This window comes from Myotis daubentonii, chromosome 2 (assembly GCF_963259705.1).
Source record: "Myotis daubentonii chromosome 2, mMyoDau2.1, whole genome shotgun sequence".
Lineage (NCBI taxonomy): Eukaryota > Metazoa > Chordata > Mammalia > Chiroptera > Vespertilionidae > Myotis > Myotis daubentonii.
In genome coordinates this window covers 89,781,781-89,925,959 of record NC_081841.1, presented here as the reverse complement: position 1 = coordinate 89,925,959, position 144,179 = coordinate 89,781,781, and positions in this window count along the sequence as shown.

The window sequence follows — 144,179 nt, the reverse complement described above, 5'->3', positions numbered from 1 at the left end:
TCTGTTACTTATTCTGCACACATTTACTTCATTGTGCCAGGCTGAATTTACACATCGGGGGCCCCCATGCATGAAAAGATGTAGATCCTGTCCATAAAGGAATTTATATGTCTGGCTAGACTATTTGAAGGCCACAGATGTGTGGCACCCATGCCTAACGCTTCTGAAGGAACAACTGTTAGGCTCTGAAACTATATACAGTATTTGCTTTAAGAAACTACAGCACAGGAAGTCCTAAAATATACCACAGAGTATGAATAGCTTGAAAATGATACTATGCTGCAGCTTAATGCATACGGTAGCCAAGGGCAAGATATCTCATAACTAATTATATTCATTTTCCACTTAACAGAGACATTCAAAGTACAGATCTGAAAATGTGTAAGTTGAACTTCTGTTAAAATTACACCCTCCTTAAGGAAAATAATTCTCTTGCTATACTTTAGGATACCTCTACAGGCTGCCAAAACACTTCATTTAACTGGGGGGGAAAGTCTATCCAACTGTTGTCAGAAATCATGTAACAACCTGTTGTTTGGCTGATTTTTTTTCAAACCTTGTAACTGTACATTCGTGTTCTGGTGACCCAGCCTTAGGCTACCTGAGAGAGACAGAATTGAAAGAGTTGATTCAAAGAGGCAGTAAGAAGGAGAATGTAGGTCCTTACAGAGTTTTGGAGTCTATAACACTTCCACAAACATTATCTCATTTCATTACCCCAAAGGCTCTGCAGATAGAGGTACTGTTATTATCCCTAGTTTTCAGATGAGATGTTATTTGAAGAAAAGTGATAGAGATAGGATTCAGGCATAGCTGTTCAGCCTCTGAATCCTGGTCTTTTCTCACATCATATCTCTAAAATACAGCATGTGCTGGGATAAATCTTTGTCAGAATCATGTTTTCAGTTACTTAGTTTTTTTCTTATGGTATCATGTGCACGGGTCAGAATTCTAAGTCTGGGGTTCTCTAAAAGAAACCTCATGTGCGTCAGCTGTCAAGAGGGGACGACTTGCATTTTAGGAATCTGGGAAAAGTGTGGCATTTCATAGCCTTGAATTTCTTTTTTGTTAAGGCTAGAAGTTTAGTTCTGGGCTTGACCTGGAATTTATCTTACAATAGGTCACTAAGAACAACACGTTGTTATAGACAAAGCAATAGTATTGAGGCTTTAAGTTAAGCTCCAAATATTTTTAGTAGAAAGTGACTTAAAGTCACATCAACCAATATTCAAATAGTCCCTAAAATGTGTAAGACACTGTGTAGGTGTTAATTGGTAAGGGTGAGGAGTGTACATCCTGTTTTGCTCCAAATACTCCTGATATATGCCCTGGTGTCCTATCTGTTTAGAGCCCCTGATTTCTTCACTCTCAAAAATTACATGGTGAACTTAGTTAGAGTAGATAAACATTCAAGAAAAACTCAGACTGTCCTCCAGGAGATTATAATCTGATGAAGGCCAGAAGCAGAGATATCAGAAAAGTGTGCCTATGCCTGTAAAAATAAAGCACAATGTTTCGATTGTTGCTTAAAAATTATGTAAAACAAATGCTTTGAGAGTTCAGTATTTAGTTAGGGATAATTACAGAGGAAAAGATCACTTTATGTCATTTTCAACAGCAATGATGAGGGTTATCAAAAATGTTGCTATAGCTCTGGCAAGTTTGGCTCAGTGGTTGGAGTGTTGGCCCATGGACCAAAGGGTCCCAGGCTAGATTCTGGGTTAAGGGCATGTACCTCAGTTGCAGGTTTGATCTCCAGGCGGTTGGGGCGCATGTGAGAGGCAACCAGTGGATGTGTCTCTCTCAAATCGTTTCTCTTTTCCTTCCTTTTCACTCTTTCTAAAAAACAATGGGAAAAATATCCTAGGATGAAAATTTAAAAAAAAAAAAAAAAGTTGGTCTATGTGCAAAATCTACACTGGTGTAGAGAACCCGTGGTTCAGGTGTTATTTTCCATTGAGAAAGATCTATTTTGTTCTAGACTTCAGTTTAGACCAGACAATTTGAAACTTTACATCCATAAAGGGCACTAATTGCAGATAATTCTTAGTGTCTCAGCTATGGGCTTATATTTCTATCTAATTCTGTTTCTATTTCCTCCTGCTCAGACTGATGCAGGGGTTCAAGTGATGACTAGGAAGTGTGATGCTTCTAAAGCAAGGACACAGTCTACAAAAATGCCCTTTAAAACCACGTTCCCCTCTCTGTTCTGTAGCCAGTCCCCTCTGTTCTTTCAGTGGGAATGCCTATTGGAACCACATTGCCTTTGGTGTTAAGAATACACATTCTAGGCTGGTTTCTGCTGTGAACAGTCTTAATCTGATTTTTTAAAGCCTTCCCCTTCGTGGTTACTGCCTATATTGAATGATTAAATCTCTCCCAGTAGAGGGACCTGTCCCCATCTTCCACCTATTTCACAGCTGTTGTAGGAAAAATGTTTTACTGCTTTGTTAAGGTATTTATTTTTAAGAGTTTGATATTTGTTTGCATGGGTCCTCTGGGTGACAAGAAAGAGAAGCACTAATAATGACCTTTGCCCTTCATAGAGTGGCCACGCATGATAATTTGCTCAGACAGTCCAGCTTTGTACCAGGTGTCCTGAGGTAATTAATATTAATAGCAGCCTTTTTCACTCTCAAAAGTGCCCCAATTTGGATAAGAAATTATGTGGTCCCCTATATCTTAGACTACAGTGGTTCTCAACCTCCCTAATGCCACAACCCTTTAATACAGTTCCTCATGTTGTGGTGACCCCCAACCATAAAATTATTTTCGTTGCTACTTCATAACTGTAATTTTGCTACTGTTATGAATCGTAATGTAAACATCTGATATGCAGGATGTATTTAGGTGACCCCTGTGAAAGGGTCGTTCGACCCCCAAAGGGGTCATGACCCACAGGTTGAGAACCTCTGCGGCTTAGAGGCTTTAAATTCAGTTAGGCCCATGGGAAAGACAAGCAGAAAAAGACAACTAACACAACAAGGTGATGTGTGATAAATGCCAAATAGATGATCGGTGCCATCAATGAACAGAACCACATTTTAGAAGAAAAAGAGACTGCTGAGGACCTGGGCCATCTGCTGAACTGCTCAAAGAAGATGAGGCTAAAGCTGGCTCTGGAAGAACATGCAGAATTCAGACAGGCAGTGAAGAAAGGAGACCAGGCAATAAAACCTCCACTTGAGAGGCTGCTAAAATCAAAGCCAAGCATAATTTTTTTCAGGCTGAATAAGTAATTGTAAAAATGATCCCTTCCCCTCTTCCAAGTAGCCAATGTTACAGGCAAGCCAGCTTGGCAGCTTGGGCAGAAAACACATTTTGATCCATTTAAATATGTGGGTGTTTTCCAAATGTTCACTCTGGTTCCCCACCGCATTGATGAGCCATTTGCTTTGCTGACATAAACACTATTTCGTGGTTATGAGGGGGGCAGGGGGGTGGGGAGGGAGCAGATCATGTGCCCAGCCAAGGAGTCCCCAGGGCAGCCAGGAATGGCAGTTCCAAGATGAGGCATTGCACACATCAGCCATTTGCTATTTGGCTGCATATTCAACCACCCACTTAGTCCAAAGGGCTACAAGGACACTATGAGAAGAAAATGCCTAATAGGAACACATGCCTAAGGCTACAAACTCAATTTTCCAAGGCATAGTGAAAATTATCCATCAGTATTACTTAGTATTCAAAATGTCCACAATGAGTAGCATGGGGTTTAGTGCTTCTGAATCAAAGGTGTGACTATTAAAACCACCCATCCTGTCTTCTTTGAGCATCATTCCTTTAAATTAAACACCTATGACTATTTGATTCTAAGAGTTTGATTATATCACCTAGAAGCCCATTGCACGAAGATTCGTGCAATAGGCCTTCCTTCCCCTGGCTGCTGGCACCGGTTTTCCTCCGGCACTCAGGACCCAGGCCTTTGGTCCGGCCGCAGTGGAGAAGCCAAGCCTCTTCAGCCTTCAGTCTTCACTCTGGCCGGAGCTATCAGTCTTCGCTCCATGCCTGCATATGCAAATTAACCACCATCTTTGTTGGGTTAATTTGCATACTCATCTGATTGGCTGGTGGGTGTAGTGGAGTGACACCAATTTTCATGTTTCTCTTTTATTAGTGTAGATGGTTTTTAGACTTTAAGGATTGAAACTTTTTATTCAAACAAAATCTTAGAGTGCTCATTTGTATGTGACAAAACTCACTAGTTACCAATCCAATATCAACTCTCTCCTTTTTATTAACAAAACCCTAATTTTCATTTGGAGCAGCAATATTTCCAACTTAAAACAATAAAAACTAAATTTCCTTTTCCCTACAGGTGTTTAGATGAGACAGATCTAGCCAAAAGACAATAAGATATTAGGTGTCCAAGGAAATTCTTCAAAGAGGTCAAATCATCTGACATGACCTTTTTGCTATTGTCCTTTCCTTGCAGCCTGAATTATGGACATAATGGCTGGAGCTCTGGCAGCCTCCTTGAAAACATGAAGACAGAGTCATACTGTAAAGATGTGGAAACAGAAAGCCATAAGGAACTTGGGTATCTAATGATATCATGAAACTATCATCCAACCTCTGAATTTTCTACTTCTGGACTTCTTTATGGCAGACAAAAAAATTCTGTTATTTCTTTATGTTACAGTTTGAAGGTCTCTACATTAGCAGAAAGGGGTAATTTTAACATTAATCTGTTAAACTGATAAATCTTAATCTGTTGCATGCTAACAGATACTTCTCTGGTTAAAATAAAGGCAATAGAAATCAGAGTCCTACCTACCATAATATTTGAATTATAAGATATTTATTAAACAACTTTGAGTCCAGATGGCATTCCTGGGGGCACTAGCAATAAAACAATGGGCCATCTTTAAATTATTTAATTTTATTAGAGTCATGACTCTCTGCATTAACTGTAGAATGCTCTGCAAGGTAGAAATGTTGTAGGAATATTTCTTCTCTGTTACTTTCCAGTCAGTGCCAGTAAATCTGAAGTGATCTAATATAGAACCTATTAAATAATATGACTTTCCTCAGTTTAAACAGGAGAAAGGTGCAAAAAAATAAAAAGAATATTTTTGAGTATCTACTAAATACTAGACATTTTATTTGTATTATACCATTTAATCATCACTACAAACCTATTAGGGAGAGAGATTCTATATGTTACCCAACTCCAGCAGGCACCATTCACATAGAATACAATGACAAGAGTGCTTATTCACTGCATAGAGATGTGACACCCTAAATTAGAAGACATAACTATTTTTTGTTTATTTAGTGTTCCATTCTTTGGGGAACTAACCACCTCCATAGCAGTCTTGCACCATTCGCATGGACCCGTGGGCCTGACTGTTCCCCTAGCAACAGGTGTTAATTTGGTCATTTGATGCAGGTGTGGACTATCTCCTAATCACAAAGAATTAAGGATGTTCTTTTTAAAATATTTTTAAATTGATTTTTAGAGACAGAGGCAGAGAGAGAGAGAGAGAGAGAGAGAGAGAGAGAGAGAGAGAGAGAGAGAGAGAGAGAGAGAGAGGAGAGAGAGGAGAGGGGAACATAGATCTGCTACCTGCTGCCCACCCCCCACTGGAGATTGAGCCTGCGACCCAAGCATGAGCCCTGACCTGGAATGAACTGGCAACCTCTCAGTGCACAGGTCAATGATCAACCAACTGAGCCACACTGGCCAGGGGGTTAAGGATGTTTTTGACCAAAGACATACCAATGAGAGGAGCTACTGGAACATTTTCTGGAGCTAAATGGAAAGACCTTTTTTGGATCCTCAGTTGTAGAGGCTATGTGCCCTTAAGCTGCTAGAGGCCATCTTACTACAATGTAGAAAGAACTTGCCTATGAATGGAGCTATGTAACATTATTTACAAGAGAACACAGATATAGTCCTGTTGGATACATTGAATTTTTTCCATTATATGTGTCCATTAATATCTTTTTCTTAAAAAGCTAGTTTGATTTCTATTTCTGTCACTTGTTATTAAAGGGTTTCAACTAATGCAGGTAGCTCTCTATGAACTCTGGGAAATTGAATAACTTGGCTAAGCAGTCATTATTGATGGGAACAGGACTCCAATATGGGTAATCTTGTTCTCATCTCCATCTTCTTTTCATGACACTATGCTGTCTCCCCAAATCAATGAAAATCAATCACAATTTATGGAAATCATGTTTATTTATTATTAGGTATTTTAAAGATATATAATTTCTATAAATACAGTTTCCATGTTCCAAATATTATGCTAATTCTAACTGGTAAATTTATGAAGCAGAGTTATAACTCTTTGTTATGAAAATATTTCCATATTTACAAAGATTTAGAGCATGTTTCAACGAGACAAATCCTTTCTGAACACCTACTATGTACATGGCATTGCATTTGTTGTTAACAAGAGAACAAGAGAGCCCTGACCGGTTTGGCTCAGTGGATAGAGCGTCGGCCTGCGGACTGAAGGGTCCCGGGTTTGATTCCGGTCAAGGGCATGTACCTTGGTTGCGGGCACATCCCCAGTGGGGGGTGCGCGGGAGGCAGCTGATCAATGTTTCTCTCTCATCGATGTTTCTAACTCTCTATCCCTCTCCCTTCCTCTCTGTAAAAAATCAATAATATATATATATATATATATATATATATATATATAGAGAGAGAGAGAGAGAGAGAGAGAGAGAGAGAGAGAGAGAACAAGAGAATAAAACAAATGAAAATAAACAGTCTAGAGAATAACATATTTTTAACTCACTGTATTCCAAGATGGAAAGTAGTAAGTGCTATAACATCAATACAAATAACATGCTATTGGAAAAAGGAGTGGGTCAATAGGGGAAGTGTTACTGAAGCTAAGCAGTAAAGATCATATAGGATTAAGTGTCAGGCAATGTGAGCAGGGGATTTTAGGCAAGGGCTGTTGAATAGGACTTTTCACAAAGATGCAACGTTCCATATCTTCCCTGTGCAACATGGTAGATACTGGCCACATATGGCTACTGAGCACTTGAAATGAGGCTAATTCAATAACTGTATGGCTAATGTCTACCATATTGCACACTGCAGTTCTAGACAGGTGAACAAGTAATACAAACAAATGCATAGGATGGGGAAAATGGAAAGCACAGGATTTGCATGAAAGAGAAAAAAAGTTGTCTATTCCAGCTGGAATTGTGCTTAAAGGCAATGAAGAGGGAAATGATATTTGGTAATTGACTGGGTCCAGATCATGAAAGATGTTTCAGTTTGGGCACTGTTTGGGGTCAATAAGAAGCAGATAAGCCTTCCCAAGCTAAGAAGTGGCATGATCAGCCCTATGCTACAGGAGGATTAAACTGGCAGCGATGGATATACAGAACTAGAAAGGATGCCTTATATATAGAAGCAGAGATGCCACATGTAAGATCAGAGTGAGAGTCCAGACAGGTTAATAAAAGGCTGAAGACAAGTTAATAAAAGACAGTGACAAAGGAAATGCAGTGAAAAAGTCAGACATGAAATACATCATGAAAACAGACAAGAGAGCTAAGAATTTACTAAAAAAATTAGAGAGTGAGGAAGAGGAATGCATTTTGGAGAACGAAGAATAGAAGAAAAGTTACAAGAGAAATGGATTTGGTAGTACAGCTATCTGGTTTAGAGAGACATTCTGAACTGTATTTTAGATCTTTTAGGTAAAGATGTTAGTTTAATATATCCTATATAATAAAAGCCCAGCAACTGTTACCGTGTAATGACCAGAGTGACCAACAACCAGACGCCCAGCAGGTAGCTATGACAAGCACTGACCCAGACCTTGCTGTCTGAGCCCTGATAGCCCCAAATCCCATTCACCTGCACCCCGGACCCTGACATCAGGGAGGCAGGAGCCCCATTCCTCACAGAAGCAGCCATTGGTCCACTTGCTGTCGGCACCCTGACAACCCATATTCCCTTTTACCCGCAATGGGACCCTGACAGCAGAGAGGAGGGAACCGGATACCAGCACCCCAGACCCCAACAGCAGGGAGGCGGGAGCCCCATTCCTTGCAGAATTGGCCATTGGTCTGCTTGCTGTTGGCACCCTGACAGGCCAGATTCCCATTCACTGGCAGTGGGGACCCTGACAGCAGGGAGGAGGGAACTGGATACCTGCACCCTGGACTCTGACAACAGGCTGGAAAGAGCCCCATTCCTCGTGGAATCAGCTGTTGGTCTACTTGCTGTCGGCGCCCTGACAGCCCAGATTCCCATTCATCCACACCCCGGACCCGGACAGGAGGGAGGAGGGAAGATGTCTGAAGACCAACTACTGATACAACGTACCCCTGAAGCTGAAAGAAGCCGGCATCATCGACAGAATATGTCTAAAGAACAGTCATCAACAAGTCCTACCAAAACTGGTAGGAACTGCCTTCACAGTGAAAATGGAGTACATGAGGATGCAATTATAGAACACAGTTGTGGTGGAATGACTGTACATGTCAATTTTGCCTATCACTAAATTTCTCCGATGAAAAACCATCTGATGGAAAATTTACTCAATGTTGTAGCAAAGGTAAAGTTTGTCCAAATGATATACATTTTCTAGAATACTCGGCATATTTAAAAAAAATTAATGATAAACGGAGATTCTCACAGTAAAAATTTCCTGGAAAATATTTGTTTAATAAATAATTATTTTGATTTTGCTTCAGTGGGTGAAAATATTGCATCACCATCAGGATATGGGCCATATTGTTTTAGAATACACTGACAAATTTATCACCGTACAGGAACTTTACATCCTTCAGATGGTGTTTCTCGGAAGTTTGCTCAACTCTATATTTTAGACACTGCTGAAGCAACGAGTAAAAGATTAGCAATGCCAGAAAGCCAAGGTTGCTCAGAAAGACTCATGATCAGCATCAACAACCTCATGCATGAAATAAGTGAATTAACAAAATCATACAAGATGCTACATGAGGTAGAAAAGGAAGCCCAATCTGAAGCAGCAGCGAAAGGTATTGCTCACACGAATGTAACAATGGCGATTAAATATGATTGTAACAGTGACCCAGGTAGATATAACTATCCCTGTATAACCAAAGTTGCCATCATATTCAGAAACGAACATGTTGAACCTCCTTTTGAAAGGGACTTGCTCATTCATTGTAAACCAAATACCAATAATCTGAATGCCACCAAAATGAAACAAATCAGTATCCTGTTTCCTACATTAGATGCAATGATGTATCCTATTTTTTTTTTCCACATGGTGAAAAAGGCTGGGGAATGGATATTGCATTAAGACTCAGAGACGACAGTGTAATCGACAATAATACTAGACAAAATGTAAGGACATGAGTCACACAAATGCAGTAATATGGATTTCATCTCTCTGTGTGGGACGCATTCAATCCTATTTTAAATGCAGAAAAATTAACTCAACAGTTTATTGTTGATTAATATTAAAAAATGGAAGCCAATCTGATAAATTTCATTCAAGCAAACCAATCTTAAGATGATAGTTGAAAAATATAGTGGTTTAATGGGTTATCTCACATCTAGATCTGAAAATGACAATGTGCCAATTGGTAAAATGATAATACTTCCATCATCTTTTGAGGGTAGTCCCAGAAATATGCACTAGCGATATCAGGATGCTACGGCAATTGTAACGAAGTATGGCAAGCTCAATTTATTCATCACCATGACGTGCAACCCAAAATGGGCAGATATTACAAACAATTTACAATGCTGGCAAAAAGTTGAAAACAGACCTGACTTGGTAGCCAGGGTTTTTAATATTAAGCTGAATGCTCTTTTAAATGATATATGTAAATTCGATTTATTTGGCAAAGTTACAGCTAAAATTCATGTCATTGAATTTCAGAAACGCGGACTGCCTCATGCTCACATATTATTGATATTAGGTAGTGAATCCAAATTATGAATGGAAGATGACATTGACCATTTAGTTAAGACAGAAATTCCAGATGAAGACCAGTGTCCTCAACTTTTTCAAATTGTAAAATCAAATATGATACATGGACCATGTAGATACAAGATCCAAATAGTCCATGTATGGAAAATGGAAAATGTTCAAAGGGACATCCAAAAGAATTTCAAAATGGAACCATTGGAAATATTGATGGATATTCCAAATACAAATGAAGATCTGGTAGCACGATGTCTATTGGAAATAAAGTTGTTGATAACACTTGGAGTGTCCCTTATAACCCGTACTTGTGCCTTAAATACAACTGTCATATTAATGTTGAAGTCTGCACATCGATTAAAAGTGTCAAATATTTATTTAAATATGTGTCTATAAAGGGCATGATTGTGAAAATATTCAAATTTCTGAAAAAAATATTATCAATCATGACGAAGTACAGGACTTCATTGACTCCAGGTATATGAGCACTCTTGAGGCTGTTTGGAGACTTTTTGCAATGTGAATGCATGACCAATCTCATGCAATCACAAGATTAGTTATTCGTTTGCCAAATGATTAGAATTTGTATTTTCATGCCGATGATTTTGCTGAAGTTATAAATAGGGCTAAAAAGCATAACTCGACTTTGATGGCTTGGTTCTTATTGAATAGAGAAGACTCTGATGCACATAATTATTATTATTGGGAGATTCCACAACATTATGTGTTTAATAATTCTTCATGGAGAAAATGCCAAAAGGACAGGAATAAAGTATTAGGTAGACTGTTCACTGTGAGCTTTAGAGAACCAGAATGATATTACCTTAGACTTTTGCTTCTGCGTGTAAAAGGTGCGGTAAATTTTGCTGATCTGTGAACTGTAGTAGGTGTAATTTATGATACATTTCATGAAGCTGCTAAACATTGAGGATTATTAATTGACAACACTATCTGGAAAGATATGATTAACAATGTGATCATCCTTAATATGCCCAAACAACTACGGCGATTTTTTGCATATATATGCATATATATGGATGTCCTTTTGATGCAGACAAATTATGGGATGAGAGTAAATGTCATTTTATTGAAGATTTTTGTTGGAAATTACACTGAAGAGAAGGTGTCTGTGTGAACTGTGAAATGCATGCCCTTAACGAAATTCAAGAGGTATTCACATTGCATAGAATGAAATGTCCATATTCAAACTTCCAGACTATCTTTTATTAATGAATACAAATACATGTGATAAATCGTATGAGCGACAACAGGCAGAGGTTTTGATAAATTCTCTGAACAATGAACAGTTGGCGGCCTTTCAGACTATAACTTCCACCATCGAAGATCAAACTGTACAGTTTAACCATGATGCCAGCATTTGCAATGACAATTAATAAATCACAAGGACAAACTCTGGACAGAGTAGGCATATTCCTACCTGAACCCGCTGTTGGAAATGGTCAATTATATTTTGCTTTCTCTCAAGTTCCAAGAGCGTGTGACGTTAAAGCTGTAAATACTTCATCACAAGGGAAATTAGTCAAGCACTCTGAAAGTGTTTTTACTCTTAATGTGGTATACAGGGAGATATTAGAATAAGTTTAATCAATTTATCAGTCATTGTATTAATGTTGTTTTTATATCATGTTTTTGTTGTTTTTATACCATGTCTTTGTTGTTATATCATGTTATTATTGTTTATCCTGTCTAATAAAAGAGAAACCTGGCAATTAGCCATACCTCCGCTACCCTTCCCATTGGCTAATCAGGGCAATATGCAAATTAACTGCCAGCCAAGATGGCGGCCAGCAGCCAGGCAGCTTGAAGTGAACATGAGGCTTGCTTGCTTCAGTGACGGAGGACTCCAACGTTCCCCGCCTGCCTTGCCGGCCTCTGAGCTTGCAGTTTGAAACATTGTTACGAATATAGAAGCTAAACAAAACCCCAGAAACCTGCTTTCAGCCCGCCAGGATGTCAGAGTTGGAGTTGAAACAGTGTTTCGATTATAGAACCCAAACAAACCAGATACCTGCTTTAAGCAGCCGAAGCCTAACAGCTAGAGCCAAACCTCAGAGCTAAAGCTGGCCCAGAATAAAAAAAGAAAAAGAAAAAAAAGAGCGGTTGAGAGCTTCAGTCACCCGCCAGTCTGAAAATGGCCCTCAGCCCCTCACCCAGACTGGCCAGGCACCCCAGTGGGGACCCCCACCGTGAAGGATGTGTGACCAGCTGCAAACAGCCATCAGCCCCTCATCCCGGCTGGCCAGGCATCCCAGTCGGGACCCCCACCCTGATCCGGGCCACCCTTCAGGGCAAACCAGCTGGCCCCCACCCGTGCACCAGGCCTCTATCCTATATAGTAAAAGGGTAATATGCCTCCCAGCACTGGGATCAGCGGAGCCGCGAGGCCTCCCAGCACCGGGATCAAAATGACAGGGGGCAGCGCCCAAACCCCCTGATCGCCCTGCGGCTCTGTGTGTGGCAGGGGGTGGGGCCACAACCTCCCTATCCGCACTGCTCTGTTCGTGACAGGGGAAGGCACCCCAACCCCCTGATCAGCCCTGCTCTGTGCCTGATAGGGGGGAGCTCCCCAACTCCCTGATCGTCCTGCGGCTCTGTGTGTGACAGGGTGTGGTGCCCCAACCCCCTCATCGGCCCTGCCCTGAGTGTGACAGTGGCGGCGCCCCAACCCCCTGATTAGCCCTGCTCTGTGGGTGATAGAGGGTGGCGCCCCAACCGCCCCCCATGGGCCCTGCTCTGTGTGTGACGGGGTAGATCCATAACCTCCCCATCGGCCCTGAGTATGACAGGGTGCAGCGCCCCAACCCCCTGATCCGCCCTGCTCTGTGTGTGACAGGGGGCCGTGCCTCAACTCCCCTATCGGCCCTACTCTGTGAGTGACAGGGGGGAGTTCCTCAACCCCCTGATGGGCCCTGCTCTGTGCATGACAGGGGGCAGCGCCACAACCCCCTGATTCGCCCTGCTCTGTGCATGACAGGGGATGGCGCCGCAACCTCCCCATCGACCCTGCCTTGAGTGTGACAGGGGGTGGTGCCCCAACCTCCCAATCGGCCCTACCCTGAGCGTGACTGGGGGTGGCATCGCAACCTCGCTATCTGCCCTGCTCTGTACATGACAGGGGGCGGCGCCCCAACTCCCCAATCAGCCCTGCTCTGAGCCCGACCAGGGGCTGCACCTAGAGATTAGGCCTGCCCTCTGCCACCCGGGAGCAGGCCTAAGCCAGCAGGTTGTTATCTCCTGAGGGGTCCCAGACTGCGAGAGGGCACAGGTGGGCTGAGGGACCGCCCACCTCCCAGTGCACCGGGCCTCTAGTTTATTAATAAATTTATATATTGCTTTCATATACATTTTTCTTATTTTCTTTAATCTCTGACAGTTCTATTATAGAAGAAAGGTGAATAGCGATATTAAAATATTCTAATTAATTCCGTTCAATGTGCATGAATTCATGCACTGGGCCATTAGTATAATTATAATTAAAGAGAAATGTTTAAAAATGCAACAGAAATTTGGGTTGGAAATTATCTGCATATAGATTGAGAATCAGGCCAAATCTGGCCTTTTACCTGCTTTCTCAGTAAAGTTTTTTGGAATATAGCTACTCTCATTTGCTTGCATAGTATCTATAGCTACTTTGAGTTGGGTGATTTCAACAAACTGGTACGCCCACAAAGCTGAAATCATTTACTATCTAGCATTTTATAGAACACATTTTTGACCCTGATATAGGTTATAGAAGTCACCAGAATGCATGAGATTCTAATAGTTTTACTATGGGAAATTCTATTATTTATTAGAATTTAATATAGCACTTTATTGACTATTATTATGATATTGACATATTTACAATATATTAATATTTAAAATGAACATATAAAGGACCTCCATGTTCTTAAATAGCTCTTGGATCACCAAGAAATATTGAATTATTTTGTGTATAAAAATACTGTTAAATGTGTTGTATTGTTTAGATATTTAGAAATTAATACTCCTTTTGTGACTTATATTTGACTCCTTATTAACATAATATTATACTAAGAATAAACCTTCATTTTCTATCTATGCCAAAATATATATTTTAAGCCATATGAAGTTCTTATTTTGCTAAATTTTCATCAGTTAGTGAAAAGTTAATAGGATTAGTGGTATAAATTTTAGGTTCATACTTGTGTGGTTAAAGGAGTATGGGCAGCTGTTTGTATTTTATAGGAAGAGTATCCTTAAATATTAGTATAATAAAAAGAATGAATAAGGAAAGAAAGGAGTGGGGAAAGGAAAGAGGAAGAAATATAGGAAGACAGATTAAGCTACTGTAAAGTCAACAAGTTAAAAACCTGTATCTCACAGAGTATATATGGGTAGTTATTTTGTGCCTCAGACTCAGGGAAACAACAAATACCTCCAGAGTTTGAAGGAAAACATGAGGAAACAACTCAACAACAAAAAATATACATCATAGGATGTAAAAATAGTGCAAAAAGTGGAAAGGAAACATTAAAATGTCACAATGTCCTCAGAGAGATAGAATGTTTAATAAAATAAAGCAAGAGATGAATATTTAAAAAAATTTATTATGTTAGCTGAACTAAAAATCTAAATAGAAGTTTGGAAAGCACCCTAGCCGGCTTGGCTCAGTGGATAGAGCGTCAGCCTGCGTACTGAAGGGTCCCAGGTTTGATTCCAGCCAAGGGCACATGCCTGGGTTGCGGGCTCGATCCCCAGTAGGGGGCATGCAAGAGGCAGCTGATCAATGATTCTCTCTCATCATTGATGTGTCTATCTCTCTCCTTCTCCCTTCCTCTCTGAAATCAATAAAGAAATATATTTTTTAAAAAAAAAGTTTGGAAAGCAATATTGGGAAAATCTTTCAGACAGTAGAGAAACAATACAAGAATATGAAGCAATAGGCGATAAAAGAAAAGAAAATCTGAGGATTGATCCAAGAGATGTGTCCTTGGGTTCATGACTAATATGAAGTCTAGAAAGAGGGACCAGAGAAAACAGAGGGAAGAAATTTATCAAGGAAATAATATAAAAAATTAATGTTGTGAGTTTCCGCATAGAAAAAAAAAAAGAAGATACACAACAAGGTATATCATCATAACAATCCAGAACACCAAGGCTAAAGATGAGGTTCTAAAAGCTTCCAGAGAGAAAAAAAACTCATGTCACTGTACAATCTAGTTTGTCTGGAATAGCCTCAGTTTACATTTATCCTGGCATCCCACTTGCTTTGTTGTTTTCCAAAATTTGCATTTTAGAAACAAATCATTTCTATCAACTGAGGCATTAAAATTGTCCATAACGGTTTTATAGGTCTCACTCTGTATTTCCAATTTCTATTACAAGTTTCATCTACAGTGTATGAGATGATATGTAATGAACAGGCCACATGTTAGACCTGACAGACAATCAGCGATTGCCCATACTTCTCTTTTTCACTCTTTCTTTTTTTAAAACTACAACGTTATTAAGATACTAGAGGCCTGATGCACAAAATTCATGCAAGAGTAGGCCTTCCTTCCCCTGGCTGCTGGTACCGGCTTCCCTCTGGTATCTGGGACCCGGGCTTCCCTCGCAGTGCCGGCTTTGTCTGGAAGGACTTCCAGAAGGACATCCGGAAGGACATTCAGTCTCATTAGCATATTACACTTTTATTATTATAGATAATTGACATATAACATTGGATAAATTTAAGGTGCGTAGTATGGTGATTTGATACATGTATATATTGTCAAATGATTATGACAATAAGGTAAGTTAACACAACTATCACCTCGCATAACTACTTCTATGTGTGTGTGGTGAGAACGTTTAAGATCTACTGTCTTAACAACTTTCAAGTATACAATACATTGCATGCTGCGTATCAGCTCCCAGAACTTATTCATCTTATAACTGGAACTTTGACCAACATCTTCCCATTTCTCCCATACCTTACCCTGGCAACCACCATTCTACTCTCTGTTTCTATGAGTTAAACTTTTTTTTTTTTTAGATTCCACACAAAGAGCATTATTTTTCTCTGCCTAACTTATTTCATTTGGCATAAAACTCTTGAGGTACATCCATATTGTCACAGCTGACAGGATTTCCTTCTTTTTATAGCTGAATACTATTCCATTTCATGTGTGTGTGTATCACATTTCTTTATCTATTCACTCCTCAATAGACACTTAGATTGTTTCCATTCTTGACTATTGTGAATAATGCTGCAATGGACATTAGGGTGCAGCTGTCTCTTTGAGATATTGATTTTATTTCCTTCAGATATATTCCCAGATGTTCCTTACCCTTTCTTCATGCAGTGTAAATAATCTCTCCCTTTAAAGTACAGCGTTTCTTATGAAACAAATAAAAAGCACTCTGACAAGAACTTCATTTCGTCAGAGGTAGTAACTGACATTACTCTGCCAGGCACTTGGCGTGCCACCTGGTTGTGCTGTCTCTGTAAGGTACAGAAAGCCATCAGGCTCCCAGTTGGCAGGGCGATGGGCAATATAGGTTAAACATTTGGAAAATATACTGGGAAACAGTCTGAGCTTATGCAAAGTAATATAAAGAGTTGCCTTGCCCTAGCCTGTTTGGCTCAGTGTGTAGAACATCGGCTTGCGGACTGAGGGGTCCCAGGTTCGATTTCAGTCAAGGGCACATGCCTGGTTGCAGGCTCGATCCCCAGTAGGGGGCGTGCAGGAGGCAGCCAATCAGTGATTCTCTCTCATCATTGATGTTTCTATATCTCTCTCCCTTTCCCTTCCTATATCTGAAATCAATAAAAATATATTTGAAAAAAAAAGAGTTGCCTTAATATATGTGCTACAATGGTTTTGTCATTTAGTTTATGGCATAAATCTAAAACTATCTTATTGTTTGATAAAGCCTTATTTTTATTTTGTAACAAAGCTCTTTTAGCCCTAGTTCATTGAAAAAGGTAAATGTTTATATTTCATTTAAAATGGTGTTTAATTTCCATTTTTCAAAAAAAGTTGAGGGGATGAATATATAACTTGCATTCAATGTTTGACAACATTTCCCACCTGGATAAACAATTGTTACCATGATGTCAGTCATGTACAAACTATTCCAAAACTTAGTGCCCTCAAAGGCAAGCACTTACATTCATGTGTATAGTGTGCATTGATTATGATTTGGTTGACCTAGGCAAGACTCAGCTGGGTGGTTCTGCTTCAGATGCAGGTTGTCTGGCTTTGAGTTAGTCTACAGGTTTGATTTAATGTGCTCCAGATATGTTTGTCTGTGGCCATGTCTTATGGAAATGCAACTACCAAGGTCATGTCCAGTTCATGGGTTATCAGAGTATAAGAACAGGTAAGACCTCACACAATGTTTAAGGATATGACTCATGTCGGATTAGCAAACATCCCCTTCAGTGATGGTGAACCTATGACACGCGTATCAGTGGTGACACGGAACTCATTTTTTCGTTGATTTTTCTTTGTTAAATGGCATTTAAATATATAAAATAAATACCAAAACTATAAGTGTTTGTTTTACTATGGTTGCAAATATCAAAAAATTTCTATATGTGACACGGCACCAGAGTTAAGTTAGGGTTTTTCAAAATGCTGACACGCTGAGCTCAAAAGGTTTGCAATCACTAAAGTTTAGCTAAAGCATGTTGCATGTATAAGGAAAGTGAATATTTGTTTGAACACTAATTCAAACTATCATCTTTTCATTAAGAGCATCATAATAATATCATTAATCACATGACAGAAGACACAAATTTGATGAACAAGCATCACATCTATTTCAAAAGTTACTAATTAAACAAAACTGCTTGACTTTGACAATTTAACATGTGCAGCTGAAGAAAATGCGCTTGCTTACCATTCCATGCTGCGTGACTTTTCACGTAGATCAAATGATTTCTACTAAGTTAATTTTACTCATCTGTACATATTTTTCAAATGAAGCAATAGCTTGTGATGTGCTGATTTCATTAGTACAATATGAACTTCCTAAAGTTAAACTATACCAATTTAATACCAATGTCATTGAATGTTTTAAAAAATAAGTTAATTACAATAATAGTTTAGTTTTTTAAATTTAATTCATGGAATCAAAATAAATCTTATGAAATTTTATTTTATTAAAAGTGAAATGTCAGATATTTTTAAGAACCCCATTGTAAAAACAGTTAAAAGATTCTACTCTGAAGGTAAAGTGCTTGCTTTTGCAATTGTAATGTCATATCATGTGAAATTTGTTGAGGCAAATTAGGAAACTCATGGAGCAAAACTGTAGAACTTGAAATTGGTTATGGTGCATACATAACCCATAATCACTTTAAAATAAGTTAAAGTAAATTCAAATTTGTAGTTAGGCAAGTTGACCATAGGAAAGTGATGTAAGTCAAAAGTTACAGGTAAAGTTGACCCTTGAATAACACAAATTTGAACTGTGTGAGTCCGCTTGTATGTGGAATTTTTCAATAAATATACAGTCATCTCTCCATATCAACTATGAATTTAAAACAGTAGTTTCCAGCTGCAGTTGGGAATCTACAGATGCAGAGGGGCAACTGTATGCATCGTTCTTCACCATTTTATACAAGTGACTTGAGCATCCTCAGATTTGGCATCTGCCCGGATCCTGGAATCAATTCCCCCATAGATACCAAGGAATGACTGGGGAGTCAAAAGCGATATGTGGATTTTCTAACCCTGTGTTCTTCAAGAATCAACTGTAGTTTCATACATGTACAATTAAAGTTAACCATAATATTTTTTAATGAAGCTGATGTTAAAACAAATCAAAGAAAAACAAACAACAACAAAAAGATACATAAAAAGAAGAAAAGAAAAAAGCAAAGAAACAGAGAAACTACATTATGGGAGTATGAATTTTCTCTTTACTGCCCATCTTCGATTAGATTTTAAAAATAATTAAACTTTTGAAGAACTACTTTTTGATACCATTATAAACATTCTATCATAGTATTGAACTTTTGTTTTGAAAAACTCTAAATTTTGTTCAGAGATAGGAAACTTTTATGAAAATATTCAAAAGAAATGGAGCTTTAGACACTTAAAAATAAACAGCCTTTATCTCACAGTTAAAAAAAAAACTTTGCAGATGAAAACATTGTAATTTATTCTTACAAAAGCAAGGAAGGAATTGAACAAATCAAATGATGATAGTTCACATGGTGAACAGAATGTCATTTTGAAATCCTATAATTGTGTTTTGAAATATCTCAACTTGTGAGAAAAGTCTTTTCATGTACTCTCCCTTTAAAATGAGTAATTTATGTTATATATCAAAATGGAATAAAATTAAGAAGACCTATGATGTTGCAGCCTCTACAAGATATTAAAAAACTTGCAAATAAACAAAACCTATTTGATGTGTTTTGTCTTCTAAAAATACTTGAAAAAGAAAGCACTCAGAATGAAGGATATAAGGAGTACCTTTAAAATAGAGACTAAAATAGTTATGTAATTCAATAAACTCTCTTAAGAATATCCATCATTGAGCAGAATTTACTCTGCAATTACCTAATACCTTAGCAGCTATGAGAGAGTCTTTTCTCAGTTAAAAAAATTATTATTGTGAACAGAGAAAAGTCAATTAAGTTGTCAAAATGTGAACTTTATTAATCATCAAACATGTAACTTTTAAGAAGACTGTAGGCAATTTTATGGGAAAAACAAAGAGCAATAAGACCATTAAAAATACATTTTCCAGAAATTTTCTGATGTCATATTAGATCTAATTAAAGCCTTAAATGATTACAATACATAGATAAGTACCTATAATTGTTCTTCTTGTAATATTTTAAATATTCAGATAATCAATATAAATAAGGGTATTTTTTACTTTACTGCACATTAACATGTATACTATTTTGAATTTTTAGGTAGTAGTTAGAAATGTTTTTGAATAGAATTATTTTATAGACCAACCAATCCTCCTATCTAATAAAACAGAAACATGGTAATTGGCGTACACCGCTACCCTTCCCATTGGCTAATCAGCGAGATATGCAAATTAACTGAGAGCCAAGATGGCGGTAACCGCCAACAAAGATGGCGGTTAATTTGCATACTCACAATGATGAGAGGCGAAAGGGGAAGGACTGAAGAATGGTGATCGGCAACCCAGGCGGCAGGCAAGAGTTGGGGGGTGGGCAACGGCTGCCTTTCCCCACCCCCCAGAGGGTGATCACCATGGGAAAGCTGGGGTTGCCAGCTGGCCTGCGGGCCCTGATTGCCATGGCAATTGGAGCGCAGGCCAGGCAGCAACCCCAGACCCCCGCCATGGTGATCGGAGGACGGGAGGGCCGAGTTGCAGGCCAGGCAGCAACCCCGGACCCCCCCCCCCATGGCGATAGGAGGGCGGGAGGGCTGAATTGCCGGCCAGGAAGCAACCACGGACCCCCACCATGGCAACTGAAGGGCGGGATGGCCTGCGCCCCTCGATCGCCATGCCCTGGCGATCCGAGGACAGGTGGGCAGGGTGCAGGCCAGGCCGCAACCCTGACTCCCGGAACCTCTCTTAAAGGTTCTCTTAAGGCAGTTGGCGAGGGACCTCGGAGAGCCCCAGGGGACCCTGGTGCCAGTAAAACTGAGACCTGGGGCGGCTCTCCCCAGAAGGTCCAGAGAACAGTCACTGCAGCCTGCCTCCACCCCAGCACAAGGCAGGGCAGGCTGGGCCCGAGGACCCACCCCCTCCCAGAGGCCCCTGGCTTGCTCAGGCAGACCTGGTCACATCACCGGAGCAGCTATAAGGCACAGAAAGCACCAGGGACAGCCGCTTGCTCCCACTTGCATTTGCTAAGACAAGGCCAGAGGGTGTGAGGGCCGGCTCACATCTCCTTCTCCCTCCTTTTGCTCCTCCTTTGGCTGCTTAGCTCGCCCAGCTTCTTATCCAGGCTCCTCTGCAGCTGGGCCCACTTGACTGGGTCCAGGGACCGGTCCTTGGCCCCACTGCCAGTGAACAGCACTCCCACCCAGCTGATTCTCTGTGGGGCGTGGGCGCGGGCTCTCTCCCCACAGCCATGGATCTTGGGCATGCAGTGGCTGAGGCAGTAGCGGTGGCTGCAGTGTGGGCAGAGCAGTCCCAGATTACGAGAGGGATGTCAGACTACTGGTTTAGGCCCAATCCCTGTAAACTGGCAGGACATTTTTTGAGGGGTCCCAAATTGGAGAAGGTGCAGGCCAGGCTGAGGAACACACCCTCCCCCATGCACGAATTTTGTGCACCGGGCCACTAGTCTACACTAATAAAAGAGAAACATTGTAACAAATACCTCCGGACTTCAGCCAGCAGATTCGCAACATTGTAAGCAAAGGCCAGAAACCTACTTTCAGGAGCGGAGCCCTAAGAGCTGGAGCCAAGCCTCAAGGTAAAGCTGGCCCAGAATAAAAAAAAAAAAAAAAAGGAAAAAAGGAGCAGTTGGGAGTTCAGTCACCCCCAGCCTGAAAACAGCCCTCAGCCCCTCACCCAGACTGGCCAGGCACCCCAGTGGGGACCCCCACCCTGAAGGGTGTGTGACCAGCTGCAAACAGCCATCATCCCCTCACCCAGGCTGGCCAGGCACCCCAGTGGGGACCCCCACCCTGATCCAGGACACCCTTCAGGACAAACGAGCTGGTACCCACCCATGCACCAGGCCTCTACCCTATATAGTAAAAGGGTAATATGCCTCCCAGCACCAGGATCAGCGGAGCCTAGAGGCCTCCCGGCACTGGGATCAGCATGACAGGGGGCAGCGCCCAAACACCCTGATCGGCCCTGCTCTGTGTGTGACAGGGTGCGGCACCCCAACCCCCGCCCCCCCTGGGCCCTGCTCTGTGTGTGACGGGGTAGATCCACAACCTCCCCATCGGCCCTGCCCTGAGTGTGAGAGTGGCGGCGCCCCAACCCCCCCACCCCCTCACAGGCCCTGCTCTGTGTGTGATGGGGTAGAGCCATAACCTCCCCATCAGCCCTGCCCTGAGTGTGACAGTGGCAGTACCCCAATCCCCTGATTGGCCCTGCTCTGTGGGTGATAGAGGGCGGCGCCCCAACCCACTGATCTGCCCTGCTCTGTGTGTGACAGGGGACGGTGCCCCAACTCCCCTATCGGACCTAACTCTGTGCATGACAGGAGGGAGCTCCCCAACCCCCTAATGGGCCCTGCTCTGTGTGTGACAGGGGGCAGTGCCCCAACCCCCAGATTGGCCCTGCTCTGTGTGTGACAGGGGGTCGCGCCGCAACCTGCAACCTCCCCATCGACCCTGCCTTGAGTGTGACAGGGGGTGGTGCCCCAACCCCCCAATCGGCCCTGCTCTGAGCCCAACCAGGGGCTGCACCTAGGGATTGGGCCTGCCCTCTGCCACCCGGGAGCAGGCCTAAGCCAGCAGGTCGTTATCTCCCGAGGGGTCCCAGACTGCTAGAGGGCACAGGCCGGGCTGAGGGACCCCCCCTTCCCCCCGAGTGCACCAATTTTTGTGCACCGGGCCTCTAGTATATAATAAAGAGCTAATATGCTAATTAGACCGAGCAGCAGAATGACCATCTGGACAATCTTCCAAATGACCTTCTGGACAAAGCCAGGGCTGCTAGGGCTGGCCAAGGGCTGAGCCCCTTGCACAAATTTCATGTATTGAGCCTCTAGTAGTTCTCAAGCTTCTGGCCCTTTAAATACAGTTCCTCATGTTGTGACCCAACCATAAAATTATTTTCGTTGCTACTTCATAACTGTAATGCTGCTACTGTTATGAATCGTAATGTGAATATCTGTATGCAGGATGGTCTTAGGCGACCCCTGTGAAAGGGTCGTTCGGCCGCCAAAGGGGTCGCGACCCACAGGTTGAGAACCGCTGCTCTAGTATATAATAAAAGTGTCAGCCCTCGAGCGCTGGCATAGCCTAATGCCCACCACCATCACCAAAGGAAAGTCAATGCTATGACATCACATTCCATTGTGTCTGTTTTGTGGGCTGCTGAGTCCCTGAACCCAGGCTGAACCTTAGAGAGAAACAAAGAGAAGCACCCAGGGCCAGGGTGCACCGTTATAGCTTGGTCCTTAGGTGTATCTTTTCCACTGCTTGTCTGTTGCTTTGATCATAATTTCAAGTAAAAACAAGCAGCCAAGTAAAAAGTCATCATTCTCTTCCATTCTTCAACCTGGATCAGCTTGATAGCCTGTTCTAGTTCTACTAATTTTTTTTTGTGTGTGTGTGTGTGTCTACAATATGCTAGGCACTGTACTGGTGCTTTGCATATCTTGCCTTATTTAATCATCATTGGTGATAATATCCACCTTTTACAGAAAGGTTAAATGACTTGTCCAAGGTCACACACTTATAAATAGAGGAACCCAGATTTCTATGCAGACCTATTTATCTTTGAAAGTCATGTTTTATTTATTTTTATTTATTTATTTTTTTATTGCTTAAAGTATTACAAAGAGTATTACATATGTATCCATTTTATCCCCCCGCCCTAGACAGTCCCCTAGCCTCCCCTATCCCCCAGTGTCTTATGTCCATTGGTTATGCTTATATGCATGCATACAAGTCCTTTGGTTGATCTCTTACCCCCCTACCTCCTGCCCCCCAACCCTCCCCGGCCTTCCCGCTGCAGTTTGACAATCTGTTTGAGGCAGCTCTGCCTCTGTATCTATTATTGTTCAAAAGTTTATAATGGTCTCTATTGTACATGAATGAGTGAGATCATGTGGTATTTTTCCTTTATTGACTGGCTTATTTCACTTAGCATAATGCTCTCCAGTTCCATCCATGACGTTGCAAATGGTAAGAGTTCCTTCCTTTTTAGAGCAGCATAGTATTCCATCGTGTAGATGTACCACAGTTTTCTAATCCATTCATCTACTGATGGGCACTTAGGCTGTTTCCAGATCTTAGCTATCGTGAATTGTGCTGCTATGAACATAGGGGTGCATATATCCTTTCTGATTGGTGTTTCTGGTTTCTTGGGATATATTCCTAGAAGTGGGATCACAGGGTCAAATGGGAGTTCCATTTTCAGTTTTTTAAGGAAACTCCATACTGTCTTCCATAGTGGCTGCACCAGTCTGCATTCCCACCAGCAGTGCACAAGTGTTCCTTTTTCTCCACATCCTCTCCAGCACTTGTCGTTTGTTGATTTGTTGATGATAGCCAGTCTGACTGGTGTGAGATGGTACCTCATTGCTGTTTTGATTTGCATCTCTCGGATGATTAGTGACTTTGAGCATGTTTTCATATGTCTCTTGGCTTTCTGAATGTCCTCTTTTGAAAGGTGTCTATTTAGGTCCTTTGCCCATTTTTTGATTGGATTGTTTATCTTCCTTTTGTTAAGTTGTATGAGTTCCCTATAAATTTTGGAGATTAGGCCCTTATCAGATATGTCATTGGCAAATATGTTTTCCCACACAGTGGGTAGTTCTACTAATTTAACTCAAAATTTTGACATAATCACAGTAGGCCTACAGAGAAAGGGCTTGAGATAAGAGAGATAATTTTTGTTTTTCCTAGAGGAAGTTTTATTATTCAGTAGGCAATGTCTAAAAGTTTTCAAAATAAAAGAAGAGGCATGATAGCCCTAGTCAGTATCCTCAGTGTCTAGAGCACCTGAGGCTTGATGCCCTGTCAAGGGCACGTACCTGGGTTGAAGGTTAAATCCCCAGCCCTGGTCAGGGCACACGAGGGAGGTAACCAGTTGATGTGTCTCTCTGACATCGATATTTCTCTCTCTGCCTTTTTCTTTCTCTCCTCTCCTCCTTCCCTTCCACTGTCTCTAAAAATCAATGGAAAAATATCTTTGGGTGAGGATTAATAATAATAATAAATAAATAAACAAATAAATAACATAATAAATATAGTGTATAACTATAAAAGTTGATAATAGAAGAAACTACAAAAATGTTTGAAAGTGGAAATGGATTTTGGATTGAAGGGAAGAGAGGTTCACACTAAGTTTTGTTATTGTATTTAAGTTTTAAACTTTTGAACATGCATTGTTTTGATTTTTAAAAAACAAATACAGTTGCCCCAACTGGTTTGGCTCAGTGGATAGAGCGTCGGCCGGTGAACTGAAAAGCCCCAGGTTCGATTCCGGTCAAGGGCATGTACCTTAGTTGCGGGCACATTCCCAGTAGGAGTTGTGCAAGAGGCAGCTGATCGATGTTTCTCTCTCATCGATGTTTCTCACTCTCTATCCCTCTCCCTTCCTCTCTGTAAAAAATCAATAAAATATATTTTTTAAAAAAATAAAAAATAAATAAATAACAATTACGGTTCATTTTTAAGTTAAGTGCCTATAGTGAAAAAGCACATTTTCCTTTCCCTGTCATTCCCAAATTCATAAGTCTCTACTTAAGCTTCTGATTTCTGCCCGTTTTCTCAAAATTTCTGTCTAAGAAATTACTAATTAACTATGATCGAGGACATGCAGACTGACCAAGATAATCTGAGAATGGCTAAACCATTATGAAGTTTCCTATTAGCTAAATTTTAATCCCTCTACTATTCAAAATTTTGCTAAGCATATTTTCAAATATACAGTGATTGGGATCTGGGAAAGTCATGAACTTCTCTATATTCTCATCATGTTAAAGGAAAACAAAGACCGCCCTCTTCCAGTGTTCCATGCTGGAGATTAGACTTATGGGTGCATTATTATAAATCATGATGAATGGTGGGTGGAAATTCTGGGATTCCATAAAGGAAGTTGCCCCCAAGATTACACTAGAAATGAAACATTTTCTAGTAATCGCTGAGTTCTCCTTCCTCTAGTTCCATGTAAACAAGTCAAGAATGCTGAGTGTTGTGGGCTGGCCCTCAGGTTGCTCTGCAACATATTGTCTGGACGGTATTACTGAAATGCTCGTCATTGTCTGTACAGTAGTCCCCACAGCTTGCAGGAGCTGTTGTGACTGGCTCATTCTGGGTATTCATGTCTTTCAGCTGTTGTGTCAACACTTTAAGGTCAAGTCTCTGATCATGACCAGCCAGGCTCACTCTTTATTGTTGGCTGTGGATTCTGTTTCACTGTGCTCAGGCCTCAGATCAGCCTCTGCCCAAAACAGACTTAATCAACAGTGAAAAGTAGAATATGCTGGAATTGCCAAGAGAAGTCAGTACAGGGTCGACTCAGGGTCTGGATAGAGTTTCACAGCAGGTTGAAAATAGTATCAGGTAAAACAATGTGAGTTAATATTGAGGGCAGTTATCTATTGCCAGCCTGCACCAGCCTTTCCTTTAAGAGAAGGAAGTAATTGATCACAGTCCTGGCTACATTCCCCAGACAGGCGTGGTTTCAAGTGTTGTTGTTTTTTTTGTTTGTTTGTTGTTGTTGTTGTTTTTTTGTCTTATCTCATTTAGTCCTCATCACATCTGTAGGTGGTATTTCCCTTTTGAGGGATTAAGTAAAAGAATGCCTTAAATGATTAACACTGTGCCTGCTAATGCATAAAGAAATATTAGTTTACTATCATCACTAATCATCAATAATTCTCATCAGTGTGCTGTGATTATAAAGCTGAGTCTTTCAGAATCCTACCACTTCATGGTAGACTTTGCCCCTTTGGGAAATACATTTCCTGATTATAGTAGTTAATAACCTCAACGAATGAGAGCAAGACAAAAGAATTTCTCAGTATAAGTCCTAGTGACTGGAGTACATCTTGTGTCTAGGTATTCATTAATATGACTTCCCTGGGCCGATGCCGCCCCAGACTAATACTAACATTTTGCCCAGTAACCGGAGATTCAGCCTCACAGCTTCAATTGTCCAAGGAGAGAACGGGTTGCCTAGGTAGACAGAGGGAACACTTTTTTTCAACAGAAGCTTGTTAGCAAAAATGCTTAGAGAAAATTCAGGCATTAATTATATGTCCTTTAATGCTGCTTCTCATCCTGAGAATTTCTGATGCTAAGAACACGTGTTGATAACATTTTTAAAGAGTTAAAGTGAAGGCTCCATCATGTATTGCTAAGTGTACATTTTTGAAGTAAAACATCAAAAATTGTATTTAATTAAAGCCTTTAACTGAAAAAAATGTGTCTTAATAATAGACATTAAAAAGGAGGAAGTGGAAGTGGAGATCCAGGAGTTACCTTAGATTCTATACATTTTACACAACAGAGGGTCATGTTCTAGTCACTCAACATCAACAATTTTCTCATCTTACCAAAACCTCAAGTTTATTCAACACCCGCTATCCTTACAAACCGGCTCAAAGAAATGCAAGGCTGAACAGGAAAGGATAGAGAACTGGATCAAGTGCTCCTCACAGTTAGTACCTCATAAATGATGCATGTTTGCATCCAGTGGGTCCCAAACAACCTCTAACACATGGTAGACATTCAATAAATAGAACTAACAGAACAGGAAGCACATTTAGCAGAAAGATCATTCTCAGTCAGATGGAACTGACCAATGCAAATTTCCTGGAATCCAGAAATTAGCCCTAGTTCAAGTGGAACAGCCAGACCCTGGGAACCAACAGTTCCATCCAGTCTGAATAGTTACAGGAAACACAGAGGACAAACACTGGGAGATGCAGAATCAGATGATGAGCAGATAAGGGGTTCCAGGTCACATAAGGCAGAGAAACTATCAACTCCCCAATGAGGAGGAACTGATGTTAACACCAGGTCCACACTTATTTATTTGTTACTTAATTAACTTATAATGAATTGTTTCTTGTTCTCACTCTGTAGTATATTTGGCCATTCTCAATCATTTCTTCCATTAAAAAGCTCTTTCAGTTGCTGGTAATGACACCTGGAATAGTTGAACACCCAACTGACAATGCTAGCTAACAAAAAACAGTTTTAGGCTGGCAGTCCAAGCTGGGTAGACATGACATTTTAGTAAAGTGATTTTTTCCCATGAGGTTTAATCCTATCTGGATGTTTTAAGCATTATATTTCATATCAGTTTGCTCCTTTGATCTCAATATTCCTTTTGTAAACAGATAGGGAAAGAATTACCACACCCATTTTACAGATGACAGAGTCGAGCTTTTTAATATTTAAGCTAATTCAAGGTTACAGAGCTATGTTAAAACTGAGAATCAAACCTAGGCCAAGCTATGTAAAATAAAATCCCAAGACCTGTCCTCTTTATCAGATTGCCTTCTGAGAGGTGCTTTTGCAAATAATACGGTATTTTATTTGCTTCTGGCTTCAAAATGTTGCATCTTAAAATCCAACCTGGATTTAAGTCTGCTATATTTTGAATGTAATCTCTGAGCTGTGAAAAACATTGTGATATTTCTAAGAATCCAAGAGCTATATACAGTCTAGGAGAAAAATCAATTATAATGGAAATAGCAGATACATTGAATGGGATGGATTTTTAAAATATTCATTTCACACAAGAAAATGTTTTAGAATTAGGCTCCATGCTAATACAATACAGAAAATATTAATATCAAAATAGCCCTTCAGGAAGGAATTAAAGCTGAAATTTAAACCCAGCTTAGCCCTAAAATTTCTGTTTAGCATTAATTGAAGAGGACATACTCAGTCACATTCTGAAGACTGTGACTTGTTTTGTCTCCAGACAGGCTAAGAAATGTATGTATAATATGTTCTCCTTTGGGTTGATTGGTTATGGCGATTTTGAACATGCAGACCAACACCTTCAGATATATGCACATTTGCAGATGGTAATTAGAGCCTCACCCCTATACCTCCCCAACACCCACACCCCCAGTATCTTTTGTTTATCTTGTTTATCTTTTGCTTATCTTTGCAGGACTCACAGGGAGGATGAAAAGACTGCTGTTCGAACACATTCCCAGGTCTGAATCTGTCCTCTGAACCAGCTGCCTTAAGGTTGCTGTGTCATTGGTTCAGAAAGGTTAGAATAGGTCTTATCTCATCCATTCCGCAAGGATGTTGTGAGGATGTCAACCCTGAGTGAGTAATGGGTGGTCTGGCATGAGTCAATCATTCCATATGAGGAGCGGTCGGTGCAGGTCAGCAGGCCAAGGTCTTTGACTTCTTCCTCAGTACCTTCTTTTCTGAGTCACCTTTTAAGGTGCTAGTAGAACAATGACTTTAAAGGACTTACTGAATTTCCTATCCAGAAGAGAAGTGAGGGATTATTGAATGTCATCCCATCATTTTATGGAAATAGGGGCACCAAAAGTGACGTGCTTTTTCCAAGGCCACGTAAGTAGTAGCGACAACTGGAATTAGAAACCGAGTTTACTGACACCATTTTGCTTCCAACTCTGCCTTCCCTATCCAGTCAATTAAATGACTTAAAGGCGATGGGCACTGAATCAAAGAGTTGTTTCAATTGAACTGATGCAATAAATTTAAGTTCCTGCAACTAAGACTTATTTTTCAGTTGAGCCACAATGCTGATGAATAGACTTGGAGCTGATTAAACATTTTAGTTTCAATTCTTTCTGGATTCCTTGGGCTATTCTCTCATCTGGCTCAACCTCAAAATAAAGAATCTCAGATCATTTTATTCCTTGAAAAATGCAATTAGGCATGCCGTGTGAAATGTACAGTCTTGTGTGATTGTAGGAATTTTGCCATTATATCCTCTCAGCCAACGATGATTTTATTATATAGAACGGAATTGAAGTCATGTACATGAAAAACAGTATTTTTAAAACACCAAGAAGGAACAACTACCGTAAAGAATGTGACAACATCTAAGTCACACAAAGGTCAGGTTTTGACTACTGCTTAATGTTCTTTGGAACACAGGACAATGGCATCCATGAAGAAAAGAACCAGCACCACCTTGAAATTTCTTAAGCACATCTCAGGGGAAAATATAATAGGCACACTGGCAATCATCATAGACTATCTAACAGCTTTCTTTCAGTTGGAGACAAAGGAATTTCTGTCAACAAAAATCAGAAATTAGGAGTACAGCTAATATTTTTTTTCCCCTGTAGCTCTTGGCCTGGTGTTTTAAAAGTCATGAAGTACAGGGGAATCAATTATGAAATTGGTTAAACAAAGGCATGAATGAAAACATGTAAAATTGATTCAAAGGGAGAAAGTTCGATCATAAGCCTGTTTACTCTAAAAGTCTACTGCATCTGTGTATAAATGTTTCAGCTCAAACCACTGGTTGAGTTTTTGTATAATCTGTTATTTCCAGCAGCAAGTTCATTCCTTGTTTCATGCCAAGTTTCTTTTAGGATTTCCATGTGCCTTGCATTAGCATTTTTGGCTTCAACACTACCTTCAATGAACCATTTACAGCTTTTACAAGAGTGCCTAAAAATTAGGCTGTGACAGTTACTCGAAACATAATTTGATATGCTGTTCAATTATTTAATATGCTGTTTAAAAATTGAAGTGTGGCCCCTGGTTGATTGGTTGATACAGTACCATTAAGGTAGATTTGAAGCCCCTTCTAGACAATAATCAGCTGAGTCCTTCGTGGTCTGGCTTTATAAATTACATTGTGTTCTCATAAAATGCTAATTCAAATCATCAATTTCAGTGTTTTTAAGAGTATGTTTTTAAAATATTACTAAAGACCTACATCTTAACAAAATAATTACAGTGCTAAGGAAATTGAGTGAAATGTTCTGTAAAAGTGACTGTGCTCTAATTCATACAGTGCTTCTTAATATATTTGTGTGCATTCTCACTTACATTCTATTTCCAAAATCTCACTAAATTACATGATTGTTTGCTACAAAAATATTTGCTGACCTAGTATGGTTTAAATCTGTGCAATAATGCTGGGTCTTGTGGCAAACTCTATGATAATTATCAGTTTCTTTTAACAAATGGCTATTAAACATCATGACAGGTGGAAAATGAAAGTGATGACCTTTTCTGTAATGTGTTACCAAATTGTGATTCTTTTCTGTGAAAACACACACACACACACACACACACACACACACACACACACACCTACATTTTTTCCAGGAGTAACACAAAAGGAAATGGAAATGGAACTAAAATGCGTTTTAGATAAATATTTTTTTGAAGAGTATGCTGAGGACCTCTGCATTAGAATCACCTGGGGCACTTGTTTAACATGCAAACTCTTGGCTAGTCTCAGACCTAGGGAATCAGAAGTTTCCCTAAAATTTGAAAACCAATGATTGAGATGCTTATTTATTTCTTGTTTCAGAAAGTCTTCCCTGATCCTCCTCAAAACCAGATTTTTTAGCCTTCCCATATTCTTCTTTCATCACCTCGACCTTGCATTGTCATTATTGCCCAGAGGGCAGGGGTTGTGCCCTGTTCTCTGGTGTATCTGAGCGAGCACAGTAACTGAAACATGGCAACCCTTTCAGAAACTATTTGTTGCATAAACAAATAACTAACTAGTATAACATAAAAGTTTCGCCATGACGAAATTAAATAGCTGACCATAATCCAATTTCCTAATTCACAGACAGAACTGATTTTAAATAAATAGTAATTCCTTCCCAGCTCCACAACTCAAATTCTCCATTCAAGGGAAGAGTGTCCTTTAACTATAATTCTCCAGTCCACCACCTTTAAACCTGAACTATCACCTCTAAGTAATATTAAAGTATGTCTACAACTCTATAACCATTCAAGTAAAATCTTTTGCTAATTCAAATTTAGAACTGAAAGTGTTCTGTACTCTTGGCATTGAGATCAAGAATGCTCTTAAGAGCAGGAATTCAAAATGCAAGATAAGAGAAGTTCCATGTAATGAAGTGGTTGACTAAGAGTTAAGGGAAATGGAAGAAACCACAGACACTTGAAACCTTGCGTAATTCTTTGAAGTTGAGTCTGAAAATTAGTTAGAAAACTGTAATTAGAGGGTTTTGAAAATTTTGGCCAAGTATTAAAGAAAGGGCAGTACCGTATTTACTTCAATAAGTTTGTGTTAAAAACTCACATGCTGGCCCTGGCCAGGTAGCTCAGTTGGTTAGAGCGTAGTCCCAATACACCAAGGCTGTGGGTTCAATCCCTGGTCAGGGCACATACAAGAATAAATCAGTGAATGCATAAATAAGTGGAACAAAAAAGGATATCTTTCTCTCTCTCTCTCTCTCTCTCTCTCTCTCTCTCTCTCTCAAATCAATTAAAAAAAATAGTGACCCCTTAAAGGAAGAACATAGAGGACTGATTTAGGAAAATTATCCCAGTACACCACCCCTTATAATGATCTCACAAACCACATTTCTGGTATAAAAAAGAAACAAAAAAGAGGGTGCTGCCTAGAACATTTATTAATTTAAATGATACATTTAGTAACAATGTTGCAGGCTCAGAAGGCCCTAAAGCACAACTCTCTTGAAATCAGCTTTTGGGCATCTTTTCCTTCACCTTCTCATTCCTAAAAGACCTGCCGCTCATAACAGAAGCTACTTGGTCAACGCTTGTTGAATGTTGAATAAAAACAAAAGGAAAACTCACACAAGGCAAAGGTTAGAGAGTTTTAAGTAACTGGGTTCATTCTATCATTGAAGCTTTTCTGAGTATTACACTCGAGTATAGACCAGTGGTCGGCAAACTGTGGCTCGCGAGCCACATGCGGCTCTTTGGCCCCTTGAGTGTGGCCCTTCCACAAAATACCGACTTCTGCACATGGGCCATGAAGTTTCAATCGCACTGTACATGCGTGCCAGCACGTGGTATTTTGTGGAAGAGCCACACTCAAGTGGCCAAAGAGCCACATGTGGCTCCCGACCCGCAGTTTGCTGACCACTGGATAGACCAACACTGAAAGTACCTATACTACAGCGTAGACTCACAGGGGGTGTGAGAAATAAACATGGACAAGTCCAGGCCTGAAACCTGCCTGTAGGCTAGGAGCTTGACCCCTGGGAAGACAGTAAGTTACTGAGACAAGAAACAAGCCGGTACCCTGCTTCTTAAGGAATGGTTGAGTTCCAGATTTTTGAGTAGGATTTAAAGACTTGGTCCAAGAAGATTGGTAAGTGGTTAAGGGACCTAAGAGATTAGAGAAAGTTTTCACAGTTTGTTTTATAGAACCTTTCTCCTTCATCACACCTATGAGCATCTCCCAGGCAGGGCCAGATTCATGGACATAAAACCTATGCCCTCAGAGGGCTCCACACGTAGATGAATGCTCTGCTGTAGCCACCTGAAGTTCTTTAGAACTTCTCTTAGCACATGCATTTTGTCAGAGAGGTTCCCTGGGGCAATGGAGAAGTGAGGATACACAATAAGCACATCTGTCATTCCTTGTCACCCCCTTCGTTTGTGATGCCCCGTGAGCACAGATTTATGGGGGACCCATGATGCAGGCAGGTTCCGCAAGACTGAAAGTGAATTCAGGTAACATTTAAAACTGAGTAATCTAGGGATACTGAAAGAGTCTACACTTTCAGTCTGAACCAAAGTGTGCTTTGTACAGAAAAAGAGGGCAATGGGACTCTAAGAAACATCAACAAGTTAGGAATCTTATTATTTATACTCATGGAATTCCCCTGTATTTGCCAGACTCTTTCACTGAAGGTGATGACATAGAAAGGAAAGAGAGCAATAGAGTGACTCATAGGTCCTTCTCAGTTCTTTCTTACTCATCATTAAGCCTAAAAAGTCAAGAATGTTGGTGGAATGTATGTAGATCAAGAAGTAAAATTAAAACAGGGCAGCATTTCTACTCTTCTGGCAAAAACAAAACCCACATGCATGTATGAGCTACAAAATATGACGTATGCCATGTCGGTGATTCTGCATAGGCGTTTAGATTTGCATTTAAAACTGACATTGCACAATATAAAAATGAACAGTCAAGTTCATGGTAATGATTTAAAATTTTAATAGTTTTTACCTAAAATGACATTAAAAAAACACCATGAAAACCCAAGAGAGAAGCCACAGAAGAATGGAAAAAGTTTATCTTTTAACACCTTCAGTGGCACCCTTCCCCCCCCCACACACACACACTGCTGTTTCAACAAGAAGCTGTGCCTTTTTATTTTGCATTGGACCCCACATACTATATAGCCAGCCTCGCTCTCAGGCAAGTATTCCAAGAGGCATCATCTGGGAAAATGCTGGAAAGAAGGAATGCACGGCAGGGAAGTGGAGCCTAAAGTTTAGCTAATTTGCTTCCCAGTCACAGGACAACAAAAGGGCTTTTTCAGCAATTCTGATAAAGTGGGCAGATCTAGCCCAACCGTGGTCGCTCAGTGGTTGAGCATCAAACTCAAACCAAAACCAGGGGGTCACAATTCCTGGTCAGGGCACGTTCCCAGATTGCAGTCCCAGTGGGGAGCCATGCAGGAGGCAGCCAATTGGTGATTCTCCCTCATCCTTGATATTTCTCTCTCTCCCTCTCCCTTCCTCTCTGAAATAAATTTAAGAAAAAAAAAATTTAAGTAGGCAGATCTAGTCTCTGCTCCTTAGTTGTGTGGCTTGTGAGGAAGTTGCCTAACCTTTCTGAACTCAATTTCCCCATCTGTGAAAGTGAATAATAATAGCATGTAAAGTGCTATGAGGGGCGGACACAACTCATGCAAAGTATTTACCACATAGTAGGCTCTCAACATATGATAGCTATTGATACCGTGATAATTAAGGGCCCTGTTATTTCTAAGACCCCTAGGACTAGGACTGCTCTTATATACTGTATGGCAGTCTAGGACTTCTATTATGAAAGGATTTGAAGACAGAGCAGTGTCTAAAATTCCACTAGCAATCCACTCCTGATTACTCCAACTTTCCTTTTCACCGGCCTACCTTGGAAAAGGCCTTGGTGGAAATTCTGAGCATTTCAGTGAGCATGTAACAACAAACGCAGGCATATTTGCACAAGCAGTGGGCATCTGGAGGGAGAGGAGGAGGACATTTCTGAAAGTGAAAAGTGCACCAGAATGAGAGCATGAAGGGGAGAAGGAAGGAAAAAGCAATTCCCACCTTCTTGGAAGCTACAAGTTAGACTTGGGCTCATCAAACTGGGCAAGCCTGAGCAAGCCAAACATCCTGTAACCCACTGGTATCAATTTCATATAGAATAATGGGTTGATCATTGTGAAAATGCCTTCACAACTTTAGGTTTAAAAATCCAATGAGCATTCATCAGAGACCTGTTCTATCTATGACACAGTGCTGGGTGCTCTGGGAGACACAGAGAAATAAGGAAAGATCTCTGCCCTCAAGGAGGTCACAATTTAGAAGGAAGGATTAGATCCACATACCTACCAGGTACAATACAGGAAAGAGTAGTATGTGCCATTGAAAGAACAGAGATGAAGATACAGAGAAAAGAACAGCCATCTTTGTATTTTGAGCTGATGTGCATCTTTTTTCTTCACCCTTTTTGCCCCATACCGATAATAAATCTACTTGTTTGTTTTTTTGCGTGTACACTCTGTGTCAAACATTGTGCCAAAAACGTTCATCTTGTCACATCAGTTAATTCATATAAATACTGTCAGGGTGAGAAAAATGGACTAGTAGAAGCCAAGGATTTGCTCGCGGACACACAGCTAATGAATATTAGAGTCAGAATTCAAACCCAGGTTAATCTGAGTCTAAAGCCCATTCTTGCCATTTTGTTTTCATAAGGGCCCTGAGATTCCTCAAAGAGATCATGTTATGTTCCTCCTCACTTTTGTATATACTGTTCCTCCGCCTGAAATGACATGTCCTCTAGATAAACTTCTTGCATAATTTCAAACCCACTTTAGCTATTAAACTCCATCCCCTCCCCCACTCCATCCCTCCAAAAGACGAATAATGCTCTAGTCCATGCTTCCAGGAACCTCTGTATGTGCTATTATTTTACTTACTATCCTGCAGAGCAGTAATTTTCAACCTTTTTCATCTCATGGCACACCAAAAATATATATTAAAATTCTGTGGCACATCAAAAAAAATTGTGTGTTTTTGTTTGTTTGTTTGTTTTTGCTGCTCTGACAAAATAACAGGTATAATTTTGAGTCATTCACACCAGACGGCTATTGTTGTGTTGGATGTTGCCATTTTTTAATTTGACAATCTAAGGGAAAGGAGATCGATGCCCCAGACTAACTTGCCAGGTATTGTATATTTTAAAAATTCTTGTGGCACACTGCTTGGAAATCGCTGTTATAGAGAAATAATTCATTCATAGTTTTGTCACCACTTACAGGCAGTCAGCTCCTTGAAGTATGGTTCACATATTTTTTTGTTTTTGTATATTTAGTACATGAAATTGGTCTCAATTTCACATAAATGAATTTTGGGGGGGATCAACAAATTTTTGTTAAAACACATTAAATTGAATATCCAGTTAGGAAAATTAGTATTGGATAAGGATGTATTGAAGGACTCAGCAAACATTTTCTGTAAGGAACCAGGAAGTAAATATTTCAGGCTTTTGCAGGCTATAGAGTCTCTGTTGCAATAACCACTGCTGCTTCAGTGCAAATGGCCATAGAAAATATACCCCAATGAATGGGTGTGACTGTGTTCCAATAAGACTTTATGTACAAAAACAGGCTGGCAGCCTGGATTTGGCCCTCGGGCTGTAGTTTGACAGCCCCTGATGTATTGTATGTCAACAAACTGAGATTAGTTAGGAGTGAGACTAGAGAAGGCCTTCCAACAGAAGAAATAGCCTGCACAAATGTCCTGTGTCAGTATATGTTCATGAAAAAGTGCAAACCAATAGGGCTGGTTAATGGTATCAAAGCAATGGACTAATAATAGATATGCCTGGAAAAGTGGGGCAAGAATATGGAGTATTCTCCTTAGAATATGAGTTTATTCTAAACCCAGTAGCTATTAAATCCCAGTGAAGTTTTTGAGCAAACTGGTGACCTGCAGTGACTTTACATTAGAAATTAACCTGCCACACATACACTAGAGGCACATAGATCAAGAGGCTTGTGAAATAACCCAAGCAAGGGAATAGCGACAGTAAAAATAAAAAGGCCTGGGCAAACATGAGAGGGGCAGAGGCAACATCGCAAGAATTGGCAACTGATTGCACGTCAGCAGGGACAGAATAAAAAATGGCTTTTCTAGCCTGGTGTCTGGGTACATGGCAGAGCCGGTAATAAAACCAAGAAAGGCAAGAGGAGGCCTGGCTGCAGAAAAAAGGTGATAAATGTGTTTCAGACATGTTAAGTCTGATTTTAACACTTGTTTGGCCTGGTCAAAGCCCAAGTTTAAATACTGTGACTTAGAACAGCATTTCTTTCCAAAACTGGATTAAAATCTTTCTGCCACTTGGCAGGGGAAAGACTTTTAAGTTCTCTTCCAAAATATACCCTTCTGTGATGTTTGATCTCTGTTTAATTTTTATTTTAAGTCCCACTTGTCCTAACACTTAGGAAGTTTCCTCTCCTTCCTTGTGTCTTTTAAGTTTTCAGTCGCTTTCTGTGTAATTCCGAACCAATCACTTTGGATTCACACTCCCTCCACAAAATTAAATGAATGTCATTGCTGAACATAGGGAATTCGGGCCTTCCTTTTGACCTGGTATTACTGAGATAAGCAGAGGCAGAGCACAGTCCAACAATAAGAACACAAAAGCCTAAATGTCACGAATTCCAATCATAATGAGTCTTGAAGGAAAATTGATGTGGAACATAAAATCGAGGTCAGGAACTGGCAGGTTCTGAGTCAGGTCGCCAAATCTTAGTAGTTAGACACATCTGAGAGCAGAGTTAAAATGACTAAGTCACGTGGTTGAGATTTACATCAGAAACCAGATGGTGCGGAGCATCAGCAGAAGGGAGAGTGTCTGGGTCAGTCTTACCTGCCTGTTATCCACCAGGAAGTAAAGGGTGTCCCAAAATTCACGCAAGCAGTAATTTTGATAGAAAACACAGGTTTATAATTAAAAATTGTAAATGTTTTATTGATTCATAAAGTATACAGTGTAGGGTGATGTATGGAATAGCATATCTGGCAAATGGATTATCATGTCGCGATAGCGAGCACCATTAACTGTTACTCCCTGAGCAGCCGCATTTTCGAAGAAGAATGGTCGGATGATGCCTCCAGCCCAAAGTCCGCACCGAACAGTGACACGTTGTGGACGGCTTGGTTAATCGACAAAATTGTCGCATTTGAGGTTCAGAACATCCGCGAGTGATTGTTGAGAAACAAATGCATCCATACATAACCCTATACTGTATACTTTATGAATCAATAAAAAATTTACAGTTTTTAATTATAAACCGGTGTTTTCTATCAAAATTACTGCTTGCGTGAATTTTGGGACACCCCTTATATACAGTGGAACCTCGGTTCTCCAACTTAATTCGTTCCGAAAGCTATTTGTTTGAAAACAGAACCAGTTTTTTTTCCCCATTAGAAATAATGTAAATTGAATTAATCCGTTCCAGATCCCCAAATGATTCCCTATTTTAACCTTTCTTATATTACAGTATATGTGTAATATATTGTTTAATCTATAGATAAACACTTCTTTTCTTAAATTCACAGAATCACCCCCTATTAGCATTAAAGGAATCACGTTCAGCACTCAGTCCAGGGGTGTCTCTCAGCATCTTTGCTTGCTCCTGTATCGCAGCCTCCGAAATGGCTGTCCCTGGCTAACTGCTTTCCCCTTATCCAAATCAACAACAGTTTTTCTACCCCTTCAACTGCCTGTGATCATTGTTTCTTTCACACACTTGGCAACATTAGCATTCTTGATGGCCTCTTTATGCTTTAAAATCGTGATGATTATTGATTTTCTAGTAACAATAGCATTCTCTCCTTTGTTGACTGAGACTCTTTTTGTCATACTGAGGTGTCAGCATGAAAGGGTTGTCAGGTTGAAAAACTGAAACATTGTTTCTGTGAACAAATTGAGAACTAAATTATTTGAGATGGGAGATGTTCCAGAAATGAGGTTTGACTGTACTCACCCTAAACCCAGGCAAGGGTGGGGCTGGTTAAGTACCCAATTTACAATTGTAAACCACACCCAACACCGGATAGAACAACAGCAACAAAACACAGATCCACTACTACACATCTATTAGAATGGCCAACACCCAGAACACTGACAACAGAACACCAAATGCTGGCAACAGGATCTCTCACTCATTACTGGTAAAAATACAAAGTCCTACAACCACAATAGAGGATAATTTGGCAGTTTCTTACAAAACTAAACATGCTCTTGCCATACAATCCAGGAATCATGCTCCTTGGTGTTTACCCAAAAGTTTTGAAAACTTACGTTCACACAAAACCTGAATGTGAATGTTTATAGCAGCATTGTTCATAAATGCCAAAACTCAGAAACAACCGAGATGTCCTTCAGTAGGAAAATGGCTAAATAAACTGTGGTACATCCAGACAGTGGAACATTATTCAGTGCTAAAAAGAAATGAGCTCTCAAGCCATGAATAGATACAAGAAAGCTGACCTGCATGTTAACTTTTCTTAAAAATAAAAAAGGTCAATCTGAAAAGGCTACCTACTGTATGGTCCCAACTCTGTTACACTCCGGAAAAGGCAAAAACGTGAACACAGTGTTTGCCAGGGGTTAGCAGGGAGAGTTGGGAGATGAATAGGCAGAGCACAGAGGAAAATATTCTGTATAATATAATAATGAGGGGCACATGTCATTATACATTTGTCCAAACCCATAGAATGTACAACACCAAGAGTGACCCCTAGGGTGAACTGTGGACTCTTTGGTGATTAAGATGTGTCTATATAGGTTCATCAGTTGTAACAAATGCAACATTCTAGATGTTGGTAATGGGGGAGGCTGTGAACCTGTAGGGACAGAGAGTGTACAAGAAATCCCTATACTTTCCATTTTTTGTGAACCTAAAACTTCTCTTAAAAAGTCAATAAATAAAAAATAAAATCCAGATTACTAAACAGAGTAAAACAAACAAACAAAAATACGTAGATCCTAAAAAGAATGATCAAATCACAAGTTACAAAAAACCTTGCAAATAAAAATCGTACCACAATCTGAATAAAATCTATAGCTCAGTGTGCCAAAGATAATTTCTTTTTTTTTTAAAATATATTTTATTGATTTTTTTACAGAGAGGAAGGGAGAGAGATAGAGAGTTAGAAACATCGATGAGAGAGAAACATCGATCAGCTGCCTCCTGCACATCTCCTACTGGGGATGTGCCCGCAACCCAGGTACATGCCCTTGACCGGAATCAAACCTGGGACCCTTCAGTCCACAGGCCGACACTCTATCCACTGAGCCAAACCGGTTTCGGCAAAGATAATTTCTTAGTTTTGATAAATGTAATGTGATTATATAAGATGCTAACATTAGATGAAGCTGAATGAAGGTAGGTGGGGATTCTGTACTATCTTTGCAACTTCTCTATAAAATCTAAAATTATTCTGAAGTGAAAAGGCTAAAATTTTAAAAATATATAGTATATCCACATAGCTGACTGGCTGTACAATTATACAGATGAAAGATTAGTCATTGCTTAGTAAACCTTTTCTTCAAAAGTCCTTAATATAATAATAAGTTAATTAACTCAATTGCGGAGGGCACATATATAGGTACTAATGGACTTTGGTTCCAAGCCTGGCTCTGTTATTTACTAGCGACTAGTATGTGACTTGAAGCAAGTTTACTTACCTCCTGTTAGTCTCTATTTATCTCACTTAAAAAGTGAGTACTCTATAGTACTTACCCCTTACCAAATAATCCAGAGTATTTTGCCCATTGCCACATTTACATGGTAGTGTTCAACAAATGTGAGTTATTCATAATACTGATTGATATCCATATACTGTGTGTGTGTGTGTGTGTCTGCGTGTGTGTGTGTGTGAAAATTTTAACTTCTCCACAGGCAGAGCTGAGTATGCAGTACTCAGCATATCTCATCACTGCCCAATCAAATGCTGGCCTTGTTTTGCTGTACTTTGAGTTCACAAACAGAACACTCATCCTAGCCTTCTCTCAGAAATATGATTTTCAACTCAGCCACTCTTTCATATGAAAGTAAGCATCGTGACCAGATGGTCCCTGCTCTGGAGTTCCAGAATGACATTAAAAGTGAGTGGGCAGAAGGATTTTATTAGTCAGTTGTTGGCCTCACAGCAGCCATTTCCATGAGATTATAGGACAATGACAAAATCAAAGCAGCTTATGCCGGGCTTTGGAAAGCTGGTCCCTGTGTCTGCAAACACTCACAGGTTAGGAACGTAGAACAGGGGCAATAGATTGGAGAATTACTGCCTGACAGTCCCAGGTGCCTTTGGCTGAGAAGTCAAAACCTCTCAGGAGCTGGGCCCTGAGGAAAATAAGCTAATGACAGGAAGCACTGCCATGCGGAAGAAGGCCTGTGACAACTCAGCTTTCTGGGTGGGGGGAGGGGGGTATCTCCTAATGGGCTGTGGGAAAGTTCCCATGAACTGGCTCTAATTGGCGAACAGAAACTAGAATCAAACCTGGACCCTTAAGGCAACCCATCTAGGCAGAGTCTCCTCGTCAAGTCTTCCTGGCCTGCTGGTCCCCTGCTTATATCACACTCCCTCCCCTCTCTCCCTTACCACTCCTTTTCACTACTTGCCCACATGTATAGCAGCTCAGTATCTCAGAAGCTAATGGGAGATGTTGTGGAACAAAGGAATGTAGAGCTTAGAAATGCAAGGCCTGGGTTCTGGTTCTAACTCCACCCTTCGCTTGTGTGAGAAAGAGAATGAATATCTCCCACAGTCCCAGTTTTCTCGCATTCAGTAACTTCCTTGCATTAAAAACAGCAAGAACAAATAAATAAACATTGACAAAAAAAAGAAATAAAGAATGTGCTGCTTGTTAGTCACAGAACTCTTATCTTCGTTTTCCCTACAGATTTTGGTTTTTTTTGAGACGATTTATTTTGTGACAAAGGAACTGTTCTTTATTTTCTATGGCATGAAGTTTATAACTCATCATATTGCCATGATATATTGTTAGACATCAGATGTATATTTATTATTACAATTTTATATAAATTAAAAAAAATACACAGCAAGAACAAATTTCTAACTTTTATCTATAAGCTCCACATGGGATTGTGAGGTTTAAATGAAATGTATATTAAAAGGGTCTGGAGTCTTGTAGGCACTCCATAGGTACTAACCACCTTCCCCTTGTTATCCATTGGAGAACTTTAGGAAAATACCCAGGGACTGGAGGCATAATTTCCACTGCCATTGGCCTGAATTTTGGCTTTGCTCATAGCACAATGAAAAGTAAAATGTCTTTGAATGACAAGAAACATTGTCTTTTGAGATATTAAAAGCTGGGTGAATATCAAATTTGGATTGTCCACTCTCTCTGAGCTCAGATTTCACTGATAGCAACTAATTTTGGTTGTTACACCAAGGATATACACTAAGTAATTAGTTAATTGGATGACCTTCTTTTGTAACACCCATGTGATATTTGCTTGAATAAATTCGCCTTCTCTTTTCACTTATGTTTTTATTATCAATCCACTGAGAAGAGAATAGTGAGAGATCCTGGCCAAGATCTTGTGTTTCTTTAAAAGCATTTTAAAAATTCTCCATGCTGTACACCTTCTTTCCCCCAAAAAAAGAAACATATAGAAGATTAAATTCATTTCTCCAAGATAGTACTATCCTTTTCTTCAGCAGCATCTAGAATTTCTGAAAGTTAGTCTGTGTTTTTTTATGTGTGTTTTTTTGGAAAGCAAGGCAAGAAAGACCATTTACAAGTGACTGAAGATTGTATTAACTTTTCATGTTGCTTTCCCTTTAAAATCTCAAGTTTGTGAAAAGTACTTAAGTACCTTCGGTTCCAAAGCAAAGGAAGGTCATGTAGCTGAGCTGCTGGGGCTCACAAGCACAGCATGTTATTAGTGTCAGAGTAATTGCCAGCTTCTGGCGCTGATTTCATCATGGTGCTCCTATCTGCACACCTCAGATTTCTGAAAGCAATAACAATGGGTTGGATGTTAATTAGGCTTATTGTAGTAATCATTTCACAATGTATGCGAATGTTAAATTATTAAGTTGTACATCTGAAAGTAATATATGTCAATTATAGATGTCAATTATATCACAATAAAAAATTAATAATCTATTTTTTCTCTACCTTATATTGTTCTCTGGTCTCTATTCAACTTATAGAAAAAATTAAATTTCATGTATTTACTTTAAAAACTTTTATTAAAATGCCGATTATATTTTGTATAAAGAATAAACATATCAAAATGGAAAAAAAAAACAATTAAGACAGCTAGTAAAGAGGTACAGAGATAAATTGAGAGTGTAGTAAAAGGGAAATTGTTTCAGGTTAAAGAGGAGCAATGGAAGAAAGCCATAAAAGCAAATTGGTAAAAGTAATTGCAACACCAGGTAGAATATGTTTAGGAGCATAGATGCTCTGGATTTTCAACCCAGATCTACCCATGTTAGCCATGTGACTTTTAAGAAAATTACTTAATCATCTCTCTATGTCTTTTTTTTTTTTTACCTATACCATAGATGATATGCTAATGGTATCTGTCTAATAAGCTTGCTAAAAGGATTCGATGAGTTAGTGTCTATCACATAGTAAGTACCATAAAAATATTTTTATAGAAATAAAGATAATAATGGCATAGTAAGTACATGACACAATGCATTTGTCAAAACCCATGGAAATGTATAGCACAAAGAGTGAACTTTAGTACATGCAAATTTTAAAAGGTTATTTAGGATGTTGGATGAATGCAGAATGAGATAACAATCTAGCTATATGACAAATGTATAAAACAAGTTCACCAAAGGGGTGAAGGAAAAGATGTCAACCTAACTAACTTTGGAAATGAGTGAAGTCTATAAGACTAAAGGCAAAAACTAAACAAATAAAACAAACAAACAAACACATAGAACAACAACTGTACATAAGCACTGTACTCTAGATGATAGCGTTAGATATTGGTTAGTCCATATTGCTATAAAAAATTGAGTAAATAAACAACTATATGGCTGGGGAGAGGTAGGGAGAAGCAAAATAGACAAGTCTCCCATTCAGAAGACTTCCCAATAATTTATGTAGATAAGCCACCACCCCACTTTTTAAGTGTGGGTTGTGCATAATGACTTCTTTTCAATGAGTACAGCTTGGAAAGGGGTGGGGGAGAGTAATTTTATAGTTGAAAACACTGAAAAATACTGCCTTAGCTAGGTAACCATGGTTAACATCAACAATGATAAGTCATGTTGATAGCATGTACCTTTGATATGTAATGACAATGACATTTTACCTCTGTGGTCTTCCTCCCCACAACACGTAATTAGGTTTCAGTATAATCATTAAAAAACAATTGTGAGAAATTCTACAAAGTATCTGACCAGTAGTCCCCCAAACTGTCATGGTCATCAAAATCAAGGAAAGTCTGAGAAATTGTCACAGCCATGACTACCAAATTTAATGTGGTATCTTGAATGAAATCCAGGAACAGAAAAAGGGTATTTTTAGGTAAAAAATTAAGAAAATATGAGTGAAGTATGGACCTTAGATAATAATAATGTGTCATATTGCCTTATCTACACTAATAAAAAAGGAAAATGGTAATTGGCGTACGACGCTACCCTTTTCATTGGCTAATCAGGGCTATATGCAAATTAACTGCCAACTAAGATTGGCAGTTAACTGCCAACTAAGATTGGCAGTTAACTGCCAACAAGATGGCGGTTAATTTGCATATGTAGGCACAATGCAGGGAGGTGAAAGGGAAAGCAGGAAGAAGCCCCCTGCCACTGACAGTGATCGGAAACCCAGGGGGGAGCTAAGAGCTGGGGGCAGCTCATGATCAGAGAATCAGGTGCCTTTTCTGCCCTGGCCAGTGATAGCAGGAAGTAGGGGTGGAGCCAGCGATGGGAGCTGGGCACAGTCGAAGCTGGCAGTCCCAGGAGCTAGGGGTCCCTTGCCTGGGCCTAAAGCGAAGCCCACGATCGCGGGGCCACTGCTGCTGCGGGTCCCCGCTGCCCGGGCCGGACCCCCAGGCCAGAGGCGTTAGGCCTGGGCAGGGGCAGAGCCTGCAACCACGGGGAGCTGGGGGTCCCCTGCCCAGGCCTGACACCTCTGCCGGAGGCCTCAGGCCTGGTCAAGGGGCCGATCCGGTGATTGGTGATCGGAGGGTGATGAGGGTCAACTCCTCTGGCCGAGGCATCAGGCCTGGGTGGGGGGCGGAGCTGGGGATTGGGGGGATATGATGGTCCCCTTGCCCAGGCCTGAAGCCTGGGTCAGAGGCGTCAGGCTTGGGCGGGGGATGGAGCAAGCAATCAGAGGGAGATGGGGGTCCCCTGCCCAGGCATGATTCCTGGGCCAGAGGCCTCAGGCCTGGGCGGGGGCCAGAGCCAGTGATCGGGGGGAGATGGGGGTCCCCTGTCCAAGCCTGACACCTCTGGCGGAGGTGTCAGGCCTGGGCAAGGGGCTGATCAGGCGATCGGAGGGTGATGGGGGGCTACGCCTCTGGCCGAGGCATCAGGCCTGGGCTGGGGGCAGAACCAGTGATGGGGGGAAATGAGGGTCCCCTGCCCAGGCCTGACACCTCTGTCAGAGGCGTCAGGCCTGGGCAAGGGGCCGATCCTGAGATTGGAGGGTGATGGGGGTCAACGCCTGAGGGCTCCCAGTATGTGAGAGGAGGCAGGCTGGGCTGAGGGACACTGCCCCCCCACACCCAGTGCACGAATTTCGTGCACCGGGCCCCTAGTCCTATCTAATAAAAGAGTAATATGCAAATTAACCATCACTCCCTCATTCCGTCACAAAGATGGCAGCAGCCACAGAGCTGGAGCAAGTAGGAGGTTTGGGTTGTCCCCAGCGATGGAGGAAGCCAAGCTTCCCACCTGCCTGGCCGGCCCTGGGCTCCACTCAAGGCTACAAAGTTTCAATTATAGAAGATAAGTAAACCCCAGATACCTGCTTCCAGCTGGCATGGCCTCTGCTCAAGGAGCGGCTGGGAACCTAGGTTGCCAGAGGCAACCCATGCTTTGAGCCGGACCAAGGCTACAACGTTTGAATTATAGAAGTTAAATAAATCCCAAATACCTGCCTCTAGCCCGTGGGCATGGCCAGCCTGAAAACGGCCCTCAGCCCCTCACCCAGGTTGGCCAGGCACCCCAGCAGGACCCCCACCCTGACCTGGGACACCTTTTAGGGCAAACCAGCTGGCCCCCACCCATGCACCAGGCCTCTATCCTATATAATAAAAGGTAATATGCAAATTGACCCTAACAGCAGAACAACTGGGAATGACTGGTCACTGTGACACACACTGACCACCAGGGGGCAGATGCTCAATGCAGGAGATGCCCCCTGATGGTTAGTGCGCTCCCACAGGGGGAGCTCTGCTCAACCACAAGCCAGGCTGACAGCTGCCAGCACAGCGGTGGTGGTGGGAGCCTCTCCCACCTCCTCAGCAGCACTAAGGATGTCGGACTGCAGCTTAGGCCTGATCCCCGCTGGCAAGTGGACATCCCCTGAGGACTGCCGGGCTGCCAGAATGATGTCTGACTGCCAGCTTAGGCCTGATCCCCTGGGGAGCAGGCCTAAGCCAGCAGGTAGAATCCCCTGAGGGGTCCCAGTCTGCGAGAGGGCACTGACCGGGCTGAGGGACCCCCCTGAGTGCACAAATTTTATAACAAATGTGCCATGCAATGTACCATACAAATGTAAGATGCTAATAAGGAAACTGAATGTGAGGTATATAGAAACTCCATGCTATATTCATAATTTTTCTGTAAATTTAAAACTGTTATAAAATAAAACATTTACTAAAAATAATAAGAAATGGTTAACATTTATGAAGTGCTCATTATATAGCACGCACTTTTACTGCATTAACATTAAAACCAAAAAATAACTGGTTCCAGAAAAATGCCACCTTTAATGAATCAACCAATATAGGGTTTTAAATTTCATGGTAAGTAATGAAAAAGGTAGATTTCATTGGATGTTCATTTTGAAAAAGAAAATTAATATTATGAAATTAATTTTATTAAAATGCAGATATTTATATTATTGATGCATATTTATATGGGGATTCTTAGAATGAACAAATTATAACAACTGTTTTGTTATAATTTTTAAACTCAAATTTATGATGTCCTGAAATGGCATATTTTCTTTATAGTATTATCTTAAAGAGGATGTTTTTACAAAAAATATTTTATGACTTGCTTAATTTTTCCATTATTCCTCTTAATTATCTGATGCTCAAGTCATTCTCCTCTGGAGAAACTATCCTATTATCATCCTCATCTCCCATGAAGTCTGGCCAGATAGAGCCCTTCAGTTAGAATTAACCTTCCCTGCCTTTGACTTCCAGAATCATTTTGTTCCTACTTCTCTGATAATCTTTAGTTCATTTTGTTGGGTATTAGAATTAGTTGTTCAAATGCTTTTTCTCTGCCAAAATAAATGGTACTAAGAATTGCAACAATGTCTAAGGCAGTGGTTATCAACCTTCTGGCCCTTTAAATACAGTTCCTCATGTTGTGACCCAACCATAAAATTATTTTCGTTGCTATTTCATAACTGTAATGTTGCTACTGTTATGAATTGTAATGTAAACATCTGATATGCAGGACAGTCTTAGGCGACCCCTGTGAAAGGGTCGTTCAACCGCCAAAGGGGTCGCGACCCACAGGTTGAGAACCACTGGTTTAAGGACATTTTATATTCTCTGCAGCATCTAAAATAGCACTTTGTGTTGAGTCAACCTCAGTTTCCCCATTTACAAACTAGAGAAGAATAACAAAACCTGCAATTCCCAGTTTATGAGTATATTGTGAGATCTCATGAGCTTGAGTTTCCCCCAGCCAGGGCCATGAGACCATTGGCACTATCCTGGTCTTCCTGGATAATACTCTACTAATACCTCTGCTTCCTAAGCCACAGCAGAGAGAGTTTAGGACTTCATCTCTTCCCAATAGAGCATGGAATATATCTCAAAGTGCATGGTAACTCCAATTTATCGACTTCTGACATTGGAGGTGTAGTGCTGAGGACAATTCTGAGACATTTCTCAGGGCCAATGGGAGAGAACGCCATGATAGGCTGGAAATGTCTGCCATGACTTTATAATTAGGAACTGGTGGTACATGAACCATAGTCATGAAATATGGCTGTCAGCAGTACGTCAGCCCCTGTACCTATATTCCTCCTCCCCTTGATGCTGATCTGGCCTTATAACTTGTTTTGACAAATAGAATTTGGAAGTGATTTGATAGTTCTTAAGCGAAGCCTTAAAAGAGATTAGCAGTCTTTGCTTCCTCTCTTTTTAGAAACTAGATGCCATCTAAGAAGTCTGACTAACCTGAGATCATCATGCTAAATGGAAGCCCAAGCTAGCCACATGGAGAAAGAGGGTCACGTGAAGATCACTGAGGTCCAGCTAGGTGAATGATCTTTAGGCCCACTGAATGAAGCTGGGTGACTCTAAGTGACACTGTGTAGAGCTGAAGAGCCATCCAGCTGAGCCCTGCTCTAAATTCCTGCCTCACAGAATCATCAAAAATAGCCACTCATTGTTTTAAGCCATTGGGTACTGGGGTGGCTTATCACACAGCAATAGATAAGTGAAACATGGTAGTTGGGACATAGTTTTGCAGTTTCTAAATTAAAGGGTCCTGGTTAGCTCTCAGGCCCTGGTCCCAGGTAATGCAATCCAATTGGTCAGGGACTGTTGTATTTTAAAAGCTCTCCATTAGACTCACACATAGAACTAAGGTTCAGAACCATAGGTCCCACTGGAATTATAAGTGCTATGCACTGAGTTAGAAAGTCATACTGAGATGAAACAGAGGGATAATACTTTAGCACATTATTAGTATCTGGGATTGGCCAGATAAACAAAATAAGACAAAACAAAACCTCCTCCTTGTCATCTACAACATGCCTCACTAGGTCAGGCAAGCAGCAGAAGGGAAGATAAAGGAAAACACAGCAATCACAGATAGATGAGTAAACCAGCTAATAAAAGAATACTCTTGTTTTATTCTGAGCAAAATAATATTTTTTCTATGTCAGTCATTTCTGTACTAAATGAAGATTGCCTGGGGTTGGGTGGCAAAGGTTTGCATTTCATTTCTATTAACGTCTTGAGCTACATTTGCAGTATTGGTAACCCATTAAATCCTATTCCCTAGATTCAGGCCCAGTAGTACCTTAACATAACATAATTAGCCATATAATCAAAAAATAATAATTTTTTGGCCCAAGATTTTCAGAATTGTATTTAGTCCCATTTTCAACTGAAATTTGGATAACAAAAAGTTTTGACAGTTTTTGGTGAAAACAGGAAAGAAAGGAGTTTAAGATTGTGTCAACTGCTATTAGACATTTTCTTATTACACTGGAAAATCATTAAGGAAATATGTATGCCAAGCCACACCACCAATTTCGAGGTATTGACTCTAACTGAGATGTCAATATTCAAGTCACATCAGCAGAGTTTAACCTCAACTAAAGTCTACGGACACAAGACACTTTGCCCTTTAAACCATTTATATCTTTGCTTCAGGCAAAGTGCATTCTGTCCCTATTGATATTTAATTGTCAGGCACTTGAATCTAAAACTGTATAGATTTAGCTGAACAGAGAAAGAGGGAAAGAGAGAGAGATTAAAATGAAAGAAAGAAAGAAAGAAAGAAAGAAAGAAAGAAAGAAAGAAAGAAAGAAAGAAAGAAAGAAAGAAAGAAAGAAGAAAAGAAAAAGAAAAGAAAAGAAAAGAGGAAAGCAAAGGAAAGAAAAGAAAAGAAAAGAAAAGAAAAGAAAAGAAAAGAAAAGAAAAGAAAAGAAAAGAAAAGAAAAGAAAGAAAAGGAAAGCCAGCCTTCATTGGAGGCATGTCTGCCTTTGAAGCTTCATATTTCAGAAGCTGAAATAACAGTCTCCAGTGGTTTTGATTATAATCGTTGCTATGTGGTCCTCCCATTTTCCAGGGCACCGCATGTAAGACCACGTGTGCAATTGGTTGAATAGCGCTGATTAGTGAATGAATATGACATAGAAAAACCTAGAGGTCTTTCAGCCCCCGGCCGCTTTCCAGGAGGGGAAGAGCATCCTCTGGGCAAACACATTCAGCCTTTGGATGTGTTAAAACACTGTCATCGCTCCAATTTCTACTCATGTGGATTTTTCCTGGCTCCAACTCAGTGACCTGATTCTCTAATTTTCCTCCCTCTGAGCACATACTTTTTCTTAAGTTATTTTTCTCTGAAATCCACACCGCCTCCCCTCCCTTCCCTTTTGATTTTTTATTCAGTCTGGAAACTACCTCACCAGTTGTAATTAGGCTGAATACTTGAGGGAGGGAGGAGGGCTCTCTTCAGGAAATAGCCAGGAAAAAAAAAAAAAAAAAAAAGCATGATTCCTTCTTGTAAGAGTAAGGAAGAGAAACCCAGGCCCATGCAAGCTAATTAAATCTCTCTTTGCTTTTTCATCTATTGTAAAGCACCACACTCTGATGAAGGGCTATTCTTTGTGTTACTTTATCATCTTGATGGACCCATATCACACATTTTCAGCTAGTTAAGCCAAATATACTTTCTAATATACTTTTTTAGTCTGAGTGAAGAGCAGAAACATATAATTTCTAGGTATCATGTTAGCAACTTTCTATGTTTTTCTGTGTGCCTGTGCTGAACAAAGCTTGCCTGGAGTTGAGTGAGAGAGGTGTCCGCAAGTTGACATTCTTATTAATGTCATCTTGAGTGAATTTTTCAATGTGTTAGTGAGTCTGTTTGAACCTTACAAATATTATTTCTGTGAAAAAATTACAATGTCGCTTATGTTGTTTTACATGTTACTTTTTCCAATGCATGTTGTACTCTGGTGTCTCAACTAGTCACCGAAATAATCCTGAAAGTGGTTATTGACATCCCCATTTTACAGATGAAAAATCTGAAGCTTGGAGTTAAGTATAACTTGCCCGGGGGGGGGGGGGGGCACAATTAGCAAATGTTAGCCCTGAGGTTCAAACCCACGGCTCTTTATCTCTAAGCCTTTATATTAACCGCTATCCCAAACTGCCTTTCAAAAACATGCACTGCCCTTTGAAATTATTGAAGAGGGAGAGAAAGAGGAAGAAAAACTTTTTAAAGAAAAGAAAGAAGCCCTGACCGGTTTGGCTCAGTAGATAGAGCATTGGCCTGCGGACTGAAGGGTCCCAGGTTGGATTCTGGTCAAGGGCATGTACCTTGGTTGCGGGCACATCCCCAGTGGGGAGTGTGCAGGAGGCAGCTGATCGATGTTTCTCTCTCATCGATGTTTCAAACTCTCTATCCCTCTCCCTTCCTCGCTGTAAAAAAATCAATAAAATATATTTTTTAAAAAAGAAAGAAAGAAAAAAGAATAAAAATGTTTCCTATTTGTACATAGCATGCAGGTGATGGCAGGTATGGGAGAGAAACTGTTCAGAACTGTTAAATCTAGGGCAAGGCAGGGCAGAGAACACCTGGTTTGTAGAGGGTTCATTTAATACAAGAAAGCATGTTATCCAGTTGCCCTATTTCCAAGAATGACTATAGGCAATGCCATGGTTAAAAATCAGTGATTGAACTTGACAAAAATTTTGCCTATCTCTAATCACCAAGAAATCACTGAGCTGACATACAATCTTCTTTATGAATTTGTAGTGATCATTATTGATTTGGAAAAGATATTAACTTCTCCCTCTTTGTAAATAAAACATGAAATTCTGGTTTTCAAACAAATACAATTTCATAAACGTTATCTTGACCTTTTAATATGTATAAAAATGAGAAGAAATATAAAGACAAAATCTTACTTCATCATGCTTGTACACCCCCACTTTGTTCTAGGACCATGATATTTTATTCCCTTCACTAAAATGAATAATCATTAGATTCCAATTTTAAAATCTCTGTTGATTTGTATTAGTTTGTCAAAATTGATGATAATGTGCACTTGCTGTATGATTGCTTTATTGATAAATACCCTCTTTACACCAAAGCATCCTGATTAAACAGCCATTACACTGACACCAAAGGAAACAGAAACCTACTCTCTGGTTTGTGCAAGGTAATTATTCTGTGTGTCCAGAAGATAATTATGGTTGCGACTTCTTGGCTGTATCATTAATGAAGCTCCTGATGGTTTCCAGAGCCGGTTTCCACGGAGACCACAGCTGAGAGTTGGCTGCCTGGCTAAAACAGAGTCCTTAAGAGAGGCCTGGGTGAAATCATGGGAGACCCTGGTCACCGGTCAATAGATACTCAGAAACTTATGGGGAATGTAATTTCATTTTACCTTTGAAGTTCATGTCAAGAAGATCATTCCCTCGTGTGACCATAGCACTGAGACCTTTTTGTAATTTCCCATTGCTGAGGGGGTTCCACGGTGCATTAAGTATCTAAGGTGTTTAAAAAGCATTACAGCCTATTAAATCCACAACCCATCAAATAGGAAGCTCGATAGGTACAAAAGAAAAATCCACAAGAACAGTTTTCTAGGTGGCTGTTGCTCTGTAATACAAGAAATATATATGCCCTTTATGAAAAGTGCAGGTATTTGGGTCCTGGGGATCATTGATAAGTGGAATGAATATAAAGGGGGGAAAGTTCAACTGCTTTTATCTAATTTCATCTGTAGCATGTTTTTGGTTTCTGTCGGCAAATGCGGCTAGAGGTGTCTGTGGCATCACATATTCAAGACATTCGAAGTCATTTTCTTAGAATTCATGACTTCTTATTTTCCATGCCAAAGTTTAACCACACCTGTGTATCCAATGCCCAGAAAGAGACCTTCTCATTGCAATAAAAATATCTTCAACCAGGGACTTCTCTAATTTTGCTTGGCTTTGGTCTTATAAAATGACTCACCTAACACTTATAAAAACTTGTCCCCATATTGGATAAATAAAATATAACTGAATCACTGATTTGCAGTAACTCACTGTACTAACTACCCCTTATTCATTTGGAGATAGAAGGGTTGCACCTTTCATCCTCTGAAATAAAACTACTTTTTTTAAATAGACCCTTGAGAAAATCACCATTTGACTTCTGGACAGTGTTTCAGACATCAGTGTTAATTTTATTAAGCAGTATAATCAGAAAGTCACTTGAATCATCATGTAATAATTTGTGCTTCTGGACCTTAATAGTCATGACCCTAAGAACTGAACACTCAAAAAATCATTCCAACAAAAAGAGAATTAATCAACCTAGTGTTATTCAGACCCCAAAGAAACTCACTGTAGTGATTTTCATGTATCAAAATATTATCTTTAAAAAAGAATAGGGAAATAATAACTTTTGGAGGCTTCTTACAGTAATGGTGAGTTGGTAACTTCAGAAACTGAAAAGGAAGTAGGCACATTTTATAAAATCTTATATCAAGTACACATAATCTATAGAACAAGGGAAAATTCCTGAACTCCTCCGGAGGCTCCTATCCTCTGAGGCAAAATTGAGTGGTTGTACTGAGAGAGCTAGCAGATGATATGGAGAATAATTTATGAATAATTCAAATGTTTTTTTTATTGATTTCAGAAAGGAAGGGAGAGGAAGAGAGAGATAGAAACATCAATGATGAGAGAGTATAATTGATTGGCTGCTTCCTGCAAACCCCCTACTGGGGATTGAGCCCATAACCCGAGCATGTGCTCTTGACTGGAATAGAACCCGGGACCTTCCAGTCTGCAATCCAATGTTCTGTACACTGAGCCAAACCATCTAGGGCTAATTTATGAATAATTTAAATACAAAAAGAGTTTTTAAAAGTTCAGCATATAAACCCAAATATCTATAGCGTCACAACACTTTACAATAATAAACAGAACTAACTCACTTTTAAATCCTGCTTATAAGTATTACTTTTTCTACTCTGTTTACATTTATTTATGTAAAAACTTTCTTTTTAAGATTATAGTTTCAAATTTATTTAACAAACATTTAATGAACACCTACATTGTGCCTACTATTGTGTTGTATAGAGGGTGATGAACAAGTTCATCATTCAAATTGCTCACAAATTAGTTGAGCAGATAGAAACATCTATACTAATAAAAGGGTAATATGCTAATTAGACCAAATAGATCGGATGTCTTCTGGACATCATTCCAGACATCCTTCCTGACAAAACTGGGGCCTGGGCGAAGCCAGCCCTGGTCCTGGGTGCCTGTGGCTGGCCAGAAGGAGGGAAGCCCAGGTCCCAGTTGCCGGCGGCCGGCCGGAGGAGGGAAGACTGGGTTCTGGGTGCAGGGGTCGAGGCAGAGGTGGTTAGGGGCAGTCAGGCAGGCAGGTGAGCAGTTAGGGGCAATCAGGCAGACAGGTGAGTGGTTAGGGGCGATCAGGCAGACAGGCAGAGTGGTAAGGGGTGATCAAGCAGGCAGGCAGGCAAGTGAGTGATTAGGAGCCAGCAGTCCCGTATTTCAAGAGGGTGCAGGGCAGTTGAGGGATCTCCCCACCCATGCACAAATTTCATGCACCAGCCTCTAGTCCTATCTAATAAAAGAGAAACATGGTAATTAGCATATGTCCGCTACCCTTCCCATTGGCTTATCAGCGAGATATGCAAATTAACTATCAGCCAAGATGGCAGCCGGCAGCCAGGCAGCTTGAAACTAACATGAGGCTTGCTTGCTTCAGTGATGGAGGAAACCAACGTTCCCCGCCTGCCGCTGCCGGCCTCTGAGCTTACAGTTTGAGACATTGTTACAAATATAGAAGCTAAACAAAACCCCAGAAACCTGCTTTCAGCCCGCCGGGATCTCAGAGCTGGAGTTGATACAGAGTTTCGAGAACCGAAACAAACCAGATACCTGCTTTCAGGAGCGGAGGCCTCAGAGCTGAAGCCAGAGCTAAAGCTGGCCCAGAATAAAAAAAAAAGAAAAAAAGGAGCAGTTGGGAGCTTCAGTCACCGGCCAGCCTGAAAACAGCCCTCAGCCCCTCACCCAGACTGGCCAGGCACCCCAGTGGGGACCCCCACCCTGAAGGGTGTGTGACCAGCTGCAAACAGCCATCATTCCCTCATCCAGGCAGGCCAGGCACCCCAGTGGGGACCCCCACCCTGATCCAGGACACCCTTCAGGGCAAACCAGCTGGCCCCCACCCGTGCACCAGGCCTCTATCCTATATAGTAAAAGGGTAATATGCCTCCCAGCACCAGGATCAGTGGAGCTGAGAGGCCTCCCAGCACCGGGATCAGTGTGACAGGGGGCAGAGCCCAAACCCCCTGATCGCCCTGCGGCTCTGTGTTTGACAGGGGGCGGGGCCACAACCTCCCTATCCACCCTGCTCTGTTCCTGACAGGGGAAGGCGCCCAAACCCCCTGATTAGCTCTGCTCTGTGCCTGGTAGGGGGGAGCTCCCCAACCCCCTGATCGCCCTGTGGCTCTGTGTGTGACAGGGTGCGGCGCCCCAACCCCCTGATTGGCCCTGCTCTGTGTGTGACAGGGTAGAGCCATAACCTCCCCATCGGCCCTGCCCTGAGTGTGAGAGTGGTGGCGCCCCAACCCCTTGATCGGCCCTGCTCTGTGGGTGATAGAGGGTGGCACCCCAACCCCCTGATCTGCCCTCCTCTGCATGACAGGGGGGAGCTCCCCAACCCCCTGATGGGCCCTGCTCTGTGCATGACAGGGGCCAGTGCCCCAACCCCCTGATTGGCCCTGCTCTGTGTGTGACAGGGGGTGGCGCTGCAACCTCCCCATCGACCCTGCCTTGAGTGTGACAGGGGGTGGTGCCCCAACCCCCCAATCGGCCCTACCCTGAGTGTGACTGAGGGTGGCATCGCAACCTCCCGATCCGCCCTGCTCTGTGCATGACAGGGGTAGCACCCCAACTCCCCAATCAGCCCTGGTCTGAGCCCGACCAGGGGCTGCACCTAGGGATTGGCCCTGCCCTCTGCCACCCGGGAGCAGGCCTAAGCCAGCAGGTCGTTATCTCCCGAGGGGTCCCAGACTGCGAGAGGGCACAGGCCGGGCTGAAGGACCCCCTCCCCCCCCCCCCGAGTGCACAAATTTTTGTGCACCGGGCCTCTAGTCTATATATATAAAAGCCCAGTGACCACTATGGCAGAATGACCAGAATGACCAGTCACTATGATGTGCACTGACCACCAGGAGGCAGATGCTCAATGTTGGAGCTTCCCCCTCGTGGTCAGTGGGCTCCCACAGCGGGAGCGCCACTCAGCCAGAAGCTGGCCTCATGGCTGGCAAATGCAGCGGTGGTGGTGAGAGCCTCTTATCTCTGTGGCAGCACTAAGGAGCAGCAAACTGAGCACTAAGGAGCGATAAGCAGGCAGGTGGTTATGAGCGAGCCAGCGGGCCGTTAGGAGCGAGGGGTCCCAGACATCCCCCGAGGGGTGTCGGATTGCAAGAGGGTGCAGGCCAGGCTGAGGGAAGCCCCCCCCCACACACACACACAAATTTTGTACATCAGGCCTCTAGTAAGGTAATAATTATAATTGGTAAAGATGTTATAAGAGTATAAAATATTACAGGATCCCAGGGGAAGGAAGGTACTATTTGAGCCTCTCCCTTTCTCTGTTAGAAATATCCCCACAGGTTCTTATCCTTGCCATGCTTAAAACTATTCATGTCAAAGTCAGCAATGGTTCCCATGTTGCTAAATCTGGGAAATGTCTTAGTCCTCATCTTGTGCAATATGTAGCAATATTTCATACAATTGTTCATTTCCTCTTTCTGAGAGACTTTCCTCACTTGGCTCCTGGGAGGTCACTCTTACTTCACTTCCTGTCACACGGATCACTCCTTGTTGGTTTTCTTTGTTCTTTCCAAATTCTAAACATTGAGGTGCTCCAGAACTCAGTCCCTGACTTCTATTCTCCACCCACTTCTCTTCAGTGATTCTACCTCATTTCAGGGCTTTAAATAGCTTCTGTTGCAGATAATTCCCAAACACCTACATTTACCCATGATATCCCCACTAAATGTCAAAGCATTTATCCAAGATTTCCAATTAATATTTCCACTTAGAGTTTCAACAGGCATTTCACACATAGCATGGTTTTTAAAAATCTTGATTACTGCCCTAGCTGGTTTGGCTCAGTGGATAGTGTCCTGGGTTTGATTCTGGTCAAGGGCACATGACCGGTTTGCTAGTCAATCCCCAGTGGGAGGCATGCAGGAGGCAGCTGATCAGTGATTCTCTTTCATCATTGCTGTTTCTATCTCTCCTTTTCCCTTACTCTCTGAAATCAATAAAAAAATATTTTTTAAAAAATCTTGATTAGTCCCACCCAAATCCATTCTTCCTGTAGTCTATCTCAATAAGTGGGAACTCCATCCTTCCGGTTTCTCAGGTCAAAATTCTTGTCATTATCCTTGACTATTTCCTTCACACCCTACCTTTTAACTTTGCCTTTAAAATATAGTCAGAACCCGATAACTCTTAACACCTCCTCTCTTATCATCTTGGACAACACTCATCACCTGGGTTATTGCAGTAGCCTCTTTTCTTGACTCCCTATACTCTATCCTGCATACGGCTGTCAGAACAATCCTATTAAAATGTAAGGCAGGTTGGATCACTCTTCTGCTCTCTGCACTTCAATGGTTTCCAATCTTACTCAGAATAAAAATCAAAGTCTTTTCCACGGCCTACAAGGCCCTACAAAACTTGCTCACAGCTGCTTCTCTGACCTCATTCCTGACTCATTCATTTTACTTATCATACTGGCCTCCTATCACTTCCTCCACTATACCAAAAATGCTCTGCCTTGGGCACTTTGCACTTGCTGTTCCCTCGACCTGAAATGCTTTCCCTACCCTGAATATCCACAGAGATTGAACTTCTGCTTTATTTCCATCTCTGCTTCCATAACCCCACCAAAGTGGCCTTCCTTGATCACTCTACTTAAAATAGCATCCTCATCCCCTTACCCTGCCTTGTTTTTCTTTGTCCTAATTCCACATGGTATGTATGCTTTTGCTACTTATTTATTGTCTATTTGTTTTCACTATAATCTAAATTCTATCACAGTAAAAAATGATATCTGTTTTTTAACTGTTGCAGCTCTAGATCCTAAGATAATATCTGGCACATAATAGTCTTCCAATAAATAATGAATTTTTATGAATTAATTTATTTGAGCTGAGAGTAAAGGGCAAAGGCTCCCAGGCAGAAGAGACCAATACCTACAAAGGAATATGTTTGGTTTATCAAAAACAGGATTTGGCAAACTACAGCCTGGGGATCAAATCAATCCCACCAGTTTTATATATATACCAAGGGTCCAGTGTATGAATTCATGCACCTAGAAAGGAACTGTGGGCCACGATGCTGCAGTGGGCACATGGGTGGGTCTCGGCCCATCCTCCACACCCCCACCTGGTTCCTTCCTCCGCTGCCCCAGGTCCCCTGTCTGCCGGCAGCCCCACTCCCACAGCCGCTGCTCCCACTCATTGAGAGTGCTGGCCCCACCTGAAACTGCTGACAGTGTGGAGCAATTGGGGCCAGCGCCAGCAGCAGGTGTGAGCAGCGGCTGCTGCCCTGATTGCCCCTCAGGAGCAGGGGGAGATTGGGGCTGGCAGGTGCCGCTCATACCCACTGATGGTGCTGGGCAATTGGGACTGGCACCGAGCGCTGGCAGCGGTTGTGAGCGGTGGCTTCAGTACCAGCTGTGGGTGCGAGTGGGGCCTGTATCAGCAGCAGCTGCAAGTGCCAGGTGGGACCTTGGCACTCAGGAGCAAAGAATTTTCAGTAACCACCAGAGGCTCCCCCTGATTACAGCAACCAGCACCCCACCTTCGTCTGGCACCCCCGCTCACCTGTTCCACAATTCCACCACGGCCGACACCTGCCATGTTCTGCGCTCTGCCACCTGCTGCCGATGCTCACCAAGTTCTGCACATGCCCCCTTCTGGTCAGTATATGTCATAGTGACCAGTTGTTCAGTTTTTCCGCCATTCAGTCTATTTGCATATTAGCCTTTTGATATATATATATATATATATATATATATATATATATATATATATATATACATACACACACATACTAATAAAAGGGTAATATGTTCATTAGACTGGGTCAACCGGACATCTTCCAGACGTCCAACTTCCTTCCAGACAAAGCCATGGTGGTGGGGGTTGAGGCAGAGGCAGTTAGGGGGCGACCAGGATGGCAGGGGACCAATTAGGGGGTGACCAGGCCAGCAGGGGACCAGTTAGGGGGCAACTAGGCTGGCAGGGGGGCAGTTAGGGGGCAATCATGCCGGCAAGCAGAGGCAGTTAGGAGCAATCAGGCAGGCAGGTAGAGTGGTTAGGAGCAATCAGGCAGTCAGGCAGGTGAGTGGTTAGGAGCCAGCAGTCCAGGATTGCGAGAGGAATGTCTGAATGCCAGTTTTGGCCCCATCCCTGCGGCCAAACCAGCAGTCGGACATCCCCCAAGGGGTCCCAGATTGGAGAGGGTGCAGGCCAGGCTGAGGGACCCCACCCGCTGATTTCAGAGAGGAAAGGAGAGGGAAAGAGAAACAGAAACATCAATGATGAGAAAGAATCATTGATTAGTTGCCTCCTGCACGCCCCACACTGGGGATTGAGCCTGCAACCCGGGCATGTGCCCTGACCTAGAATCATAGATTAACACTCAACCACTGAGCCATGCTGACCAGGCCCACCAGTTTTTTGTTTTCTTTTAGTAAAGTTTTATTGACATATAGCCATGCACATTCATTTGTGCTATTATTTATGACAGCCTTTGTTCTACAACAGCAGAGTTGAATAGCTGTAACAGAGATCCTATGGACTAAAATATTTACTATATGGCTCTTTACAGAAAAGGTTTCCCAACCTTTGGTCTAGAATGTATGGGAGAGATGGTGAGAACATGGAACAGTAGGTGGGGGCAAGCTGGAATAACTTTATATAAGTTTGGATGTCTTTGTGAGCTGAGAGAATGAGAAAGGGAGTCCCTGAAAGGCAGAAACTATTTCTAATTTGTGCATAAAAGAGTGCTTGCTATTTAAACGAGTCATCCCAGTGACAGCTGCTGCTGGGACCCCAGCCATAATGTCACTGCCACGTCTGGCATTAGTTTTTGATATAGGAACTGCCCCCCCCCCCCCAAAAAAAAAAAGTGTTGAAAAGCCATTTGCCTCTCCCACCCTCCTACATGCAATGTTGGTTTGGAAGTGACCTATGTCTTGCAGCGAGTGGTGAGACTGCTGCAATGGACTCCATTAGAGCCTCTGATGTCTGGCCTGGGCTCATCTCAAGAGTCCCAGAAACGTGAGGCTGGTTCTAGGGTCTGTGTTGCTTTTACGCGGGTTAGATTTCACAATAAAGCAGCCTTTCTTCTACTGTCTTTGGCTCTTAGGATTTTAGTTCTAGCAAGACCTTAAGTAAGGGCAGAAGTAAAGTTTGAAGGAAGGGGATAAAAAAAGAAAAAAAGGAGAACAAATGTGTTCTGAATTTCACAGAACAAAGTGGAGCTCTGGCTTGCGGTTGAGCTGGGAAGTGAGGCCCCCGCCCCTCAGCCCTCTGAGAATGCAGTGGTGAAATCTGGCCTGCTCCAGCGAGGCTGTGGCATTTGGGTTTAATTTGGTAGATCCCACCGTGCCTACTTTGGTTTTGGGACTCAGCTCTTGCCTGACATTTTGGCCCCTTAGTCAAGTGTGTAGAAGCAAGGCAGGCCAAGTCTCCCCTTGTACATACTGAGTCATTCAACTAGCAGTCTATTGCCCTTCCAACAGTTCATGTTGTTTACAGGCTCTGCCTTTAAAAATTCAAAGTATGGGTTAACTGAAAATTGATAGGTTATCATTTGAAGAAGGAAGTGGAACGTTCCACACAGACAACAGTCTAGCTCTAAGCAAAAGAAACAAAACTGATTTCTACTGTAGCCTCTGGGACCTACCCTTTCTCTTGGCTTTACAACAGATCAGAGGACTTTTTATTTTTTCATAATTTAATACTTCAGTTTTCAGGAAGGAGCCAGATCAAACTTTTTAGGCATTATCTGCCAGGGACGTGCTGAATTAATTGCAGGCTTCATTATGGAGGCATCGGTATCAATGGATGGGATGCTAGCTCAGCCCTTTTTAAAGGAACAGACGGAGGTGGCTCCAATAATTACATTAAGGCCGTGGATACACACTTGCCTTGGGGATTTGGAGTTGGGCTTAATCAAATCTGGATTTGACATTTCACAGCCCACATCAAGGATTTCTACAAAGGAACCTCAGAGCATTGCCAGCTATGCTCTTGCTCTTAGTGCCTCCTCCTGAGCAACTGAACAGGCCTTGTGCTAATCTTGTTGATGCTTTGGCTGTTTCTGTTCTGCCGCACAGCACTCGGAGCTTCTGTGAGCCACAGTGCCTTTCAGTCAGTGAAAAAGCACTTATTTAGGGCCTAGCGTGCCCCGGGGCCCTGGACTAGGATCTGCGATAGACACGGTGGTGAACAAGATTGAGTGAGTCCTTTGCTGCCTTCATAAATGTTGCCTATAGTAGGAGCTATAGAAGCCCAACTAGTGACTCAAAAACAATTAGTTATTTTTATTAATTCATTATGAACCATGGACTAATAGATGATGCCTGCCCTTGAGAAGTTTAAAGTTCAGTGCAGTAGTTTTTAAACTTGAGTCACCTACACCTATTTAAAACTAGAGGCTCAGTGCACAAAATTCATGCATGGGTAGGGTCCCTAGCAGCTGCTGGCTGCTGGCCAGGGCCTCCCTTCCCTCATCTGCCTCCTGCTGCCACCGGGTGGGTCCTCCCTTCACACCCGCCTTGGCTTGGCGCCGCCCTCTTACCTGCTCCACCATCCTGTCACACTCCTGCTCTCCTCGGGGCCCATCAAGGCCAGCAGCACCTCCACTGCCACCCGCTGCCAGCACCATGTCTCCAACTCCCACTGTGTTCCATGCCGCCCCCTGGTGGTTAGTGCACATCTAACTCCTGGTTGGTCGAACTCCCACCCATAGAGACAATTTGCATATTAGCCTTCTATTATATAGGATGGGAACAAGGCATCATCAACACTCTTCATGGGCAAATATTTTGAAGCAATTGTTCTTTGGACCACATTTTGAGAAATACTGATAAAAGTAGAAGTGATGTGAACACATAGTTGCTAAAATAGCATAACAAAATGCTGTACCTGTCACTGTGGAGGCTCAAAGTTGCAAGAGCTCATCTCTTTTTGGGAGGCTAGAGATGGCTTCCAAGATGAAGATATAGGGTTTCACCAGGCAGACAATACCAAGGGTGAAATTGTTGAGGGTGAGAGAGGACTCCAGGCAGAGAGAAGAGTGTACAGAAGTTTAGGTGCTCTGTGAGTATAGAGCTGAGAAAGAGAGTAGGAGGGAATACAATGCTGAAAATGTAGGCTGGAGGAAGGTCACCTAGGATCTTGAAAGCTAATGTAGGACTGAGCAACCATGGGCAAAAAACCATTTTATAGCATGGAAATAATGTGATCAAATTTGCATTTAAACAGACTATTCAGGTGTCTGTGTGGTGTTAAATAGAAAACAAACAATACAGAAGGCAGGAGCAGTTGGGGGTTTCTCTGCTAGTGTTGTTAATCCTATATAATAAAAGCCTAACATGCTAAGTGTTCAGTTATCTGGTTGTCCGTTCAACCAATCAAAGTGTAATATGCTAATGATATGCTAAGGCCACTCACCCACTTGCTATGACAAGCACTGACCACCAGGGTGCAGACTCTCCAACCAGTAGGTTAGATTGTTGCTGGGGTCCAGCTTATCAGGACTGAGTGAGATGGGTCAGACACACCCTGGAGCCCTCCTGCAGTCCCTCCCCAGCTGGCCAACCTCCTGTGTCCCGCCCAGGTCCTGATCACGCACCATTGGGGCCCCTGAGCCTGGCCTACCCCCTGTCACAATCTGGGACCCCTTGCAGGATGTCAGAGAGCCAGTTTTGGTCTGATCTTGCAGGCCAGGCCCAGGGACCAGAACTCTAGTACTAAAATAATAGGTTTGTTATCAGGATATATATGCAGAGTATTCCTTGGTTGTAAAAACTATGTAACGAAAGCTGAGCCACCACCCACATGAAGAAAAGGAGTCCCAGAAGAGCCAGCTGCCAGAGCTTCACTTGGGAGCTCTTATTGCACCTGCTTCTCACCTTTCTCTTCATTCATTCATCTTCCTCACACCTTCTTCCAACTCAAAATTTCTACTCCTCAGGAATATTTAAAAGGAAAGGTGCAGCTTGAACACATGTAACATGACAGGGCAAGTGTAGGAGGCATCTCCTCAAGCCTGCCCCTTCAGTGACAGGGTGGTATAGACAGGCCTTTTGCACAATAGTGATCCATTCGTTAGTGAATCCTGAATTTATTTACACAATGACAGTCATTGGCTGTGTTTTTAAAAAAATTATCTTCTTTTTCTAATGGAAAGGCCTCAAAGTGTTGAATGAGTGCCAAGGAATTGATTTTGTGAGCCACAGCTAAAAAGGAGTGTGAGGATGCATAAATGTAGGCTCTTTATGTCTCTAACAAAACTTCATCAATTCAGAATGATTGGGAGAGAACAATTACCAGAATAAATATATGAATATTCTGAGTTATAGACAATTATAAAGCACTCAGTCTTGTTTACAAGTATAAAAATTCAAACTTAGTTCCTGTGACAATTACATCCTTGAGGCTGGCTTAAATAAATTATTTAAAGTGATGTGTAATGAACATATTAATTTCTTTTTATATAAACAGTCATTCTGTATTCTTTAAAACGGCATATTATTCTACACAATATTAATGTTCTTCTTTCAAAAGGTTAATGCATTATTTATTTCTTTAGAAAACCCATTGTCCTGTGAAATGAACAAGAAATTTAAAACTGTGTAGCATCAACTGTCATGAATTAAAAATCTATCTCACAATCTAAAGTTCAGAAGAGCATATTTTGGAAACAAAATTCATAAAAGTCAGGACAAGTAAGGTTTTTCTGTGTAAGCCACAGCTTCTTTCCACGGTCGTTATCTTTGTCTCCAAAGCTCTAGGTCAGGCTTAGAATCGAGTTTCAAAAGCCTTTAGTTCTGCAAACATCCAGGAGTCATGAAAAAGTCTCATTAGCCCATTGGCGGCATTCCTGGTAAACAGCAGCTTCCACTCCTTCCTACAGTGCTAGGCTGAGAGGGCTCAGGGAGCTGCCTGCAGAAGTATATCCCCAGCACACTCATTATACACACGTTTCCATGAAAAACAAGCAACAAAGGGCAGGCCGGAAAGAGTTGGATGTCTATCCATCATTCCCAGAGCTTCTTTGGCCCTTTTCTGATTTCTTAGATGCTAGTGCTGATTTGTAGGCATTGAAAGCAATTTGTTATGACGGTTTTTGTCAATTAGCAGGAGGTCAAGCCTCCCTCTCTTGGCTGCTCTACATGGAGCTGGTTGCCCTGTGGTTCTGGGTGTTCTCTCCCTCATAGCTTCTGGGATGGTGAGCCTAGTCTCTGTGCAGCTGATGTGGAGACAGAGGGAGATGTATGCAGGACAAGCTTCAAGGGAGAACCCATTCCTATGATGTATATTAGTTTGAGTGAATAAATTCTTATCCTTCAGGACTTTATAAACTTTGATCACAGGTCCTCTTAATGTGAATCTCTTTTAAGACCTAAAAGTCTTGATTATTCTGTTCTGTGCTCACAGGGGTATCACATAATCCACTCCATCGATTTAGCAGTCCTTTCCTAGACTTTACACCTTTGTCCTGTCTCTTTTAAGAATTTAATTGAGAGAGCAATATTGTATAATGGGTAACCTCATGGTCTTTGGAGTTTCCAAGTCCAGAAATCAAGCAGAGGCTCTGCTATGGAATTGTTCGGTGACCTAGGACAGGGCGCTTAACTTCACTGATGCTATTTCCTCATCAGTAAAATCTGAAGAGCAATAGCACACTCTTTTTTTCCACATATATTTTTTTTCAATTATAGTTCACATACAATGTTATATTTATTTCAGGTATACAACATAGTGATTAAACATTTATATAACCTACAAAGTGGTTATCCCAATAATCTAGCAGCCACCTGACACCATACTATCAAATATATTTCCTATACCATACTTTACATTCCTGTAACTGTTTTTATAACTGGCAATTTGCATATCTTAATCCTTCCCCTTTTCACCCATTCCCCCCAACACCTCTCCCATCTGGCAACAATCAAAATGCTCTCTTTTTTAATGAGTTGATTGCTGCTTCGTTTGTTTGTTTATTTTGCCTTTTAGTGTCCTCCCCTGCAGGCCTGGTCAACCCCAATTGCCCTCCCCTGCTGGCCCGGTCACCCCTAACTGCCCTCCCTTGCCAGCCTGGTTGCCCCTAACTGCCCTCCGCTGCTGACCTGGTTGCCCCCAACTGCCCTCCCCTGCAGGGCTGGTCCCCCCAACTGCCCTCCACTGCTGGTCTGATCACCCACAACTGCCCTCCTTTGCCGGCCATCTTATGGCGGTCATCTTTGACCACATGGCATGGCCATCTTGTGTGTTGAAGTGATGTCAATTCGCATATTACTCTTTTATTAGATAAGATAGCATTAATACCCATTGACATCCATTCATGTTGTTGCAGAGGAAAGATTTCATATTGCTGAGTAATATTATATTGCATATACTAGTATGTACCATCTCTTCTTTATCCATTTGTCTATCAATAGACACTTCATTTGCTTTCATAGCTTGGCTACTGTAAACAATGCTGCAATAACCATAGAGTTGCATATGTCTTTTTGAATGAGTGTTTTGGTTTTCTTCAGAAGTAAAATTGCTCAGTAATTCTTTTCTCTTGTTTTAAAGCCTATTTTGTCTAATACAAATATTGCTATTCCACTTTTTTTGGTTTTTCTTTACATGAAATAACTTTTTGCATGTCTTTACTTTGAATGTGTGTGCCTTTCTATCTGAAGTGAGTCTCTTGTAGGCAGTGTACATATGCATTTTATTTTCTTATCCATTCAGCTACCCCATGTATTTTGATTGGATCATTTCATCCATTTTCCTTTAAAGTAATTATTAATAGGTATGTAGTTATTGCCATTTTCTTATTTGGCTACTCTAATAATATTGTATTATTCTATACATATTTTTTTCACTTTTCTTATTCTTCTTAAAGAAGATTCTTTAACATTTCTTGTAATGTTACTTTTGGTGATTAACTTTAACTTTTTCTGGTTTGGGAAGCTCTTTATCTGTCTTTTCATTGTAAATAATAGCCTTCCTGGATAGAATAATCTTGGTTGTAGGTTCTTGCTTTTCATCACTTTAAATATTGTATGCCATTTCCTTCTGGCTTACAAAGTTTCTGTTGAGAAATCAACCTACAATCTTATGGAAGCTTCCTTATAGGTAACTAACAGCTTTTCTCTTGCTGCTTTTGGGGTTCTCTTTTTGTTTTTAACTTTCAGCATTTTAGTTATGATGTGTCTTGGTTTGGACCTCTTTGGGTTAATCTTGTTTAGGATTCTCTGCACGTACTGGAGTTATATGTCTATTTTCTTCACCAGGTTAAGGAAGTTTTCTATCATTATTTCTTAAATAGTTTTTCAATTCCTTGCTCTCTTTCTTCTCCTTCTGGCACCTCCATGATGCAAACACTGCTACACTTGAAGTTGTCCCAGAGACCCCTTAAACTATCATCAATATTTTTTACTCTTTTTTCCTTTTGCTATTCTCATTGGATGTTTTCTGCTACCTTGTTTTCCAAATCACTGATTTGATCTTCTGCTTCATCTATTCTACTATTGAGTCCCTCTAATATTCTTCACTTTAGTTATTATAGTTTTCATTTCTGGCTTTTTAAATATTTTCTATCTCCTTTTTTATGTTTTACATCTCTTTTATTTGTTAAATTTCTGAGTTCATTGAGCATATTTATATCCAGTGTTTTGAAATTTACATCTGGTAGATTGCTTGACTCCATTTTGTTTAGTTCTTTTTTCTAGAGTTTTGTCCTATTCTTTCATTTGGGACATGTTCCTTTATCTCCTCATTTTGGCTCCCTCCCTTTGTTTGTTTCTATGTATTATGTCAAGATGCTATATTTCCTGGTCTTGGTAGAGTGGCCTTCTGTAATAGGTGTCCTGTGGGGTCCAGTGACACAGTCTTCCTGGTAACCTGAGCTGGGTGCTCTAGGTATGTCCCTTTTGTGGATATTGTGTGCTCTCCCATTGTAGTTGAGTCTTGATTGCTACTGACATGTCAATGGAAGATATGGACCCAAAGGCTGACTGGCTTTGAGGATTGGCCATGATTACAGGTGAGGAGCTGTTATTCAGGGACTGATTCTGGAGCAGGACTCACTTTAGTAGGGCTCTGGTGCCTCCCAAGTCCACCCTTTGGGTGTGGCATTTGTGAAGGTGGTTAAGTGGTGCTCTGATGTGGTCTGAAGCTGGCCACCATGTGTGTTGATCTGGGGCTACTTCTGAGAGTTTCTGGTGTAGGCCAAGGTTAGCCATTGCCTTTGCTCTGCTTGTGGCCACCTGGTATGAGCTACAAAGTGATTTGCAGATGGTTGCCATTTGTGCTGCGCTTGAAGGTGCCTGGGAGAGGCTAAGCTATGAACTGAATCTGGCTGCCACTAGTGCCAGGCTTGGGGCTGCTTAGCAAGAGGTACAGGGTACACAGGGGCCAAATGTTGCTTTTTTGGGGCGGGGACATTGTAAACTTTGAGAGATTTTAGGAAAGTCAACAGCATGAGGCAAGACAGGTTATTTGTATGGAAAAGTCACTGTAAAAGTGGGTGGGGTGGGGTCTCAAAGAATCACCAGGGCGGGGTGAACAGTGTTAACCAGGTTGATGAAAACTCACATGCGGTGCCTATGTGGGCCTGCAAAAGGAGGTCAGCAAAGAAACAATGGCTCTGCCAGCACTTCTGTTTGGGAGAAAGCTGCCCCTCAAGCCTTCGCCCTGAGGCCAGACAATGGAGCTCCTCCTCCTATGGCCCTCACAGTTTTTCAGCTGCAATCCCCACTGTTTTTTTGTTTGTTTGTTTTTAATGTTTTTATTGATTTTAGAGAGAGGAACAGAGAGGGAGAGAGAGAGAAATCGATGAGAGAGAGAGAGAGACATTGATTGGCTGCCTCCTGCACTCCCCCTACTAGGGATTGAGCCCCCAACCCAGGCATGTGCCCTGACTGGGAATTGAACTGGTGACCTTTTGGTGCATGGGGCAATGCTCAATCCACTGACCCACATGGGCTGGGCTCCCCACCGGTTTTCACAGTCAGAAATTATGGGGAATTTTTTTTTCAGTGCTGGAACCCTGGGCTGGGGAGCCTGGTATGGGGCTGGGACCCCTCAATCCTCAGGCTGGATCTCCGAAGCTGAGACATCCCTCCCTATTTTTAACTGCCAGCCCGTCCCATGTCTCTGCTCCTCTCACATCTCCATGTAGCTTCTTCTGTATATCCTTAGTTATAGGAATTCTGTTCAGCTAGAGTTTAGGCAGTTCTCAATGTTGGTTGTTCTACAGTTTAGTTGCAATTTTGATGTGGTTGTGGAAGAAGGTGAGTACAGTGTTTACCTGCTCTCACAACAGTGCATTCTTTATCAGGTTGTTATAAGGATTAAAAATATTAACACGTGCACCCATGAGAACAGCACCTGGCCATAGAAACATGAGCAATATCATCTGGAAACACAAACATCACAAACAAAAACATAACTAGATGACTGAGTTTTCTCGTGTTTGGCAAACTACAATCCATGCATTTGATAGAAATATAATCCCAGAATTTTTCTGACCCTAAATAAAGAGCAGTTGATCCCATCTAGCTTGAAAGTGGTAGCTGCTCTAACAGTGTTGACTTTGCACATACCATGTACAGGACCACACTATGCATCTTTCTGAAAGCCACATTCATTATTTTATCATTTGTTCAGTGTCGACTCTTATCCAGGCACCATGTTAGGAAGTGCTATTTCAAAAAAGAGCAAACCAAAGACTTTGTCCTTAGAAATCTTAGAATGCTGCTCATAGAATGTCCACAGTTGCTGAATGCCTTATCCCCCTGTATTAGTCAGTGTTTAAGAACTCTAAGAAACAGTTCCAATGTCTCGCTGTCTCAATAAAGGTTTATTCATTATTCACATTGTATTAGTTATCTATTGCTTTGTAGAAAATGACCCAAAACTTAGCAGTTTAAAACAACCTGCATTTAATATCTCACACCATTTTTGAAACTCAAGAATCCAGGAGCAGCTTTGCTGCGTGGTTCTAGCTCAGTGTCTCTCACGAAGTTGTATTCAAAGTATTTGCTGTAGTTGCAGTCATTTGAAGGATCAGCTGAATCTGGGGAATTCTTTTCCAAGCTCATTCACCTGGTGATTGTCAGTCCTCGACTCCTTGCTGGCTGTTTGAGGAAGGTCTCCATTTCTTACCATCTAGGCATCTCCAAAGGCTGCCTAAGTGACCCCAAGATGGATTTCCCCAGAGAGATTGGAGAGAGAGAGAGAGAGAGAGAGAGAGAGAGAGAGAGAGAGAAAGTGAGAGAGCACCCAAGGCAGAAGATACAGTCTTTTATAACCTAATCTCAGAAGTGACATAAGCTATTGGCCCCAGACCAATGGAGGAGGTGACACAAAGGTATGAATGCCAGGAGATACAACCATTGGAGGCTGGCCACCACACAATCAATATGTGTCACAGTCTACTGTGAGCCATTGTGAGGGGAGATAGGGTAGATGGGCAGAGTCTGATCCACATAGTTTTATTCCAGGACCCAACCTCCTTCCATTTTGAGGCTCCTCCTTCTCCCCTTGGGCTTCTCCACTTGATCCTCTGCATCTTGCCAGGAGGTCAGGAGAAGGGAAATGTACCAGTGGAGGTTGCCCAGTAGATCCTAGTGGCCAGACTTGGACATTGTGTAAACCACTTAGGCCCATATTCCGCCAACCAGAAATCACCTAATTGCAGGGGAGGCTGGGAAATGTGTTTTGTCTGGGATCCTGGATTAAAAGGGAAGGGGACTTGGGGAGTTCATAGCAGGAACTCTTCCACACGCTCTATTTGAAAAGAGGTTGCACACTTAAACACCTTAATGTTTTTAAAAGCAGTCTGTTCGGTTTTAATACAACAAAAACATAGGATTGCCTGCCACTCAGCAACAAAGCCACTGATTGATTGCATATTTTCACCTTTTCAATGCATTGTGCATGCAGCCCCGTATGCAGATGGTGGAGAGCAACTCCTGAACCATTACGTTTGCTGCTTTTTCAGGAATACTATTAGGATGCTGGCACAAACAAGCCTTGCCTTGTTTCCTAGTGAGGAAGAAGAAAGTCATTGTTCACAAGCAAATGAAAATACAAATCACAAGGCTAAAATTATGAATGCAAAACATTATATTAAAATGTGGTTTGTATGTTGTATTTGCATGCATTTAATATGCTTCTGTCAGACCTTTTGTTAAACTTAGTAGGCACTGACAATATTAAACAACTGAGTGCAGTTATTAATTCAAGGAATTGCTTTGCAATATGTTTTAACCCATTTATGTTCCTATTGCTGAATGTGTCTTTAAGGGGTCTGAGATGCCAAATCAGATCATTTTATTGGTCAGATCTGGGATCTCTGTGACCTAAGAACCATTAACAAAAATATGTTTCATAAAAAAAATATTTTTCATAAAGCAATTTGAAAGCACTCGAATGATTGAAACATGATTAAAACCATTTATGGAATAAAAAAAATACAATACAAATTTTTAAACTGGAAAAGGCTTTAGAGAGAGATCCTTTGGATCAGATGTCCTTATCGTTCCTGCTCATCCTGAAGTCTGACCACATTCACAGCCAAAGCATCCATGAGAAATCTGAGTCCACATTTCCTAAAACCCCAATTTGCTGAGCTTCTGCTCCTTTGAAACTGATGTTTTCAGAGCTGTTTTTTTTTTTCCTTTTTCTGGGGTTTGTTTGTGTGGTTTTCTATTTGAGCAAACCCCCAAAGGAGAAGTCGCTTTTAGGGCAGTACCAAAAATGAACCAAATTTCAACCACGCTTAGAATCCTTGCTGTCTGCACATGGAGGCTTAGTGACCAGAGAAGAAGAATATATTTCATGAGAACCCAGCTCTAAGTCATAAACTAGAAATACATCAAGCTCTTTGTTGTTAATTGGCACTTACCTCACCTGAAGGCTTTTGCCAAGAGGAGCAGAGGAGTTTAATGAGGAAGGAAGAAAGGAAAGGGCCTGGAGCTCTGGAAAACAGTCCCAGCCACATGTGATTTTTAGTTGGGGGGGGGGGGGGACTCCTACCCTCCAATATGCTAGAGCAACAAAGTGGCCTATGTACATTCCCAAACCTCAGCTGTTTATTTGGGGGGTAAGGCTCAGACTGGGGCCTGAGTGATAACTGCTTCGAGTAATTACGAAGACAGCTTGAAAACTATGCCCCTCTTTGTTTCGGCCTCCAGATGACGGCCGCCTAACTGCTGTTTGTGCCAGTTTTATTTCAAAGCGCTTTTCTTTCCATATTTCAAAGGTCAGTGTGTTTACTGGTGGCCAAAAGGAGCCTGTGTGTAAGAGAAAGAAACACATGTGGTTGAGTGGCAGGAGGAGGAGGAGTCAGGAGAACTGGATTGAGTCCTAGATTGGCTTCTAGATGCGTGAGAGAATGGAGATTAGCTGACCTTTCCTTTATTACCATAGAAAGTAGAGGAAGAAAATGGTCTCTTTTATGTTAAAAAAATTTTTTTCTAGAAGTTTCTTTCCTTCAGGAAGAAGAAATGTAGGTATTTCCAGTAAAGGAACATTATCAAAAATGCAGCCAAGAAAATGTCCACTTCGTCTCTCTCATAATAGAAATATTTCCCCCCTCACAGAAAGCAGACTGGATAGTCTCGCCATCCTTAGAAACCTCGAGATGGTTTTTAGTGAAGGAAACCTCAAACACTTTATCAGGAGTCTTAGTTGGCCTTCTGGCATCACTACTTAGAACGTCAAGGCCAATCAGAATGCTTTACCTGTCCATATATAAAACATTAGTGTTTCTGTTATGAATATTTGAAAACAACATCCAATTTCAATTACATAAGCTCAATACCTACTTCAAATGTCCTTCATGATTTATGTTCTTCTAATCTGTGTTTCCCCATTTATCTTCCCTCGATTTTCCATATACTGAGCTCCTGGGGGAAAGGAAAGGAATACACTGCTGAAATGCTAGAGAACATGTGGCATTCTGAAACTAGGTTTGCCTGGGTTGAAATCTTAGTACTGCCACAGGTTAGCTGTGTGGCCTTGCATAATTTGCTTAACCTTCCTGTGCCTCAGTTTCCTTGTCTACTAATATAACTACTCACTTCCTGGTGCTGTGAGGATAAATTAGATTGACACGCGTAACACCGACTACGCAGAATAGTAGTGCTTGGCACGCAGCAAGCATTTCAATGTTCGCTAGCCATGAAACACACTCTCCCTTTTAAAATGAATTGTACATTTGGAAAAGTCTCTTTTGTGTTCCCACTATTTCTCTCTTTTAATCAATACACATATATCCATATAAATTTTTTAAAGGAAATTTACATTATATTAAACATTCTATTAAAATGTGGCTTGTATGTCGCATTTGCATGCATTTCAATCAGCATCTGTCATTCCTTTTGCTAAATTCAGGAGGCACTGACAATATTAAACAACTGAGTACAGTTAATAATTCAAGGAATTGTTTTGAAATAAATTTTAACCCACTTATGTTCCTGCTGACCTCCCTCTGGTGCTGGGCACCCACGCATGTGCAGAACGTCCCAGCCCACATTGATGACCGCAGGCCCACTGGGTGAGCTCCCTATTGTTGTATGGATGGCAATGTCCACGCAGTGCAGAGAGAGTCTGTTTCACAGAGCGCTGGCAGGCACGTTAAGGGACTAGTGCCTGTATTGTAAAATGGGGGGAGAAAGGAAAAGAGGAAAAGAGACTAAATGAAATGTCTAAAACTTAATCTTCCAGTTCCTGTGAATTTCAGCCGCCTCGAAGTAAGGGGACTCTCTGCCTTGAGTTTGCATAAGACAAACAGAATTCTCACTAGTTGACCAGGAACAGGCATGGCAGCTCTTGGCCATTACTCAAGAAGGAGAGGTAGGGGGCAAGGGGAGCACAGGAAAGAGGAACTGGAGTGTATTGGAGGCCTCAGCTATGCCTTGCATTTTCATCACACTGAATCCATTATTTGGATATTATTACCTCCATTGTACATTCGAAGAAATACACTTTCAGGAAGGTGAAGTGCCTTTTCAAAGTCTATTCAGCCAGTCATAGGGTGGCTGGGATTTAAACCCACTTCTTTTGGATGCCAAAACCCCTACTTTCATCTCCTTTACACATCAACTTTTTAGGGAGATCCGAGTTAGGATGGGTTCTAAGTGTCTACCAGGAGAATAGGCTGAACCTAGACTCCAGATGATTGGTGACTACATGCACAATATTAGCAGGAGGCACTTTCATTTCTTCTAAGCCATTTCTACACCTCTTCAGGTGAAGTAGATTAATGGGGGTGTGGGGAGGGTGACTTTTTGCAAAACTTTCAATTTAGGCATCCAGAAAAGGGAAACTTTGGAAAGTCACTTTCTTTCACTGTGAAAGTCAGAGCTTCCTCTTTTGTCGCAGCCCTTTCAGCAGTGTCTGCTCTTCCTCAGCTCTTCGGATCTCTGCAGAAGTAGAGACAGGCATGACCTCCCTCTGCTGCTCAGAACCCACGCATGCTCAGAACTTCCCAGCCCCGCATGGATGGCATCAGACCCACTGGGTGAGCTCCCTATTGTTGCACAGGATGGCAATATCCACACAGTGCAGAGGGAGTCTGAGTTACACAGAGCGATGGCTGGCAGGTTAATGTAAAGCATCTGTGAGAGGCTGGTGCTCAGCCCTGGGGCCAGTAGTCACCCAAGTGTCAGCTCCCGGGAGGCTGCCTGGATCTGGTCATGAAGGTTCCAGGAGTGAGGTGTCAGCAGTGGGAGTGGCTCCAGTGGCAGCAGCAAACCTCAGCACAGCTCGCTGGCCTGTGTTCCTGGATATGGCACTGACATCAGCAGGGTTTTCAATGGCAGCAATGGCACAAGCTGCCAACAGAAGCTCCTCCCAGGTTTCTTCAGATTGATGATGGAGACGCCATCACTTTTCCAGATGTCCTGCTCCATTTCCAAGTCAAGGTTGGTGCCACCTAAGAGTGTTCCTGATGCAAGGAATTTGAGAACATCCTCCTCCTTCATTTGCAAGACATCAAGGGCTCTGGGCACTGTGAAAGTTTCTATTTAAATTATAGATGCTGCATGGGCCCCTCTTTGAGTTGCTCAGGAAACCACACTTTCATAAAGATAACGAGATCCTGAGCATATGAATTCCTTTTGGTCATGACCTTGAACCCCCCCACCACCCCTTTCATTGCCTTAGACTGCAGGGGTGGGGACCTTTTTTCTACCAAGGGTCCTTTGAATATTTATAACATCATTCACGGACCACACAAAATTATCAACTTAAAAATTAGCCTGCTATATTTGGTCAAACATTTAGTTAGCTCACCCCTAATGCCTTGGCAGGGCCAGACCAAATGATTTTGAGGGCCTTATATGGCCCTCGGCCGTGATGTTCCCCACCCCTGCCTTAGAGCAAGTACCGACCACATTGAAAAGAATCTGGCAAGAAGACCAGGTTGTTTTCTTCATACCTAAATTATTGCATCGACTTCAGCAAGCTTTTCTAAACTTGTTTGTGTGTGTTTAGGCAAATGGTGTGAGTAATTTGTAAGCATTTACCTCAAAGTCTTATCCAAATTCCTCTTAAGAAAGATGTCAGGACCTCATTCTCAGTTCTGTTACTGAAGCTGTGATTTTCCCATTATAGAGTTGAGGTGCTATAACTAAATAGGAATATGGATTTCACTTTCAATAAAATCATTGGCTGGTAAAAAAAAAAAAAAACAAATTAAAACAGAGCTTTGGAAATCAAGCTGTCTTTCTCTATTAGAACTAACAAGAGATGTTTCATTTTCCAAATCACAAGTTCTGGATACTGAAATTCTATTTTCAGAAAATGCTAGGGATTATTAAAAAGTCAGATAGTAATCATAAAAGGGCATGTTTTCTTGTGCTTGCCAGGATGCCTTAATGACAAAACTAAGGACAGGTGCACATCATATGTCAATATTTTAATAAAAGAATAAAGAACAGGGACAAGATATGAAATGCTCCAAGGCATCTGGGAAAGACAGTGCTTCCTCTTGAGACTCGGCAGTGATCTCATAGTTAGAAGAGAAGGTGCCCGTTTAACACTCCTCTTTCCTAATCGTCACCACTTCCCCACTCATGTTTCTTTTCTGTCTCTAGTTCTCCATTTCAAAATAACAACACACACTAACAACACCACCACCAACAACAACAACAACTTTGCTTGGCTTGGCGCCTCCTTTTGTCCCTATGTAAAAATGAGATTCTTAAATTGGGCTCCATATAAAACTTTATATGTATGTATCTAATGGTATTTTTTTTCTAGGAATAAGGTCCATAACTTTCATAAACATGTAAAAAACTTATAACCCTGCAAAAAAAAATCAGCAACTACAATAAACACTGAAGAAATATATGGCGCACTTTTAGTTCACTTTCTTATGCTGCCATTTTGTTTCAGCTGGGCCTCTAATACAGCTAATGATGTCACTTAAAGGTTCAAGGTTCTGGTCAGAGTGGATATGGTGCTGCCCATCACTTTGGATATTGTAAAGAGATGGAATCACTCAGAAATGCTGCTATCCAATTTAGTTCAAACTCATCTTCCCTCCAAAACCATTTTCCTCCCACTATGATGTCAAGACCTCCCATTACCTTAGGCACACTTGCTTGAGACCTAAGTTATTTGGGAGTCTTTCCTGACCTTTATCTCTCCTGTCTAATCAATTGGCAATCCTCTCAAGTCACTCTCAGAAGTCTCTTGCATACAACTCTTCCTTTTCATTGTTAAAAACCAGCATCACCTGCCACTGGTGGTTTTCACCACTGGCTGAATGTTAGGGTTACATTGGGAGTTTTTTACATTATATTGAAGCTTAGAGCCAAACCCAAAAAGTCCCATACACCTTTGTCCGGGACAGAATCTGGATATCTGTGTTTTTGTAAAGCTCCTTAGAGCAGTGGTTCTCAACCTTCCTAATGCCGCGACACTTTAATACAGTTCCTCATGTTGTGGTGACCCCCAACCATAAAGTTATTTCCGTTGCTACTTCATAACTGTAATTTTGCTACTGTTATGAATCATAATGTAAATACCTGATATGCAGGATGTATTTTCATTGTTACAAATTGAACATAATGAAAGCATAGTGATTAATCACAAAAACAATATGTAATTATATATGTGTTTTCTGATGGTCTTAGGCGATCCCTGTGAAAGGGTCGTTCGACCCCCAAAGGGGTCGCAACCCACAGGTTGAGAACTCCTGCCTTAGAGGGTTGAGAGTCACTTGCCTACCCTGATCTTATTTGACTACATATATTTCTTATTATCAAAGCCTTCCTACCTTATTCCATATTACTTTCCTCTCACCCCCATTAGTCTTTTATATCTCAATTTCTTCTTGGCTTTCTTTAATCAGGAAACTCTGTTGCTTTAGGGATTCCCAGGCCCCCGCTGGGACCTCTGAGTGGGGAGGATAAAGCCATAGTGCTCTAGAGAGCCTCTTGCCTCATTTTGCAATAGTACCCTCCCAGATAAAGTGCCTTGAGTTGCTTAAAGACAGGATCAGTTAGTAGTGGCAATGATTTAGAACTCAAATCCCCTTACCCTTGTCCCCTGTTCCTAATTCAGAATGCTGCCTCTGCCGGGGCTATACTAATTGGTGATGGATGTCAAAGCTGGGTCTTTGCCACTGTCTCCATTTGCTAGCTCCATGCTGCAGCCTTGGCTTTCCTCTGTTTGGAACATCTTCAGCTGGTCTCTCTGTGCCTTTAGGAAGATCAAATGTGACTGAAAACCTTGGCCAGTCCAATTTGTCATGACTCGTTGACAGCAGCCCTGGGAACTGTGCGACCAGGAACGGGGGTCTTGATGCCACGTTTGTCATCCTAATGATGTGCTTAAGCACATTGCGTTCTGCTTTAGCTTCAGAGTCATCTGTGATGCTTCATATTAAACAGTTAACTCTAGGACAAGCTCTATGAATTATCCAAATAGCAGCTTATCTGTGATCCTGGGAAAACCAAATGCTCCACCTTCCCCCTGATATCATTACCCACCACTCACATTACCTGAAGTTCTCAGTTTTGGCCATTCCTCCTGGTAATAAGGCAATCTTAATTTTGTGAAATGCAAAATGTGATATCCCAAAAGCATAACATTCACTTATCAGTATTCATTGATACCATAAGCCAGATGTTCTTTTATAACCAGTAGTAGTAGTAGTAGTAGTAGTAGTAGTAGTATCAAAGGGCTCAGGGCAATGCCCTGAAGGCATGGAACTAGTGTGGGTAAAGTTGACTGATGAAGGGTGCAATGGAGGGGAGCAGAGAAAAATATCCAGAGCTTGGGTGCAGTGTTACAGAAGGGAGCTAGACACTCATAGAAAAGAGAACCTGGAGAGAAGGTGTAAAAGGGTAAGTTTTGCCTAATTCCCCATTTTGCTGACTTTAGCATTTTCTCTAGAGTTCTCCTTGGTTAGCTCCATTTCTTTATTGATTTTTGCCTGGCATTTGGCTGAAAATTTGGAAAGAATCATAGCAATCACTGTAGCTAACATTTATTGAACACTTACTATGTGCCAGATATTGCTTGAAGAATTTTACATGTATCAACTTATTTTATCCTCCCCCCAACATTTGGAGATTAGATGCCATTAATACCCCCATTCACAGGTGATAAAACTGAGGCTCAGATGTTGGAAGAACTTCTCTAAGATCATCCAGAGAGAGTAAATGGTGGAATCATGTTTTCAACACAAGCAGTCTGGCTCCAAAGCCTGATTTTTATTTTTTTTAATCCTCACTCAAGGAACATTGATGTGAGAGAGAAGTATTGATTGGTTGCCTCCCATAAGTGCTCCAACCGGGGATCAATCCCAAAACCTAGGTATGTGCCCTGACTGAGAATCAAACTCACACCTTTTGGTGTATGGGACGATGCTCCAACCAACGGAGCCACCTGACCAGGACCAAAGCCTGTATTCTTAACCACTGTGACCTACTGTCTCTCAACATTACAGCATTTATAAACAAATGGTAGAGTTAATCTTCAAATCCAGACAGACTGGTTCCAGTTCATCCCATTATAAGGCCTCCTGGGCTGGAATGAATTGTTCAAGTGCATCAGACTTTTACAATCATGAAGCCTGTAGCGGTCCAGAAAAGGTTTCTTGGTTTCGAATCTTCCTAATGTTGTAGCAGTCTGGTGTTTTGTTTTGTTTTGTTTTAATCCTAACCGAGGATATGTTTAGAGAGGGGAAGGGAGAGACAGAAATATCAGTTGCTTCCCACATGTGTCCCAACCAGGGATTGAACCAGCAACCTAGGTATGTGCCCTGACTGGAATAGAACCTGCAACCTTTTGGTGTACAGACAACACTCCAACCGACTGAGCCCAGCCAGGGCTAGCACACTGGAGTCTTCATAACAGTGCTCTATTGATTTACTGTAAAATGCCAATCTGACAAAAGGGGTTGAGTATAAACTTCACAAAGTGCTGGGCAAAATCCCTGCCTAGCTGTTATTGCCCCATACTGAAATGGAGAATTCAAACAAAATTACTTCTTGTCTCTGTAAAAGGTCAGCTGAAATAAAAATTGTTTAATATTTCTTCCTCTATATAACCAAACACTGATAGTGTTCCAGGAACATCAAAGATAAATCTGAAGTCTTGGATTTAGGAAGTCACTGCACCCGTTAGTTGTGTCTTGTGATGCCCCCTGAAGTGCTTTTGGGATATTATCTAATGAATCCTCACAGACATTCAGCCAGGCTTTTACCTCTTGGAGTGCCACCTTCCTGCTAAGAATTTCCCTGGAATTAAAACAGATAGCAGGGGGTGGATAATATAAAAATGTGGCTGCAGTTTGGAGAAAGGCTTGCTCATCTCCTCCCCCCTGATGATGGAACCAATTCTGGTAAGATGGTCCATTTGGGGCTGGAGGGAAGGATGAAATGTCTTCTATGCCATTGTTACTGGAACTCAGCTTCTTGATGACTTTCTGGGAGCGGAAAAGATGGAAAGAGAATTGCTGAAGGAGGGGGAATGGGAAGGTGGGGCAGGGGGAGGAAGGAGCGGCAGTTCCACAGGAGGCCGGAACTACAGGGGGCTCCATCTTCGAAATCCTTTTCTCTTTTCTTCTAATAACTAGCTACTTTCATACCCCAATTAAATTTTGTCTTCCTATTGTTCAGTAAACAAATGTGAGACAATCCAAATAAAACAAACAAAAAGCTACTCTTGTTTTGTCGGAAAAGGTTCTTTTCTGTTCTTCCCCAGTGTGCAGGAGGAAAATGCCTCACCCATCCCTTAATAGAGTTTACCTAGCTGTGCTGGCGAACATCTTTTCTTCTCAAGAGCCTTAAAGAAACAAATACCTCGCAGCAGGGATTCCCAATCTTTTTGTCAAGAGAAGCTGCTTTTCATTTCCCCTGAAGCATTAAGGTCAAGGCGTTGGGGTGGGGAGATTCCAGCCCAGTTTCATTCCTCCTGGGGAAGCTGTCACCCCCAGGCCACTGAAGGAGCACTATCAGACCAGATCTAGGTCCCAATCTTCCAGAAGAGCCTGGCAACTGGTTGATTGCTCACGTACAAGGATTTTTCTATTCATGAAAAAGGGGAAAACTCTTAAAAAAATCAGAACAATTACTCTGTGTTTCACTTCCCTCACAACCATTGTGAGCACCAAGCTAAACTCATTTGCCACCACAGTGGATCAAAACAGTGAAGGTAACATAGTAGAACCTCTGGAATTCTTTCTTTTTAGCATTCCACCACCCTTGAGTACATCCAAGACCAAGTTTCCCCTAAACGCCCTTGTTGCCCTGAGTAGTTTCCAGGTTTGCTGTCCTGAATGAATGGGACATTCCACCAGGCTTTCAACCCAGGCCTCATCTGTATCCTCTATATGCTGCTTGATGTCCCCCCCCCGCACCCCCCAGTCTATACTAGACATTGGTGGGTGGTGAAGAATTTTTACAGTGATAGTTACCATAATTGCAAACTTCAAAGCTATATACAAATTGCCTTGGTCACCACTGTAATAGAGAGAGAGAGAGAGAGAGAGAGAGAGAGAGAGAAGAAAAAAGACAGATGGTGGGGGTGAGTTTGTGGAGTTTCCATTTAGTGTCTGTCTTTGCAATAACCAAATAGTATCTGGAGTTCTAGATATAGAGTTGAGTTATAGATTCTGCATTTGAACTATGAATTTTGAATTACTGTGGACAGAGACCAAGAATGCTCTGCAGTTGATATAAAAATACCCATTCCCACACAGACAAATGTGGGGAAAGGAGCCGTATGAAACCTGAGAAGGAATGGCCATATTTTAGAGAACCAAATGAATGCAAGGAAAGGATACAAGTAGGACCAGATACAGATATATGTTTGTTAACCTCAAGTAGCGAGTCTTCTCTCATTGCTTTGTAGAAAGAAGTAGGTGTCTGTTTCACATGAACATTATCATCTAATATTATTGTAAATGTATGTCGTTTAATATTATTGTGATTTTGCTTTTATATAGTTACACTGCATTCAATATCTATTGCTGTGTAACAAATTACCTCAAGATGTAGATACTTAAAACAACAAACATTTATTGTCTCACTGTTTCTGAGAGTCAGAAATCCTAGTGACTTAGCTGGGTGGTTCTGGCTCAGGGTTCTTCATGAGATGACAGTCAAGGGTTGGATGCATCATTTGAAGACCTAGCTGGGCCTAGAGGATCTGCTTCCAAGATAGCTCAGTCAATGGCATCATCAATTTCTCCTTAGCATTGTCCAGAAGTCTCAATTCCTTACCACATGGGTATCAAATCTCCATAGAGCTTCCTGGGCAGCCTCAAGGCATGGAGGCTGGCTTCTCCTAGACACACAAAGAAACAGCATTCTACATAGATATTGCAGTCTCTCTTTTTATGTATGCTTTATTTTTTTAATATATTTTTATTGATTTCAGATACGAAGGGAGAGGGAGAGAGAGATAGAAACATCAATGATGAGAGAGAATCATTGATCAGCTGCCTCTTGCACTCTCCCTACTGGGGATCGAGCCCGCAACCTGAGCATATGCCCTTGACTAGAATCAAACCCAGGACCGTTGAGTCCACAGGTTGACACTCTATCCACTGAGGCAAACCAGCTAGGGCTGCAGTCTCTTGCATGGAGGTAATTCATATATATATATATGCAAATGAGGTTGAGACTCTATCACAGTCACAACCAGCTCAGGAGGAGGGGCCGGGCTTGTCCCCAGCCTAAGAGATCAACACAGAGGGGTGCCTGCTCCGGGCCTCTGAGGTACAGCTGAGGGCAGGCCCCCAGAGGACACACACACACACACACACACACACGGGGCGCCTGCTCCGAGCTTCCAAGGCCAGATTGTGGCTTAGGCCCGCTCCCCATGGGACATCCCCTGAGGGCTCCCGGACTGTGAGAGAGGGCAGGCTGGGCTGAAGGACCCCCAACCCCCAGTGCACAAATTTCATGCACCTAGCCTCTAATATATATATATATATATATATATATATATATATATATATATATATATATATATCTTTTTAATCATTTTAAGTGTACAATTAAGTGGCATTAAATAAATTTACATTGTTGTGCAACTATTGCCACCATCCATTTCCAGATCTTTTCATCATCACAAACACCTCTGTACTCACTAATCAATAACTATGCTCCATCAACCTACTCCTGACTCTGATAAGCTCTATTCTACTTTCTGTCTCTAAGAATTTGCCTATCCTAGGTACCTCATATAAGTGGAATCACTTAATACTTGTCTTTTTGTGTCTAGCTTATTTTACTAGACACAAGGTTTACTAGGAACTATGTTTTCAAGACTCATCCATGTTATAACATGTATCATTTCATTCCTTTTTATGGCTGAATAATAGTCCATTGCATGTGTGTACATATTTTGTTTATCCATGCATCTGTTGCTGGACATTTGGGTTATTTCTGCCTTTGCTGTGGTCTTTTTATTTATTTATTCTTTTATCCTCAGCTGAGGATATGTTTTTTATTGATATTTTTTTGAAAGAGAGGAAGGGAGAGAGAGAGAAACATCAATGAAACATTGATTGGTTGCCTCCCATGTGCACCCTGACTGGGGATCAAACCCAAAACTGAGGTACGTGCCCTGACAAGGAATTGAACCTGCAATCTGTTGATGGATGGGACGATGCTCCAACAAACCGAATTACCCTGCCAGGGTTTGCTATTGTCTTCTTATAACCTAATCTAGAAGTGATACACCATCACTTTGGCTGCAATCTAGTCACTGGAAGCAAGTCACTAAGCCAAGCCCACAGTCAAGAGAAGGGGAAGGAAAAAAATAGAGTTTGTGGACGTATTTCTAAGTTACTTAAGTTAATGTTACTAGTTGCACATGATATCTTGCCATGGGGCTTGGTCGTTGTCCTTATTTCCCCTGGGGACTGCACCTGGAGTAGTCCCAACCACAGCATAGTGTTGAAAATGGGCAAACCAGGAAAATGATACGCCTTATCAATATTTCCCTAACCAGGCTTATTATGGTAGATGGGGCATCACAGATACAAATCCAGTTTCTATGCTGCTCTGAGGCTTGGATTTAGCAGCAGGAGAAATGAAAGTAGGCCTGCCTGTTGTGGTGGGCGCCACTTCAGTGAGGTGGTGGCTATGCATATGTGTTTAGAGCATATTCAGAGTTATTCCTGTTGGAGTCTATCTTTGCATGTAGTAAAGAAGGCTTAGTCTGCAATGACAAAAAATAAAAACACAAAGGAATGATCTCCCCCATGCCCCACTATTAGCCTTTTCATTACTTTATAAATGTTCTTATTTCCTTCTAAGACTGGGAGCACAAAGCTGAGCTCTTTTGCCTTTTAATTTATTACACTACTTCGGTTTTCTATTTTGTGATGAATATAAGGAATTGGGAAGTAGTTTGCAAAGCTAAAGGCAGGGAAGATAAAAAAAAAAAAAAAAAAGCAATTACCTCCTGCCAATTACACCAGGAGACAGTGGAGGAAGGATTCCTGCAGCATTTCGGTCCATTTTTCTTCATTACTGTAATGGTGGCCGTTCTCCTCATTACCCGACACATTTCTCTTCATTACCAGCTGTGGTGATGAGGGTGATGATGAGTGCTATTTACAGCTGGAATTCTCTGAAAGGCCCAGCAGATGAATAATAATTATTCAAACAGATACGTGGAGACCAAGAAAGGCAAGTAAAGTGAGGCTATTGTGTCCCAGAAAAGCAGGAAGGTCATTTCTTTTGAAGTGAGGGGTAGAATGGGGGTGGGGGTAGAGGGGCTCCATGTTCCTGAGTCAGGGACTGCCCAGCACTGCTGGGTTGGAATGGCTTGTCTAAGGTACTCAGTGTGTTCTTATAAAAACTGGCCAGAAAAGAATAATTTATTTAAACCATAAAACAAATACCTAGGCCCATTGTAACCCTAGTTTCATCTGTGAAAGAAGAGTGAGGACTTTCCTGAATTCTACACTCAAAAAGTAACTCACCACAAACCCTTCATTCCCACACTTCCATCCCTGTATTCAGCTTTCCACTTACTTAACTGGGGCAATCTTGTTATGGCAATATTTATAAGGCATATTAACTATCATCTATCTATCTATCTATCTATCTATCATCTATCTATCTATCTATCTATCTATCTATCTATCTATCTATCTATCTATCTAATTTGTCAGTTCTCCAAAGACACAGACAACAGGACAAGTGTCTAGATCGAGAGCAGGAGAAAAAGATTTATTTTGAAAAATTAGCTCATGTGATTGTAGAGGTTTGGAGTCTAAAATATAATGAGGTAAGCCAGCAGACTAGAGATTCAGGGAAGAGTTTCAGTTCAAGATCAAAGGAAATCTGCTGGAAGAATTCCTCCTTGTTCAGGGGAGGTTAGTCTTTGTTCTATTAAAGTCTTCAACTGATTAGATGAGGCCCACCCACATTATGGAAGGTAATCTGGTTTACTCAGTCTACAGACTGAAATGCTAATGTCATCTAAAAAAGAATACCTTCACAGAAACATCCAGAATAATGTTTGACCGAATATCTGGTCACTGTGGCCCAGCCAAGTTGACACATAAAATTAATAATTTCTCTCTCTCTTCACCCTTACCTGTAAATCTAGATCAACAGGTTACAAAGCATTTGTGACCCACAAATTAAGGTGCTAAGTTGGATTTTTACCTAAGGACTCCAATCTTTGAATTAGGCTATTGAGATTCTTTTGGAGGTATGGCCAGTAGTTGGAGAATCGAGAACCGTTCCATTCAGCTTCCTTCCAGACACTTGAATTGAGGGGGAAAACTGCTCCCAGGGCAAGAGGGGATCTTTAAATGAGTTTGGAGGGGAGGCACAGTATAACTATGATCGGGAACTGTGGTAAATTGTTTATTAAAGAACACCTTTCAGTTTAATCACCTAATTGCTACTCTTGCTTTGACTTTCTCACTAGCAATGGCCTTCACAGTTATGCCATAGCAACTTTGCCAAACTTAAAAAGGTGTTGAAACAGGCTGCCGAAGTTTCAAGCTGAGCAAGTAGGAGCAAGTCAGCTCCCTGAGATGGGCTCACCAGCAGGACTCCAGTTAACCCCTGCTGGCCTGGAGCATTTGGGGAGGAGGCCCTGGGAAAAGATTTCCACCTGAAGGACATTGCCATTTGCCCAACTCTGACGGTGTGTGCATCCTGTTAAGAATGATAGAAGCAGTGTTCCAGCACAGCAGGCTTTCAATATGAGACAGAGGGATGAAAGGAGTACAATGTGGAAACAGCAGGTGACAATAAATGTATCACACAGGGAAAAGATGTTAGAAGAATATTGAAGTATATTAATTCTCCCCAGGCCCCCTCAAATTCAGTGGCTTCAGTGGAAGCAAAGATATGTTCTTGAATTAGGCCCAGGCTCCTAACAAATGCCACAGCACCATCTGCTTAGTAGCAAAAGGCATAAGAGGTAGGAAAGACAGACCTTCATGCTAACTGCTGATATTTTCTTCAATATCCTCTACTTCCTCAGGGGCCTTCACAAGCTGTCATGTGTGGACAAACTCGGGGAATTTGATGTCTCCCAAGTGGCGCTTCTCCATAGTTAGGCTACTTCTGAGGGCAAGGTGCCATTTGTCCAGTGGCTTTTCGGATCATTTTCATTTTTCTAAGGTTTTGAAACAAGTAGCAGAAGCAACAACCCTGAACAACTGCCAAGTCCTTCCTAAGGATCTGGGTCTGGGAAGTGTCGTCAACTTAACTATCTATGGGAAAATTGTCATACCCATCCATGACAAAGTGTCCACCATTGAGAAAGAGCATGATCTTAAACCTTCACACCTACATCATTCAAACTTCAATGAAACAGGACAAATGAAAGGTAAATACCCTGTAGGGATGAGAATCAACTATATCCCTGAGAGACAGAGCTCAGGGATTTCCATAAAATAACTAGCCTCAGTCTTTTGGCTTTGATCTTTTGATTTATTTACCTTAGTGTTTGAGCAACTTGCCATTTCCTCAGTCCCTGAGCAGAGAACATGTTGTGACAATTTTCCCTATTTAAACTCAACTAGCTGGAACCCATCATGACCTTGCCTTAACTTGGTACCAGCCATCATTTGGAAAATTTGGGTGAGCTAGTTTCACCTTGCCTCTCCCCATTGTACTTGGGTAACCTTCTCCAGTCTCATGAATTCAACTACCACCTACAGCCTAATGACCTCCAAATCCATCTCTCTTATGAACCCAAAACTGTCTTCTGAGCTTCAGCCTGGACTTCTCCACCCGAGTGTAAGGTGGACACTTCAAACAACACGTCCCCAACTGAACTCAACCAAACTTGGTCTTCTCTCTTATTTCCTAGCTCTGTTAGTGCACTGCACTTCTACAACCAGTTACCTTTTACTTCTCTGTCTCCACCCACCTCACACACATCTGATTTTACATTCAGAAGAGGTTTTTTAATGTAAATTTTTTTAAAAATCTACCACTATTGTCATAATCCAGTCTCTCAGAATCATCCTGATTTGTTTACAACTCGTTCAGTGTTTCCTGCCTTTACTCATTTGAGACTCTACACAACAGCTTGAATAATCTGTCTAAAAATCGTTACAATCTTTAAAAACTCCCATCATTCACAGAACTCAACACTGAACTACTGATCCAGGCCCTCTTTAACTTCCCTCTTACTGTTACATCCACTCTTGTAATAACTTTTTAATTCCCCATATGTGCCATGCTGCTTCCAGCTCCATACCTCTGTGGGAGTTATTTCTTCAGTCCAGAAAACCTATTCCACCCTTCGTCACAGGCTAATTATGTTCTGACTCATCTTTAATAGTCAACTAAAGCAGTATTTCTTCCAGGAAACCTCTTGTGAACTAGAATAAAACAAACACTGTTCTTCTCTGCTACTGCCTGTAACATTCTGTAGATATCTGTTATTACCTCCTATGTCCATTTCTCTCACTAGATTTTTAAGACCATTTCATAAAACTTTTACTCTCAAAGTTTCTAGAATAGAACCACAGTGGGCACTAAAATTTTTTTATGTTGCACTGAATTCCTATATCTTTGTATTTTAAGACCCCCATCCATGAAATATTATTAATTCTATCAACAAATTTCTTTGATTCACTAAGACACCTATAATAATAAAAGCAAATATGCAAATCGACCAAACGGCCAAACAGCAGAACAACCATCTGGACGACCACGCTATGACATGCACTGGCACCAGGCCAGCCAAGGTGGGTGCTATGTGAGTGGTTGGTAGGCCCTGCCATCACCCCATGATTGCCCCACAGAGGGAGGCCCAGGCCACCAACTGGTGGGCTGCGGCAGGTGGGTGGGGCCTCCCATGAGGGGCGATAGATCGCGGAGCTCCCAGACTGCAAGAGGGCACACACAGGCCTAGCTGAGGGACCTCCCCCCAAAGTGCATGAATTTCATGCACTGGGCCTCTAGTCCTATATAATAAAAGGGTAATATGCAAATTGACTCTAACAGCAGAATGACCAGTCACTATGACACACATTGACCACCAGGGGGCAGGTGCTCAACTCAGGAGCTGCCTCCTAGTGGTCAGTGAGCTTCCATAGGGGGAGTGTTGCTCAGCCAGAAGCCAGCTTACGGCTGGCCAGCGCAGTGGTGGTAGCAGGAGCCTCTCCCGCCTCTGCGACAGTGCTAAGGATGTCTGACTAACAGCTTAGGCCTGCAGGGAGCAGGCCTAAGCCATTAGTCAGATATCCCCCAAGGGTTCCTAGGCTGTCAGAGAAATGTTTGACTGCCAGCTTAGGCCCGATCCACCAGGGAGCAGTCCTAAGCTGGCAGTTGAACATTCCCCAAGGGCTCCCAGACTACAAGAGGGTGCCGGCCAGGCTGAGGAATGCCACCCCCCTGAGTGCACAAATTTTCGTGTACTGGGCCTCTAGTTATAATATAAATATCTATAGAATATACAACATTAAGAGTGAATCCTAATGCAAACTGTGAATGTTGGGTGATAATAATGTGTCAATGTAGGTTCATCAATTCTAACAAATGTATCATTCTGATGGGCACTGTGGATAGTGGGGGAGGTGCCCTAGCCAATTTGGCTCAGTAGATAGAGCATTAGCCTGTGGATTGAAAGGTTCTGGGTTCTATTCTGGTCAAGGACATGTACCTTGTAAGCTTGATCCAAGGGTGCATGCAGGAGGCAACCAATCAATGTATCTCTCTCATATTGATGTTTCTCTTTCCCTGTCTCTCCCCCTCCATTCCACTCTCTCTAAAAATCAATGGAAAAAATATCCTTGGATGAGGATTAACAACAACAACAAAATATAATGGGGGAGGGTGTGCATATGCAGGTCCAGTGGGCATATGGAAATCCTCTGTATTTTCTGCTTAATTTTTCTATAAAGCTAAAGTTGCCTTAAAAATTAAGGTCTGTTAATTACAAAAAATAGATATAGCTACCAATAGAGTCTGATTTCCTTGTCTGATCCTCAGACAGTCTGTGATATCAATTTCAGATGAAAAATTATACAAGGGTTCTCAACAGTGACAGCATCATTTGTATAATAACAATAGGTAACATTTATTGAGCACTCCATACCTGTAGACATTTTTCAAAATGCCTCACATGTATTAATTCATTAATTTCTTGTGACAACTCTGTGAGTAGGGACAATTATTATCCACATTTTACAGGTGAGGAAACAAAAGCACAGTTTAATCGCACTGCTAAAGATTGTCAGGTTAATAAGACATAGCACAAGTTTCACACTCTCGCAGTATAATCTAGATTTCAAGCATTTAATCACTATGCTATGCGGATGCTTAATCCAAGTAACCTTTCAAGCCAATGACTTTGAAAGACTAACGTAACTGACTTTATAGTTGGGTCGTAAGCTGGGATGTGTTTGGCTGCACGTTATAGAGTGAAAAGCTTACGTTGGGACAACAATATGCAGAAATGCATTGTACCCCCTAAAAAGAAGTCCAGAACAGGCAGATCTGGATTTTTTTCAGTGGCCCTCGGTTGGCATCTCTGAGCCCTTTGGCCTTCTTGTGGAGCGATCCCAAGCACCACTTCTTACACACAGTGTACAAAGAATCGTTCTTCCTCTAATGATGGACAGTATTTCCCAGCAGCTCAACTGTTTCACCCCGCCACTCATAGCCACAAGAAGAGTCAGGAAAGGCAGTAGCTGGCAAAGGAGACCAACATCTGGAGCTGTCTGTGTAGCCTCTTGAATACGTCAGGGTTCTGTTAATAACAAAGATGAGGGATAGTGTTTGAGGTGGGCATCGTGTCAGCCACAGTGTGCTCACGAAAATCAGTGTTACTTTACCTTAATATTTTGTGTAAGAGCACAAGAATGGTTTCTTTGGATGCCTCATTTCTCCACTTTTTGTTCACCCTAACATGCCAAGGGATATGACATACTCCCATTGATAATAGGGCCTCTGTCCAAATCCCTGAGTTGAGGACTTCAGAAGTGAGACAAAAATCTTGACCTAGACAATGGGCCCCACTCTCAAAGACATACCTGGGGTGGGGCCAGAAAGTCATATAGCTGTGTATGTGTACATGTGTGTGTGTTTGCTTGTGCTTCATTTCCCAAGTGACTCTGGTACTCAAGTGTAAGACTCATAGCTTTGTGTGAAATATAGTCAATAATGTTATAATAACTATGATTCGTACCAGATGGATACTAAACTTAGAGGGGTGATTGCTTCATAAGTTATATAAATATCTAACCATTATACTCTACCCCTGAAACTAAACTAATATTATGTGTCAAGTGTAATTTTTTTTAAAAAATATCATTGCTTTAGTCTTTCCATGCACTCCATTAGAATTTTGAAAACCATTATATGTTGTCTCCAATTGGTCACAAAGTTAACTTGCATCTACCTCTTTCCTATAAATTCAGCTAAACCAGATCTCTCTCAATCCATTCTGGACCTATGGGACTTTATATTTTTAAGTTCAGAACTTGGTGTTTAAGGAAAATTGCCAGGGTGATGAGATGCCCTTGATTGGAGTGAAGGTTACATGAATATAGTTATTTGTCAAAACTTTTGAACTAGGCATTAGAAGGAGTGCAGTTTATGTTATGTAAGTCATGTTAATAAAGTTGAGATTGATTTACAAAAAAAAAACGATTTGGTGTTTATATCCTTTTACATTTCATCTACTGATTTTAGAAGCTACCTCTAGACTATTAGACCTTAGCTAATCTGTATGTATAAATTTAGTCTTTAAATCTCTTATCTCTGCAGAGTTCTTATCTAAATTTCTGATAAAAATTAGTAGAACTGAATCAAGAACAGAGTTCTGCTTCTCCCCATTACAAGACATTTCCCCATGTGACAGTCTCTGTGACCTTTGAAAATCATAAATCCGATGACATCATGCTCCACATTAAAATGCTCGTGTGCATTCTCTTACATTCCCTATGGCCTTTAAGACTACTCTGGTCTGGCCTCCCAGACCTCATCTGCCTCTTCACTGTTCCTCCAGCCCATCCCAGGCCTTTCTGCACTCTTTAGTCCCTTGGTCTAGAAGGCTCTGACATCAGATCCCCTCATAGCTGCTTCCCTTTTAATAGTCAGGCCTCAGGTCAGATGTCAACACCTTCTCCTTCTGACTAATGTGCATATTTCCATCCATTTAACACCTCTCATGCTCTTTATTTGTTTCGTTTTATGAGAGCAGAGTATTGTTTTGTTCAGCAGTGTATCCCAAGTACAGAGAAGAACACTGGGTTACAGCAGGTGTTCAATAAACACTTTTTGAATGAATGAAAGTAGGGAACCTTGTTGCTTATTGACAATGATCCACTAATCAGCCCCCTTTGGGCTAGCTGCCCATTCTACTTATGTGTTCATGTTGCCCACAGGCATATCAAGAAAGACTTTACCAAAATTCATTCTTTTTAAAAAAATATATTTTATTAATTTTTTTACAGAGATGAAGGGAGAGGGCTAGAGAGCTAGAAACATCGATGAGAGAGAAATATCGATCAGCTGTTTCCTGCACACCTCCTACTGGGGATGTGCCCGCAACCAAGGTACATGCCCTTGACCGGAATCGAACCTGGGACCTTTCAGTCCATAGGCCGACGCTCTATCCACTGAGCCAAACCGGTTAGGGCCAAAATTCATTCTTTTTTTTTTTTCCCTTTCAATTCCCTGAGACCCCGCCCCACCCCCAAAATTCATTCTTGATGCTGACATTCATGAGTAATATAACTGTGGTATTTTCCTGTATGCATATATGAGTAGATCCCAAAAAGAAATCATGTTAATTTGACAGAATGTTTTCTTAGTGAATCCATATGGTACCTTGTGATCATCTTTTGGCTCTGTACTCTAGAGTTTGCCAGGAATTTATGTCACTTACATTGGTTTTTAGTCTCTTGAGTTCTCCTCCCTTGAACATTCTTTTTGAAAACCATGGTATTTACTCATCACCACTCTCCTTTTTACCTTCTCATACTTAATAATTCCTAAAAGGTTATACACAGGGTCCGGCATTCGTATTCCTTTAGTCTTTATTATTAGAAGGTAGCAAAGGCCCCTCTGAAGCAGTGCTTCTTAAACTGCACAGTGTATAAGAATGGCCTGGAGATCAAGTTAAAATGCAGAGTCTGATTCCATAAGTCTCAAATTCCACTTTTCTAGCACACATGCACTGACTAGAAGGGTCTCTAGACTCAGACTGTCTGGGCTCAAATCCCAGGGGCAAGCTATTTAATCTTTCTGGGCCTTAGTTTTCCATCTGAAAAGTGGGGCTAATGACAACACCTACCTTCTAGGTGTTTGTGAGCAAGGGGATATATACCAAGCACTTAGAGCCATACCCTGAATATAATGACCAGCATTTGCCGTGATCATCATTACCTTAGAATGGAAATCATCCAGAATCAAGCTCATATAACTGTTACATGGTTTCTTATCATCCACTGACCTACCTTGGGCTTTAATTCTCTCTTTTAAACTAAATTTCTTTTTTCCATATTTTCCACTTCACTGCTTTTTGATGGTAAAGATGAAAACATAAAGCAATGGAGAACTTTTACTTATTTTTGTCACAAATTAACCATGTACTTTTTACTCCAAGTTGTCAGCTTATCCTTTTCATGCTTTTCTTCCTAGTCAAAGTATATTTTGAAATATTCTATTTCATGTTCTTGGTATTTTGGTGAACTTCACTTCATTCTCACACTATTAAATGCCAGGGGTCTGTCTAATAGCAATAACAGGATCGTTGTACATTAGATATTGCGAGTAGCTAAGTGGTTCATTCAAATCAGTTTGTGTGGCCTAAATGAGCAAGATCTTCTCACACTCAGGTTCTTGTTCCCAGGTGAGAAGGCCAGGAAATTACAGGTAAGCTTTTAATTACCGCTGATGTGGGACAGATAGGACGGGTTGTGTAGTTTATGATCATTTCCCCAAGAACTCACCACACCCTTGTTTAAAGACAATTTAGAAAATTGGGGTGTAATGAACGGGATCATTGCTGGCGCAAATTATAACAATTTTTACAAAGTTGTTGGCAAACCCCAGTTTATGTGGGTAAAAACCAACTTAGAGTTGTAATGTCACTAACATGCCTGGTAAATAGTGGCTACGCTAAGCATTGTAAAAATTAAAGTGACAAGTCTGCAATTCTCACCAGGAGGCAGTCGTCAGATGAAAAGATAAATTGGAAAGCATCCACACCTAGGCCAATGGCTGAGAGCAGGCAGAGCCCCGGGGCAAGCCATTGTGTGAATTCTAAATAATGACAACTTGCATTTGCAGGCCACTCAAGAGATTATAAAATCTTTCCACATAGTTATTTTATTTCAACCTCTGAATGGAATCTCAAGTAATTCCACAGAAACACTGTGTGTGTGTGTGTGTGTGTGTGTGTGTGTGTGTGTGTGTGTGTGTGTTTGCCACTTATGGAGTGGTAGTCAATAGTTTGTACTCTTAAATCAGGTTACCTCATTGTGTTAGTTTGGGTCCTCCAGCAATGCCCAAATCGGATTAAACATGCAAGGATTTTCTTAAGGGAAATGCCTTTGTTAGAGAAAATGGGAGGAGCTGGAATAGGCTGGGCAAGCCATCATGAATGCTGCTCATCTAAGCCTAAGTGAAGGGGAGAGGGAAGGGATGGAAGTATCCTAAACTGCTGTGAAGCCCCAGAGAGACTCGGCAAGGATCTTGAGAGGTTCTGAAGACAAGGTGAGCTGCGGGAGAACCTCATATCATTCAGGAATGGGCCTATCACAGCATGTCTGCAATGACTTCAGTGAGTCACAGATGGGCACCTTGCTTAGTAAGGCACCCTGTATTTGGAGATCATAAGTGACCCATGGTTCAAATCCTAGTTCCACCATTAACTAGCTGTGATATTTTAGCAAATTATTTTGCCTCTCTCAAAGCCCCATCTTACTCATTTATAAAATGATAGTGACGGTGGTACCTCCTCTGTCCTGTGGATTAAAGGATATAATGAATATATTTTTATTTTTCTCTGAGGCTCTTGACCCCTCACTGTACCAACTGCTTCCATAAAATAGGGGCTCTAAGCCCCTCCTACTGACTGGCTTGTGATAGGGCTGAAATTCATGTACACCCTGACCTAAAGGGCTTTCTAATCTCATTCATCAGGAAGCATCTGAAATATTTTACCTTTTGAATTTGAATATACTTCTCTTTTAAAAATGAAAAAAAATAAATACATAAAGAACAAGTATATAAAGAACAAATAAATATATAAGGAACAAAATGAACAGAGTCTCAGGAACATTTAACACCAAAAGGCAGGGTCAGCTTTAGCTCAAGCGGTTACTTCGGATTCTGCTTGTTGCAGACACATAACACCAAAAGGCCTAATATTGGGTCTTTGAAGACCTTAAAGGGGAGGGAAAACATATGGAGTTGAAGAAGTGCTCAAATGCAATGGCTGAAAACTTCTAAAGTTTTGCAAAAGACATAACCTATAGATTCAAGAAGCTGTGCTAACCCCAAACAGGATAAGCCTAAAGAAATAATACCATCTACTAAATATTAAAGACGAAGAAAAAATCTTGAGAGCAGTGAGAACACCTTATCTATAGGGGAAAAACAACTTGAACTACAGTCAATTTCTCACCAGAAATCATGACAGAAGGGAGTAGTATAACAGTTTTCAAGTGCTGGAAGAAAAACTGTCAGTGTAGAATCCTATATCTGGTGAAAATATCTTCAGAAAGGAAAGGGAAACCAAGAAATTCTCCGATGAATTAAAACTAAGGGAATTTGTTATCAGTGGAACTTCCCTAAGAGAATGTTTAGTGGAAATGATCTAAACAGAAAGGTAATGATAAAAAATGTACCTTGGAATGTTAGAAAGGAAGAAAGACAATGATAAGGAAACATAAGTTTAAATACAATGAATTTTATTTCTCTTGAATTTTCTACATTATGTTTGATGGTTGAAGCCAAACTTATACTCTCTCATGTGCTTTTAAATGCATAATGAGGAAATATTTAAGCTAATTACATTTTTAAACAGGTAATAAAGGACATGCAGATCAGAAAGGAAGAAATGAAATCCCTGATTTCCAGATGACATGATTTTCTACAAAGAAAAACAACCCTCCTAGAACTACTGGGTGAGTTTAACAAGACTTCAGGATACAAAAATCATAACAAAAAAATCAATTGCATTTTTATATACTAGCAATGAACACATAAACACCAAAGTAAAAAAATATATACAATACTATTTATAATCAATTAAAAAATGATGTCCATAGATGTAAATCTAACAAAACATATGGCAACTTATGTGCTAACAGCTATATTCATGCATTAACATAAGAAATATTTGACATAAAGATGTCAATTCTCCCCAAATTGATATATAGGATAAATCCAATTCCTATTAATATCTCAGCAAGAGTTTTGTAGATATAGATATTTTAAAGTTTTTTTTTTATGTGAAACAGCACAGAAACTAAAATAGATAAGCCAAGAAGAAGAAAGTGGGAGGAACCATCTACATGATTTCAAGACTTACCATAAAGCTTCAATAATCAAGAAGGTAAAGTATTGGCAGAGAGATAGGCACATACATCAATGGAAAAAAGTAGAAAACAAACGCAGAAGTAAATCCACACACCATGCCCAACTGATGTTTCAAAAAAGTGCAAAAGCAATTTCATTAAGAAATTATAACATTTTTGCCCACCCAGCATGATTTAGTGCATGAGCGTTGACCTATGAACCAGGAGGTTATGGTTTGATTCCTGGTCAGAGCACATACCTGGGTTGTGGGCTCAATCCCCAGTGTGGGGCATGCTGGAGGCAGTCAATCAATGATTCTCTCTCATCATTGATGTTTCTATCTCTCTCTCCCTCTCCTCTCCTCTCTGAAATTAATTAAAAAACAATAAAAAGAACAAATAACATTTTTAATAAATGGTGCTGGAGCAATTGGATATCTGTGGGTAAAAACTGAACTTTGACTTAAGTCTTACACATTATACAAAAAAATGAACTCAAAATGGATCATAGACTTAAATGTAAAACATAAAACTTAAAAACTTTTGAAAAACACCTAAGAAAATCTTCAAGATGTAGAGCTAAGCAAAGAATTCTTAGATTTTACATCAAAAGTAAAATCCAAAAAGAAAAAAAAGTAGATAAATTAAATTTAGACTTAATATCTTTTGCTCTGAAAAATCCTGGTAAAAGGATACAAATACTGGCAGACTGGCAGAAAATATTTGCAAACCACCTATCCAAAGGACTAATATCTAGAATATCTAAAGAACTTTCAAACCTCAATAGTAAAAAACAAACAATCCAGTTAGAAAATGGACAAACAACATAAAGAGACATGTCATAGAAAAAGTATACAGATAACAAGCACATAAAAAAATGTTCAACATCATCAGCCTTTAAATGAAATTAAAACCACACTTATCTCCTTGTGTGTCATATGTAAACTTTTAGTTTAATATGAAGACCAAAGAATAGAAAATTTATAAAATATATAGCACACTATAAAAGACAAGTACATGGCCCATCCCTGGGCACTATAATACTTGCCAGATACTTTTATGTGCATTATCATATTTTACTCTTAAAACGTTTTGCAGCAATAATTTAGAAAATATATAATCAATATTTTCTGGTTAAATTATTAAATTGTTGGGTTATTGAATAGTTGAATGACTAAAAAATGAATGAATGGTGTAATAGACTGAATGCTTGTGCCCCCTCCCCATATTCATATTTAAAAACTAATCCCCAGTGTGATGGTATTTGGAGGAAGCCTTTGGGAGAAGCTTAGGTCACGAGGATGGAGTCCTCATGAATGAGATTAGTGCCCATATGAAAGAGATCACAGAGAGCTCCCTCAAGCCTTCCACTATGTGAGGACACATCTAGAGAACAGTTGTCTATGAACCAGGAAACGGGCCCTTGATCTTAGACTCCCTAGTCTCCAGAACTGTGAAATAAATGTCTGCTGTTTAAGCCACTCAGCCTATGGCATTCTAGTATATACTAGAGGCCGAGTGCACAAAATCCATGCACTCAGGGCGGTGGGAGAGATCTCTCAGCCCAGATTGCAAGAGGGTGCAGGTCAGGCAAAGGGACCCCACGGTGCAGGATCAGGGCTGAGGAGGGAGGCAGGAGGTTGGCCAGCCAGAGAGGGACCATGGGAGGGCTCCAGGGCATGTCTGGCCTGTCTTGCTCAGTCCCAATCTGCTGGACCCCAGCAGCAAGCTAACCTACCAGTTGGAGCATCTGCCCCCTGGTGGTCAGTGCATGTCATAGCGAGCGGTTGAGCGGCCTTAGCATATCATTAGCATATTATGCTTTGATTGGTTGAATGGCCGATTGGACGACTGGACACTTAGCATATTAAGCTTTTATTATATAGGACTAGAGGCCCGATGCACAAAAATCTGTGTAAAAGTAGGCCTTCCTTCCCCCAGCTGCCGGCACTGGCTTCCCTCCGGCAGCTGGGACCCGGGCTTCCTTCCTCCGGCCACCCGCAGGCACCCAAGACCCGGGTTGGCTTCCCTCCAGCCTGGGCTTCATCAGGAGGGACGTAGGTCTAATTAGCATAATACCCTTTTATTATTATAGATTCTATTATCGTGGTCCAAATGGATTAAGGTGGACACACGGATGGATGTTTGAAATCAGTGAAGTGTGGAACGATGTAAAACATGGAAGATGTACAACATTTATAAGCATGAGGTTAAAGAGCTTCTTTTAAGTGAATTCTGGACACTGTACCATTTTAAAGCCACAGGGCTGTGAGCAAAAAGGTTCAGGAGCTCAAAGAAAATTAGAAAAATGAGTCACCTTTTAAATTGTAAACAACAGCTCCATAGGTGGTAGGCATCTTTGGAAATATCACATAACTTCTTGGGATATGTCCATGATAAGATGTCCTATTTATACGTTTTCCTATTAAGTGCCGCATAACCTGTTCATTTGCTGGGCTGAGTACTAGTATCTTTGATCTCTCAGGCTTCTGGCCGCCCACACCTAGAATATCAGCTGTTTCTTTTCAGCGTGGCGGGAAACACAATGGCAATCTTTCTCACCAGGAAGGCCTCGAATGGAGCAACATGTGTGCTGGATGATCACTTACTTGCCTGCCTTTGACCCTTGACAGGACTTGAACTCCAGTTTCTGAGCATTCTGTTTCCTAGCGTTGGATCAGAGGTCACCACACTTGACCGCTGGCCTCTGTGTGATCTCTGACTCCCAACTGACAACCCCCAACTGGTTTTGATTATCCAGCACAGTCGGCAGCCCTCCAGGGTCCAGAGGGCTCTTCCACTGTTCCCACCAGCTGTTGCTGCCTTTGTTCCCTCTCCCTCAGGGTGCTGGCCAGCTGAAGCCTACAGCCCTAACAACAGCCCTAACAACGGGGAGGCCCCTCCAAGTGGCCTCCTGAGCTGACTTTGATTGAATGCTAACGATGATTATTAGGGGTGCCCATTTTCTGAAATGCTAACTGTGTTGCTACATCCGTCATCTCATTTAATTTCTATCGTGAGGAGGATATCATTTATCCCTGTCTTTTGAGGTCAGGAACTGAGGCTCAGCAAAATCGAATGTAATCGCCCAAGTTCACACTGCCAGAAAGTGTCAGATTTAGGACCTATTATTTTTACTCCAAAGCGATTTCCCATGCTTACTATTTATTAAAGATTCTGCATAGAGCATCCTGGTGTTGGTCTGGGTGCTGAATGCACGCAATGAGAACAAGGTTTGTTTTCCTTTTTAAAGATGTTATACTAGTATTTTCCGCTATACTAGACAGCTCTGGAGCAGATTTTAACTCCTTCCAATCCTACCTATTATCTAGCCACAGCTGCAGTAACTAGATCCATGAAGCGCTGACCAGCTTTAGCAGTTGCAAGCTGTCAGTACCTCACCTCAGCCCTCTGACTCAGCTTAGGACATTCGTGGGAAATCAAGCCACTCATGCTTGCACAATCCAGAAGCGCTCGGGAGCTAATGCCCATGAGTTCACCCTTCACAAACACGGGGTAGGAGCCAATGAGCCACTTCCCCCTTACATCACCCAGCAAGAGCTCCGAAAGGCATCTGCTAAACCTCCTCCAAAGATCCTGTAGCAACAAGCACCATGAACCACAGCAATAGTGACCTGGAAAAGCCATCTTTGTTTCAGGTCCCCTCCCTCCTTGTTTCACTCCCCACACACAAGACTGATTCTGGCTTTGCTTTGGGGGAAACCCACGCTGACTCTTCCTATCGGTGAGTCTGCTGAATTAGTGAGTCCTGATTTTTTTTTAAAATCTGCAAATCATAGTTGTACATCTTACAGGTCTGCATGATTGTGGGAAATGATTAATCAAGTTTATTTGATTTCTTAATCATTTAATTTTCTAACAATGCAGGCAGACACCCTCTGGAATGTATCACCAACATTTATTTGTGAAGCTTATTTGTTTTGCATTCATAAGGGAACTTCCATTAACTGCTAAGTAAAATTACTCCGGTTGGTTCAGAAGTACCCAGAGTGGCTGTGAATGGTTCTTATGTAAATGGTAAGTAAAACCTTTGTTTAATGATAAAAAATCTAACAAATTCACAGCAATTCCTCTACATTCCTGAACTTTCTTTCTGCTCCCTGTAAACACTGTGCTTGACAGGATGTGAATTGTTTATATTGGAATGGTTTGAGCCTATCCTGGCTTTAGAATATACTTACTAGTCCTTTGAGCTCATCTGATCACTGCTTCTCCAACTGATTGAGGTGAGAAGGAAGGTAAACAGGACAGACACTTTAGAAATGCTTTCTGTTGGTTTTGATTCTCACCTCTGACCTTTCTGTTTACCTTCTGCCCACTCACACCTCACATGACCTCACACCTGTGGTGCAGGGCAAGCTCAGATGCAAACAAAGCAAAGGTCCAATAAAATCGCTTCTGTAGAACGCTGCCTGTGCAATCTCTGTGGATGGGGAGGAAAACCAGATGAATGAAGTTGGTGGAGGGGACAAAACGGAAAATCTAATGCCTTTCTTCCGTTTTATAGAGATCTGGGGTTAAATTGCTTTCCATGAAATCACCTTAGCAAGTAAATTTGGATTAAAGCAGATAAGCTTAGAAATCCTCGCATCCTTCAGGGAATCAAATTCCAGGTAATTATAATCTGAGAAACTGGGGAATCGATGATTGTGCTCTTTTTCTGAATGTCAATCAATAAAAAAATATAGGACTAGAGATCATATATAGGCTATACCACCTCGGCTGCACTTTTAAATAGTTTTTCTTTATGACAAGCAGTTATCTAAGCTGTATAAGTTATCTATTACAGTCAAAACAGAGCTGCATTCTTTGACCAAACATCAAGGTTAGTCACATCAAAACAGTATTTGAAAGAAAGGATTCCATTAGCTGCTTTACTGTCTTTTGTGTTTGAAACAAAGCCTAACATCCGTGTTCAGAAGGGAGTTAAACCAGTGAATGCCAAGCTTCAAGAGAGACTTTCTAATGTATCCAATGTAAAAAGTACATTAGAAAAATGGGAAAATAGACATACATGCAGGTGCACATACATGAAGGAATAGAAATCTGATTCGTGATAGTGGAATCCACCTTTGCATCTTTACCAAAAGCATTTATTGAACATGAGCCTTTGGGTGACTCTTTTCAGTCTGAAGATTTCTTCTTCCCATACTTTGTTCCAGCCTCTGCTATAGCATTTGTGACATTTTATTATAGCTTGTTGCATATCATCTATCTTCTCAACCAGACCACCAGGGCAAGAGGAGACAGAGGCCCTCTCAGCCACCTCCACGATGCATGTGGCACCTGGTGGACTGGATTGAAATGTTTTAGTTAGTGAATGATTAAAAATTATCGGAGAGCTGAATCTAAGCTAGTGGTATCCAAGCTTTCTCTTTGGTTTCTGGGCACACCTTGGCTCTTCTCGGGAAGGCTGAGGTTCTGTATATATTGTGGCATGTAAACTATTAGCTTAATATATAGTCAAACTATGGAAAATGTCATCAAATACACAGCATACCATAAAAGACAAATATCTGTGCCATCCCTGGGCCCTGTATTGAGGGTGTATTATTCACCAGGCCCGTTTGCATCCATTTTCTTGTCCCCTCACAACACTTTGAGGCATTCCTGCCCTTTATTTTCAGATCAGGAAATGGAGATTCCGAAACCTCAAGTACAATGGGTCCTTGACTTAACGAGTGTCCCGACTAACAAGTTTTTTGAGATACCAGCGGTCTCTTCGCAGATTTTTTGCATTGAGTTGACAGAGTAATTTGAGTTAACGAGCTCCTTAACGAGCTCGGTCTCGGAACGAATTAAACTCGTAAGTCAAGGCCCCATTGTACTTTGCCCAGAGAGACAAGGCCAGGCACAGAACCCAGGTTTCCAGAATCCAAGGGAGGGCTTCTCTGAATGGAGTTTAGCTGCTTTCTCTCTTTAAAAGTATTTGTTCAGACAAATATTTTAAAGGGGGTGGGAATACGCAAACGAACAGCCTGGCATTGTTCAATTTAACAGGAAACAACCTGTGGATGAGCTGAATTGCTCACTCTTCACTTGATTATGTTGTCATCTTGAACACACAAACATACTCTGCTTAAAATGAAAAATGTCTTTCATAAGACAGTCATTCAGCTCTGCCCCTGGCATGGTCTGTTCAGCACAATGTTGTTGTTATTTTTCTTTTAAATCTGCAGGCTTCTTATTCCAAATGCAGAAGTAACCCAGGCTCATTTGTGTTTCCATGCTGTAATTTATTCTTACAGTTAGTCCTCATGTTTTATTGACAATTTTCAGGTTTTGCTTTTAAAATGCATTTATGATGCATATATAAGTTTTAATATAATGGGATCAGCATTTTTCTCCTGAAAAACATACCTTTAATTGTATAGATGCCAATAAAACTACTCTACTTTGCTGTATAGAAATTCACCTTATAGGCCACTTTTTAAAAACATAGCTGTCCTGCAAAATGCAACACTTGTTCAGACTGAGAGACATAAAGGAACAAAGATATAAGAATTCATTTTGTAGCACCATGAATTCTTTGATCAGCTGTCTCTCTTCTTATAGCTATTTTTCTCCATTATTACATTTCTACGACTCCAAATGGGGAATTATAATTCTGTAAGGCGATGGAATGAGCTGAGCCTCGCAGATGCTGAGGCAGCTAGTTTACTATTAGATTTCAAAGGCAACAATCCCAAAGTGATGCCTGAGGAGATCTGTTTTTATTTGGAAAACAGAGAGCTCTAGATGAATAAAATGGCAGCTTTACAAATGCTATTCAGAGCAACTATGTAAATAAGTAGCTTCCACAGCCACAAGTGTAGATGGGCAAAGGAACACGCCAAGTGACATTCAGATTTTATTGCATTAATGTAATCTCCCTGAGTATGGGGCAAAATAATTTCTATAAATGTGTATAGAGGAATAGAAAAACAAATCACCAAATACACATTTTGGACAATTGATCATCCAACAATATAATCCTTGATTCTAAATGCTAACAATACCTGATTCTTTCTGCAATGTTTCACTCGTTTCTTTATTTGAGCAACTAGAGATCTCTAATGACCTCCTCGCTGCATCAGACATGGTGGGACTAACCTCATTCAACACAAACAATTGTTCATAATAGGGTTTTGTGAACTGTGCTTAGTAGCAGGTGCTTTCTGTTGAAAGTGTCTTCTTCCTGATTCCCCACCAGTCCCATCTATTTCAGTTTTTCATTTCTTCTGGTAATGTGGTCATGCTCATAGTTTCACAATCATTGCCATGTGAAAAACAGGGTGTTGTCGTTATTATATATAAGTATATATCTCAATTCTGGTGTGTACTGAGATGCAGAGGTTAAAATGGCCTCCCTAGCTACAATTAGTGTTTGTGCATTTAAGTGACATCCAAGAGTCCAGTTACTATTTAAAGCAGTTGATCCCGAGTACTGGTCCCTCACTAATTCCACTCTGTGATCAAATTCTTACCCATTATGAAGATTAAGGTTGGAAGGTTTTAATAAAGCTATTTTGTTTTAATTTTGAAATTCTACTTTTTCAAAAGTAGAATTAGTATGTCATTAGTATGAAATGGTGGAGGTAATTGATGGTAATATTTGGTTTTTTAAGTCCTTACTTGGATAAACTAAAGGTTAACAACTATATGTAAATTCCACAGTTATTTAGACTTTTCTGGTCTATAAGATCTAAGTATTATTACCAAAAATTGTATTCAAAGATATGTTGAAGTTAGTTATTTTTTGGATAAAAAGAAGAAATTCATCTAACAAAGTTTCATGGATATTTTGCAGATAAATCTTAGATTGAGTTAATATCTAATTTTAAAAGGCAGAAGAATAGTAACAATTATAAAAAATAAATAGGAAAATATTACCATCAGTCTGGGGAAAACTAAGCAGGACAGGGAATCCAGATGCCATAATAAGGAAACGTTATAAAGATTTGACCTTAAGGATCCCAGTTCCCAGAGTATTCATTTTCCAAGTCCCTTCAGTCATCAGAAGTCTAAGTTGTCATAACACAAAAAATAACCAGTAATAAATACTAATACCTCTATTCCTTCCATGATTGATACATATTTCTACCCACTATATCAATGAATTAATGATTATTTAATGTTTCAAATAGTAAGTAAACAATTCAAATTCAATATAAATTAATTGATAACTGAAATTACAAACTCATAAACCAGTGGTTCTCAAACTCTGGCCCTTTAAATACAGTTCCTCATGTTGTGACCCAACCATAAAATGATTTTCGTTGCTACTTCATAACTGTAATGTTGCTGCTGTTATGAATCGTAATCTAAATATCTGATATGCAGGATGGTCTTAGGCAACCCCTGTCTGTGAAAGGGTTATTCGACCACCAAAGGGGTTGCGACCCACAGGTTGAGAACCGCTGCAACATTTCAGGATTTTGTGAGGTTGATTACATTGTTTGAATCATAAGCAAAGTCACTGACAAGCGAGGATCCAGAAGAGCTGAACCAATTAACAACTACTATAGATGTTCTGAGGCAAAAGAAAAAAGACCTCTAATATTTTTTGCAAAATACATCCTGTTTATGATCAATCACACTAGGAAAGCACCAATATTGTGAAAGGCTTCTTAAAATACTAGAATACAAATTTGACTTGCATCTTATCCACTATCAAAAGAAAGTGTGTTTGCATGTTTTAAGAATTACCTAATTTTTAAAATTAAACTTAATGTAACATAAAATCAACTTATTTATTTTCATTTTATTTTAAAAATAAAAACTAAATCAATCTAAAAATATTTACTATAACATTTTGTTGTGTTTAAAGTGGAATCACTTAAAGTAGACTTTTTGTGTCAGCTCTCTTTGGATAATTGAGACCACCTGTCCATAAACATAGATGCTAGATAGATGATAGATAGATGATAGATAGATAGATGGATAGATGATAGGTAGATGGATCTAGAGCTAGATAGATAAACAAAAACTGAAAAAGTTATTTGCAGCACCAGTACCACTTTATAAAAAAACCTTTTAATAAAAGGCATTTTTTAATATTTTAATATATAAATTTTATAAAATTAGTATGTAAAACATAAGCCCGGAATGAAATTCTAGTGAAGATTATGAATTTAGAGCTAAGATTATAAAGACAGGTTATGACTTCAGAGGAAATATAGATGGACAATAAAGCTGTGAAGAGATGACTAACTTCACTAGTATTTAAGGAACAGTAAATAAGCTAAAGCAGTAAGCTAACAGTTTCACCCATCAAATTGGCAAAAATTAAATATAAATATATAGTTATTAAAATTAGAATTTAAAATAAGCACATTCCTTGATCAGACAATTTGACATCTAGGACCCATTTTATACAAACTAGCAAGGATATATAAAAATATGTATACAGGGTGTTCATTGTATTATTATTTGTAATGGCAAATAAAAAAGCTTACTAGAAAAATGTCAATAAATGTGGAGCATTCATACAATGAAATATCAGTTATTTAAAAATGAAATGTGATCTGAAAAAAAAAGCCTAAAATCTAGTATTATGTGAAAAAAGACCAGGAAAAAAAGCAAACAAATTTGTTCAATATCATTTCATTCCTGTAAGTATATATGTTTAGCGCGCGCGCACACACACACACACACACACACACATTAAAAAATCAGGCATGATATTGACCAAATTCTTAAGTGATTATCTTTGGGAGTTAGAATTAATAGGAAAGGCAGTGATTCTTGCTTCTTACTTTATAGATGAAACAATGAGTGAACTTCGTTCTTTGTATTTTTCAATATTTTTAAATACAAAAAGGAAATAAACTGGGAAGAAAACCAGTGGCGAATAAAAGGCCTGGGATCTTATCTGAGGCTGCAGATGCTCTCCAAGGTGGGTACCATGGACGAGAAGGAACTCAGAGCCAGAATTCATTTATTCCTCACACATGGTCTCTCTCGAGGCTGGTTCAGGCCCTTTCACCTGGGTCCAGAGACCCACAAATATCTGTGTATAGATTTCAGGGGGTCTGTAAGTTTGAAAATGAAACAAATCACATCTGCATTTTTATTAACCTCAAATTAAAATTTAGCAGTTTCTAAAATTAAGGATATAGACAACAATCCCCAGAAGTGTTAGGAGTACCTTCGACTTTGTCACCAATAGAAACCAGATATTTTTATACCTCATTACAATTGTTACAGACATATCAAAATATTGCTATGAACTTCTCTGCCCTCAAAAGAAGTCATTTTAGACCTTCCACTAGCTCAACATAGTAATAAAGAAATATGTCTATTAGTACATCACAGATTTAGGGATATATTTAAAGTTTTTAAGCATTTTGATAACTGTATATTAGAATGACTGGCTTCGTTTGTAATTGTTTTTTTTTTAATTTTGTGAATTTAAATGTTATTTGGAAAAGGAGTCCATCAGATTCACTAGGCCCCTCGCCCCCCCTGCCAGAGATTTCATGGCACAAACATAACAAGGTTAAGAAAACAAGGTTAAGAATCCTTTTAAATGCATTGGGCTCTTGCAGAGCGACATTGGGATGTAGTAAACACGGTGCTAGATTGTAATTTAGCAGTCTGCAGCCCTACTCTTTACATACAGCCTAAACATGGCCTTGAAGCCTTTGAAACCTCTAATCTGTATGAGGCATGTTTCCAGGTGCTGAGAAGGCCATGTTCAGTGAGCAGTTCATTGAGCTACATTTGCATCTGGAGGAATGGGGTGGGCAGAGGGCAGATAGAAAACAAACAGGGGATCAAATAATTAATTACAGATATAATTAAATTCTGTGAAGAAAATAAAAGTCCATAAAAAGGCATTTGGATTCTTTTCTAAGTGCATCTGAAGCTATGGCTATCTTAAGCAGAGTGAAAAATTGATTGCAGGAGAAGAAGAGATAATGGCAGTTTGGAATACAGAGATGGAGAAGTGAAAATGGAGAAAAGTGGAAGGAAATGGACTATGTGGGATTGCTGATCAATAGTTTTCCTCATTCCACTTAAAGAATATAAAATCCATTCTAGAAATTATAAAACCAATCCCCCCAAATCGCTAGTGAATTCTGTAGGTTAGACTATGTAATACCTGAACAATTCCATTAAAACATGAATCAAACTAGTTATTTGACATGACATAGAGAGGCAATAGTATGGCTGGATACAGAAGACTGAGCTCCATCTTGTTTGTAGACTCAAGGAAAACAAAGTCAGATTCTGTGAAAACAGTATGTTGACAAAGCATGCCATTCCAACTCACCAGAAAAGAAAAAAAAAAAAGGAATCCTATCATATCCAGAAGATTAAGGACAAAATGTTCTATGATAGTGTTTTCCACAAGAGATATGTATGGCCACGCTTGCAAGATAGAAGCTGCTGGCCAGCTCCTAGCAACACTGAGAATCTTTCCTAACAAGGAGCCTCTCTGCTCAATGACACGCAGCTCTCATCAGCAACAGCTGTGTGATCATTGTTAAGGCCTGGCAGCATCAACAGCTGTGGCAAAGAGCCTTGGCAATATGATCGTCAGAAGTGTCCATCAGGGATCTGATACAACACAATTATGGCGCCGCTTCTGTTGTTGCTGTTGTCATTACTACAGTCACCATTCGCTGAGCTCCTACTCTGTGCCCTGCCATTTACTTACTAGGTGTTTATATCTTATTAACGCCTCAGACAAGCCCGTGAGTTACATACTACTTTCTATGACAGTTTAATGTATTTATTGTATGTCAGGTATGCATTGTACGACGAGTAAAAATCTGTTAGACATCTCCATCACTATAGAAAGTCCTGTTTGACAGCACTGGGATAAATGCTTGAGCAGATGTTCCGGGCAGTCCTTTCAGTAATCACTAGCCACATTAGTTATTGAGCTCCTGAATGTGGCAATAGCAAATGAAGAACTAAACTTAAATTTTACTTATTCAAATGTTATTTAAAATTTTTAAAAATATATGTTTTCATTGATTTTAGAGGGGAAGGGAGAGGGAGAGAGAGAAAAACATCAATGATGAGAGAGAATCATTGATCAGCTGCCTCCTCTAGTTGGCTACCATATTGGACAGTACAGATCTAAGACAAAGTTTAATGGCTAGCAAGTACCAGAAGTAGGGATTCAATCCTGAGATTATCTGACTCCAAAGTCATGCTTTAAAAAATTATTACTAATTGGGACACATAAAGGATGCTGTCATGTTTGTACATTAGAGCTTGTCAGTTACTGCTTATAGCTATTTTCTTGTCTATGACCTAGAAGACCCCAAAATGCCGGCCCTCTGAGCAATCTGCCACTGGGAATCCTACAGCAGTGCCGCCTCCTATGGGCACTCTGGTGTTACGAGTCCCTGGTCATGTTTAGGAAGCTCAATGTGGATGTAGAAAGCCAAAGTAACAGAGAAATTATTGGTGCCAGATATTTCCTGTTTGTCCCTGGAGACCTGCTCTTCACTGTTCCCCACGCTGCTGTGGTCTCAGGAACCTGACAATCTATGGCCCCCTTAGCAGGGCTTCCTTGTCCTCGGCTTCTGGTTGGTTCCAGACAATGGAAGTCCCTGGTTGGAACTTGAAAAATAGGAGAGTGAGGTCAGGTCTTCATTCCTCCCAGCTCTCTCTGCCAGGCTATCATTTAGCAGTGGTTACATAATTCTGTTTGAGACCATAGTCCTGGTGAGTGGCTCTCTTCTCAGCTGCAGGTCTCACCAGGCTCCTATAACTGTGTCTTCCCTTTTCCCTGCAGCCAGGACTGATAACAGCTCCCCACTTGTGCCAGTCCTGGGTGCTTCATTGACTCTTGTTGGCTTCCCTTAAACCTACTCACACTTTCCTTCTCCCATTTTGAATGTCTCATTTGTTTCTTTCTGGGGACTCTGATGGAAGCACTATTTCATGAATAAGTATTATCTTATGAATAATAAATATTATTTCAGAAAGTGGTTATCACATGTTCTTATCCACAAAAATACAGTTTTACCAGAAAAGCAATGTCGGATGGCCTGAATTTTATTTTGATACCAAAAGGATCCAAATATATATATGAACAAGAACTTTCATTGCACTATTTTTTCTTTATTAAAAAGAACAAAATCACATGTCCATAAGGAGAGGAATGATTACATTTTAATGTTTGTTCCATAATAAAAACAATGTAGTCATTAAAAGGGATGAGGAATATCTTTAAATATCAAAATAGAAAGATATCTGTGATATATTTTAGTGGGGGAAAGGTTGTAAAACTGTACATATAATAGATTATAATATTTCTAAAAATAAATGTGAATTCATTTATTCAACAATATATATTGAGTACCTACTATGTGTCAGGCATTGTTAGCGAACCTATGAAACGCGTGTCAGAGGTGACACGCAAACTCATTTTTTTGGTTGATTTTTCTTTGTTAAATGGCATTTAAATATATAAAATAAATATCAAAAATATAAGTCTTTGTTTTACTATGGTTGCAAATATAAAAATTTCCATATGTGACACGGCACGAGAGTTAAGTTAGGGTTTTTCAAAATGCTGACATGCCGAGCTCAAAAGGTTCGCCATCACTTTTCTAGGCTCTAGGGATTCAGCAGGAATAAAAACGACACAAATGCCTGCCCCCATGGAGCTTGCATTTCACTGGAGGGAGGCAGGAAATAAATAAAATTACTCAAATCTATAGTACCTTAATAGGTGAAATATGCAGAAAGAAGGGTAGAAGATGTTGGACATGAGGCACAGTGTTGGATACAGAGAAAGCCTCACTGAGAAAGTGATATTTTGGTGAAGTCCCGAAGGAGGTGAGGGGGGCAAGCTATGAGTATAACTAGAAAATAAAATTTTAGGCAGAGACAGTAGGATGTGCAAAGGCCCTGAGGCTGAAATGTGCCTGTGTGTGGAAGAACAGGGAAAGAGCAGAGTGGCAGGAACCTATATAGTGAGTGAGGAGGAGAGTCCTAGGAGAAGAGCTTGTAGAGTTATTTAACAACACATGCTTGTATGTGGATTTTAAATAGTCTAGAAAAATACCAATCACACTCCTAACAGTGATGCTCATGAGAAATGGGAAACATTCCTTCTTTTTGAAGAGACCGTCAGTTTTCATTTTATGCACTGATGTATTGTTTGAATTAGGTGGGTTTGGCTTTTAACATTTTAAACTGGTTTGTTTGTGTTTCAGAGAAAAATCAGAAAACAAAAGGCCTCATAGAAATTTCCAAAAATAACTCTCCAAAATCACCCATATTTTCACAGAAAGTGACTCAAGAAAATTTTGATCAAAATTGCATATTGATGTGACCTGATTATTCTGAGTGTTAAAACTAATCATGAGGACCTTGGTGCAATGAGTTCCATTTAAATGCTTGCTCTAATGATGACAGCCCCACGCTGATTATTCGTGTCATGTCTTGCCAGATTCTAGAGCCTCTGACAGTGGATCTGCCTTTACTTCTATTAAATTTAGGGAATTTGTATATGAGAATATTATGAGATGTCACCATTGTGATTCATTAAGCAAACTATCAGCCTTAATAGAAGCTAAGGATGGCCCGAAGCAAATTGTTAGAAGAAATTGGCTAATACAACTTGTTAGGTTCTTCAATCAGAGTGTAATTGCATATTCAACAAAAATCCTGGGCTGCCACTGAGACAACAGCTCAAAAGACGACTTCAGCTGACATCTGTGAGGTTTCTTTCTGTCTATCACACTGCTTATTTTTATTAGAATAGTTATCCTTTTCAAAAACAATGGGACCTCTTTCTTTCCCCCTCTGCCACATGAGTTGTACACTTGGAGCTTATATTTCATTGGAGGGAGGCAGGAAATAAATGAAATAATTTAAATCCATGCAGAAAGGGAGATAGAGCGTGTTGGACGGGGCACAAAGTTGAACAGGATTGTCCGAGAAAGCCTCTGCCACATGAAGTTTTATATTTCTCTTCTCTCTTCTAATTCCCTTTCTCTCACCTTTGATTTCTCGTTTGGTGCCCTGTTTTCCTTTTCCCATGTACACTAGTTCCCCCTTAACAGCCAGGGATGCATTCCAATACACTGTGGATTCATGAAACCATGGATAGTAGTACTGAACCCTATACAGCTAACCCTTGAACAACACAGATTTGAACTGTGTAGATCCACTTACACACAGATTTTTTTCAATAAATACAAATGCTGTTTTAGATCCATGGTTGGTTGAATTCATGGATGTGAGGGTTGACTACAAAGTCAAAACTTATATGCAGATTTCTTATTTCTTGGTGTTAGTGCCCCTACACCTTCCCCATTGTTCAAGGATCGACTGTATATATTATGTTTTCTCAAATATATATGTATGTGTGTGTGTATATATATATATATATATATATATATATATATATAAATGATTAAGTTTAATTTATAAATTCAGCACAGTAAGAGATTAACAATACCTAATAATAAAATAAAATAATTATAGCAATATACTGTAATAAAATTATGTGACTAGAAACACCAATTAGAAAGGATATATGCACCCCTGTGTTCATAGCAGCACAATTCACCATAGCTAAGATTTGGAAACAGCCTAAGTGCCCATCAGCAGATGAGTGGATTAAAAAACTGTGGTACATCTACACAATGGAATACTACACTGCTGTAAAAAAGAAGGAACTCTTACCATTTGCAACAGCATGGATGGAACTGGAGAGCATTAGGCTAAGTGAAATAAGCCAGTCAGAGAAAGATAAATACCATATGATCTCACTCATTTATGGAATATAATGAACAACATAAACTGATGAACAAAAACAGATCCAGAGACAGAGAAGCATTGATCAGACCATCAAACCTCAGAGGGAAGGTAGGGGAGGGTGGGGGTAAGGGAGAGAGATCAACCAAAGGACTTGTATACAAGCATATAGGCCTAACCAATGGACACAGACAACAGGGGGTGAGGGCATGAGTGGGGGTATAGGGGGTAACGTGGGGATAAGGACACATATGTAATAACTTAATCAATAAAAAAGATTAAATTAAATTAAATTATGTGAATGTGCTCTCTCAAAATATTTTATTGTACTATGCTTTTCACTTAAAGGAAGCACGTTATGGCTTCTCCTTGGCATAGTCAACTACCAGGATCACTACTCTTGTGCTTTGGGGCCATTATTAAGTAAACTCGGGGTTACTTGTACACAAGCACTGTGATACCCAGACTGTGGATCTGATAACAGAGACAGCTACCAAGTGATTAATGGGTAGGGAGTGTACGCAGCATGGAGATGCTGGACAAAGGGATGATTCCCGTCGTGGGCGGGATGGAGTGGGATGACAGGAGATTTCATCACACTAGTCAGAACTCTGCACAATTTGAAACTTATGAATTGTTTATTCTGGAATTTTCCATTTAGTATTTTTGAACCACAATTGGCCACGGGTAACTGAAACCATGGAAAGCAAAACTGCAGATAAGGGAGTGACTACTGAATCTCCTTTTCTAATTGATATCAAGAGTTCAATAACATGAAATTGAAATATATTTTAACAGTCTTAACTTTTTTACCTTCTTTCTTTAAAAAGAAAAATATTGGGAAAACATGGTAAACATATAAATAAATTAAAATGCTTTTCACTTATTTTTTTCTTAAAGAAAAAAGAAAACAATAGAAAGGGCAAGGTGTGCACCATACCATCCAGGTGACCAAATGAATTAAAGGAGAATTAGAGGAGAACTTGGAGAGGAAGAATGATATGTCTGTCTGTAGACATCGACAGCCAATCACAGCCCAGCCCCCTGCATTCTTGTTGCCACTTCAGGGTCCTTCTCAACACAGGCCACCACTCCATTGGCATTCAGGGTGACACTGTTATTTACCATCCTGCCTTGAAAGCATCTCTGCTGGAGTCATCTGCCATTGAAGCTGGCTGGACCACTTCCCCAGGATGACAAGGTAAAAACAGAAATAATAGGTCTCCTTAGGCTTAAGAAAGGCCCTCAGCGCTATAACTTGGATGAACTAGTCAGGGCTTTTCCCTAAGGCACCAAAATTTAAGGGGCAAAGTTGTAATAATTTTTGAAGGTTCTATAACTTTCCCACAGGCATCACTTCCTCTCCAGCTACAGGGGACAGATTCCTCTGGCCAGATGGAGACCCTTCTGTAGCTTATGCACTTTATGGAAGTGTCCCCGGAACAGAGGTCAAGAGCAGTTGCCCATGGCCCAGGCCCCTGTCTCCTCTTCTGCTTCTCTCGCCCTTTCCACTGCCTGCCTTGTCACACTCCTAGTAACTCAGGACTGCATTTTGTGTGTGTTGCCCCAGATCCCAATTATTGCTCAGTGGAACTTTAGAGTTACTTAATCCTCTTACGCTATTCACTACCTTGTGCCTTCTTTTCAGGGTGAACCAGAGAAGTGTTAGAGCTAAAGCACAATTTAAAAATATGAGTTGGAAGCCTTCAAAATACCATCTCCTAACCGTTTTGTTCATTTTAATGGGAATTTCCTTTCCATTGGTGATTATAGGAAGTGGGGAAGAGTGCGGAGTGTTTAAAGCGTTATGGTGCAAGATTAATGCATTCATTTTATCTTTTGAGTTTTTGTAGTTCTTACCACCGTGATCTTGGAAGGAGGACAGCACTGGCATTGAACTAGAGTTGCCCCATGTTAATAAAAGGCTATTTATTTCAACTAGATTTGTCTTGCGGTTTATTAATGGAGTGGGGATGTTTTTGTTTATTCTTATTGCTACCAAATATAACAATATTGCAACACGTACTGAATGGGTACTTGTGAGGAACAAATGGACCCAAATGAGAAAGCACCTTTTGGGCCCTGCCGTTCTGTACAAACCCACAGTGTCCCTGAGGTATCGTTGGAGAGGCCAAAGTCTTCATTGGTTGGATTTTTAAACCGGTCCCTTTGTCATCATGGAGACACAACTTATATCTGAGTACAGAAAAAAATGACCCCATCAGAACCGCATTGCTGACCATTTTTTGAGCCCCATGTCCCCTTGGGAACTTAAATCAGCATCTTGTTCCATTGACTTCCTTCGTGTGGTAGAGGAGGCCTAAAAACTTTACTTCTTCTCAGTAGAAACAGCACAAGATCAAAGCCATCAGGATAAAGGGCGGAGCACTAAGGAATCCCAGAAGATCCGTAAATGTAGAGCAGCGGTTTCCACGTGTTCCTCCTGCCGGTGGCAGCAGCAGCGCCCAGGGCCACAGCCTGGCCTCCAGGGGCCGGGGCACTTCTGCATTCAGGCACTTCTTCCTTCATTAAAAAAAGAAGCAAAAGAAACTAGGATCAACGTTTTTTACGTCTGCATTGATATAGAGATGACTATAATCCAGGTTGGATTCATTATCATATAGTCACTATTATTATGTTAATTACCTTCTGATTTATCTAAGAGAGATTAAAAGCACGCCATTTTCCTGGGCTATGAAAAGTGAAATGCACTACAGCACTATGCCTGCTGTGCCTAATGAAGGAGTTGGTCCTGGCCTCCCCTGGCAGCTTGGCAATGCAAATTCCTGGGCCCTGCCCTGGACTTAACCAGAGACTCAGCAAGGTGTGTGGTGACGAGTCCTCCAGGTGATGCTGAATCACATTCAAGTCTGAGAACAACAGGCTTAGCCAACCCAAACCTACATAGGTGAACCTTACTCTGTAGAAGCTAAAAATTCTCCTCATCAACTCGATTTCACTGACAGGGTAGGCACATGACCTCCACTGTTTGGGGTCTATTTTTAGAGGTCAGAATGGGCAGTCATCCTTCCGACTAGCTGTCAAATTTGGCTTTCTCATATAGAAGATGTTTAACGCCTTGAGAAGCAACATGACACAGTGGACCCAAGCACACAGCCTTTAGATAGTTATATGTTTGTGAATTATTTTGAGAGATAAAAAGTTATATGCATTCTAGTTACAGTCTACATACATCTAGTATATAAAGAGATATATGTGTTTTAAAAATCACTGCACTTCCCTAACCGGTTTGGCTCAGTGGATAGAGCGTCGGCCTGTGGACTCTAGGGTCCCAGGTTTGATTCTGGTCAAGGGCATATACCTTGGTTGCGGGCACATACCCAGTAGGGAGTGTGCAGGAGGCAGCTGATCCATGTTTCTCTCTTATCGATGTTTCTAACTCTCTATCCTTCTCCCTTCCTCTCTGTAAAAAGTCAATAAAATATATTTTTAAAAAGAAAAGTGGATTTACTTTTTTAAAAAATCACTGCACTAAGACACACAATAAAAACCACAGGCCTTAGGAGGTTGGCACATACCATTGTTAGTGATACATTAAAGAAAAAAGAGATAGGAACCTAATCAAAACAGTAATACAGTTTCCCCCATCTTAAATGGCTAATAAATACACACATACTACAAAGATTATGGCGTTTTATCTTGAAAGAGACTTGAAGTTCACTTGCAGAGGTGAGCACCAGGCCTATAGCTTGTGAGTTACTGTGAAATGGCAGAGAGGTGTCTGAAACGTGACAGAAAGCTGTAACACTAGGTGTGGGTGAGTGTAGCTTTGGCCGTGTGTGGTGCAGTCACGTAGCCGGTAGATGTTTGAGGTGTGTGCATGTGTGCGTTTTGTGTATTCATCATCAGCTTGGTTCATCGGGGTGCAGTTTTCTGCAGTCACGCAGCACTGCTCTCACATGAAATCATGAATAAGGAAATGCAAAATTTGCATTACGCTCAATTTGTTCCCTAATGGAACAAATTCATAGTCTCAAACAAGCCTTATAGCAGTGCTGACTCTGTGTGTGTATAATGTTATAGTTCCACATATGAATTACATATATGTTTATACCTACAGCTGTAAGCTTATCCTATGAGCCCAATGTCATTGGTTGATACACAACATTAAGCAAAATGGACAAACAAGAGACTGTGTTTGTGTCTATTTATATTCATGTATGATAAATCTGATTAGCAGTAATAGTTCACTACTCTAATATGATCCTGGGAAATTAGTTTGTATGCCAATACATAACATTTCAGTTGCGAATTTGAGCAATATCCATATTTATTAATTCTAAGGAGTAGCTGGCAATTAGATTAGATTTTTTATTCATCTTCCACACTAGAAAAATATTATTTATGATTTTAGATTGTGACATAAGCTTTGTGGATAACAAACATAAATGCTTTTTGGTTCTCATGTTGTGATACCAGTCATGGTAGTTTTAATCTTGCCCCAACAATTATTTTAAGGAATCCAATACAGACAGTCCTATCTTTTCAGGGTTCTAACACACACAAATTTCAGTGATCATGGCTTAACCACCAGTCACTTTATCGGTCGTCATGCGTCTGCTATTCAGTTCATGTCTAGACAGCCAAGAATATCGTTGTGTTGCCCCCTTGGCCCTCAGTGATACACCCATGTAGACATTTTACAAAACTAAATAATTGAAACGGACTTCACCAAGAAAGGTGAACATGAAGCAAAGAAACAAAAAACACTGGAAGAGAATTTTGACCTTCATGTAAATGAAGTTATAGCAGAATTAGCTGCCTGTGGGAAGGGTGACACAGCTGCGGGTGAAGAGACTATGAAAATGCAGAGAGAAGAACTTAGTGAAAGCAGATTATCTACCAAAAGGAGGACAGTAGTTGTGACCGAAAGGATGAGGATGTCCCAGGGGAAGAACCAGCAAAAAGTCTTCACAGTAAAGAAACTTCCATGATGTTAAAAGTGCAAAATGTTGAAAGCTCTGTGATGAGGCTTGCTCCATATCATAAGGCACATGACAGGCACTGTCCAGACTCCTCTTGATGAGTTGTTGGGGAGAAAATATAAAACACTTTACTTCTCAGTGTTTCTAATGTTTTCGATTATAGCATACTGATTAAGCATTAGTTTTACTGCATTTTAAATTTTCTTATACATGTATAACCAACAGTAAGGTTGATGTTACATTAACCGTAAAATTAATGTTAATGTTTTGACAACAGATTTTAAAGAGCAAAGAACAATTGTAATTTCTCCATTGACTAAAATAACTTTGCACATTTCAGCCTGCATGGCTATTTTTAACATCCTGTACTATGCAAATTGAGGAGTGCCTGTATAACCCATGGAAAATGTGAATTTACAGTTATTTCTGAACTACCAACAGTAAGAAAAAATGTGCTAAGAGGTTCTTTTTTAGAAAACTAGGATTATTTTGTGTTGCCTATTGCCAAAAATCCATGCAAAATCACTGGTCTCATTTTTGTATAATTATTTGTTTAAACATTATCTTTGATAACTGTTATCCATGAACCCTGACCCCATTTGAACTCCACTAAAGCAATCAATTAATTTGGTGGAACAGAGAAGGGAAGAGCAGGGAGTATGAGGAAAAACTGTCCAGTTTTTGAAAAGAATTCTGTCCTGTTGGCTGTGTGAAGTCTTAAAGCCAAGCCAATCAATGCTCACTGAATATTTTAGTTAAAAATATTTAGTTCAGAAGATGATTTGACTTGGGGTGGTGGTCACACAATGCAATATACAGATCATGTATCATAGAAATATATATAACCTTATTAATCAATGCCACCCTAATAAATTTAATTGGAAAAAAATATTGATTCAAATACATATATTGATAATGTGTGGTATAATTTGTTGACAGTTCTTACCACCTATGGAGAATAAAGTCTGATGTAAATAAGATACATTGTTAGCAGTTCCCTAGCAATAGGATACTATGTCATAATTACAAAAGGGAAAAATTAAGCAAAATTAAAAGCCTTGTGATAACAATTCTTTATGGATGTTTTGTAAATCATTGCTAATATACTTTGGGCTGAGCTCGTTTTCAAGAAATGTGCTACCAATCGGTGCTTTTAATGTGTTTTTTATTGATTTTAGAGAGAGAAAGGAGAAGGGATAGAGAGAAATATCAATTGGCTGCCTCCTGCATGCCACCCACTTGGGATTGAGCCCGCATTCAGAGCATGTGCCCTGACTAAGAATTGAACCGGAGACCTCGGGGCTCATGGGTCAATGCCCAACCACTGAGCCACGCTGGCCAGGCCCAATTGGGGCTTTAACCATTATCTTTATATTAGTGACCTTCTCTGCCTATACGCATAATTCAGATCTAGGAATTCCCTTTCATCATTGTGTGAGTGGAATTTTCAGATAGGTTGTTAATTAGATTTACACACAACTGCCATCCTCTGTATTTCACAGTGAAGGCTAGGAGCTGGCTTTTAATTGGAAGTCAAGTTCAATTGGAAAATAATAAACCTTTGGAATACAGGCTGTATTCTTCCCACCAAACATTTACTGCTGGTATGTGATTCAACACATTTTACTACATTGAGATTGTAATAATTTCTCTTTTTTAATGTTGTTGACTACAAGCAAATGTGTTCTCTATGATTGTGCCTACATGTACACAACACATACATAATCTGGAGAAAAGTGAAATACTTCATTAATAAATCAGTTATTTACTCTGTACAAACCTCAAATATCAGTTTGAATTTCTCCCCCCTTTCTCTCTTATAAAATGACAGCATTTTTACTGAAATGATTGCATTCCCACATGTTTTGACATTGTGTAGATATCACTCTAGCCAACATTAGGCGAAATGTTATAAGAAACCTAAAACTCCAATAAATTATTCAAAGATTTCTAAACTAACAGATTTTATAGTGTGAATGATTGATTGAAATTTGTTGCAGTTCCCGAAAAACTAAAACCATCTCAATGAAGGCAATGCATGATTTGAATATTTATAAGGTAATTGGCAATTCTGCGAGATGTTTGATTTAGCAGAAGCAATTAAATATAAAATAACAAAAATAGAGAATTGTACACCAGAGTGTGGGAAGAATAGATTGAGAAAAAATAGAAGTGGAGTACATTAAATTACACTGCTGTTTGTTTATGTTTCCATAATATCTTCATCAGGGATGATTAACACAGATTTTCAGAGGGATCCATGTGTAAAAATGCACTGTATGGCAGTCATATTTTCCATATTCAGAAAACTAGCTCTGATTTTGAAGACCCAGAAGGAATTTATGACTATAACGACATAAAGCAGCACACTAGGACTGGGTCCTCTCAGGAAACATTAGATGCGAATGCTTCTCATCAGCCTGCCTGTCCTGCGTGAGGCCATTTGGATACCGATGGGGGTGGTTAGCAGTGGCAGATTGGAATGCGAACATTGCAGCCGAGCAAGCCCAGCAGCTGCTTCCCGAGTCCTCAGATGGGAAACACTGTTCCATGAGAAACAGAAAGGGAACAGCATTCTCTTAAGTGTCTACAATGTGCCCAGCACTCACAGCCTCTATGTTATTTCACTTGAGTTCTTCACACCAACCTTATGCAGTATATTGCTGTGCTCCTTCGACAGATGAAGAAATTGAGACTCAGAGAGGTTATATGATTAAGACATCTTCCAAACAGAAAGTTAAATGAAAACATCAAGTTACACCCCAGCCTGTGTGACTCAGTGGTTGAGTGTTGACCTATGAACCAGGCGGTCACGGTCAATTCCCGGTCAGGGCACATGCCCAGGTTGTGGGCTTGATCCCCAGTGTAGAGGCGTGCAGGAGGCGGCCAATCAATGATTCTCCCTCTGTCTCTCCCTCTCCCTCTCCTTTCCTCTCTGAAATCAATAAAAATACATTTTAAAAAAATCAAGTTACGGAGAATATCCACAGGATAATATATTTTATGTATTTTTTTTTTCAAAGCCTGGCAAACAATGGTGCCTATTTCCTAGACATAAATACATATGTAGGGAGTGTTTAAGGATATGGGCAGGAATGATAAACACCAAAATCAAAAAGGATCTTTTCTCATGGAAAGAAATGGAGTCAGACAGAGTGAACAGGGGACCTGCCCTCCATTTCTCTTTTATTTTTAAGCTGAGAAGTGAGCCCATGGGGAGTCATTGTATCACTCCTTAGACATTTTTGCTTCACTGGAATATTTTGTAAAGATTTAAAGGTAGAAGACAGAGAGGATCAGCAAGTTGCTGAGAGCCACACAGCTATGAAAGATGGGGCAGAGCCGGGTTCAACCCCAAGTCCACTGACACCAGAGGCTGCGCGCTGGGCTCCTCCTTCGGCATTTATTATTTATTTATTTATTTATTTATTTATTTATTTATTTATTTTTAATTGCTTAAAGTATTACAAAGGGTATTACATATGTGTCCATTTTTCCCCCCCGCCCTAGACAGTCCCCTAGCCTCCCCTATCCCCCGGTGTCTTATGTCCATTGGTTATGCTTATATGCATGCATACAAGTCCTTTGGTTGATCTCTTAACCCCCTACCTCCTGCACCCCCACCCTCCCCGGCATTGCGTCAGCCGGACACCGCTGCCGCTGCAGGGGGAGGGGGGCGGCGTGGGGGGGACACTTTATCTAGGAATGAAGGCTTTCGGCAGAATCTCCCTGTGAGTGCGCATCACTGATAGGGGTTGGGTGGAGAGGAAAACCCGAGTGAGCCTATGTTTTATGGTGAAGGAACCCACGCCACTTGGTAAAAGCAGCTCAGACGAGTCCCTTTCCTCATTTCTGCTGCTACTGTTGCTACACGGTGAAATGAGATGTTATAAAAAAAATAGCTAGCATGTGAACCACTTTAATATTGTAGTGAAGCTAAGCAAATAAGCTGTAAAGTTCCATCATAAACACAATTCTCTAGGAACAATGTCTAAGAATAACTGGATGCTGGCTGCAAAATGAATTGTGATTCGCTTTTTTAAAAAATACATTTTTATTGATTTCAGAGAGGAAGGGAGAGGGAGTAAGAGATAGAAACACCAATGATGAGAGAGAGTCATTGATCGGCTGCCTCCTGCATGGCCCCTACTGGGGATTGAGCCTGCAACCCAGGAATGTGCCCTTAACCAGAATCGAACCTGGGACCCTTCAGTCCGCAGGCCGATGCTCTATCCACTGAGCCAAACCAGCTAGGGTTTGTGATATACTTTTAAAGCGCTGCTATATTAAAGTTCATAAAATTGACCTCACAGAAAGCTTCTCCTCTCCCCATTCCTCCCTCCCAATCACTTATATGGTTCACAGATAACTATGATTGGAACTGAGCCTGGGAAACATATCTTTATGTGCTTCACTGTTCACGCTAGATGTATTATATCTGACGCAACGAATCAGTATATCCCTAGTACCTAGCATAGACCCTGGCAGGCAATTAACAACTATCTATTGACTTGAATGTGAGAGATAGCACCTGTTGTTTTGCTTTGTTTTGTTTTGTTTTGTTTGTTTTTAAGTGAGGCAGCAGAGCACAGTGCTTGGGAAGAAGGCAGGTGGAGTCATTTCACCTCCTTGGGCTTCCTAGCTCACTACTTATGGCATTTTGAGCAAACGATTTAACCCTCTAAATCTCAGTCTCACCTTCAGGAAAATTGGGATAATATTAATGTCTTTTGCTTATGTTTTTTGTGAGAATTAAATGAGAATAGTTCTAAAGTTCTTAGAATAGTGCTAGGAACATAATAAGTGCTCAGTTAGCTAATGTTGAGATTATTTTTTGTTTCTGATATATAACCTTTGTTTTTACAACAGAGGTAGTGTTTATGTCTCCTCGCCCTCTGAATAGGTTTTAAAGAAAAATAAAAACAAAAAAACAGCTATGGAGATACCCATCTTTTTTTTCTTATCAAAATTTATCTTTCTTAACAGCAAAGTCACTATTCACCTACTATTGCAGAAGAAAAATGATTTTAATCTCAAAGGCAACATTAAAAATAGGGAAAAAGAAAACAAATCAATAAAGGCAAAGGTCATTGGAACATATGATTCTAACATACAGTAATTCTCTTGAGCGTTGGGGTGATGTACACAGGTTTAAAGAGAGATACACAAATAAATGAGACATCTGGAAGAAAAATTACATGACTTGGATTCCAATATTCAAACAATTTTACATGTCAAACTTTTAAAAGAAACCATGTTAACTGAAAAGCCTTGAAGTAAAAAATCTGTGTCCAAATATTTTATTTTCTAGCAATGTGTTTTACTCTCATAGGAGCCATGCACACACATACAAACACACACACACTCACACACACACACACACACATTAAGCCCCAAATCAATTCTGCTAAGAGAATTTAAGGTTGTTTTGAGAAAAAAATAATGAGACAGCAAGGCTGAGTTTAGGGTAAGTATATTATTATTATTGTCCCTGCTCATTACCCAATATGGCCAATGTCAGTCATTATTAAATATTTGTTTAATTCATATTCAGGATTTTTTTTAATGATTGTTTTATATATAGAAAGAACTTACAGAAATGTATCACTCGGGGCAGCAGCTTTGAAACATTTTTTCCATGATCCTCAATAAGGAATATATTTTATTGCAACCAATGTGTTCTTTTTTTATTTCATTTTTTAAATGTTAGTCGTGAGTCACTAAATTTATTTTCACAATCTACTAATGGGCCATGACCCACTGTTTGGAAAATGCTGTCTTAGGATGTTCTGTTTAAACTTTCCCACTGAAGTGCCCAGAGCTGCAGGGGAGAGGGAAAGTTTTGGGAGGGCTGGAGGAGAAAGTTGAGAGGAATATGACGGCCTTGCCCAAGGGCTAAATTTCTTCAAAGTTTCTTTATTTCACCTTTAAGATTTATCCAATGTTGGCATTAGACACCGTATAAAATCATTTGTTTCTTATAAAAGGTTTTAAATCTCCCAGTATCATAAAGCAGATGCTCCGTGGGCAGATGCTAAGCTACCTCTCCTGCTAAGGATATGCATGCTGCCGTCTGCAGAGCAGGCTGTCTTGGATGATAAATTTGCCCCGAGATAGTACGTGAATTTCCCACAGGCTCAGGGCCTTTTGACTGTCTGACAATCAGTCAGCACAGATCACGTGGATGATCTCACTGCGATGAACACATTCCCTTCAGCCAGGGGACACCGGTCTGGGGGTGGGCCCTTTGCCTATCTCCAGCCCCGCCCCGCCTGATGGCTGGAAAGGTGAGAGCCTAACATGACTCCGACCCTCATTAGCCCACGCTGCACACAGAGCCCCAGGCAGCCGCCGTGGCAGGAAGGGCACAGGCAGTGCTGACGAGGTCACCCTGCAGTGGGCTAAGAGGAGCTGGCCATGATGAACCGGATGATGAATGTGGAGCCGCAGAATCAATCACTTTGAAAGGGGAACACGTTAATTCTTCTTTTTCCATGCAGTTGGCTTGACAGCAGCTTGACATCATCCTTTCCCTGCATCAGCCATCACCAAGGTCACAGCGGGCCAGTAGGAAAATAGAGAAAAGAAGTAAATAAACCGAAGCAGGGAGAACCTTTGTCGTTTTTAAGCACTTTTCTTTTTTCTTTTCTTTTCTTCCTTTTCTTTTCTTTCTTTTCTTTTTTTTCTCTTCTCTTCTCTTCTCTTCTCTTCTCTTCTCTTCTCTTCTCTTCTCTTCTCTTCTCTTCTCTTCTCTTCTCTTCTCTTCTCTTCTCTCTTTCTCTTCTCTTCTTTGTTTATTTGGTATCAGAGGATCCCAGTAGCTCTTTGGGATCCAAAAATGGGATGAATTTATGCTCGTAGTGTGCATCCTCCATGAGAAGCTCTCTGAACATGTCCATGGTTCCATTGTGAAATGAGTCTCGGGAATCTTGTTTTAGGTATATGCATGTTAAAGACAAGCCCCACTCAGTAGAAACTCAAGAAAGATCCCCTTGATTAAACGATCCCTATTGATAGTTACAGATACAGATAAATAGAGAAATATAAGGAGTGGGGCTTAAGTAAAAAGCTTTGTTTCATAAACCCAAAGTGGAAGATCGCTGCAAGAAACAATTTAAACGTGGGTATAAATTGTATCACTCTTTTTTCTTCTACTATGCTCGCTGTTATCTCCAACCGTAAACCAGGTCCTATAACCACAGTAGATTTCAGTCCAGTGCCTTAATGCAGTCATAAAAAGGACCCTGCAATTTCAAAAGCTGGGCTCCTTCTGTTTAAAAGTACAAAGGGTTTTATTTCTTTCATCATTAAAATAATAAAGCACACGTGTGGAAGCCTGGACTTTCAGGAACTTGCACACTGTGTTTCTCTCGCTGAGGACCTAGCAACGAATTCCAAGTCGAAGAAATTATTTCAGGCAGAGAAGCCAGTGTAATAATATTTAATTGCCCTCAAAAATACTTAGATTGGCCACAGAATTTGAACATGAAGTTATAAAATAGAGGGACATGAATCTTGTTGCCTTCTGTGTGCCAGACATGCTAAAATCCTGAATTCAAAAGTGTATAATCAAAATGTTTCATCAGGGAGTGTTTTTTAAAATATATATATATATATATATATATATATATATATATATATATATATATATATATATATATAATTTAAAGTCAAATCAGATAGAAAAACTATTTGATTAAGAATATTCTTAAAAGATTAAGAAGATTATTGGATAACCCATAAGTATGCTACTGAATGACTTATGAAATACAGTTAGATGACATAAAAATACTGAAGCTTATAAAATGCTAGGTGGTTTGTGTGTGTGTATTTTTGTTGGTTTGTTTGTTTTCCAGGCAATATGCATATAGGTAAAGAGAGTGAAAAGCAAACATCTTTGCCTTTTAATACCAACTCACTTCCTATATGGGGCCTCCCCCTGGCCAAAAAGCCTTACAGCCATTTCTAGCCGCCTACTAAGATTTTTAATGTTCAAAAAAGTAACTAAAGCTGTACATATCACCTATGTGTGGCAGTCAGATGAAAAGCAGGTTATCATGGGCATTATCAGGTCTTAGAAATCACCATGCTTATTTTTATTTATTTTTTAATTGATTTTAGAGAGGGAGGAAAGAAGAGAGAAAAAAACATCAATGTGAGAGAGATACACAGATCAGTTGCCTCACATATGCTTCCTGACTGGAGACTGAACCTACAACCTAGATATATGCCCTGTCTAGGAATCAAACCCACAACCTTTGGGTGCATGGGATAACACTCCAACCAACTGAGCCACACCAGCCAGGGCACCATGCTAATTTTTTAAATGTATGTATTTTTTACTTTTATATAGTACTAGGGGCCCAGTGCATGAAATTCATACACTGGGGGAGGGTGTCCCTCAGCCCAGCCTGCCCCCTCTCACATACTGGGAGCCCTCTGAGGATGTCCTAGTGATGGCTTAGGCCCGCTCCCTGCTCCCCTTGGGGATAGGGCCTAAGCCACAGTCTGGCCTCCCTTTGTGGGAGGTGACCGGGCTGATCAGGGGAAGGCACTATCCCCATCACCCCGCTGCTGCAGCCACTGCCAGTCACCGCAGCCAGCAAGGTTTTTTCATCAACACGGACTCCAGTCCCTTCACCATGAAAAAATGACAACTTTCTTTAGGCATTTTCAAGATGTGTTTTTCATATAATAATAATTTCTTTATTATTTTTTTATCCTCACCTGAGGATATGTTCCCATTGATTTTTAGAGAATGTGGAAGAGAAAGGGAAAGACAGAGAGAAACATCAAAGTGAGAGGAACACTTTGATTGGTTGCCTCCTGCATGAGCCCTGACCTAGGCCCCAGCCAGGGAGGAGCCTGCAACCTGGGTACATGCCCTTGGTCAGAATTGAACTCAGACCCTGCCATTGGCAGGCCAAGGCATTATCCACTGAGCCAAACCGGCTAGGGTAGGATATGACATTTCTTAGCCCTCCAGCAGCGGACCCTTATTTTTTTCTCCAGGAGTGTGGTGAAAAACCCTAGATCACCTTTTTGGATTCTTATTACCCAAGTTACTAAGAATATTACCAGTGGCATACAGGGAGCTTAACCAATGAGCAGTCAGAAAAGGTGTTTCCTCTGTAGTTCACACCAATTGCCGGCTCTCCCCCCACCCCACCCCACCCCGCCCTAGGCCTGACACCTCTGGCCCAAGCTTCAGGCCTGGGCAGAAGACCCCCATCTCTCCCCGATCATCGGCTCCACCCTCGCCCCGACCTGACGCCTTGGCCAGAAGTGTCTACCCCCATCACCCTCCAATTGCCAGATCGGCTCCTTGCACAGGCCTGGGCAGGGGACCCCCAGAACCCTCTGATTGCTGGCTCCACCCCCCACCGAGGCCTGACGCCTCGGCCAAAGGCGTCGACCTCTATCACCCTCTGATCGCCAGATCAGCCCCTTGCCCAGGTGTGATGCCTCCGCCAGAGGTGTCAGGCCTGGGCAGGGGACCCCCATCTCCCCCCCGAGCACTGGCTTCTGGGTGGCTTCTGGGGCTTCTGGGGCCAGCCTGTGGCCCAGGATGGTGGCTCATGCTGGCAGCTGCGCTGTCCCACCCTGCCTGCAGTATGCAAATTAGCCGCCATCTTTGTTGGCAGTTAATTTGCATATCACGCTGATTAGCCAATGGGAGACATAGTGAAGGTATGGTCAATTACCATTTTTGTCTATTATTAGGTAGGATTTTCTGATCTTTTCATCCATTTTCTCCCCACAACAATTATGTGAAGCAAGAGATATCATTCTCATATTTTATTTTGTCTTTTTAAATCTTTACCCAAGGATATATTTTTATTGATGAGAGAGAGAGAGAGACAGAGAGAGAAAGAGAAAGAGAGAAGAGAGAAACATCAATGTGAGAGAGAAACATCAATCAGCTGCCTCCTGTAAGCATCCAGACCAGGGATTGAACCTGTAATCGGGGTATATGCCTTGACCAGGAATTGAACCCACAACATTTTTATGTACTAGTAGATGCTGCTCCAACCAACCAACTACCCAGGGCTCATTCTTTTTTTAAAATAAAGAAATTGAGATACAGGGATGGTTATAGAGATACAATGTGGTGGCAGATTAGGTGGATATTGTACTCACCTCCTCTCAGGACCAAACTAGACTTACAACTACAATATAGAATAATCAACCAGAGTAACCAACTGAAGATTAGCTGAATGGAAGTCTTATAACCAAGGATTTACAGAAGAAGCCACATTGAGACTGAGAGGGAGGACAGAGACATGTAAAGGGCATGCCCTATCCCCATGGGTGGCAACTGAGATACTAGAGCAGTGGTTCTCAGCCTTCTGGCCCTTCAAATACAGTTCCTCATGTTGTGACCCAACCATAAAATTATTTTTGTTGCTACTTCATAACTGTAATGTTGCTACTGTTATGAATCGTAATGTAAATATCTGATATGCAGAATGGTCTTAGGCGACCCCTATGAAAGGGTCATTTGACTGCCAAAGGGGTCGCGACCCACAGGTTGAGAACCACTGTACTAGAGGAATACCTCAGCTGCAAAGATTCCCCCTGAGGAGCTGGGGTCTCAACCCCACACCAGGCTGCCCCGCCCAGGGCAGCAGCTCCAGGAAGAGGAGCCCACATAACATCTGGCTGTGGGAAACAGCAGAGATTCTGTTCACCAGGGAGAGACAGGAGTCTACTAGAGACGCAGGCACCCTGTTAACGGGCCAAAGCACCAAATCTCATTCACAGCCACTTACCCTGGGCTCCAATGGATGGAGGGCAGAGCGGACTAGAGTTGTGTGAGGTGACTGGAGTTTGTGGCTCTGGGGAGAGAGCTGAGGGCACAATCACCAGGATCCCTGCGTTGAGTCATTCTCCCACACCAAGATTCCATCTTTTGGGGTGGAGCACTCGCTCCTTACTGCATCAGCCTTGGGGGAACACATAAACTGACCCTCTGGACTTCTTGTCACCCCACCTTGCAGAGCTCATGCCTTACTGAGCAGTCAGCTGCCTGGACTGAGGTGTAGAAGTTTGGGCAGACTTAGGGGGTGTCAGTGCCTGAGTTGTGTGGACTTGGTGCAGGGGCCACTCCTCCCACCTTTCCTCAAACCTGACTGGCACCTGCCCCTCACAGGAGTTCCACTGGCCCCACCCTCCTGATCCTGACAGCCCCACACTGTTAAACTCAGGCTCCTGGCAGAATCTTGGACAAACTGAGTTGTGTGGCTGTAGGCTGGGGGGAGTTTTTTCCTCACATGCCCGACTGGTGCAAAGCCCTCATTTCATGCAGCCAAATTGTGGTCTGTTTGGTCCTAATCAACTCTGCTGGCCTCACCTTTATGATTCTCTGAGACCCATGAAAAAGGTTTGTGGGTACCTGGTGGGTGGCAGCTATACTTGGTATATACCCTGGAACATTTGCTGAGTTGCCTCAGATCTAGCACTGGCACAGAGTTTGAACCTGTATCAATCTGGTGAACACCACTGGCCCCTACCTGGTGACTCACTGAGAACCTACCTCAAGCAACTCAAGTACCGCCAGAGGCTCTCTCAGTGACCAAGCCTAACAGGCAGCTGGCAGGTGGAGGCAGGCAGAGGCGGATCTCAGGGCACCTTGGGACTTTTTGCTGACCTGTCCCTGGGCGTGTTGCTGGTAAAAGCCCACCTTGGTGAGCAACGTGGTCCTTCCCACTTGCAATCGGACCCAGCAGAGGCAGCCACAAACTGTAGCTCCAGAGAGGTTACCCAGGGCCAGTCTCAGGCAGCATCTGACATTGGCCTACACCGGCATCCCTCCCAAGAACCAAGACACCCTGCCGTGGCCGGTTTGGCTCAGTGGATAGAGCTCTGGCCTGCAGACTGAAGGGTCCCGGGTTTGATTCCGGTCAAGGGCATGTACCTTGGTTGCGAGCACATCCCCAGTGGAGGTGTGCAGGTGGTGGCTGATCGATGTTTCTCTCTCATCGATGTTTCTAACTCTCTATCTCTCTTCCTTCCTCTCTGCAAAAAATCAATAAAATATATTAAAAAAAAAAAAAGAACCAAGACACCCAGTGGCCAGCTTCAGACAACATCAGAGCAGGGTCCAATTAGCCTCACAAGTGGCATATCCAGAGAGAGATCGTCTCAGGCGCTGGATCCTACGCAGGCACCTTTACAGCAGCTGTTGCAGTATGTTCAAGGTGGACTCACACATGAACAGGCCAATAGCAATCAAGACTCAGGTATAATAGAGGGGCCCACATAACCCACACAGGGACATTCCTGGAGCACCTAGATCAGGTAATCAAGGAGATTGTACCACTGGTTCCCACAGGAAACTTAATACATAAGGCCACCCCATGAAGCCTGGGAGTCATAGCAGATCTACCTACTCCATAGATACAAATACAAATAGGCAGCCAAAATAAAGAGGCAAAGTAACATGCATATTTCAGAGTACTAGAACAAACATTCCAAAAATGTATATGAAACCACAAAAGACCTTGAGTAGCCACAGCAATCTTGAGAAAGAACAAAGTTAGAGAAATCATGCTACCTGATATCAAACTATCCTATAAGGCCATAGAAATCAAAACAACATTGTACTGGCATAACATCAAACATATAGTCCTGGATGAGATGTGAGAGGAATACATTAATTGGTTGCCTCCCACACGTGCCCTGACCAGGACTGGGGATCGAGCCTGCAACAGAGATATATGCCCTTGACCAGAATCGAACTGGGGACCCTTCAGTTTGACTGCTAACACTCTATCCACTGAGCCAAACTGGCTAGTTTTAAAAATATTTTTAAAAAACAACAACATATAGATCAATGGAACAGAATAAAAAGCCCAGAAGTAAAACCATATCTTCATGGTCCATTAATTTGACAAAGGAGGGAAGGAGATAAAATGGGCTATAAAAATAGTCTATTCAATAAATGATGTTAGGGAAATTGGACAGACACATGCAAAAAAAAAATAAATTAGACCACCTTTTTACACCATAAACAAGAGTAAACTCAAAATGGATTAAAGACTTAAATGTAAGACTCCAAACCATAAATGTCTAGGAGAAAACATAGGCAGTAAAATCTCAGACATTTCTTGTGGCAATATATTTTCTGATATATCTCCTTGGGCAAGGGACAAGAGAAAAGAAAAAAACAATGAATAAATGAAACTAAAATTTTTTTTTTGCACAGGAAAGGAAACCAACAACAAAATGAAAAGACAACCCAGTGAATGGGAGAGCATATTCAGCAATGATAATATAAAGAACTTATATAAATACACACACAAAAAAAATACAACAACAATCCAATTTAAAAAATGGGCAAAGAACTTGAATAGATACTTCTCCAAAAAGGACATGCAGATGGCCAATAAACATATGAAAAGATGCTTACTAATCATCAGAGAAATGCAAATTAAAACCACAATGAAGTATCATCTCACACCTGTCAGAATGGTTATGATCAATAAATCAACAAACTGCTGTTGAGGGTGTGGAGAAAAAAGAACCCTTGTGCACCATTGGTGAGAATGCAGCTTGGTGCAGCCACTATGGAAAAAAGTATAGAGCTTCCTCAAAAGATTAAAAATGAGTCTGCCTTATCACCCAGTGATTCCACTTCCAGGGATTTATCCAAAGAAACCCAAAACACTGGTTTGAAAGAATAGATGCACCCCTATGTTAATTGCAGTGCTATTTACAATAGCCAAGATTTGGAAATACCCCAAGTGCCCATCAGTATATTAGTGGATAAAAAAGCACTGGTACATATACACAATGGAATACTATTTGCCTGTAAAAAAGGAAGAAAAGAAAAGAAAAGAAAAGAAAAGAAAAGAAAAGAAAAGAAAAGAAAAGAAAAGAAAAGAAAAGAAAAAAGAAAAGAAAGGAAAGGAAAGGAAAGGAAAGGAAAGAAAAGAAAAGAAAAGAAAAGAAAAGAAAAGAAAAGAAAAGAAAAGAAAAGAAAAGAGAAGAGAAGAAAACCTTGCCTTTTCTAACAGCATGGATGGACTTGGAGAGTATTATGCTAAGTGAAATAAGCCAGTCTTGGAAAGACAAATACCATATGATTTCAATTATATGTGGAATCTAATGAACAAACAAACAAACAAACAAAATTGAAACAGACTCATAGATACAGAAAACAGACTGACTGCTGTTGGAGGGGAAGGGGTTTGCAGGCCTGGGTGAAAAAGTTAAAGGTATTAAGCAAAAAATAACCATCGCCACTACCACCATATCAAAAAATCCTCATAGACACAGACAATAGTATGATGATTACCAGAGGGAAAGGGGTTTGTGAGCAGGTAGAAGAGGGTAAAGGGCAGATAACTGGTGATGAAAGGAGACTGGACTTTGGGTGGCCAACACAATGCAATATACAGATGATGGATTATAAAATTGTACACCTGAAACCTATTAACCAATGTCATCCCAATCGAGTCAATGAAATTTCTTTTTAAATGCAAAGTTGTGTTGTTCTCCAGGTTAGTCATATCCCCTTTTATAGATTTGCAAAGTAACTTAATGTTTCCTTACAGCACTTACCACAGTCATAATTAATTTAAAATGTTTGTCTCTCTGCCTGGACCGTGAACTTCCTGAGAAGAGGGACTCCTTGTTTATCATAAAGTTTGGAACAGAAGGGGTGCTCAAAAAAGGTTTCATGATTGAATGAACCCATGAGGACCTTTTTTTTTAAGTCCCTGAAGAAGTATGGACAGAAGCACAATGTGAACCCCATCTGCTGCTGGGAACCCCTCATTCCTCCCACTCTCTCAGTGTGGGGCAAACCGAGTGTGTCTTCAGAACAGCCTTTTAAGACTCAGAAGCTGGAGCTCTGGATACTCACATGGAAGCCAGACTGTGTGGAAAGACAGTTCAAGAGAATGTTCTGACACAAAGTCACCTGAGATTCCAAATGATCCTTGCAGGTTTTGGAACTCACCATCCTCTGCACACTTAAAGCCTTAACAGAAGTGTTTTCTTTGCTCTCAGTAGTATATCAAAGTAAGTATTTTAAATTTTATCAAATGTGTCCTGAGGGTGATTTGTTTTAAACACATGTTTGTATTTCGTAAATATAAGGTCTTCAGAGCCATCCCAAACTGAAGAAGGAATCTACATTTTTAACTACTGCCACCACCACCACCACTACTACTGCTACTACTACCACTACTATTACTATTATTAAAGTGACTCTTTCAACTGTTGTTAAAATACAGTTTGGCCTGGGGTAAACCTTACTATTAAAAGAGAAATACTAAATGAGAAATGTTTATCAAACTATCTTTCTGAATATTCAGTTTCTTTTTGGTTTAGATAATAGAGTTTATTTGTATTTAGCAGGCAAACTTCTTTATTCTATTTTTCAATTACAGTTTACACTTAATATCCTATATAATAAAGAGGTAATGTGCAAATTGACCATCATGCCCTTGCACAAGATGGCCGCTCCCATCTGGTCAAAAGATGGCCTCCACAAGATGGCCAGCAAGGGGGGGGGGACAGTTGGGGGTGACCAGGCTGGCAGGGGAGGGAAGTTGGGGGTGACCAGGCTGGCAGGGGAAGGCAGTTGGGGGCAATCAGGATGGCAAGGAAGCAATTAGGCATCTATCAGGCTGGCAGGGGAGTGGTTAGGGGGTGATCATGCTGGCAAACAGAAGCTGTTAGGGGCAATCAGGCAGGCAAGCGGTTGGGAGCTAGCAGTCCTGGATTGTGAGAGGGATGTCTGACTGCCGGTTAGGGATCGGGCCTAAACCGGCAGTCGGACATCCCCTGAGAGGTCCCAGATTAGAGAAGGTACAGGCTGGGCTGAGGGACAACCCCTTCCTCAGTGCATGGATTTCGTGCACCGAGCCTCTAGTTATTTTATATTAGTTTCAGGTGTACAGCGTGGGTTAGACAATGGTATACTTTACAAAGTATTTCCACCCCCATATTTCAAGTACCCACCTGGGACCACACATAGTTGTTACAATATTATTGACTATATTCCCTATGCTGTACTTTACATCCCGTGACTATTTTGTGACTACTGTTTGTACTTCTTAATCACTATACCTTTTTTACCCAGCTCTTCAAACCTTCTTCCTTCTGGCAACCATCAGTCTGGTCTCTGTAAGTGTGAGTCTGTTTCAATTTTGTTTATTCACTTATTTTGCTCTTTAGATTCCACTTATAAGCAAAATCATATGGATTTGTTTTTCTAGGCCTGACTTATTTCACTTTGCATGATACCTTCTAGGTCCATCCATGCAGTAACAAATGCTAAGACTTATTTTTTATTTATTTATTTATTTATTTATTTTGCAGCCAAGTAACATTCCATTGTATATATGTGCCACCACTTTTTAATCCACTCATCTGTTGATTGGCACTTGGGGTGCTACTTATTTATTTTGTTTTTTAATTTATCTATATTGTTGAAAATATTATAGATGTCTCCCTTTTCCCCTCCTCCTCCCCACTCTCATCTCCTCTCCAGTCCTTCACCACACTATTGTCTGCGTCTATGGGTTAAGCATATAAGTTTTTTGGTTGATATTTCCCTCCCTGAGCCCCACCTCTTCCCTCTGAGAATCCTCAGTCTGTTGCATGCTTCCATGTCTCTGGATCTATTTTGTTTCTCAGATTATTTTGTTCATTAGATTCCACATATAAGTGAGATCGTGTGATTCTTGTCTTTCTCTGACTGGCTTACTTCACTTAGCATAATACTCTCCATCTCCCTCCATGCTGCCTCAAAGGTTAAGAGATTCTTCTTTTTTACAGCTGCATAGTATTCCATTGTGTAAATGTGCCACCGTTTTTTAATCTACTCATCTACTGATGAACATTTGGGCTGCTTCCAGATCTTTGCTATTATAAATTACATTACTATGAACATAGGGATGCATATATTCTTTTTTGATATATTCCTAGAAGTGGTATCACTGGGTCAAAAGGCAATTCCACTTTTAATTTTTTGAGGAGACTTCACACTGTTTTCCATAATGGCTGCACCAGTCTGCATTCCCATCAGCAGTGTACCAAGGTTCCTCTTTCTCCACAACCTCTCTAGCACTTGTCATTTGATGATTCATATCTTTGCTATTTAAAGAATGATATAGTGAACATAGGAGTGCATATATTCTTTCGAACTAGTGTTTTTTGTTTCTTTGGATATAAACCCAGAAGTGGAATCACTGGGTCATAAGGCACTTTAATTTTTAATTTTTTGAGAAAACTCCTCACTGTTTTCCATAGTGGCTGCACCAGTCTGCATCCCCACCAGCCAGCCATGCACGAAGGTTCCCTTTTCTCCACATCCTCGCCAGCACTTGTTTGTTGATTTATTGATGATAGCCATTCTGACATATGTGAGGTGAACTCTCATTGTCATTTTAATTTGCATCTCTGTGATGATTAATGACTTTGAGCGTCTTTTCATATGTCTATTGGCCATCTGTAGATCCTTTTTGGAGAAGTGTCTTGAATATTCAGTTTCTTGACTCCAGAGAGCCACGCAATGCTTTCAGAACTACATCTGTGTTGCTTCATTAATTCCAAGAGTCACAGAGGTGGGAGAAGAGCTGACAACAAGTATACTTGTATCAAGCTGCAAACTGAACACTCTCTGGATTCTAACTCATCTCTTAACCCACCTAAGTGGCACTAACTTGGCCCTCCTGGCTCTAACTTGTTTCCTGAGACTTGGCAAAGAGCTGTTCTTGCCAGTCCCCCTGACCAGGTGCATTTTGCAGTTTCTGTTTTCATTGGATCACAGGACAGGAATGAAACAGGGAGAGGCTGCACCTGCAGAAGGAAGACACAAGGGGCGCCCATCGCAACGAGCAGGTCCTTGGGTTGAAATTCTGACTCCTCTTTAATCTTAGGTGAATCCCTTAACCTTTCTAAAACTCAGTTTCCTTATTTAGAAAACTGATTTAACATGTACCTCCTGGAATTATTGCAAAATTTGATTAGTTAATTAAGCTATTTGAGAGCTCATTGCAAGATGTCTGACCCTCAACAAACATAGCTGAATTTGAATTTAATCCAAATCCTTTGCTGGCCAGCTTTGAATAGACTCCTCATTGGGCCTCTGGCAGCACCCCTAGAAGAGAAAGGTTGTATGTTGCCCGCAAACACCCACATCTGCCAGGGTGGATTTGGATATGTATTTGCATTTTCATCCTGTTTAATCCTTTCTCCAAAGTGACCTACAGACTCCACACTCCTCCTCCTCCACCTACCTCCTTTCTTCTACATTTACAGTTTCCTCCAGCCCTGCTGTGCACATCTGTATGGTTAGCCAGCCCTCTACCCTTTCTCATCCCACCCCTTACCAGCCCTCTAATTGTTCCTTTCTCACTTGGGCCTGTAGGATAACCTTGTTCTATTGTAAACAAACTCCATTATCTAGGCACCGTGGGAAATGTCAGAGTAAAACACACAGCTGCTGCCCTACTGCAATCATCTAAGCCTTTTTATTCTCGTCAACCCCTGATCTCACAATTCCCAGTCTTGGCACATAACCATAGCGCTTAGCCTGCGGTATGATATATGACTCTGTCTGTGTAATTTTCCACAAACACATTTTAGCTGTTCCAAAGGTAAAACAAAAAAATATTTTTTTTTCCTTTCCCTTAGAACAGTACCTTGAAATCATTACACAGTGCTTCTAACTACACCTTTTTTCTGTTAAAAAGCTGGTGGTAAGAAACAGCTGAAGTTTTATAGTTAAATCTGTGAAAACTTAGCATGCAGGTGAAAGATGAAATAGCAAGCAGTCTTTGGCATTGAGAAGTCTTGGCTAGGATTAAGAATAAAAACGCACTTTTCCTCAAATGAAAGCCAATTTATTTTCTTTTTTTAACTATGAAAGTAGTGGCTTTCTTTAGCTAGGTAAATAACTTCAGAGAAAAATTAAAAGGAATGTTTCAAAGTGTACATTTAAAACCATCACATGGCGTGTGAGTGTCATCATTTAAGGCAGAATTAAACAACGGATAATGTATTAATCCACCTCTTAGTGACTGTTACATGATTTTGATGTTCCACAAAACTGAAATTACAATCTATGATAGCCTGAGATATTGTCTTTGTGAAGTTACTAACTCTAAAGTTTTGCTTGGTGTAAAGCTATTCATGCATGTCTTTTTCTTTTATTTCAAATTTTCTCATGAGGAATCTGCGCAATTTTTCCTCTCACGTGTGGAGAGATTTGTATTGTTGGCCGGTATATACTGAAAGTGTGTGGTATTTTGGGTCCTGAATAGACAAGTGTAAGGCATGACCTTCCCTACACTGTAAATGCTGGCATGCTAAGATCACCGTTAGCACTGTAAATGCTGGAAATTATGTCAAGCCTAGACTTGGTGTCTGGCATAACTGGTCTCTCTCCACTCTAGGATTCCTGCTGATATTACTGCCAGAGCTAGCTTTTAAAACCAAAGATTGTGTCACTTAAAATCTTTTATTAGCACCAACTGTGTAGAGAGCATACAAACCCACCAGCATGCCATCCACAACCCTTCCTAAGCACCCGATGACCTGTCTTTGCCTTTCCAGTTTCCTCTCCTACCCACTGCTCTGCTTTGAATGTGATTTCCCAGCCCAATCAAACTATTCCTGACTCCCTGAGTACTTTGGTTTCCATTACTTTCCTTCATGGTTCAGAAATGATCTCCCCTTGATCATACACTCAGCACCATCCACTTCCTTCTGATCCGTATTCGACTGTCCTTCAATTAAACAACAGCTTCTACCTTTAAGAGAAGGCACCTGTCTTCTGAATCCTTTTTTGATTCTTCAATCTTTGAGTAAATAATGTCCTTCCCTTCCCTCTCTTCTTCATGCTACCTAGTGCTTCGGGGCTCTGTAAGGACCTCTATTATAGCACCTTCCACATTGTACTTTAATTATTAGAGAGCCCACTCCTTGACTTGTCTTATAACTCTGAGTAAAAAGCTGTGCTATTCATCATTGTCTCCCCAGTGAGAGACCAGCCAGCCCTGAGTAGTCACTCAAAAACTATTTGGTGAATTAATGGTTTTTATTTTTACCCTCAAGGCTAAGAAATGAGGAGCATTTTTACAAAACTGGAGCTAGAGCAAACTGACATAAAACATCAAATGAACAAAAATGAATGTTCTAAGGACAACCAACTTTTTCAAGTATTGAAAGAAGGCTGTGAATTATTCATTTTCTCTAAGAGTTATAGCAAGCTTTATGAATATTTAAAAACAATAACAATTTTTTCTAGATTCAAATTAATTTTGTGTTTAGCAAGACTTCAAGAACACTATAAGCCAACAATATCTCAATAAAGTTAAAAAACAAAGGCTTCAAGAACAGAAACAGAATTCATTATAAGCCTGTCATTATATCATGTACTATATGTAAATGTGCTATAAACTTTATTTTTATCCTTACCTGAGGATATGTTTTTATTTATTTCAGAGAGAGAATGGGAGAGGGAGAGAGAGAGAGAGAGAGAGAGAGAGAGAGAGAGAGAGAGAGAGATTGGTTACATCTCATATGTTCTATAGACCAGGGATAGAACCTGCAACTTAGGTATGTGCCCAATTGGGAATTGAACCCACAACCTCTTGGTATATGGGAGGGCACTCCTACCATTGAAGCAACTTGGCTTGAGCAACGTGCTATAAACTTTAACAAGAGGAATTAATGTGTTCCATCTGTGAAAGCTTAGAATTGACCTCCAACAAGAAATAAGAAAAAGTCAGAAAAAAATATTTAAAGGTAGGTAGACCAGTTGTTTCTTAGTTATTATTGATGTTTTGCTAAGTGTAGAGCCAAGTGCTTTCATGTATAGGAGGCACTGTGATATTAAATCTATGAGCTTAGACTCTGGAGTCAGCGTGCCTGGGTTCAAAATCAACTCTGTCACTTTCTATAGGTTTAAAATCTTGGATAAGGTAAGCAACCATCCATGTCTCAATTTCTTCATTAGTAAAACAGAGCTAAAAATGGTACCTACTTCATGGGGTTAATGTGAGAATTAAATTGGAAAACCCACCTAAAGAACTTAGCAAGCAGTCAATTTTCAGTAAACACCAGCTGTTATTATAATTTGCATAGTTTTTTTGTGTGTGGTTTTTTAAGAGTTTGCTTAAGCAAAGGAAAATGTAGAGTGACTAAATGCCCCAAAATATATTATAGTGCAATTGAGTTAGCACATCTAAACCATGGGTTCTCAGGACCTGGTTAAAAACCTTAGTCCTTAAAGAAGGGCTGGGAGGAAAGAAATGGAATTCTTCTAGAATTCCAGAGTGACCTAGCTAATTGCCCCCATACAGTAAAGAAGGAACCACAATGAGCAGCTGTATAGTGAATGTAGGGGGCAGCCTGACCCTGCATTATCTCCAGGGTTAATTGTTGCTGCTTGGGTGCTGTCCTCCTGCTATACAGAAAAAAAAGAGGGGGGGGATGGCAGAGGTAGAAGGTGGGCAAAATGGGTGAAGATGGTCAAAATGTACAAACTTCCAGTTATAAAATAAACAAATCCTGAGAATGTAATGTACAGCATGGTGACTATAGCTAAATAATGCTGCATTACATATTTGAAAGTTGCTAAGCGAGTAAATCTTAAAAGTTCTTATCACAAAATAAAATTTGTACTTGTGGTGACAGATGTTAACTCGACTTACTATGGTGATTATTTCACAAACATACTAATATCAAATTGTGTCATATCCTTGAAACTAATATAATGTCATATGTTAATTATATTCCACTTAAAAATTGGAAGATAAGCACTAGAAAGTTATATTTTTAACAACATTAACAGTAACAACCACAAAACAGTTCTTCGTTTGTTTGTTTTCAGATATCACATAAGTGGGATTCTTCCTAAATATTAGAAAATTCAGGAGTCTTAGGCATATTTCCACTTCCAAGGTAGAAGGTTTTTTTGGATATATATATATATATATATATACACACACACACTAGAGGCCCAGTGCATGGATTCGTGCATGGGGCGGGGGGGGGGGGGGGAGTCCCTCGTGTGGATTGGGCTGAAACCAGCATCCAACATCTCCAGAGGGATGTAGTAGTATGCAAAGCACTGGGCCCCGCTCATCCTCGTCAGTTGAGCATCTGCCCCTCCCCCCCTCCCAAGTCTTCTACTGCCATCTTGCATCTCCTGGTCTGTCACACCCAGCTATGAAGAAGTGGGTCCCTAGGGTGGAGCTCCCATGGCCTTGCTAGGGGAGAAGACTGAGGCTCAGAGAAGTTGGGTGAGTACCCAAGGAGCACCCGGGGCAGACCAGGGAGTTGCAGTAGCTGTGCAGCGAGGCCACCCATTTCACCCACGTCCTGCAAGTCCTGGCGTGGCTCCAGTCTGATAGGAGGAGATGGGCGCTAAGAACGGAGTTTGTGGTCTCTTTTTTCTCTCCCTTCTTCCCTTGGTTCCGGCTGCCCGGGGAGGATGCGACCGGAGGTGTCGATGGGGGTCGGAGGCACCTCGCCTCCCCGGTGGTGCCTGGGGAGCAGTGGAATTTGGGTCGATGGTCCGGCTGCCCAATGGGAACTTCAGCTCAGCCCCACCTGCTTGCAATCTTTCATAGGCTCACTCACCTGTTTCTCTTTTCATCTGTCCAAGATGACTGCTCCTGCTGGTCAGTGCACATCATGGCAATCGGTCAACCAGTTGAATGGTCAAACGGTGGCTTAGGCTTTTATATATATATATATATATAATACTTGAGGATTTATCCTATTTTTTCTAGTTTGGTATATATCTGATAATTTTTATATCTTCAAGTCATATTATATTTTTTCTACTTTTGCATATATTTGACAATTTTTATATTTTCAAGTCAGTGTCAAATGTAAATAGTACCACAATATAATTTTTATTTATTACAAAAATATTTCTAAAAAAATAAATAAATAAATAAAAATATTTCTACTTCTGAACTTTGTTTAAAGCCAGATAAAATAGCTGGAATTTAATTTTTCTTAAGTAAAAATCAACCTTACTGTTTTTCTGCTTAGGTGATAGATTTTTTTCATTTTCACTTTACCTTGAAAGCTAGTTCTTGCATTTAGGTCTGTTTTCCTTTATTTATTTGTCTCTCTTGTCAGTTTTATTTTTGTGGCTGCTGCTACTCCTGTGAAAGTGGCACCCCTAGGGTTTAGCCACTACTCTCATGAAATGTGGAGCTCTTCCCCATGGGAGCTGGTTCTGGAACGGCCTCGCCATCGCTGCAGACCAGTTCTAGAAGTTTTGAGGCTAACAGTATAGGACAGGTTACTGCTCACTTTGTTCTTCCAGAGAAAGCAAAGACAGACCGAAAGCGCTCTCTTCCCTAAAAACAGAAGGGGATGAGAGCTGACACCCTACCAAGTGGTGATGGCAGATCCAAAAAATAAGGCCCACTAGCACACAGAAAACTGAGAGTCCCTGGCAGGGCTCCGGAGCAAAAGCAAGAAAATCCAGAAAGGGAAGAGTCTGAGCAACTGTAATTAGGGATGAGTGCGTGGAGAGGGGCAGGAGGTATGAAACACACAATGATTAATGCTCTTTCCTTCCTACATTTTCCTCATGAGCGTGTTTGCATTTCTTGATTTTACTAGCTTGCTAATAGAGGGTTAGTTGTAAACCCTTTCTGAGGTTTAACCAAGGGTTTCTTAATTCCCTGACACCCCAAGTTAAAATGAAACAAAATAACAACAAAAAAAACAATCAAAAAATTAATTCAAATTTCCGGTGACCATGGACAAGAGCAGAGAACTACCTCTATTTACACACTTGTCTTGACAGACAGAGAAAGAGCACAATCTGAATAAAAACTCAACAGTGGAATGGGCCATAAATCTGCCATGCACAGGGAATTAAATGGGGGAGAGGGGGACAAAACTCATTTGCTCTATAACTGCTCATATCTTCCCCCTGAGCCTTAACCTCACTGGGAGATGAAATGTCAGATCTTAAATGTACCAAATAATGGTGTCCCAATGTTTCCATTTAAATAATCTCTTTTGAATGACTCACTATTTTCAGAAAATGTCTCAGTCTTTCAGGTTTCTCTTCTTTCTGCTTGCTCCTCCTTGAGATGTTATCTATGTAAAGGGAGTGACAACTCACTTTGGTAGACTTTAGTGGAGGACCTCTAGTCTGCAGATTGTCCGAGGTTGTCACTGGTTCCTGTCATGGAGTTGTTCATCTGACCTAGTTTCTGGATTATCATCCGCTGAGATATGCCTGGTTCCTCCTGGCTTATAATTTAGAACATATATCAAAGTTCTAGATTTGCTGTACCCAGAAGAAAAGTCCCTGCATTCTGCAGCCTCTTTGTTCAAACTTCAGGACTCCAGCAGGCTTTTAGCACCTCATATCACCTCATCAGGATACGTGGAAATATTAAAAATGCCTGCACAACTGCTTAGGTTACCAGCAATCAGGAGAAATTTTTCAGGCTCATGCACTGAGCTGCCTCCCTCTATCACTACGGCATTATTGCTCCCTCATCATGGACAGACGCAGCCTCATGACACAAGCTGGGCTCTAAAAAATGACAACCAACCTCCCTCAGCTTAGTCCACAAATATAGATGCTTTTAAAAATGACTTACACATTAAAATGAACTTACCATGTTCTCCCCTGGGCAAGATTCTAGCCCAAGAGGATGATGCTAGGAAACAGATATAGAAGTAAGATTTCTTTACTTTCTATTTGCACTGTCCTCCCATATACCACTGGAGTAGAAGGAGAAACCTTTCTCCTCATCTACATCTCTGGCACTGACTGTTCCCAAGTCATAGTATCCTTCCTAAGGGTGCTAAGCCTGATGGTCTAACCAGGTGAAGAGGCATCCTCACTAGGCTCCAGAAGAATCCCCATGGTCCAATAGTTAGGCCTGCCTTTTGGTATTAATGGTGGTTAAGAGAGTTTAGAAGTAAATCCTTTGCTCATTGCAAAGTCCTGCTTTTAAAACTCTTGTCTTGCCAAAGACTTTAAAATACTCTACTCTGCATCTTAAGCACCGAATGCTTACTCCAACCTGTCCTTAGCATTCCTGTGGAAACAATCCTAATTCTCCTCAAGACAAATGAATGCCCCTTTCAGAATAAGAAGGAAGACTTCATAGCAGATAAGGCAAAAGGAAAATGCATGTCCATTCTTCTTTTCTAAACTACAGTAATGTTTCCTATCATTTTACTTTCCTCCCTCTCCTCTTTCTTTTCTCTCCCTTTCCCTTTTCTTCTTTAAATTAGCTAAATTAGAGAGCACTTACCCCTTTTCCCCCCATATTGCATGGCTTTTTAATTTGCTAAATGTATTTAAAGTATTTGGGAACATTTGCTCTCCTGGTACATTCTAGAAAGGGACAGTTTGTAGAGTGGTTAAGAGCTCACCCAAAGTGCTGAATCACAGAGAACTGGATTCAAAGTCCTGTCCTAACACATCCCCTTGAGCAAGTCATTTGCCTCACCAAGCCTCTATTTTCTCATCCTAAAAATAAAGATGACAATGTGTATATGATAAGATAGTTATGAAGATACGTCAGGCATCTCAATTTCAACACGTCCAAAAGTATACTCTTGATTTTCCACCCTGCAAAACTACTCCTCCTCCAATTTTTTCATCTCAATAAATGGCAATTCCATCTTCCAAATGTTTAAAGCAAAAACATTCAAATCACCTTTGGCTCCACTCTTACTTTCATATGACATCCAGATCCCCAGGAAATCCTGTAACTCTGTTAAATATCTGTAGAATCTGACTATTCCTTGTCATCTTCACTTCTAGAACCTTGGTCCAAAGAAAAATGACCCATCACTTCATAGTTTAGGTAATAGTAGATGCTACATCAGAATATCGTAGTGTTTTAACAGCAAAAAAATTGTTTTACACTCTTGCCAATAGGCAGCTGCCATCTAAGCAGTGATTATGGGATCTAGTTTCTTTCATCCTTGTGGCTCTGCACCTTCAACATTGGCATCAAAGCTGCAGAGCTGCATGGAGGGTGGCACATGGGAGATTTGGTGGGCCAGGCCTGGAAGCGGCCTACATCTCTTTTACTCATATAACATTAGTCAGAAGTCATACCTAACCGCAAGGGATGCTGGATGCTGGATGCTGGGAAATATAGTCTAGCTGTGTGCCTAAGAGGAAGAATGGGTATGGTAAATAGCTAGGCTACTGCATCACTCACAACCCAGACATCAACTGCAAACATTTTCTAATTGGTCTTCCTATTTTCACCTTTATGCTCTCACATTTTTTTCCTCAACATAGCAACCTACTGATCCGTTTAAAACTTAATTCAGGTCGTGTCCCTCCTTTTCTCAAAGCTTCCAACAGTTTTCCCTTTTTTTTATTCCAAAGTCCTCATCATGACTTTGAGGCTTTAGATCAGCGGTTCTCAACATGTAGGTCGCGACCCCTTTGGCAGTCGAACAACCCTTTTACAGGGGTCGCCCAAGACCATCCTGCATACCAGATATTTACATTATGATTCATAACAGTAGATACATTACAGTTATGAAGTAGCAATGAAAATAATTTTATGGTTGGGTCACAACATGAGGAACTGTATTTAAAGGGCCAGAAGGTTGAGAACCACTGCTTTAGATGATGTACTGCTTATCCACCTCCTTTTTCTTTTTTAAAGAATATTTTTATTTATTTAAGAGAGGAAGGGAGAGGGAGAAAAAGGCAGAAACATCAATGATGAGAGAGAAGAATTGATCGGCTGCCTCCTGCATGCCCCAAACTGGGGATCCAGCCCCACTCAACCACTGAACCACGCTGGCTAGGCCCCACCTACTTCCTTGATTCATTCCTTAGCATTCTCCCCATTTGCTCACTCCATTACAGCCAAACTGTCTGTCATACTTTCCATTGAATATCTCTTTTCCTCAGATATTCTCAGGGCTCACTCTTGTACTGCCTTCAAATCCATGTTCAAACCAGCTTATTAAACAGCTTTTGTTGAATAGCCTAAGATAACACTCTCACCCTCCTCTCTGTCCATTCCCTTTTGTATTGCACTTAACATATTCTATTATATTTGCTTTTATGCTTAGTGTTTCTCTTCCAAGATAGAATGTATTCTCTCAACGGAGGAGGAACTTTGTTTTATCCCCAGCCCCTTGGGACAGTACATGGAGCAAAGGCTCAACAAACATTTTTAAAATTATTATTGAAAAAGTGAAAAAAAAATAATAAAATAAAAAAGAAAAGAGAAAGTGAATAAATTGTTTAGCACTCAGTCTGGCAAAGAAAGTAATGAGAATGTACAGTAGCATTGCTGTGATACTAAGTTTTTCTCTTAGATTGAAAAGAATACAATTTTTATTCATATTAGGGTTTTGGTGATTTTAAAAAAAAGATTTGCAAATGCAAGATTAATTTTCCCTTCATTCTCTTCCTATCCTTAACATGACTCTCTATTCTTTCAACTTTCATTTTTACACCTTTGCTTCAACACATTAATATATCCACCTCTAGAATGAGGCAAAAGAGGTGAGAGACAGGGAAAAAAATAAAAAGAATTTATCATTCAACATGCTGCTAAAAGTGAAAAAGGAAGTTAAATGACTATATCTTGTGCTAAAAAGAAATAGTAAGATATAAAAATCATAACCAAATGTAACCATTTCTGCTTGATTAAATAAATTTCAGTCAAAATCATTTGTATGCATAGTCAGGGCCTCAATTTCTTAAACTAAAGCAATGACAATCTCTATAATTGGAAATAAGATGAGATAAATATGACTTATTTTTATTTTACCTTTTATAGAAAAAACTCAAAGCACTTGCAAAACATCTCAGACTTTCATTAAGCAGCATTCCACCAAATATTGCTTGTATAAGGGGAGGGGGAGCACATCCTGAGGACAGTCTAATCAGGGGCCAAGGGCAGCTCTCAGGAGCAATTCTGAACTGTAAAAAAAGATATTAAAATGTGACTTTCAATTAGCTCAGAAATGAGCTCTAACAGTCTCTATGTCTTTAGAAATTACACCTTTTATTTCTTCAGTCATTGGAATGTCAGAGGGTAATTTGAGGCTACTTCAAAAGATTCAGTGTCTGATTTGTTTAACTGCTAAACCAATTACTGATACATAATGAAAAATTATTAGATACTACTGAATTCTTGACAGGTAAAAAACATTCTTAAGAAATTGTGACATTAAGGCTTTTAATATCCACCTGACAGCTTTCTTTCTTCAGGAATACTGAAATCTGTTCAAATCGGAGATTTTTTTTCTTAATGTGCTGTAGATGTGTGGATGGGGGTGAAGTGGCAGTTGAGAAACCTTTTGCAAAGTCTACTGTTATATTAGTGAATATATATTGTGGCGTAAGACATGAATAACATTGATTTTCAAAACCCTTTGAGCCTGCTACTTCTAGGGCAGAGTGCTTTCAAAGGGAAAGGCCACCTGTTGAGAAACCACAGTAACCTTCCTAGACCCCCTGTGGGCCAGGTATTCAGCTGTTCCATCAACTGTCCTCAGGCAGTGGCAAGAGGAATCACTCACCCACATGCAATGGTTCTCTCCAGTTCCTCCAACGAAATAATGGTCAAGACCCACTTGTGAGGAGAGTCTAGGCCCCAGCCAGGTGGACACTGCAGAGCCCCATCTTAAGATGAAGTCCTGAGAGGGCAATAACGACCATGCAAAGGGGGAGAAGTCGTAATAATTCTAAAGGAGTTCTGAGCATGAAGTGAGTGAAAGGTCCGTTACAGAGAGTTATTGATAAGTTAGGAACAAAAGTCTAAAGCTGAGTCATGGGGACACGTTGGACAGCAAAATTGTGTAGGGTTGATTTGGAGCATCTGGAGTCAGGGAGGATGCAGGGCAGCAAGAAAGAGCTTCCTGTGTCTGGGGATGATAAAGATGAGGAGGAGAGGAAGAAGGGAAGGGGGGACGTAGAGGCAGTGGGCATGAACATATGGTGAACACAAGATCTTGCTAAATGTTTGCCTTCAAGTGTGGCCTTATGAGTCGCTTGAATCAGAATCCTCTGGGAAGCATCTTTCAAACAGATTCCCAGGCCCCACCCCAGACCTCCTGAATCAAACCTCTAC